Below are 106,200 nucleotides of genomic sequence, written 5' to 3' on the forward strand. Positions count from 1 at the left end.
CGTAATTCTTTAGCTGCTGTTATTGTTATTCTTGAGTATATTTTTCGTGTTGGTTAAAAATAAGTTTTATTTTAGAGTTATTTATATTTGATGTAATTTGGTTATATGTTTGTGTAATTGGTAAACTATTTTTCTGTGATTGTGTTGGATTTTAAATACACTTCTATATTTAATCTCTAATTACTTGTTTATTCCAGATATTCCAGACTCGCGTTGAGTAACTGTTGGCTATGTTATGGCGGTGGGATGAATTGAGTCTAGCTCTCGGTAAAAGTGGTCAAATCCAGATTCACCCAGGGCACAGCGATATACTTCCCTTGTTTATGTGGGCAGCTGAGGAAGATCCCGGCCGGAGTGGTGGAGATTCGGCAGAGCGCAAACTGCTATATTTAACTTGTGTATGATATACGTAGCTCTACAATGAACTTGATTATGACCTTAACCCCGTTGGTTTTAATAACCGTTTTCTGGAGCGTTTTAAACCAACTTAAGCTTTGACTTGATATTTCCCTCAAGTATCTTGTATACAATTTACCAGAATAATTTAGGTTTACTTAAGATCGAAGGAACTACTCAACTTTCAGACTGTACTGCGCACATCATTCTCATACCTAAACCCCCTAATTAATTCATATTGCGCTATATAACCTTCAAATCCACCGTGCTTGTAGAATCTCAAACGGGAAACATTGTTAGTAGGTAACTCGCCTACTCAATGTTAATAGACCATGTGTTGTATTATACCCAGGTATAGTTATATGAAGCTAATTATATGTAATCATAGCATTAAAGAAAGTTCCGGGTATCCATATGATGATTGGCGAAGTCCAGTTGAGTCGGGTTAGTGTAGTGTAGATCATCGTTTGAAGGTCATACTATTTACGTCTGAACGTGTAGCGAACATAACTTCCAGAGATATCATGTGAGAACAATGATCTGGATAAAGGTATCAGAACTGAAGTGTTGGAAGTGATCTAGAAACTATGCTTCAAAAAGAATATCTTGCATACCCACGCCATGAAAATACGGTGCTAGGCTTTGTTTGGGTTGCCGCCTCGGGTGTACCGCGTTAATATTATAACCCAGTAACTAGCAAACCAGACCCTTACCTAGTGTAATTTAGGATTAAGTATGTATTTATAAAGCATGGTCATAATAGATAGGAAAATGGAAATGTGGGAACCATAGGAATCCAAAGTGAAGATTGGAAACTAGGCCTAAACAGAGAGGAGGGTGGGAGTCGGGACTTCACCCTCAGTGATGCCTCGACTTTTCCCAACACAGGTCAGTGTCCTTTATCATGCTTTATTCAACCCTAAAAAGGACTTGTCTAACAGTTTTTACATCTTAAAACTTTGCCTGATGTCGAAGTCATAGTGTACTAATGTGTGGTGACGAAAGCCCCCCGGCAGCATTCTCAGTGATGCCTCGATTTCTCCCAACCCAGGACGACGCTTTCTGAGTGCCTACCGGGCGTCACCCATGACCACAGGCCACACCACAGTGGTCATGCACTGTGGATCCCCAGCACACCACCCGAAATGAGTAGAACAAATAAGGAAACGCTTGAGAAACTCCGTGGTTGTCACTTGGAGCGACCTATAATACCAGGCGTAGAAATAGTACTGTTATGTCTCTTGGTGTAGCCCTCGTCTCTACCCACCGAGGGCGGTGTGCGAACGAGGTGCCTGTTAGGTATACCTAGAAATGACAAGGAGTCCCATACCTGCAGGTGTGGAGGGTAACGGGTGTGTTGAGAGGGTGCTATATTCCATACAGGTGGAGCAGTCTGATGTGTTGAGGGGTAGTGTAAGAAAGAATGACCGAGGTAAGGTGGTCACATTGGTATGTGGATGACACGCCATTAATGTAAGACGTCTGGTGCCTATCTGGGTAACCAACATTTTCGTTGTTCTTCTGAGGAAGACCAATTCATTTGTATGTTTTTTACCAGTATGCTTTATAAGGAATAAATTAAGACCTGTTATGGTTTCACCCTTAACCCAAATCGATCTGGTCAATGGAAAACCTAACCCAAAGCCTAGTCCACGCTACCTAACGAGCTACATGCTGTCCAGAGGGAGTCTGGTGGCAGCGACCCTTAGAAATTAAGATTAGAGTTAAGTATTCCCCCTTGGCATTAGTGACCCCCAGTCTGGCAGTATAAGACGCCTCTCGACCATCTTTCATTACATTTACTTGGTAGCTTTGTCAAGCAATGTGTGAACTCTAAAACTTTCATCCATCTGAAGCTTCTCACCTGACTCAATGTACAAGTGGAATCTCGAGCCTTGAGCAAAGCAGTTTTTTAAACTGATCATTGGTTCTCGGCCAACGAAGTACAGTAAGACTTACCGGTGAGGATAGTGGGGCATGTATCCTTACTGCACCAGGTGTCCATAACCACTTTATCAAACCTGCACGCTATAATGGACTGTGCCTCTTAACATTTTACTTTAATACTTAACCCTTGGTAGGGTGACGAGAGGCTCATGGGTATAAGTAATGATGGTATCAAGAAATAGGGAAGAAATAACGGTAGATACTGGAAGTAAGTAAGACACAAATACAATATTTATTTAGACAATAAAATGGAGGTAGGAGAAATAATATATGTACCAGCAGACGAAACCTGGTACTATGCCCTCAGGCTCAAAATACTCTCACCACTACTGGGTGGACATACTCGATAAAACACTCTTATAGTAACTTGGCACCATTAAAACAGGGGGCTAATGCCACTACAACACTCGGTCGTCAAGAGTGATACTCGAACAACCGCCATGGGGTACTTTCCAACGAACTCTGAAGATCCCAGTGGAATAACACCACCACACAAATAGTCCTACTGAGCTAGACACTCGTCCACCAATGATGGGGGCTGATAGTTGCGTGTGTGTGGCTTGGTGATCCGGGGTCACCTCGCGGGCCGAGCGTTAGGGTCAGACGGCCAGCTATGGGGCCCATAGGTAGTACTGAAGTTTCTGACGGTCGGGTCTCACGAAGATAAGTGGACCTCGGACATCTCGCCAGACTAGTGGATACAACATCCACGCTACCGACACGGCCTAGGCTGCGTTTGTGACCTGTGTGGGTGAAGGGCCGAGCACTTACTGTGACAACATCACGTTTCAGGGGACGTTAAAGACGTAAACATTACTTCAATCAAAGCATATCAACTACGTTACTGTAACACTTGCACAATCAACTATTAATTACCTAAAGAAGGGCGACTCACAACACAGTGGAATGATCTACCTGTGTGGGTGAAGGGCCGAGCACTTTCTAACGGTTGAAATGCCCGCGGCACCCTCCCTCGAACTAGGTCAGGGATTCCACCTACTTCTATTTCGATGAATTACTTTACTGTACACTCTGACGTTGAAACTGCGACTACAAACTCGGTTTCATTCCCTACTATTTTTTTTATTTATTTATTGGGCACTCCCCCTACATCCTTGTGTACGGTGAAGCACAGAAGCATTTACAGCGCCCAACAGGGAAGCGTGCTAAGTTCATGCTTGCCTTTATGTCTCACGAGGTAAGGGCGTAGAAGCCTGAAGAGTCAGTGGTTTATGTCATCAAGTTATTGGAAGCTCCAACAACTTTCCCTGAATACGAATTCGCAAATTTCGACTTACAACAGGTACCTACTTTACTGCTCGGTGAACAGGGACTAATGGGGGCTAGGAAGTATGTCCAAACAACTTCCACCGGCCCGGGAATCGAACCCGTGACATCTCGCTTGCGAGGCAAGAACGGTACCGCTTCTACCACCGATCCCCCTATTCCCTACTATTATCTTCACAAACCATGCTCTGACTGAGCTATCAAAAGCAAGAATTAAATTGATTACAAAGGGTTGGATGGCAACAGTTCCCAACATACAGCGTCTTGCTATGAAACCTGCGGATTAGATTCAAAGTTCCCTTCAGACAGAGACGACCTCTCGATGACGTCAACAAGGAAACGGAGGACGTTTCCACTGGGGGACTCAAAAGGTTTGGTTAACGTTTAAGCGTAATATGAATCCTGAGGGTTTTCAAGTTAGCCGCCATTACGATCATGACAACGCGAGTCCACCTGGTCCCGTAATTCGTCGAAAGCTGGCAGCTTAGGTGGCCGAATACTGTTGAATACATGGTAGATGGTGTGGTCATGATACAACCGACTCTATACTTGTAAATGTTGCATCAATTCTACTTGTCATTGAATCCCCTGTGCTTTCTCATCTGTACTTCCCTTCTGAGGGCTTATTAGTTTCCTTTGCTAAACTATCAAAATCGACAGTCGTCTTTAATTCCATGTTTCCCTTCCTCATTCATAATCGATGGAAATGAAAAGGTGGTAGTTCACTACAAAACTAGTACTACATGTTCACTATAACACTAGTACTAGAAGTTCACTACAACACTAGTACTACATGTTCACTACAACACTAGTACTACATGTTCACTACAACACTAGTATTCATGTTCACTACAACACTAGTCCTTTATGGTCACTACAACACTACAGTACAAACCTTTACTACAACACTATTACAGTACTACATGTTCACTACAACACTAGTCCTTTATGGTCACTACAACACTACAGTACAAACCTTTACTACAGCAACATTACAGTACGAAATGCTCACTACAACACTAGTACTACATGTTCACTACAACACGACAGTACAAACCTTTACTACAACACCAATACAGTACCACATGTTCACTACAACAAGACAGTACAAACCTTTACTACATCACCAATACAGTACCACATGTTCACAACAACACTAGTACTACATGCTCACTACAACACTAGTACTACATGCTCACTACAACACTAGTACTACATGTTCACTATAACACTAATACTACATGTTCACTATAACACTAATACTACATGTTCACTACAACACTAGTACCACATGTTCACTAGTACTACATGTTCACTACAACACTAGTGCTACATGCTCACTACAACACTAGTACTACATGTTCACTACAACACTAGTACCACATGTTCACTAGTACTACATGTTCACTACAACACTAGTGCTACATGCTCACTACAACACTAGTACTACATGCTCACTACAACACTAGTACTACATGTTCACTATAACACTAATACTACATGTTCACTATAACACTAATACTACATGTTCACTACAACACTAGTACCACATGTTCACTAGTACTACATGTTCACAACAACACTAGTACTACATGCTCACTACAACACTAGTACTACATGCTCACTACAACACTAGTACTACATGTTCACTATAACACTAATACTACATGTTCACTATAACACTAATACTACATGTTCACTACAACACTAGTACCACATGTTCACTACAACAAGACAGTACAAACATTTACTACATCACCAATACAGTACCACATGTTCACTACAACAAGACAGTACAAACCTTTACTACATCACCAATACAGTACCACATGTTCACAACAACACTAGTACTACATGCTCACTACAACACTAGTACTACATGTTCACTATAACACTAATACTACATGTTCACTACAACACTAGTACCACATGTTCACTAGTACTACATGTTCACAACAACACTAGTACTACATGCTCACTACAACACTAGTACTACATGCTCACTACAACACTAGTACCACATGTTCACTACAACAAGACAGTACAAACCTTTACTACAACACCAATACAGTACCACATGTTCACTACAACAAGACAGTACAAACCTTTACTACATCACCAATACAGTACCACATGTTCACAACAACACTAGTACTACATGCTCACTACAACACTAGTACTACATGTTCACTATAACACTAATACTACATGTTCACTACAACACTAGTACCACATGTTCACTAGTACTACATGTTCACAACAACACTAGTACTACATGCTCACTACAACACTAGTACTACATGCTCACTACAACACTAGTACTACATGCTCACTACAACACTAGTACTACATGTTCACTATAACACTAATACTACATGTTCACTACAACACTAGTACCACATGTTCACTACAACAAGACAGTACAAACCTTTACTACAACACCAATACAGTACCACATGTTCACTACAACAAGACAGTACAAACATTTACTACATCACCAATACAGTACCACATGTTCACTACAACACTAGTATTACATGTTCACTACAACACTAGTACTACATGCTCACTACAACACTAGTACTACATGTTCACTACAGCACTAGTACTACATGTTCACTACAGCACTAGTACTACATGCTCACTACAACATTAGCATTATGTGTTCACTACAACAAGACAGTACAAACAATTACTTCAGCACCAATACAGTACCACATGTTCACTACAATACTAGTACTACATGTTCACTACAACACTAGTACTACATGTTCACTACAACACTAGTCCTTTATGGTCACTACAATACAAATCTTTACTACAGCACCATTACAGTACTACAAGCTCACTACAACACCAGCACTACATGGGCACTACAGTACAAACATTTACTTCAGCACCAATACAGTACTACATGTTCACTACAACACTAGTATTCATGTTCACTATAACACTAGTACTTTATGGTCACTACAACACTACAGTACAAACCTTTACTACAACACTATTACAGTACTACATGTTCACTACAACACCAATACTATTTCTCCCTTCTATAATGAGTTACACCATTTGACGTCAACATTCCAACCTGTTTAAGTTTTTGTTGCCGGATCTCAGAGTTATACCTGTGTGCAAGTCAACAAGCTAAAGTAATTACTGTTCTAAACACTCAAAAATGTTTTCTCTATTTTCAAATTGTTTTTCCGCAAGCTCAAAAACGAGTCCACCCATAATAGTAACTCAAGATGAGTTATGCGAAATAATAAAGCAAAGTAGGGTGCGACATTTTCTCGGGGAGGGAGAGGTCGGGATTGTCCATTTGTTTGAATTAGACGGTTTACTGGTGTGTTGTAAAAGGGCCAAGGATGAATTTACTTCCTTGCTGGACGAGCAAAAAGTCCTTATGGAGTTAAACGGTGCTGGAGGCGCCCCGCTAGTTCTTTACCAATGTAAGGATTTCCCGGCATACGTAATGACGTATACACGGGGTCAACTGTTCATGGAGTATGCCAAACAATGCTCCCAGGACCAGTTCATTGGAAGTCTTATCGCTCTCTTCAAGAGTTTAAACGAAATTCACCAGGCTGGTTTTCTTCATGGGGATATCAAGGGAAACAACTTGTATGTGGAGGAAAATGAAAATGGGGACATCGAGGTCCATATGATTGACTTCGGTAACTCCTTAAAAATTGGCACTCCACAATTAAAACATTCGTCCATTAATGAGTTCCATGCCCCAGAACTCTTTCACTCTGGCGTCACAGCTGAAGCGTCCGCGGATGTATATGCAGTGGGTAAGTTGATCGATTGGTTCCTAGTTGAACGACGGCACTTGCCCTCTGTGTTGTACGAAATCGCCTTTAGCATGATTAACCCCGAGGCCCACCATCGCCCTTCAATGGAAGAGGTTTTGGAAAGGTTGACCCTCTATACAACTTCCACTGACGAGCAAGTGAAGGACGACCACAAAGTAGACAACACGGGTGAGGGCGACTCAACGGGCTCTACCACCACTGTGCCACGCCGGCGCTGGGGTGTAGTCCGTTGTTGTCTTTACACCCTAATCATACTATTTGTAATTTGTATCACCATGGGCCTCCTTCTCAAATACGAGGATGAAAGTGACTGCATGATGTTCCAAGAAAGGATAAAAGAACACTACGCCAGTTCATTTATGTTGAGACGACTCATAAATGACCGCTTAGAGCGTCTCGGTGTAGGGTTTAAGTTAACCTTGCGAGACCCCCCGACACTTATGTGCCACGCCCCACTACACGGGGCTGTGTCGTGGTTTAGGGGCTGATTAAGGGGACTTTATGTATTGTAAATAAATAATACAAAGACAACAGTACTTTTAATTGCCTTTAATATTGTTACTCTGAATATGTCAGACTCTTTTGTAGATTTAAATTCTTATGACAGAAAAAATAACCCACCGACAGGAAACTAATTCTTCCACATTCACATTGACGATAACTTAAATTATATGAATTCTTGCAATACATTGTTTTCACAATAAGAAATATATACTTACCGTGAAATGCTAGAACGGCACACGAATTAGCCGAATAAACGATCGCTGAGCTCGTCAAGACTGGTTTCCCGGTGAAGTAGTCTGACCGGCCGGAAATACACGGTTAAGTAGCCGCATCTAATTTCGTATGTATAACTAAGTGATAAATTCTCAAAAGTTGGTTGGCTTGAAATTTTCACGATTTGGTGACACGAAAAGGCGAGAGGTGTTAGTGTAATTTTTAACCTTGGGATATTAAGCTTTAATTATAGAGAAGTAATTAGGCTTTAAATTCGTGTTGAAGAAAATACAACGTAAATTAACAGGAGCACTTGAAGATCAGGCACCCCAGGTTATTTCATTAAAAGATTATAATCACCTTTTTTGTGTACAGACAGTTATCCATCGTTGAATGGAAACTGAAAGTGAGTTTATGTCAACATGTGAAATTGATTTGTAAATACAATAAATGTTCCTTGGGTATAGTTAGTATTACGCAAATAATATAAAATAATAAATAAAACTTAGTTCCTCACCTTGAAATTTGTTCCTAACGCCATATTATAATCGGTGAACAAATTAGGAATTAGCGACAGTTCGATTACCTGTAAACTGAAAAAAATAACGAGATGAAAAGAGTAAATAAAGTAACAACAATCAAAGGATATAAAGATTTGGTATAGTTAGCCCTAAAGTTATCACGTTTTTCTATGGTTACTTTGCCGAATACGTTTTCTTTACATTAATACTAGCTAGGACGATGGCAGGTTATTCCAAGAGTTCAAAAGTAAGTAGTTGATGTTTTCTGCGGTGCTTAACTTCTTCTAAATCACCCCTTGTCCGTCTATACTAGATTTAAGTAAGTGCAGACGTTCTGATGTAACAAACATTATAAAAAGCAACAACAAAGGACGAAAACTTCCCCAAATTTCACTTCATATTTCAGCGAATCTCACTGTTCATTATAGCCTTGCTGTTGGCTCTTCGAAGACAAAGGCAAATATACTGACTTACTGTTCACAATTAATCTACGTATACAATATCACAAAAAGGTGCAGTTTAAGTTGTTTGAGAAATATGTGAGTAATAGGAAGAAATTATGACACTGGAAACAATACAACTACGATTACTATTATTACAGCAACTAATCATAATAGGTAAGGTTGAAGAATATTACCAAGAATTTGTGTACATTTAACCTGCACCCACGAATAACATTAAACTTTACAGTTGCCATCGTACTGCAGCGATTACGTCATCGCACTCAAAACGTACTTAAAACCTTTCAAGGCCGCCAGAAGCAGCCACTCGACACTTTCACTGTTGGGCCGATAATCAAGTTCTCTCAAGTATACCATTAAGTTTTTGCTCTCTCTATTACTAGATGTAGAGAGAAGTAAAATGGTCAGTAAAGTTTGGATTCTTGTTGTGTACAGTGACTTACTGAATGTTTAGACCTTAGTTGTTGAAGGTTATTAAGACATAACTGACTTTTTTCACATTCACACAAATCTTCATCTTAACATACTAACCGCGTTACCTGTATATTCAATTTACACTAACCTAGCCCCAATTTAACTGAATCTAACCTAGCCCTAATTTAACTGAATCTAACCTTCTCACCACTGATCGGCTCGTTAGCCGCCTGGGCGATCGGTCACGTCTGTTACTGTTGGCAAGTACAGGCCATGACCTGGCTCCTGAATATACTTGAACCAAGTATGGTCTTGAAAGAGCTCACACTCGGTGCCGCCACAACTCTCACTCCGAAAAAGTTACCCCTCGCAGTTTTCTGGACTTGGGGTTTCTTCAACCTTGAGCTGTGACCCTTTGTGGGGCGAGAGTCCGCCAACTCCAGGTATGGTCGACTGAGTAGTGCCCCTTGAGATGTTTATATACCTCAATTAGGTCCCCCCTTGCCCGTCTGTAGTATAAGCTAAGCAATAATCTCTCAGGGTTGCTGAGGTGGCTTGGTGGCTCTCCTTTGGACATTTTCAATCAACTGACCTAATTTAACCAAACTTAATCTAGTCTTTAACACAGCTTACCCTAAACTTATCAGACTAGAGGTTTAGATGACTCGCTGTTCAGGCAGCAGGAATGGTCAAGGGTATACGGTAATATAAATATATAAAAAAATGGACAAGACAGACTGACCAGTGGCAGGAAATTAGATACACACACAAAAAAAAATAGTTCAGAATGAGACACAGATACCCAAAGTGAAAAGCAAGTTGAAGTTGTTGATATTGAACTTAAAATGTATAAGGTTCAAGGTCTTTTAAGTTTAGGAAATATGATAGTCATTAACGATTAAAACTTAAGAACAAATATATAAGTATAGGTATAAAAGAGGAATGAAAATAGTAAATGAAGGCAAGATAACAATAAACACTGCATACGACGGGAAGACCAGAATACTGAAGAGCAACAAGTCTACTGTGAATAAGGAATAATAACTACAATATTATGCGGTATTGTAAAAAAAATAGGTTACTGTGAAAACATAGACGAAATGACATTAATAAAGTATGCAAGCAACTGTATTGGATCCATAACAATAAGAATACCAATGAAGCGTCACTCATTCGGGTGTAAAATTCGAAGTAAATATATACGAGAATATATACAGGCAGGTGAAATAACGCGAATGTCATGAAGGTGAAAGTACTAACCCATATTTACCGTACGCCTAACACAGTTGTCGCCTTAGCACCTCCTTGTGGATTTGTCATCAGGTTCAACACATCCTAATAGTGCTGCGCCGATTATGAGTCATATTATGACAAACTTTTTATAGCGTATGTAGTATTTTATATTAAAATTCGTCCTACGAGTGACTATAAGAAGCCCAGCCCTGTAATTAGTCTTTGTTGCAGTATCAATATCCTCTAAATTCTCTGGCTGATGACTAGTTCATTTTGCTGCCGTTTCAATGTTGCACAATTCTCAGTTCATCCTATTTTGTACAGTATATTTATTTTCTCATATCCTAAAGCTTAAAATATCAACTCAAGATACTGTATTTGATGTGATGACAACTGACATGGTAAATTTAGCCCATGTTACCTGGGTTGGGTTGTGTTGTGGTGACCTCGTCAGGTGCCCTGGGCAGGAGGTCAAGGTGGATGCGTTCTCGCTGTGTTGCCAACGATAGACCAGGAGTGGGAATGTTTCAGTGTTGCCTGTGGTGTTGTGGGTTATTGTCGCTGGTGAGCTTAGCGTAGTGTCCGTCTCTCTTCACGAAGCACATGGCTGTATCGTGATGTAGTCTGTAATGTGTGTATTTTTTCTCCTCTGTAATGTGCAATATTTTCTGTCGCGTCATTGTAGGTACTTGTCGCTGTGGAAAGTGTAAACATCTTCACGATCATGTACGCTATCAGTTTATCATGTTGTGTTTTTGTATTTGCGGTTTCCATTCTACAGATTTAACAGTTCTATTCGGCGTCATATCAGTATTGTTGATGAAGGTACTTATCGCTGTGGAAAGGTACCAGTTTCTTCTATACGAAGCATTTACCCGCTTTTCAGAGTTGCGTTGTGTTCAAAAGTGTAGTGCTTCCTCGTCTGCAGGTTTTGAGTCCTGTCAGTGTTCATTTAGGTACTAGTCGGAAGTGTTAGGTTCCTCCTTTACAAAACCTGGATGTGATTTTCCGTAGTTTAAGATTTTCTATTTGGACTCTGCTGTTCTCCGCCATATCGCGTTCAAAAATTGTATTATTGTGAAATGTTGTGAACTTTTGTCTAATTTAACGTGTTACTGGCTGTTCTATGGTTGTGACCTAGCCTCGAGTGTTATATAGTAAGAATGTTGTTTTACCTTTGTTCTACACTGCCTCAACTCTTATATTCAGTTCGACTGTGTAGTGTCTGGATCGTTTAATGCAGTTATCGTTATTATTCTATGCATTAATCCTATCGTCTGTTCTCTAGTTCTTCTTCGATCGTATTTTGTTATTCTGAACTGTTTTGATTTAGTCCACTAATTCCTGTATATTATTATTATTATTATTCAGATATCCATTTATTTGTCAACTATAAACATATCTGTGAAAGTTGTAACAGTAATAAAAAAAATAGAAAGAGAAACTTGCACGTTAAGTAATACAATATAATGCCCTTGAAGCTCGTTACCCGGCAGAGAAACGTGACCGAGCCAGACCCGAAAGTCCCCAGATAAAACGTTTGTTAAATTAAGAACAAATAAAGTTGCTTACATCTTAATGAGTGAAACAACTGAAACGAAAATAAATATTACTTAAAAAAAATATAGGACCGAGACAAGTCAAGAGTGAAGAAGGAAGATTTAAAATACGTGTGACTATTCCCAGGCGGTGATTGAAAATGTTGTCAGTGGGACGGTGGTTAAGTGTGCTGGTGATGCCGCTGGTACGTGTGTTGCTGGTGGGCGTGGTAAGGCAGGCTGGCTACAGATCCTTCCATTTCACTACAACCATCTCCCCATATTATGACTTCATTGTAGGTAAGTTGTGCCTTCCTAACCTCTCTTATACAACTACATTGGTTTTCATTTACTAATTTGTTTTTCTCAGTTTTTCTTATTAATATTAAAAATAAACCAGCTACCAAGACAAATAACACCACTTGAAACATTACAGAACAGCATCAATCACAAACCAAATTACCACAGTAAAGTTGCTTTGGATCACCTGAAGATTAGCCCTGAGATTAATTTACTTGAGGGTTAATCTGAAGGAGTACGTGACGCAGGTAATTCATTCATACCTGTCCTTCGGTGTCACAGTGGGCAGTGGGTCAGGAGGTAGTGTAGTGGCTGCCCGTCTCTCTGAAGTAAACAACTGGCGGGTACTACTGCTGGAGGCTGGGGGCCCCCCGACTTTGGAGAGTTACGTTCCTGCCCTCTCCTTGGCTTTCTACCTCCCTAACGACCTGGGCTGGCAGTATCACATCACTCCACAGAGACACTCACATAAAAATTTCGTCGGGAGGGTAAGTGACACTGGTAATTCGTTTCTTTAGCGCCAAGGTGTTGTGATTTCATTCTGTAAATTCGAAATTTGAGGGTCAGGTTATAATAAACATTAGTATTATTTAAATAACGGAATACAGAACCGTAATCAAAATTGTGTACATGAAGCGGAGAGATAATCTTAAAATATACACCAACACGGTGCTTTTAAGTTACTGGAATAACGAGTCACATAATTTACCTTACCAAACCAACACTACATTCGTTAGTCTTGGTTACATAATACAACTTTTTAAAGCCAAACTCTTGCATATCATCATTATTATTCTTAAAACAAAGTTAAAAATAGCATAAGCTAGACTTTCTCAAGTAGAAGGTAAGCAAATTCACTTTTATTATACAGTAATTACTTTTAGAAATTTCATAATACCGAGAAACTACCTAATATACATTGACAGATGCCAGCCAAATATTATCAGCGGAGAACTTGTCTTTTGATTACTATGCCTTACAGGAAGCGTCTTTCACTTTCCGACACTGAATAGTATTTGCCAGTCATTCAAGCACATGAAAAGTTCTTACCAATTATTAGGTTCACGGATTCCACAATCATCCACAAATCTAGCGCAGCGAAATTATTTCCAAATTACTGGGGAAATAGTTGGTTTTCCTATGACCTTTTCACCATGCAATAACCTATTATGAAGTTAATGGCATGAGTAAGTCATGTGATTTCCAGTGATTTATGCCCACCTGCCAAGAATAGCCGAGTTCTTTTTACTGACCTACAAGTTCCAACCAGCGGAAGCGGTTACAACTTACACAACACAAACTGAAGACGCAATCATGTGACCCAATAGGAACGTCTCGCATTCCTTTTCAAAGCTCAACATGGTGGTCCTACTACTGATGTATGATAGTTATTTTGTGGGTCCCTTTTTTCTGACCTGACCTGTCTAGTCACGTCACCACCCTTCTCTTAAGCTCCTCTACGTGTGTGTTGGTGTGGGGATTAGTGGATGTCATCATTATGACCTGACCTCATGTTTTTAGGCCACCCTGTATATTTAAGCCTCTCTCTGTCCATGTAATCCAGTTGCCTCTGAAGATGTCTTGAATAAAGACGAAAGCTAAGGTACTCCGTTGTTTCCATTTTCCCGTGTGATTTTATCAATATATATATATATATATATATATATATATATATATATATATATATATATATATATATATATATATATATATATATATATATGAAAGTGTTTTAATAGTGTTTAGTATACCTACAGAGTGAGAGACTTCTCCAAGGTCGGATGCTAGGAGGGTCGTCAAGTACGAGTGGAATGGTGTACAAACGAGGCAGCAGACAGGATTACGACAGGTGGGCTGCTCTGGGCAACCCTGGCTGGGACTACCTCTCTGTCCTGCCATACTTCAAGAAGTCTGAGGACTATCGGGGGCCACAAGACGGGGATAGTGGTTAGTTGTCATTACTTTCAAGGCTGAAAATGATTGTTACTTTCAGAAACTTAAGTCTTTGGTAAAATTATCACAATGACTTTCATTTATGAAATATCTGGATGCTATGCTCCATCATCATGAATATGTACATCTGCACAATTCATCATGGCTGGAATTCTGGAAATTAGTACGCTCATACACTGTATATTGAGAAATTATCATACCTTTAGTGTATACCTTAAAAAATATACAGTATTCTATCTATTGCCATAACTATAATACCTGACAATGTTTCATAGCAAAGGTGTTATTTTGGGGTATACTGTACAGTATATAAGTTGACAGGTGTTCAATCAACCCTGCTTTAACACACCATAAATTCCTAATCACCTTTGTTTGTTTTCTACAGAAATATTTCACGGTCGAGGAGGTCCACTAACAGTAACTCCAACCAAAAAACTGTCAACTCTTACTAAGGCCTTTCTCCGTGCAGGCCAGCAGCTCGGGTACAACACCATCGATGCCAACGGAAAACATCAAATTGGTTAAGTATATATATATACAGTATATATATATATACATATATACATATATATATATATACATATACATATATATATATACATATACATATATATACATATATACATATACAGTATATATATACATATATATATATATATATATATATATATTCCATTCAAGCAGCTGGTCTGTTCTTCGTTACAATCTTCATTTTCCTATGTTAGTGCAGAAGGAAGCTGAATACCCAGAGAAACACCTTTCATACACCTGACCCGAGGTGGAAATTGAACCCAGGACAAGTTGGATATACTCTATAGGGTGAAGATCCTTTGTTTAGATTACACTTAAGTAATATAGTAAAGTTAATACAGTACATACTCATACAATGGAATCTACAGAAAATTTGGTAGAAGAAATGGAAGGACAACTCATAAAGGAGTTCTCAATATGGGAAAATGCAAATTTCTAGTGAACAAAAATGTTTTACTTTTTATAATAGAATAGCAAAACATATTAGATATAAGTGAAACAATTTTACGAGTAAATTCCAGGTTTTGCAACAGCAGATTATACCATTCTTGATGGCATCAGAAGGTCGACAGCTGAAGCTTTCCTAAGACCTGCAACTACTCGACCCAACCTACATATTGTGCACAGCGCCACCGTTCATAAGGTAATGTTTGTTCGGTTATTTTCCTGTGCACTGTATAGTGTTTTATCTCAGAATTTCCTTATTTACAACTAAAAATCACTTCTTGCTCTGTGGTGGACTATACAGTACAAAAAGACTAAATTTTAAGAGAAATTAAAGGGTTTTGTTACTAGATTACTACCCCAAACTAAGACCTTGCATGCACAGGGGGCAGACTATCCCAATGAGGGTAAACTTAAATTAACTGGAAAAAGCTGCATAAAATTAAGTGGGATTTAGAGAAACTGCAGAAGAAAGGATACAAATTGAAACTGAAACCCAAAGCAGAGTTATGGTGGTGTTGAATGACAGACTTGAGACACGAGAAATAAATCATCAATGGTCTGATTTCATTAATGTTATGAGTGGGTAAATTTACAGGACTTTATTTTAACTGAACCATTATACTGTTTTCCCACAAATAGATTTCCACATTTACTACTCTATTAGCAGTCCAACAATGAGGCAGAATGGTGATCTTACTTACCGTACCTAGTAAATATCTAATCAGAGTATGGACAGACATCATACACCTTGAGTTACAACACCAGTCAGTAATACAGATATACTTTGAGGGGTTAAAAGACTGTGTATGTCCAAGACTTATTACTATAGTTTATGTTTACAGTACTGTATGCTTTTTTTTTACCTACAGAACTTGGTATTGTACTACCTGTAATAGTCCTCACATCAAGTACAGATATCTTCATTGTGCACTACCGTAATATCGGCATTCCGCATGATCCAACTTACATACAAACAATTAATACTCACAGTTGTATTATTAATGATATAAACACTCAGAAATGATCTACAGTATATAATGATGTTAGGGTTTCAGCTGACTCATGACTGTGTACATATATCATTACAGGTTGTGATGGACCAGAACAAGAGAGCTGTAGGTGTACAGTTTATGCATAAAGGGAAGGTATGTGTGATGTGATTTTATTGGATTTCAAAATCTTAGATAGCTATCATTGTTTACTTGTCGGTAATGTTTGGGTAGAAGCAGGTGTAATGACAGGTGTGAGGGGAATGCCAGATGTAGTGGAAGGTTTTGGGATAGCAAACATAGTGGTGGCATCAGTCTAAAAAGTTTATTGATTAGAAAATAAAGGAATATAGTGCTCTTAGAATGGTTTCACTGAGCCTTTAAGTAACAGCGACTATTTTTGTGACTGGATGGTATATGTGTAACTGTAGAGTAGGTGTAAGTACACATATCTCTCTCTACTTTACTATAGACAATAAAAATTACCTTCAACAGCTGATGAAAGTGATGGCACTCAGAGAAGTGGTACTATCTGCCGGGACTCTGGCATCACCCAAGATCCTCATGTTATCCGGTGTGGGACCCAAACAACACCTAAAGGAACATCGGGTGAGTAACTGGCACGACTCTTTGTGGGTTTTGTTTTCAGTGAATACTCTTGTTATTCAAAGAATTCAAACCAAGACTGATTATGTCCTACTTTTGTACATGTGGTGTAACAAGAGTTTCTGGGGTTGTCACAGGTGCCGGTATTGGCAGACTTACCAGGTGTAGGCCAGAACCTTCAGGACCATCTCAATGTTGCTGGTCTCACATGGACTGTACCTCCAGGAATCCTCAAAGAACCTGACCCCATGGCTTACTTCGCTCAGTACCTCCATACCAGAACGGGTACGTCGCCTCTGACTCGTGGGGCCTTACTATCTATTATATCTTGACTGTGTATTGTATTGTACTTCCTATGTAAATATTTGGGCATAACTATTTAATCTGTGGTTTATTATTAGAGATGTTTTGATACGTCAAATTTTATTCCCCCAGGACCGTTTACCGAGCCATTAGGGGGAAAAACGAGTGCATGGGTGGCTGTAGGGGATTTATCTAAAGAAGACCCCGATTGGCCCAACTTGCAATGCCACATAATAACTCCTGCAATGTTTTATGACAGGGGGTTTCTTAATCCAGAGCTAACTAATATGGATCCCAGGGTAAGTTGTACAAAGTAGGTAAATTGAACTTGACATATATGAAATCAGTGTTCTCTCTCTAAATTAATGTTATACAAATTAATTTATTATACTAGTTTTCCAGCACGTTTCTATCTTTACCTGTCACTAATGACCTACACCTGAACTGGATAAATAGGTCCTAGTTCTAACTGTCCCTAATCTAACCTGGTTATCATGATTAGCTTTAAGGGGCCCGTCCTGATTTATTCGGTCACATTTGGCCTATTTGGGCGGGAACCCATTTACCCGCATCTCTCCTCAAAATCTGTCTTTGCTAATGTCGTACTAACTAGTTTACTCTTACTTTGAGGAGGTCAACATTTATCCTATGCTGTCTTAGTAGTTACATCTCTATTTTCTCATCAATACCAACTAATTCATCAATTTCATTCTTAAAAACAGATTTCAGTGCTTAGTTGGTAGTACAGTATATTGCCAACCCGTAAGGCATCTCCTCATATGAAAATGAGTTTTGGAAACCCCCCCCCCCCCAAGACACTCTTTAAATGTCTCTTGTAAACACACATACTCAAAAAACGAACAAAACCACCCAGAAAAGTACCTACTTTTCACCTCTGAACTGGTCCCTTAAATGCAAGACCCTGCTACAGGTACTAGGTTTAGATTGGACATTACATGCATAAATGTTTATTTAAGAGCATTTATTAGACCCCGATCTTCAAACTAATTCTCTCAACAGAAGTTCACAGATTACTATAGACCTTTGTATGGTAAACAAGGCTTCACTATGGAGTGTCACATCATGAGGCCCAAGAGTCGTGGCAGCCTCACTCTCAGGTCCAGCGACCCTCAGCAACTTCCTGTTATTGACCCTAACTTTCTTAGTCATCGGGATGACCTGAAGACCCTGGTTAATGGTAAGGCTGTCTCTCATTCTCACACACTGTTTAATGTTAGACTGTTGACTGTCTCATTTCATACATTCTAATCGTCTTCCATTTTTCACACTTCCTATTCAACGAGATTTTTATTTAACTCTGAAATCTTACTTCTGCCCATTAATGGCTAAATCAGAACAAAAAACTATGACAATATTTACAATACATACTTAAAGATTTTAATTGCCAGTCTCTGAGCATTAAAATTAATAATCTAATCAACAGGAATCAAGTTTGTTTTGGCAGTTGGCAACACTTCAGCTCTTGCACATGACCTGGGAGCAAAGTTTTATGACAAGGTAAATGACTTCTGCTCATTATTGTTTCACTGTGTAACAAAAATAACAAAAGGAAACTGAACCCACCAAGTTGTATGTTAACAAATTATGGTGCATCATATAGGTTCAAGGCTGTTCAATAACCATCTTTGTTTGACTAGGTTCAAGTTATTGTCACTATTCTTTACAAAATGGATCTTACTGTGGGCCACTTATGGTACACACGTAATGCATGTATAGTATTATAAATAGTCTTATACTTTCATCTATCTCTTCACACTATATATCCTTCCAAGTCTGTGAAACAATGAACACATCAGTAACATTTCCTTGATGGTCTCCTACTGAAACCTATACTATACTGTACATACCCCTTCCTGCGTGCTGATCTCATTTTACTGAAAATCTACTGACTACTCTCACTACTGTGCTGGCCTACAGGTTAAGCCAATTGGTGTACTAAGGTGCAACAGGAATAGGAAGACTAATGCTATCTTATTTAAATGAGAATAACTTTTCAAATTAAGAATGCACTTATGTTTATCTTTTAATTTTGTGAAACAGCATTTGCCAGGCTGCGAGAGGGAGACATATGGTAGTGACACCTACTGGGAATGTTACGTTACTCATATGGCACGCAGCTACCTCCACCCTGTTGGCACCTGCAAGATGGCCCCTGACAGTGATCCCTATGGTGTTGTGGATTATCATCTTAGGTTAGTAAACAAGTATGTAAACAGTATAGTAATATATAACCAGTGACATTGTAAAACCCAACTGGTTCATAAATATCCAGACAAACAAGGGTAGATATTCTTCTCCTAACTCATGTAATCTGTGATGATGATGATTCACAAATCTTCACTGTATTGAATATCATTGTGGTCAGGTGTTTGCAAATGTGATTGAACAATAATACAAACATGAAAATGACGCCAGAGAGAAACCTGGAAAGATAAAACTGATTGATAACGCCGGTGTCTTGCAGGGTGCGTGGTGTGTCAGGGCTCAGGGTAGTGGACGCCTCCATCATGCCAGCCCTCGTCTCGGGCAACACCAACGCTCCCGTCATTATGATCGCCGAGAAAGCTGCCGACTTAATTAAGGACGACTGGGGAGTTTTGAACCAAGATAACTACTACTAATGATTTGACTGTGATTCCCTCATTACCATGTGACTGAGCTTGTGCAGTAGAGGTATGACAGCACAGTATTATTATATGTTAGATGGAAATTATCAGAGCAGGTAAAAGGAAGGGTTAAAAGCCTATCTTGTTCACTCAGCTCTAAGATGTAATGTTCTCAGTTTATACTTTACTGTGAAATAAACCATTTTTAGACATTACTGCTTTGAGTTATAACATTTTGCTGTACGATGTAACATTTAGAACTCGACAAAATATTCCCGCTCAAAGATGGAAAAATGATTACTGTACACATTACTAATTTTGTTAAATGTTTAGAGCAGGATATTAAAAAGTTTTGCATAAATCCAAATTTACCCCAAAATCTAAAGTTAATTGAAATTTTGGAAGATAGACAAATGTGATGATGTAATCTATTTATGGCTTTTCTGACAAACAGAATAAAAGTAGGCAAATAACAAAAGTAAAAAAGAACATAAAATACAATAAAAATAAAGATTCGAAGAAAGTTTTGAAGATTATAATAAATAAACACATCTCGTCCACTAAGTCCCTAATCTCCTTCTTGCCCGGAGTACCTCACACCTCTCATGTAGCACCTAGAGAAAAAAACAGAGACTTTGGCATTAGATTTTTACGGGTGATTTAATTGACATTATTATTCCGTAGCGAGAGTCTAGTCTTTATATATGTGCATTAAATTCTCTCATATCTACACAAATTCAACCTGACGATAGGTGAGCTTAGCCTATAACCTAACCTAATCTAACCTGAGGATAGTCCAGATGAGTGAACACTAGTGAATGGAGCAACAGTCAGTCAGTCAGTCAGTCTTTTGAATCAAATTATCTGGTTTAAAAAAAAATACAAATAATAATAAAAAACGATAATAACTCAGGTATTCATGAGCCATGTTGAGGTATGATGGTGAACAGTTATGGGGACTTCATCATACACGGTACATTGTTTACTACAGTGTATGCGTCTCTATCAACACATACATATAATCCTTTCAAATTCCTTTACATTGGTGACACTTCCAGCCTTCCTCTTACTCCCTGTAACATGTGACAAATGTACTTATCACATATTATGCATTACAGTACAACTATAACACACACACATAAAAACAATGAATTTCTCCTATATAACTACAAGATAAACAAGAAGCAGCTTACTAAGGGGAACTGGAGCCCAGATCAAGTGACCTCTCTATACCATTCAACTACCATACATGGCCAACTCCCTCCCTTCATGCCACACTGTTTGCTTGGCCATGTGAATCATATTTGTGTTCAGGTACAGTAATTGGGTTTCTCTGTAGCATATCAGACTTGGGAGGTCTAAATCCTATACAGTCCATTTCAGGTGAATCTACATTTGAGGAGTTTTTGTTTTAATGATACTGTATATTGAGTGATAATCATATACTGGTACAATAAATAAATACAAGTCCTACAGCATTTCCCGGCAACCAATTACTATTAATTTCTAAATAAATTTAATGGATGAACTGCATTTTCATTCACATTTATATAGGTAGTCAGTTTTTAGCTGTGACCTTGACCTTTCACCCTATGACCCAAATCTTATCTCCTGAACATCTGAGAAGTAATGACTATACTCAACACTTAGGCAAGAATACTCAGATGAAGAGGGAAAGACACAAAGGGAATACCTAAGGAGATATTTTTCATAGACTAAAGTGAAGAGATACGATAACATAAGGGATATATCAGAAGGAGATAGACATATACTTATTCACAAGATATTATACCATAACCAATACATTCAGGAAATTAAAATGTGTTTATGGATAAAATGCAGTTTGTTTTGTACATTACGGTAGACCAGAATCAAGGACACATTCTTTGGCCTTATAGTGCATACAATTATAAAATAATTTGAGGAATACTGTCCACTTGCTTACTGTATATAGAAAGCATCCAGTAAAGTGTCTAATAGAACATTTAAAGGCACACTGTTTATGTTCAATTACTAAACAAATTTTGTACTTATATTTTACAACTTATACAAAACTCTATACATGTCTAAAGTGAATTTTGTACCGCTTGATAATTTCTACTTAGGTTAAGGCACCAACTTTAAGACACTTAGTAATTATTGGACCATTAACATATCACATACTTCCGGGCATGTAATTAAATATTCTAAAGTTTCCAAATCTGAATTCTGGAAAGATAATGAATCAGGATGTATAAACAAACACTTAGTAAACATACTTTTGAGTTACTATAGTTACTACAAAGATTAAAGTTGCGGCCTCGTCCTCAATTTCATGGTACCTTTGCACAGAGAAGTTAAATACCAAACAACTATTGCACAACAAAGTTTCAACAAATAAAAAATCGACATAATTGGTTGTTAATGTTACCTACAAGTACGATATAATGAAATACTGTATGGGGTATCCCATACAGTACATCACACACCATAGGAAAATCAATTATCTCCCTCTCTCTCTCTCCTCTTCCCTATTTTTCTCTTTCTCTGGGGAGGGAATCACAATGAATCAACAACGATAAATCTGAAATCAACACTAAAGGAATGAATGAGTTTAATATTCTTGTATGGAATGCCAGATACTACATACCAATCAATTAGAGAAGAATCTAATTGACATCACCAAGGCATAAGAGTATTAATTTCATTACCATCTTTGTTGATTTGGAGAGAGAGATTAATTTTCCAATGGTGTGTAACCTATGAGACACCTTGTACAGTGTATGATACAGTGACAAATTAGTTCTTCATAAATCACTAAAGACTTTCAGAGTTCTACACATACTGTATACTCTTCACCACCTCTACCATACAGCAGTGAGCACACATCCAAGATTGTTATTTTTTTTTTATAATATATATATACAGTACACAATAGTTTTGAATAAATGCTAATCTAAAATCTTCAATCTACATTCACATAACTAGCTAAAATTAATAATATACATTCCCATAACTAAAATTAATAATTTACATTCACATAACTAGCTAAAATTAATAATCTACAGTACATTCACATAACTAACTCTTCATAGTTAAGAAGTACTGTACATACACATAAACCTACCCAACTCTCTTGTATGAACACCATATAAGCAGTTCGATTAGTCACTCCTATGTGGTTAGGTCTGAACAGTACAGGATGAGAGAGGATATCACATTAAATTGGTCTAGGTTATATTAAGGATATTAATTCCTATTCATATTAACATTATAACTATACTGTATACAATTTAAATTTTAAGAATAAAATCATTAAATATTCACTTGGTATGATTTTTATTTTGTTTTTAATAATGCAGATAAAATTCAACCTGGAGACAATTATCTATCACACTTGTTCTAATAGTAAGTGCTCTCTCTCTCTCTCTCTTACACATACACACAAAAATATTTACACTACCTTGTACAGTCAGTATATAGTGTACCAAATGGGATTCAATTCTCAGGAAACCTTTTTTTTTTATTACAGCGGCAACACGCGTAACTCTCACCAATATGTTAAGGGCTCGAGCCTCAGCCTGGACACACGTGACAAGGGTGCTATCCAGTGTGACCCTCACTAGAAAACATCACAAGTTTCTCGGTCTCCGGTTTCCTCCTGTACCAACCGCCCGAACGCCTAGTAAGCCGATAAGTGGCTGAAAAAAAATTCTGTAGATCTGAACCCAGACAAATTCTTACTTTGGACTCATGCATACAGACTCTGATTTTTGAGGACATTAAAATACAGTACAGTAGTTTCAAGCATGATTACGATCCTATAGTCAATGTAAAATCTCTTCTTCATCTTCTTTTGTCTCATGAGAGCCTTCCTCCATTAGCACTGTTCTGGAGACCCTTCCCATAGTCGACTATTATGGCCTTCAACCTAAAACTATGTAACTTATATACAAATGATGGATACTGTACTGTACTGTGCAAACAAATTCTTCTCATTACATCCTATACCTGTATCCAAGCCTATTTCTCAATCATTCAATATATGTAGTTAATCCTACTTAACCCACACAAGTGTGGAAAATGGTCTCAAAACAGCGATGAAAATGATGACTTATACTTGGGCAATATGGATAAAATGAGATAAGTTTAAGTGTTCCACTTACTTACTTTAAATAATTGTCTCAAAATCCTGGCTGAAACACTTTAGTCAGCTTACTAAAAATACAAACCTAAGTAGCAACTTTTGAGTCACAAATATACAAAAAGTTGCTATAAAATATATATTTTTTAAATTTTACAAGCCTCTTCTTGTTTAATGTATGGTGGGCAGAATCAAGAGCAAGTACAGTCTCTCCTCGACTTACGACGGGGTTCCGTCCCGACGTCCGGGTCGTAAGTTGAAAAGACGAAAATAATACATAGAAATTCTAAAATGGGTGTCTCTTTTTCTTCTCAGCACCACGAGAACTCTCACTTTTACACTTGCCAGCCATTTTAAAGGGAATTACAAACGAAAATTTTGTCAGTACACAGAGCGATCACTAACGTCGGGACTCGAAAATACGTAATATGAAAAATATTTTATACGACCGTGGCCGTCGTATGTTCGAGTTGTCGTAAGTAGAGGAGAGACTGTACTGTATATACGAGTTTCTCCCTTCATTCATTCTTACTGCTGTACAGATGTCCTGCTGTGGTACTCCCTTCCACAACATAGCCATAAGGGATATGATCATTAAACAGTAAAAATAATTATAATACCACTCAGAAAGGCATGAGTAATAAACAAGCCACAAGCCTCTGAATCTTCACACACTTAAAATTCCATCTACTACAACAAAGAAAATGACCATTCGAAATATAAAACCCCATTTATTTTAATCGTGGAATAAATGGTTTAATGTTTTGTGAACATAAACCAAACTGACACTTTTATCTTAGGACCGTTGTGGAAGAGGAAAATATAACAAATGACACAATTTACAACAGTTAGAGAGAATGACGGGATAGACACGATTTGAGCCGCACGACAAGATCTGCAAGTGTGTGTGTGTTGGAGGATGAGGTGGGGTATAACAGGTTAGATACTGAAGGGTGCCAGTTACCATATATGCACCTCCATGTTTCAACTGTCTGTAAGAAAGTTAATGATATGCTTAAAATATATTTATAAGTTAGTTAAAAGATCTTCATACTGTGTAGTGTTGCCTCCTTTGATTTGGCCCATAAAATTCTGTCTTTGGGTGCCTTGTTAAGCACAATTTTTGTTTACCTCGTCAAAACAAGAAAAGGTTTGCAGCGCACTTGCATAGACAGACACAATATGAAATAATACTACTCTACACACTTTGTCACTTTATTAACACACATTCCTAAACAAACAAATTTGGTCATTGAATAAAATTATCTTTTAAATAGAATTCCAAATAATATTTTAGTCTCTTCTGTAATAAATAATATATAAATAAACTAAACACAAAATTTAGACCTAATTACACACACCATACTAAGTGATCATTGCATTTGCCATTTTTAGCTTATCTTTTACTGATACATCGAAACCCAGCTGTGTAAAGTGGCCCAAGTACCGCCGTCCTCTTCGCCTTTTACTGAGTGCTGCGCCGAGTTCATCGTGCCGGATAAAGCTTCTGATTGTGGGGAAGTAATCTAGGGATATACTTCTACTTAGCTGGTTCACAGGAGGTAAACTAGCAGCTATACTTGCCATGGCAGCCCACTGACTACTTCTTTCACTGTAAAAACAAGAATTGATTACTGTCGAGGTGTCTAGGGATAAAATATCTATTGAGAGAGAAATATTAATGTAAAATCAACTTTATATATAGTACTGTCATCTGTAAGGTAAAATACTTCTAAAACCATAAGAACCTAAATCATTTTTTAAGATCTTTTAATATTCTTCTTCCTTTACTTTATATATTCCTACTTCATCAGTACACCTTTTATCATTTACTGTCACGATTTCCTATTCTAATCCCGTAATTTTTAATGACATCAATATTCCTTGTTTTGTTTTCATTATACTGTATATATATACTGTACCTTCAAATTATTCTCCCATATCACTTATCATCTCCTCTGGTTACCTTAGAAACCTGAGGAGACGGGTATCATTTGGGTTTTTATTAACGTTTAACTCCTTGTGTTTCTCTATGCTGAATAAAATCATCTGGCATTTTCCAAATAAAATACTAAAAGTGGCAACCCATAGTGAAGAGCTTAAGCAGGACATTTTGACTTTAAAATGGCAGATCATAAGGTTCAGGGTTTACCTACTATAAATCATTAGACAAACACAGATAATTGAAGCAACCAATTATGAAATTAATCGATAAGAGATCAACTATGGTCATGTTTTATTTTTTTCTACACCAGATAAGAAAAGATTGTTTTAAGAATCAATTTCAACTTACTGCCTGATGGTTCATACTTAAACTTGATCCTTGTAAACAGTATAAAGTAAAGTCTCAAATATTCATGGAACTATGGACCTGGCTGACCTGTTGGTAGGTGAGAAGAGAGGAGGGGAGGGGAGGTATGTACTGTACTTACATTATACAATATCCTTGAGGCTAGGGCAAGAGATGAGGGCTAAAAAATTAGTCCAAAATTAAGACAGATGAGTATTTAGTTTTAGTTAGCAAATAAACATTTAATTGTTGATTACATTACTTGTATCCTAATCCACATATACAGAGTAAATACCAACAAAATTATGCCAAAATTTTTTATATATAATTGGGGACTTTTGCACCAATTTCTCCCTCATCTATACTGTATTCATTTTAAGGACAACACAGAGGAGTTTCAGAACCTAGACACATGAAGCAGATGATTCCTGTGTAATTAATTCTGCATTTATTCAAGTTTTTATGAAAGAATAAGGTTTCTGATTCCATAGTAATTTGGATTTAGAGCACTGACCAGATTTGACGGCAGATAATTAGGAACGTCGGTGAATATTAAAACAATGATCCATGGACATAGAGTCATAGACCTATGGGGAAAGACAAGAAAGTCATGAAGTGATAATCTGATGACTGATGTAAACAATGAAGGACTGAAGGAGCTGAAGAGATGGCTGGAAGTACTAAGAAGTAGAGCTCCGTGGAGAGGCTTAATTCTAGTGACCGTGGATTGATATCAGGCTTATGAGTAAACAGAGAAGTGTGAGGGGATACAAGTGCAAATATTTAAGAAGTTAAATCATGTATAGTTTCTAATCCCTGTCACCACCTTCATTATTCCAACACATATTATCAAGGCACACAACTATCAACTATAACAACACATTTTTCATAGTAGAATAAGCATCTTATCTTTCCTTACCTGTCGTTAGGAGAAAAATGCGGCAAAAGACTTGGCATTCGACAATTGCTGTCACTAATCAAGCACAGCTGTGGCCAATCTTCTGGAGTGACTGCTGTAAGAATGGAGCTGATTTCTCCATTGCATTGAATCAATGCCCTTTGTCCCAGTTCTTGAGTTATATTGTTTATATTATCATAGGATGTCCAATGTGGATGAGGATTTCTTGGGTCTTCACTGAGCCCTGCAGTTGGCTGCTGCACCCACCATCCACACTCCTTAATTTGGGTTCTATTATGACTCAATTGTTGAGAAGACTCTAAAATATCTAACTGAGTAAATGTGTCATATAAATTAACCAATGAATTCAAGGAAAGCTTAGATGCATTTTGTACAATTGGTGGTACTTTAATTTCTTCTACGGGTTCTTCTTCCTTTTCTACAGTTTCTGGTTGAGTGAACTCTTCTTCCTCCTCTTCGTCATGTAGAGACAACCAACTGTTGCGCTGCCACAGAGGAGTTGTTTTCAGCTTGGGATCATGAGGCTGGAGTGGGTATACTGGTACTTTTTTCTCCTTCTCTCTCAAAGGAAATGGAAGAATAAAGCTAAGATTGTTTGCAATTTGTGTCCATGATATATCTCCTCTTATCTTTGGCACACTGTCACTTCCAACTTGTCTTAGGTCAAAGATCCTATCATCTATGGCTGCCTTAGCTTGAATCTTGCCACAAAACCCGGCTGTGAACAGCCTAACATTGTGAAGCTCAATGTTTGTTGCTTCTGGGAATATATCAACTATGCTCAAATCTTTTCTTTTGGAGCCTTCAAGGATGTTGTCACATTCAGTACTTGATACATTCATCATCTGGAATCATAACAACAATCAATAAAGTCTAGTATGGAGAATATGGAAAATTATTTCTATATATCTTGATACCGGTGATGAGAAAAAAATGATAATGTATTTTGCAGTATGAAAATATTATATACTTATATAAATAAAAATTTCAAGCAACATCAAAGGAAATAGTTAGGATCATTATTGCTATTGATGTGAGGTTGTGTGAAGTGACAGATAAACCAGATTAATAGTTAGGACCTTTTTATGGAAGAGAAATAACACAGTAGAGGATGGGCTAATAAAAGTGAATAAGATACTACAGTGTGACTCCAGCATACGGTACCTCAGATGTTCCACACCGACACGTGTCATGGGACGAGCCCGACACAGCTAACAACTGAAGGTCAAGGAAGGACTGTCTGATGTCACCCTTGTTGATATGGACAAGACTCTCCAGATCTTTGTAACACACGTGATATCCATTGGCCAGACACAACAACTGTAAATGATGGGCTGTAAAGGAAAGATAACTACAGTAGGTAATTTATCTATGTAATATTGAAAAACTTTAATTTAAAACCATTAGAATAAATCCACAACTACTGTAAGATATATAATTCATTACCTGTACATTCAAATGGATATAAATACAGTTTTTCTTGTATTCTGTACTAAATTATACCACAGATACAAACCTATAAATACTATGATGGTCTACAAACTCAATTACAAACCTGTTATGTCTTCAAGCAGTGGTATAAACTCTATTACCCTGTACTTACCAATAATACCCTCTGGTGGGGTGACAAAATTAATCTTCTCGTATCTCCCCTTAATTCTGGACAATACAGCTGGTGATGAATGACTAACTGTTAGGATGATCGGTCTTTTGGTCGTTGCTATGAAGCTGTTGACGGCCGAGATGAACCCCTCGTCCCACTCCTCAAACACGATATCGATCTATAAAAAATAACAAAAAGTTAAAAATACTGGCGTGTCGGACTGGAAAACAAAATACGAATCATAATATATATACGAGTAATAACCACCTCTTTAATGCAGAATGAAGCTGTTAAATTACACATTGTTATGGTGCACACTTATCATTGTGTCAATCTGTGGTAAAGACATAGTTACAGTGGAACTTCTATAGAATGGATTCCCCTCTCCAGATAAAAACTACAGGGTGTCCATAAATGATTACCCTAAAAACAGTATGCTCTCATGTTTTAATCAGGGTAATCATTTATGAACACCCTTCATATACCTGTACCAATAAAAGAGACAAATGATAAAAGGAAAAAACAGAAAAGAAAAAAGAAAGCAAATACCAACATTAAATATCACTTAAATTAATATACAAATTTGACTCACATCCTCAAACAAGACAAGAGAGACATCCTTCCTCTTCTCTACATCTTTCCCAGATCCTTGAGTGGCATCCTTCAGGCTTGACGGCATTGCTGGAAGGAAATGCACAAAAAACTTAACATACATTGATTGCAGGTAACAACACAAGACCTCCTCCAGTTCCCTCTGTGCTGTTAACTGGCTGGTTAAGGCAATTATCTTGAGAGTAAAAGTGGAGACATAGTAAATCACATAAATTCCCTTACAACCCTTTGTGATTTTAATATTTTGACTGGACAAGTACAATGGATAGATGGTTATTTAGAAATCCCAGAAACATAATGTAATGGCAATTCTCTATGCATGACACAACGATTGTTCTATACTATTGAATAACATAGTAAAACCGCCATAGATACATACCTTTCTTCACAGCACCAAGAGTTGATCCAGACATCTTAGCTGCAAACATTGATGCTACTGTACTCAAAGGGTGAGCTGATGAACTACTTGACACTGAGTGAGACTGTGTTGCCTCTGCCAGCTGACTCATAACCTGGCGGCCAGGTCTACGAGAGGATGCATTTACCTCCAGCACCTGTGAACAATGATGTACTGACAGTTTAGTTGTTAAAATTATACCTAACTGAGTATATTTTATGGAGGCAACACTCTGAATGATGCATAAAAACACCAGTAAAATAATACATTTGTAATACATTTTTACTTCTGTATTCTTTTGGGATGAATTTACAGAACAGTACCTTACCTTATAGCCAAGTTCAGCAGCTAAGGCATACACTGTAGAGGTCTTGCCAATGCCGGGAGGTCCAGAGAGAAGGTAGGTGTTTACGGAGTCATCCTCTTCGTCCCAACTGCTGGACTCGTCAGATTTCACAAAATTGTCTCCTAGAATAGAGTAAGAAGTTTTGTTAACATAGGAAATTCCCTGTTAATTTGTGCTGAAATTAACTGTATGCTATCAACTGCCTCATTCTACCTACCAATTCATCCAAATTTCTACAGTACTTACTTATTCACTGTTCTAACTACTTATTCATCCAGCCAACCATCTATCTACATACACATTCATCCATCTCCCTGTTTATTCATCAATTCATCCATCCACCTATGTACTGTGTTCCCATCAACAAGCGGAAAAATAAAAACTTGTGCTTTGGGGAACCCCGACCAGGAACCACCGACCTCGCAGTTCAACCAGTACTAGTGACAAATTTTCATGGTTAAGAGAACAACAGTACCATGAAACTGTCTATTTTGGAAGCCCTAAATAACTTATCAACATTGATTTGTGGGATAAAGTTCTCATCAATCTTCCATTCTGCAACATTTCATCTCTAAAGTGCAGGTAGATCTGTAGCTAATCCTCCAACTCTTCTCTTTTATTGATAATTACCCTATATGCATTACTATCCAATTTCACCCATTGCACAGGAATATAACTCTTAATGATCATTCTATAAAGACTTATTTTTGCCACGTTTAGCTTTTCATTATTTGTATGTAGATGGTATTACAGTATTTCCTTTTAGCATATTTATCATTAGTTGTTATGCCTGGGATCACGAGAGCCAATTAATCCTTGAATATGTAAACAAATCCCTCGCAAGTCACTTACCTTTTCTTGATATCTTCTTCTTTTTCTTTTTTTCTTTATTTGCATCTACTTGACTCTTTCTCTTCCACTCTTGTAGCCATGTCCTGAGCTGCTTCACATGTCCTGCAACGATAAGATGTACGATTCAGCGGTAGGAGGGACGGATAGGACAAAAGATATGAGAGGAAAGAGGGAATATATAAATGAAGAAGCAGTTACCACGTTCACTACCCTCGAACACACGAGAGGTGAATACACGGACACATATGCAGATGGCATGTATTCCTCCTCCTCTACTAGATCAAGGGGGACGACAATACACACTTTATCATGAAACAGATAGATAGAGACAATGCTAATAGCCTAATATATTGCCTTTGACAAATTTAACAGCTAAAGTTAATTAACATAAGGAAACATTTATGCATATCCTACAATCAATGGTAATAAATAAATAAATTAATTAATTAATCTTACCTCTGTTTCCTATAACTTGTTTGCCACTTTTAGGAGCAAATATTTGGGTCCACGAGTGAGGAGTTCTCTCTTGCCACGGTGGAATGGTCGGTTTTTCCTCTGTCACTTCTGCCACCGCTCGCTTTCCTCCGAGTTTTGATCGCTTGCTTTTGCTCAGCCCCAAATTTCTGCCCTTTCTCTTACGCTTTCTCTTTACTTTCATGTCTTCGTCATCGTCCAAGACAACCAAACTTATCTCCTCCTTCTCCAATTCCTTTTTATATGATTCGACAGCATCTCTTTTCATGCTGTGGTAAGACTTGAAAACACGATAGACGGGAAACTTTGGGTTCTCGTGTTTCATAATAGCCAAGACTGAAACTATATCCGGCAAGTCGAGAGTTGGCACGTGAACCCGGAACGTTCGCGAAATGCAGTCGGGTTTCTCTAACAAAGACATAATACCATATTCGTAAATGGGTTTGTCCAGTCTCACACCCAGATCATGACCCCCGAAATCAACATCTCGTAGAGGAATCTGAAAGAGAAAAACACATATAAATAAACACTTTGAAACCCTAGGAGGAAAATCACACTATAAAGCCATTTTAGTTAGGACTGAACATAACCTAAGATCTGACATACAGGGATCCCTCGATTTTTTAATGGTTTTCGGGAATGGAAGTCTTACGTGAAGTTTGCAAACACATTGTAATGGAAAGTTGTGACAGGCATAAAGGAAAGATTTAGGAGTGATTTTCTAGAACGGAATACCACAGTAACCTGAAGGGTGCCTGGAGTCAGTTATGCAATTCTCTACAGCTTCACACGACACCACGAAAACTCACCTCTGGGACGGTGAGACTCCACATGGCTTCATCTTCACTCTTCTGCTGAACGTGACTAACTTTAGGGAACAGTGACCAGTTATTCAGCTCTTCCTCCTGACTGTTGGGGATAAATGTGAAATAGTAATCCTTAGTGAAGTACTGTACACCTAAGAAATAACAACTTAATACCAGTAAAATGAAAACTCACTTATCTTCTGACCAGACCTGAAACACACACAAACCCATCCCTTACATATGCAATTTCTACCTGACAAAATCCAGTCTTAATATGAAAATCCAGTAATTTCACCCCATGCAGAGGCAGTTTGACAACCCTAAATGATACACGTGACTTTCCCATAAATTTACTACATATATGTACAGTAGCTAAAACAACTATCTGTGCAGGTGGGGATCGATATGCTCCAAAATTTTACGTGTGACTAGTGACAGCCCTCATATACCAAAATTTATCGTCCATGGTCTCATATTGTTTCCCACAAAGTATGCAAGATAGTTGTTTTATCTACTGTACATCTGGAGATAAACAGTAAAAAGCGTTAAGGTAAAAGACATTTAAATAAACACAATTTCCTCTGATAGAAACAAAATCAAAGGACAAGATTAGCAAATTTCAGTTTTTGTATTTAATTTTGTTTACAATTTCAAGCTTTCTCCCAATCAGTAGTACATTGGCTGGAATCCAGAACAGAAACAGTTCCCATTAATTTCTATCATTTTCATTAAAAGCTTTAAATAAGTCAACTTTAAAACACAACCTCAGAGTACCAAGAGTCATATCATACCTCCTCTCTGTAGACACCTGCTTCTTGAGCTCGTCAGGGATGCCAGATTTTAGGAAGTCTCGACGGGCCTTCAGTTTAGCCGGAGACAGCGACACAACCTTCACCACCTCTATACACGGCGGTGACTTAGGTTTCTTGCAAAATATTGGTGCCAGTTTTGTTTCTGTAAGTATGGCATTTTTATATAGTGATAACCATCCTGTTATAAAAATGGGGATGGTACATCTAAGGGGTTATAAACACACACACACACACACACACTAAATAAACACTGCCACCAGTCTGAGATGAATGCATTTTAAATCCTGTGATACAAGGATGGGAAGGTACTGGACAACGAAAAAGCAATGGTATATTTGAATGACAGGCAACCATACCGTCAAAACATTCACGTAAAAGGAGTTGGTGTTAGTGTGCGTGGTTGGGTTGAATGACGCACTACAGATAACTCAAATTAATCTAAAAGTTTTGTTCTGGAAGGGAACACTATAGAACACAACTATTACAATACAACAGAGAATGAAAAACAAATCAAATGAAAGTCTGTATTACTCTTGACTGAATCAACGACAAATGGGGGGAAAAAGAGTACATTAAGGTTTATATGTAGTTAGTGTATGTTAGCTGCTGTTAGTCAAAGATTGAAAGACTACCTATGGGAATAAAGTGATAGTGAATGGGAACAAAAATAATAGGCATTACAATAAATGAAACCAAGACTAATATGGAAGAATTGAGTAAAAGACACACAAGTTAAAAGGTTGGACATTCAAGAAGCCATCAAGTATAAGAATGTTTAGACAGCATAAATAGTCACTGAATGTATCTTTCAGGGGACAAGATATATTGTTGATTATTGATACTAAGTTGTGTGAAGTGTCAGAGGTAAACTGGATGGGTATTTGGGGCCCTGTTGTGGAGGGGGGAAGTACTACAGTAGGATATATATTGTATCTGTTATAGCAGTGGAGTAAATGTATGACAGTAAATAGAGTGAGACTGTAGCTGCCTGGGGAAGGAGTGAGACTAATATAAAGGTCAACTGATCATCATGATATATATTATTACCTTTAGCGGGCATTTGTTTTTTGTTGTTTTTGTTTATCTTTTTGTTTTCTGCGTGCTTCTGTTCCTTTATAGTTTTCTTGGTGTTATTTGTAGTTCGATCATTAGTCGCTGTTACTTTTTTTATTTTCTTCTTTGAATTTTGGGAAGCAGGTTTTCCCTTCTTGAGGTTTTGTTTACTTGGGGCTGTACTCAGTCTAAGTGGCTTAAGCAATGCCTGGGTTGACTTTTTTTTCTTAGTATTCTTGGGTGGACTGTGTTCAACCACAACTAAGTCAGGTTCGACCATAGCCATGTTTACCAGTACGACGTTCTCCTTGCTCGCACCGTCAGCTGCGTTCACCAGGACAGCTTTTTTCTTTTTCCCACGAAGTTTTTTAGTTTTGGGGCTATTTTTGGGTCCCTTGGCCTTTTGTAACAGCTTTTTGGCTTTCTTTTGGGCTGAATTCTTCTGAAGTTGGCTATTTTGCTTGACGTTCAAGGATTTAGTTTTCCCAGTATTGATTCTTTTTATCCTTAAACTGAAAAAGACAAAAATACCCACATCTGTAATTATAATAAGACCATACATGGTTGTTCTGATGAGTTACTTAAGATACTAAGTCAGAGATCAAAGTGTGAACTCTCACAATGTCTCAACCTAAAACGAATGGCCAAGACACTCAAGTTTCAGGGAGAACATTCAAGTGCTTCGAGTCATCATACAATATAAGGTAACCCCCTCCAGAAGACATCTCTACCAGCCTTGGGTGAGAGAGAGAGACAGAGAGATTACCTGAAGATTACAGACACCAGCTTACTTCACCTGAGTAAATATCCTAATGCTACGGCTTTTGTAAGTATATACAGTATGATCACTTAACACTACACTACTGAATTAAATATGCTATCACCTAAAAAATTCAACAATAATACATGCATTTTAAACTAAGGCTCCCAACCATAACTAATATAAGGGTCATGATTAATAGCAAAATATTATTAGTGGTGAGAATGTCAGCTATGTCCTTCCTGGCAGTGCAGATGAACTTACTGAAGAAAATTAATAATACTTAAATCTCGAAAATCATACCAATGTTGTGGACAATAGTGAGGGAGGGAGGGAGGGAGGGAGGGAGGGAGATGGTGTATGGGAGGGTAGGAGTATGTAGAGACTTGGCAACGTTGCAATGAGATGATTAAAAGTCTAAGTTGTTTTTTCTCACACCACAAACTGATTTTTTTTAGTTTGATTATGAGAGGTGCAGCTTACATTCCTTCCCTGCTGAATTCTTTTTTTCCACAATCATACAACAACAGGCTCTGGCAGGCATTGTACTGATCAGGTGGAGTTTGACCACAGCAGCGACATGAATTACCCGAGAGGAAACAATCGACCAATGGGAATGCAGCAACGTAATTACATGCGGAGGTTGTGTCTAATATATTGCATCCAAGCTGAATCTTAATCATTCATATTGTAAAGTTTTATCCAAATCAGCCTAGACTGTCAAAGTTAACTAGGGTAACTTTATTCAAGAACACTAAATGATAATTTTAGGATGTTCAATAAACATGAACCTAAGAATCAGTAGGAATAAAGTCTGATCATATCACTGCACAGAACATACCAGTACAGTATATATTCTTGATAATTACTTCCCTCCACAATTTCCTGGCTAACCTGTGGACTAGATAACAAGCTCTAATCACTTTGGGTAGTTCCTGGAATGTCAAAGGCAGAGGCACAGAGTAGTTAAAGTTGTAGGCGTTCAGCTGCTAATGCTAAAACCCCACATTGAAGAATCCCCCAAATCTTGTTATTATCCTGTACATGAAGAAATGATACTTACCGGAGCTTGTCAGATTTATGGATGAAAGTCGAGGTGTACACGATACTGTTCTCCTTATCACCCTCATTCAGTTCAGGTGAAGAATACTCGATTCCTGTTACGTCAGTTTCCAAAAGTGAACCCGAGCTTATGTCACAGTTAGATTCCGCTGATGGCGATGACTCGTCTGAGATCTGAATCTGACTAGTTTTAAGACTCTTGGTGGTGCTTGTCTTAGAAGAAGTCTCTCCCTCTAGTCCCAGTAATTTTGGTTTCTTTTGCCTCAAGGATCTCCTCATAACTGATTCTTCTCCACTGTTTTCAACTTTAGTAATTATGTCGCTGTGCAGAAGTTTCTCTCGCTTCTTGGATGAGCTTAATCTTAACCTTCTTTTCACGTTGTTCTCAGAAACTAGGCCAGAATCTGACACATCTGAGTTATTCACCTTTATAACATTTTGATCCTGAGACGTCTTCAACACTTTCCTTGGAGTCGTATCTAATGCATTTTTTATCTTCTTCTTCTCTTTACAAGCAGCAGTGTCTGATTCCCCACGACTGCCTGATGCACCACTTTCTTGACCCGACTGATTCTGCTGCTCTTCGGTAACTGTGATAACGTCGATCGTCAGCGAGTTGCCTTGACGCTTCTTTGGCGAGACTGCGATGGTAATCTGTTCCAGTAATTCAATCTTATTTAAATCTTCTATCTCTTGTTTCTTCTTTAATCTCTTACTCAACCTTCGATTGCTTCCCTCGGTGCAATTCTCGATGACGTTTTCTTTATCGACGACTGTGGTTTTCAATTGGTGCCTATCACAGTCGCTACTTTCAACACCTTTGCTTTCCACGGTGGCTTTTGCCTTCGGTCCATCATAAGGGGCATGTACATCTGCCTTAACCGTGAATATATTTCTTTGTCTTTCAGCTGCCTTCTCCTTCTGGCTTAGCTTTTGAAAGAAATTTGAAATATTCTTCTTGGAGGGCTCTACAAGTACACCCTCCAGAGTACATGAATTCCCCGTTTCTTCTGTTGTATCTGGTGGATGGCGTTGGCGACGGCGGTCTTTCCTCTTCTCACACGAGACAGTCGTAACTTCAGACACCTCAAAGTCATCATCTGAATCGAGTGTACACTGAACTCTTTTTCTCAATTTCCTCCTCTGGCGTTTACCCACAACCTGAGTTTTCGAGTTGCCTTGAGGAATATTTTGTGTATCTGTGCTTAAATTCTTTTTTTTATTCTTTTTAATATGAATGTTCTCAGTATTATCAATTATCTCATCTTTCCCTTTCTTCATCTTTTTAGGTTTATCAATGATGTTATTATCAGGTTTATGGTTAATATCTTTGGCAACTAATTGCCTTGTTTCACTTTCCATACCACTGTCTTTTGCATTTATTACATCTTTCATATTATTATCTCCGAGTCTTTCTGAGGCTTCTTTTATATAGTCTGCAAAGGAAACCGATATGCAAGATGGTGCTATTTCCAGCTCATTTGAATCCACACAGTAAGTCTTCTCAGTATAACCTGTTGAGTCTAGAACTGTCAACACCGGATTGCTATTTGTAGATGTGTCTTCCCTAGTTGAAGTTTCCAGTTCATCGTGTAACATTTCTTGATCAGTTTGTTTTTTAATAGTTTGCTCTGATGCATTTTTGGATTTCTTCAAGCGTTTCCTCGTTTTCTTGATGCTTTTATCGGGCGATAAATCAAAATCCCGAAGAGAATCATCGAGATCGTCTTTCTTATGCTTCCTTTTCCGAGTTACCACTTTGCCTTTACCGCTGGTGTCTGGATCGGCGAGGGCATTTTGCTTACCCTTTTCCTGGCCTTTGGGATGTGCGTCTGGTACAAGGCCTGCAGAGTCCTCCTGGGAATTTTCGTTTTTAGCTAACAACTTCTCCTGTTTTTGACGATTTGCCATCATGAAAGCAAACACATTGCCGCTGACATGAGACAAACTTTTACACTCCTTTAAGACCTGGGCATCATTATTCACACCTCCACCATCATCTGATACAGCAATTAGACCACAAGCATTGGCTTCAGTACTTGGATCCCCATCTACATTAATTTCAATAAGAATTTCAACAAGTTCTTTATTCTTGCATGAACTCTGAATAGGAATTTTATCTGCTGTGGGATTTTTAATCTTAGTACACTCTTCCTGGTCAGTCATTTCATCTAGACCATTCTGATTACCTCTGCTAGCCATCATAAAGGCAAAAATATTCTTTTCCTTTTTACTTAACTCGGGCAATTTTAAGTCACCGTTCAATGACGTTTCTGAGTGTGTTTTGCCGAGCTGTGATTGTTCCTGGATTTTATTTAATTTGCTGACATCTGACTCCTTAATTTCTGGATGTGTTGCTTCTAAATTTGTTGATTCTATACTAGGATTCTGTTCTTCACACATTTCAACTGGGACTACTGTATTATCATCAACTGGCACCTCTACATTATCATTAAGTTTCTCTATTTTTTCTCCTTTATTTCCTTTACTGTTTTTCCTCCGGATCCCATTTCTCTTTTTCTTGTTATTTTTAGGAACATTTTCATTTACATCACATCCTTTATTATCTTCACCTTCCTTATGTATTGATGCCTTTGCTAAAATTTCACTTGTCTCAACACAGGCAGGATTATCTTGGGGTTCCGTTTCAATTTGAGTTTTTATCCCTAGAATTCCGGGTACTTTTTTAACATAGCCCAACAGATTATCCTTCTCTTCAACATTCTTTGAAGACATTGCCTTGGGACTCTTAAAATAGGATTCAATACCCATTTGTCCTTTGGCTCGTTGGGGTGAACCCTGCAGAAGAAACACTTGAATCAGCTTCTAAAAGTCTTTGGATATTGGCAATTTCTAATACCGAGATAACATATATAAAGTATAGTTATATCAGTAATTATATCCTCTATCTAGTAACTAAACAAGAGAAAAGGTAAATAAACTGATAAAATAACTGCATATAAATGAGAAATAACATACGGAGTACTAATTATTCTTGACCATAGGCAGGCACAGTTACTCAAAAAACTATCTATACTTGAGGTGATGGATGAATGTCAGAATGAACACTGTGACTCCTGTTGTCTCGGTAGGGTTGTCAAAATCCTCCGTCCGTTGTTATATTTTCTCAACGCAATTTTTTATAGATAGTTTTTTGAGTGACTGTACATAACTCTTCCTGTAATATAAACTTGGACTTAACAATTGTAAAGAGAATGAATACATATGATTAAATTTACAGTACTGTATGTTGATGCAACTGGTGAAGGAAGTATTTCTGATCCTTCTAACTGTACCTAATTTTAGATCTTTGCACAACATCTTTGACCACCGTAGCGTCAAGACCTATTCAGGCGCTGCTCCCGCTATGCAGCTGCCTCCCTTGGCCAATGTCGGCCCATTCCTCAAGTCCCTCTCCCCGACCCATCCTCACCACCGGGATATCTACATAATCAAAAGTGACAATTTTGTTTTGGAAAGAAGTGGGATCAGTGTTGAACAGTGATGAACAGTGTTTAAGCCAGTTAATTCAGCACTAGACAGTACCAGTAAGAGCCGTGACCCACCACTGAGATAAGCACCCCTGGGAACTAACCACCATCTTCTGACCACACTGGGAACAACAGAGGGCCGGTCGGCTATGCACCTGACTACGTGATAACACAACATCACCGCGCAGAGTGAGGTACTGTGACACCACCCCACACCACACGGTGTCCCCATGACTACGTGAGGTCCTTCATATCAACACCCAAGGACGAGTCATTGTACCACGTGAACATCACACCACCCGGTGTCTCTATGACCACGTGAGGTCCCTCATTTCAACACCCGAGGACGAGTTACCACACCACGTGAGCATCACGCCACCCGATGTCTCCATGACCACGTGAGGTCCCTCATTTCAACACCCGAGGGCGAGTTACTACACCATGTGAACACCTCACCACCTGGTGTCTCCACGACCATCCCACGCCCAGGCCATCAACTGTAAACTATAATAATTTGTATGTTCAATCATTGTTCTTTCTTCTTTTAGTAATGAAAGCTTTTTGTTAAACGACCCTCCCACCCCATGTCTTTGTATGTAATAAGTAATTTTTGTCTAATGTATATTTTCAGCCTTCGGGCTGCCGACTTTTTCAATAAACTGTTAATTATTATTATTATTATTAACTGTTTTACCTTCATTTAACTCATGTTATTGTAATATTTTGTAAGCTACACCACACAGGCATCTTCACGATGAAGGAAACGTTCGACTATGTACAGGCAGTCATTGGGTTATGAATGAGTTCCACTCCTAGGGACGTTCTTAATTCAGAAATGTACGCAAGTCGAAAAACATACTCTACGTGCATACTGTACTTACAGAACTATGTTTAAAATCCCACTATATCATAGCCTAAATCCTTATATACTGTACATACATCTAAAATCACTTAATTTACAAGAAAATAAGAAATAAAATAACAAAATACAGTAAATGAAAATAAAAAATAAGCCACCAAGTAAATAAAATACTGTAACTTTAAAGTTTAACTTTATGGGACCTTGTTTCTATCAGCAGATGTTCGTAAGTCACCCGGGGACCTCCTGTAGGCATCAGTAGAATGATAGCTTCTAATTCACCCACCATACATAAGAAAAAATTCCTCTTGTCATTACACTTTATTTCTAATTCATTCCCAATATTTTATGCTAAGCTCAGAGTAATTATTCATATGTGCTTCAGAATGTCAACTATTTACTGTACGTGTAAGCCAGTGAGATAAACTGACTAATATATGGAACTGAACTCCTAATATCGTCTAATCTACCAGTAACCACAGCTATCTTTTGTTCACAATTATGGCTTGGGGTTGGTTTTGGCTCTTGGGTTTTCAAAGGTGTAGTAATTGTCAACAGTCACACTTCTGACAAAGTACAAAATATTTCTTGGAATTACAAGCAACCATCACACCACTATACAGTACAGTATTGTGTATAGATAAAACTTCAATAGCTCTTGGTGTATTGGGGGATAGAAACTGGCTTGAAAATATTTATGTTACTTCACTTGAAAGATACAGGTTACCCTCCTACTGCTGACCCACCATGCACCATGACAATGAGCAAGCTCTACTATAGGGCATTCACTGTGTTGAGATCTCAAGAGGTTATTCACCAAGGCTAGCAAGTGATAAACTCAATTTAACATAAAGGAAACAGGTTTAAAAAATCCACACCTGCCATTATCAAAATCTTACTGTATACAGTAAAAAGCATTTCTAACTTTATGAAAAATATCTAACAAACAATTTCAATACTTTCTACATCAGAGATGAAAATTTTGTAAAATAATTCACAGATAAAACTAAAGGTATGAAATGTTAAGTCTCTAAAATTACCAGTGTTCAGTTAACTTTTCACACAAGCTACTAAGTACAGTACTGTAGCTATACTGTACATTTTTCTTTAAGACATGCAGTAATTCAAAACAACAACAATATCTACTACTATACCAGTAGTATGTACAAACTGTAATATATATCTAGAACAGGTAGTACTGTATACTAATTCAACATGAATCTGGAAGAGTTTTGCAAATATTTGACTGTAACTTGACAACACCCAATTTTCACTAACAATATCATCATCATGTCATTAGAGATTACATAATGTACAGTACAGTATAACATCTGTACTTAGAGAGCTGTTGATTCACCACACTAAATAAAATATAGTACGGTACAATAAATACTCAGTATCCCACCTGTCTGGTCCCCAGTTCTACAGTTTGATCAAACTTCAACATTACACAATTTGTTAATGGCTGCTAATAGACATTGTCTGAATAATAGGTGAGGTGTTATATATTATTTATATATTGTATGATTTATCTGTGGGGAATATGACATAATTGCAAGTACACTTGGTCACACAAACTAGTACCGTACAGTAGTGCAGGCTACTGTATGGTGTAAAAGGTACTTGTACTTATATAATAATATAACATTCAATATAGAACTTCACATATAACCTTTCAACATTAACTTACCTGAATATCTACACTGCTGTGCATGGCAAAGGTCTAGTGTCCCTGATCACTGCAAGATTCTTCGACATACCTTTAGTAAGTCTACCTTGACCGTAACACCTGAAAGAAAAGGTTTGTTTTAACAATTAACATCCTAATGAAACTCACATAATTATCCTGTGCCTATTTGAACCATCATTTAGGTCATTAATTCACTTACCCATTGATAAACATTCACATGGATTAGAGTAACATCTTGTAGTTATGTTAAGAAAGACACATTTCCAGTGGTCACAGGTACTCACGATGATTGGATAAAATTCGTTTTTATCTCAATTAGCCCAACTAGTATTTATCTAGTGTATTTTGGTGTTTTTTTTAATTGACCTGACCTGACCTAACCTAAAACAGAATCCTAGTGATAATGGTAAAAGTCCGAAATACCTATTGGAATAAAAAACCACTATTAACCAAATTGTACATTGTAGCATTATTTAATACTGTAGATGTTACTTTTAGTCCTAATATCTTCTAGTGACTCAAAAATGTATTTTCCTGATATATTTTGTTTGCTGTGTACTGAACCAATTTGACCTCCAAAACTGTTGCAAATGAATTATTTTTAATGTTATGACCCCCCCGACAATGATTAGGGATTCCCGTGGCAGTCCGACTAATTACCCAAATGTAGCCAAATATAGCCGGAATGAAGTCAAATAATGGTCCTAGATGAATAAATCGGACTGCTAATCACTTCTCAACTAGTATTTGGTGTCAGAAAGTCACAAAAAATTGGAAAACTTACTTTAATCCGAGTTAATAGATCGCGTGCATGTACCGACGGAGCGAGGAATTATCCAAATGTAGCCGCAATGAAGTCAAATGATGGTCGTACAAGCGTAATTCGGGCTGTGAATCACTTCTCGATTATTATTTGGTGTCATAAAGTAAAAAAAAATTGGTAAACTTAATTTAATCTGATTTGTGTTGTGTTAGGTTAGGTTAGGTTAGGTTAGGTTAGGTTAGATTAGATTAGATTAAGTTAGGTTAGGTACATGCAATTGATCTATTAACTCAGATTAAATTAAGTTTACCAATTTTTTGGGACTTCGTGACACCAAATACTAGTCGAGGTTAGGTTAGGTTAGGTACATGCACGCGATCTATTAACTCGGATTAAAGTAAGTTTTCCAATTTTTTATGACTTTCTGACACCAAATACTAGTCGAGAAGTGATTGGCAGTCCGATTTATTCATCTAGGACCATTATTTGACTTCATTCCGGCTACATTTGGCTACATTTGGGTAATTAGTCGGACCCCTCCCGTGGGAAGCGAGGATTTTGGCTGGGGGGAAACTAAAAGAAACAAAAAAAACCGAGTCATTTGTGCCAGTTTTGAAGGTCAAATTCATCCAAAACTCAGCAAAACACATAGAAAAACTTATGTTTCATCATTAAAATATGCATCCTAACCTAACCAAAACTTTCGAGTGCCATATCTTACTTATTATGCATTTGCAATGGAAATATCATAGAAGAAATTTTTCTTAGAATTTTTTGTAGATTTCACATATGTTGCCAGATTTATAGTAAAGATTTATACTCCAGAAGTTCTATCTCGTCTCAACAAATTTATTGATATATTACCTTAAGTGGCAGCTATCCAAAAAAAATCCCCCCCAAAGTTCTCTTAAAAGTTGCTTATTAACAAGACCCTGTTCCTGAATATTCCTAAAACATAAAAAAAATCATAATTAATAAAAATCATATAAATTATACCATTACCACACGAACTATGACACAAGGTAATTTAACATTTTTATCACAGATGTTCCATGATGTTTACAGCCTCTCTCCCACCTTCCTATATCTACTGTATGTTACCAAAATACCATTATTAATATCCATTGGTAATATATAGTCAAATTAAACTTACTATTTGATGATAATTCCCAGATTTCTATTTACACTTTAGGTTTGTTGACACAGAAATTTGGCGCGAAACTCCAGTTACAAATTTACGATGGTTCTTTACTATTTATGTATGACAAGTTGTTAAAATATATATATACGAGTGCAATTGAGTATATATTATATCACATAAATAAATATTAAGTATAAAAAGGTCAATACAGTAGTAGTTATAAACCAATAATTCCACACAAATAAAAAAAAAATCTGAATATTGTCAAATTTCCTTAATATTATGTCTTTTACATATATATATAAAATGTGTTGTACGTGATTCTCTCCTAATATTACCTTCCAAATGCCAAAAGGAAACTAATAGACGCTACTAAAAAGCTATTAACTGCAGGATGATTGTAACCATGAGCCCTATACTGTCATAATGAAGCTGTCCCCTACCTAGAGAACACCATTTTCTTTTATTATCGCAGAAAACGTTTTAGGACCAGTAACTTCAAATATTTATATAAAGGTCTTCAAGAAATTACGAATGAATTGTAAAAGCAATAATGTTCTCACTTTATTTAACTCAGACCATTATTAAGAGACGTATACACTGAGTTAGAGCTGTTGTAAAATAAAAAGGGAACTTCACGAAATTAAGCCAAAACCTAGTCTATATACATTGTTTTTATACCTACTGTCTATATACACTGTGTATACCTACAGTCTATATACATTGCTTGTATACCTACACAGGCTATGTACATTGTATACCTAGTCTACATATTGTATTTATACCTACACTGGCTTTGTACATTGTTTATATACCTACACTGGCTATGTACATTGTTTATATACATACACTGTCTATGTACATTGTATACCTACAATCTATATACACTGTTTGTATTGTATCCACTACAGTATACCTACACTGTCTATGAACATTGTTTGTATACCTACACTATGAACATTGTTTGTGTACCTACACTGTCTATGAACATTGTTTGTATACCTACACTGTCTATGCACATTGTTTGTGTACCTACACTGTCTATGAACATTGTTTGTATACCTACACTGTCTATGAACATTGTTTGTATACCTACACTGTCTATGAACATTGTTTGTATACCTACACTATGCACATTGTTTGTGTACCTACACTGTCTATGAACATTGTTTGTATACCTACACTGTCTATGCACATTGTTTGTATACCTACACTATGTACATTGTTTGTATTGTAGTGGATTTCTCCCCTACAAATGCTTTGTCGCTGAGTAGCCGACCCCGCGAATTCCCCAGTGTATGCCTCGTGGTCTAGGTCAACCAGAGCCGCCATACATCACGGAGGTCAACTATTAAGCCACGCCTACCTCCGCTATACAAGACCTCTCTCTTTCTACCTCCACCAACCAGCCAGCAACACCTCCTCCTCCTGCCTGGCGGTCCTCACTCCCGCCAGCGAGCATGGCGACCCACAAGCTGTCCTCCTCTGAGCACCCTCGCCAACCAGCTAACTCTACATCACACTTGTAACCATGCTGCCTTCCCAGCACCAAGCTGCACTGTACATCCAATACAATATGTATACAGAGAGCACATTGTGAGTTTCCTTCCTCCATCTCATCCTGAGGGTGAACCAAACATCACGTACCCCACAGTATACCTACACTGTCTATGTACAGTGTTTGTATACCTGCACTGTCTATGTACATTGTTTGTATACCTACACTATGTACATTGTTTGTATACCTACACTCAGGGATTAATAGTTGATTGTGCAAGTGTACAGTAACGTAGTTGACGTTCTTTGAGTGAAGTAATGTTTATGTCCTTAACGTCCCTTTGAAACGTGATGTCGTTGTCACTCTTAGTAAGTACTCGTCCCCTCACCCACACAGGTCCCTAACGCAGCCTAGGCCATGTCTGTAGCGTGGATGTTGTATCCACTAGTCTGGAGAGATGTCTGAGGTCCAGTAAGGTCAGTTATCTACGTGAGGCCCGACCGTCAGAAGCTTCAGTACAACCTATGGGCCCCATAGCTGGCCAGTCTGACCCTAACGCTCGGCCCGCGAGGTGACCCCGGATCACCAAGCCACACACAACTACCAGCCCCCATCATTGGTGGATGAGTGTCTAGCTCAGTAGGGCTATTTGTGTGGTGGTGTTGTTCCACTGGGATCTTCAGAGTTCGTTGGAAAGTACCCCATTGTGGCAGGACCCCATGGGGGTTGCTCGAGTATCACTCCTGACGATTGAGTGCTGTAGTGGCAGTTGCCCCTGGTTTTAATGGTGCTAAGTTACTGTAAGAGTTGTGTGTTACTGTATATGTCCACCCAGTAATGGTGTGAGCATTTTGAGCCTGAGGGCCTGGTACCATGAGTTCGTCTGTTGGTACATATAACTTTCTCCTACCTCCATTTTAATGTCTAAATAAATATTGTATTTGTATATTGTCTATTATTTACCTACAGTATCCACCGTTATTTCTTCCCTATTACTTGATACTATAATTACATATACCCATGGGCCTACCTCTCGTCATGTTACCAAAGGTTGTAAATATTAAAGTAAAAATTGTTATAAGAGGCGCAGGCCCTTATAAGGGGTACAGTGCTGTCAGAGCTCACCGGAGCGCTCTGTTTTGATCAATCAATCAATCAATATCGCTGACCCTTTCTTCCCTCTCGGGATCTCCCCAATAGGAAGTGCCCATGGCAGAAATGTCTCCAGGCCATTTTATCCTTGCACACCTCACTTGCTCTCTCAAATACTCTTCCTCCCCTTCATGCTCTCTCTTCAACAAACTCTTTAACTCTTGTCTCCCAGGTGGGTCTACACCTCCCAACATTCTCCTCTGTCTTGCTATCATAAACTTTTTTTTGTCGGCCTGTCTTCATGCATCCTCGGCACATGTCCATACCAAATTAGTGTAGTCCTCTTCATCCACTCCACCACACCACACTTCACACATGAAATTATAGTAAGCTCTATATCTATATCAATCAAACAATCAACTTTATTTTGCATTAATAATACAAAACCTAATAATTACAGTATATCCTCATAATTAATCGCTCCTTCAGATCAGCTTACATTTATGACTTATCAATACTGTAGAAAGACTTTGATAACAGGTGTACTTCTAAACACTTAAAAACAGTACTTTTTCAAAAGTAGGTATTTCCGCTCATAAGAGCTATAGATATATGTCCAATATCAAAAGGATAAGCACATTAGACTACTACCTGCATATTTATTTTGACAGCTCCGGCACCTTAAAAATTGGCACTGCAGCACTGCCTACACTGTCTGTACTGTACATTGTTTGTATGCCTACACTGTCTATGTACATTGTTCATATGCCTACACTGTCTATGTACAGTAGCTAAAACAATTATTTGTGCAGGTGGGGGTCGATATGCTCCGAAATTTTACGTGTGACTATTGACAGCCAACATACACCAAAATTTATCGTCCATGGTCTCATATTGTTTCCCACAAAGCGTGCACAGATACAGTTGTTGTTTTAGCTACTGTACATTGGTTGTATACCTACACCGTCTATGTACATTATTTGTATGCAGGTGGTCCCTGGGATTAAGAATGGGTTCTGTTCTTGAGGACATTCTTAAGTCGAAAGTGTACATAAGTCAGAACACATGCTATGTGCATACCGTACTTACAAAACAATGTATAAAATCCCACTATATCATAGCCTAAGTCCTTATATACATCTAAAATCACTTAATTTAAGACAAAAGAAGAAATAAAATAAAATAAATACAGTACAGTATAGTCTGGTTTTACACGGTAATTAAACATATGGAGGTTCGAGTAAAAAGCGAAACGCGTAAATAAAATAACAGAGCCTATGGGATTAATTGAAATAAGAGACTGGGCCGACTGCCAGACTCACCTTTTTTTTGGCTATCACCGACACAATACTGTACATTGTAGTAAAAATAACATCTTAATTTTATGATGGTAGTTCAGGGCCTCTCCAGGGGCGGTGGGGGTCCAGCGGAAGCCATTGTGAAGAAAGAAAAAATACTGGTTCCTGGGCAGGGAGTGAATATACGAGGAGACGGTGAGACTGAACGTGGCGGAGAGCATGGGTGGCAGGAGTGGCAAGGATGCATAGACCAATCACAGCGTGCGGCGGAGGGGGTGCGTGGGTGGTAAGGATACATGGCTCAATCACAGTCTGCGACATCACCGGTGCGAGTTTGACGTCAACGCCCAGCATCTCGCCCTGCTGCTTGCCGCGTACATGATGGAATTTACCGTGTAAATTACAGGTACAGTACAGTACTGTAAATTTCAAGTTTAACCTCGTTCGTATCAGAGACCTCCTGTACCTACAATGTCTATGTACTACCAGTGGTTTGTATACCAGTGTTAACCTACCTGTACTACCACCAGTGTTAACCTACCTGTACTACCACCAGTGCTACCTGTGCGAGTGACTCAACTACCAGCAGTGTTCTCGCCCTGCTGCTTGCCTGCGTACATGTACTACCACCAGTGGTACTACCACCAATGTACTACCACCAGTGTAAATTACCAGTGTTAATACTACCAGGTACCAGTACAGTACTGTAAATTTCAAGTTTAACCTCGTTCGTATCAGAGACCTCCTGTACCTACAATGTCTATGTACATGGTTTGTATACCAGTGTTAACCTACCTGTACTACCACCAGTGTTAACCTACCTGTACTACCACCAGTGTTAACCTACCTGTACTACCACCAGTGTTAACCTACCTGTACTACCACCAGTGTTAACCTACCTGTACTACCACCAGTGTTAACCTACCTGTACTACCACCAGTGTTAACCTACCTGTACTACCACCAGTGTTAACCTACCTGTACTACCACCGGTGTTAACCTACCTGTACTACCACCAGTGTTAACGTACCTGTACTACCACCGGTGTTAACCAACCTGTACTACCACTAGACATATATCTGTATAGTGAACTTGAGAAACAAAATAGTAAATAACAATAAAAATGACAACTATTTTTTACTATTCCTATACATAAAAATAATATAAATGTGCAAATGAATGATCAATCTATTGTGAGGTGTGTGTGTGTGTTTTTTTTTGTGTGGGGGGGGGGTTACTATTGACAAAAGTTATGACAAGAGAAAAAACACAATGTAGGTTTCAAGCAATACAGGAATTTAGTGTCCCAAGCAGATGAATAACTGGTGTCTCAACTCATATCCCATCTAGAAAGTCGATTATTTGATCATTAGTTAAAATTCTAATACAAAATAGCAACTGTTAACAGACATCTTCTAATAAATTAATTATGAATAATTCCCAGCATTTAAGTACCCAAGAACATCATGTGAATTGTGATAATGAATAGTGCACATGAATAATATACATGAGGTGAATAATACCAATGATTATGGGACTATACAAGAATAGCTCATTAAATTTTTTATTTTTTATCCTTCACACGACCTAAATAATATTAGAATTACGGTAAAATTATGGGCTGATGAGCACGGGGGGTGTGATGTCCTCTCCTCCCTCCTCCTCTCCACTACTACGCACCCAAACATAATTTTATACAGTAATATCTCCGTTAGCCGGAATCCCGCAAACCCGTAACTCTCGGATAACAGGAATTGAAATTTTCTCGAAAAATCGTTCCCAAAGCTTGAATTTTCCAATTGTTCCGGCTAATAGGGATATCACTTTACAGTACATATTGCATATGATCTAATTTAATAATAACAATTTTCATCTCCCAATCTCTTGAATTTCTTGTATAAACTGTACAATATAATATAGCTTCTTATCTCCACTTACCAGTAAAGCTATTGTTATGGATAATATTTGGCCTCTGAGTTTGAGACTGAAGATTCCAAGTAGCAGTTTCTATTATGCCGTGACAGCTGTTACTTGTGTTTTCTTAGTGACTTGATCCTGCCAAACAAAAAGCAAACAAATTGGTCCTGCAACTGTGAGTGTCTACCATTATACTGCACTGTCTGTTTCACCATAAATATAATACAGTATTAAATAACATTAGAAAATATGACACTGTATATAATTTGCAATTTGACTTAAAAATAAAGGAAAAATCTAAGAGGAAACACACAGAACATTTATTGCACATTAAAATACAAATCTGGACAATCGGCAAGTCCGCACCCCCCTTTCCCCCACATTGTCTGGACTTTCGAGGGTTTACTGAATATATAAACAATATCTGTAAGACTTACCATGTGTTTCATATGAGAGAGAAAAATGTCCCACACAACTGTGACACCGTTTATGTACAAGACTCTATACTGTGTAGGAACGAAGTAAAAGTTGATGGCCTGGCTGGGCGGCCATATGAACCAGTCAAACTGAAAAATAAAGAATTGAAATAAGAAATCTTCCTTTATGTTTGGGGGATAAAAAATTAATTTACAAGAGACAGTCCACCACCACACACCCCAGATAGCCAACCTATGTCCAGAAGAATGTGACACTCGGTGGCAGATGTACCTCCATACACAAGTGTCAAGCTATAAGCTGTATATCCGCAGCCTTCTTAAGACAAATTTAGATGTAAAATAAACATTTAGTGGTTGTCTCAATGACTAGTCTTTGTCGGGTCAGATGTTATTCACATAAAGTAAAAAAGTAAAACATTAATGGTCTTGGGGAGAGAGGTGCAGTAAGTATCTAAAGTACTGTATAAGAAAGTCTCACAAGAGCCTCAAGGAAGGAAGTTACTCAATTTCTGAATGAAATAATGTACCTCATCTGTTAGACATTTGGCTGAGGAAAATTTTTTCCGACTCTGTGAAAATGGTACATCAAGTGAACAACTAAAAAAGCTGCTGCTGAACCAACTTAGGGAAGAACGATGTTGCTCAATCTATAACATGTAAGTTGTACATGGAAGAACAACCCGGTGCATCAACAGAAACACCTGGGAAGCTAACAAATTCCTTGAACTGTATTTCATAAGATATTTATTAAAATGAATCATTATGAACATACTGTAAAAAAAAAAATACCATATACCGGGTATACATTATACCCTTGTTAATTCGACAAAAACAGTGGCTCTGGGTCACTCGAATTAGCAGAAAATCCGAAATAACCGAGTTTGGAATACAGTATTTTGACATTATTCGACAACATCAGATTTTGTGTTTGATTAATCATTCATCCTCTGTTTAGTTTTTCAGATTGTTCCTCATTATTCCAACCCAGACCTGACCCTGAATACTGTCATCAAGGAGATTATACCTCATCTCCACCATACATCAACTCAGGAGACAGGTCACGTGACTTGATTCCTATTTTCTATGTGTTTCTCCCTTGTTTTGTTCTGTTAGTTGGCTCAAGAGGGTCCTATTATACCAGCTCCAAGATTTTGTCTTATATTTCCCCAATGTGGGTTTTTGGTCCATTTACCAGTGTGATCATTACACTTTTGGAATATCATCTACATACTACATGTATTATCAGCTCACCTTGTAATGTACAGTGTTACATTTATTAATTAAAGTACTGTATTATACATTACTTTATTATTACTGTATGTTCAGTTTGTATGTTTAAACAATACTTGCACAGTACAGTAATTATATAGAATTTTATATGACAGCCAAGGCGACTTTTTGGAACCACTCAGTTATTTTGGATTAATTCCGAATTAAAATCGTTTATTTATTTATTTTTAAACATGTGATTTAAGCCGAAATCTGAATCGTGTTGATCCAAATTAATGAGGGAACGGTGTAGTGTACCAAATAAGCTTCCCAGAAGAGGAGGCTTAGTCAAGGAAAGGTTGACCTTCCTAAGGTCTGTCTTGGACTCAATTGGTCAAGTAATGGTAATGATAATACAATAAAATACTGTTTAATTAAGTAACTAACTTACAGCATAGACTGTTGGGAACTTCTCCTTAAACTCCTGCCAAGATTCATTAAGTGTCCTTCCTTCAAGTAGTCCGGCTCCTAAGAAAAATATCACAGCAAAAAGTGGTGCTCCTATAAATTGATCTGCCATAATTTTCTTAAAGATGACTTTAGCATTCTTCTTTGGCAAGACCTGTAAAAAATAAACAAAAATGTAAATAGTGTTCAGTATTTAAGACAAAGTAATACCTGTAGTAAAACTATTGGAGCACAGTACTGTACAGTATTTGTGTTAGAGGGGATCAAGGTGGACGGGGAAGAGGCAGGTGGAGATCACTACATATATATGAGAATCAGAAGGGGCCAAAACAGGTACAGTAGTACCCCGATTTACGCAGTCAATTGAACCCACAGGGTACCGCGGAAAGTGAAAACCGCGTAAAGTGAACAACATAACATATGGGATTAATTGAAATAGAGACCGGGCCGACCCCCAAACTCCACTTTTTCAGACACAATACCTACGTTGTAGTAAAAATAACTTCTTAATTTTATGATGGTATGCACACACAATTAATAATTAAGAGAAATATCAATAATACTAGGTTTTTTTAACACTTACATTAGTAGAAAAGATGGCTGGGCACACGGGGATGGAGGGTTGGTTCCGAGGCAGAGGGCAGATTATTGGCCCTCACCTGTATCATTTGTATCAATTGTATCACTATCCACCACAGAGGCTTGCAGGGCCTCTTTGTCAAACCCCTCAAAGTCCATATCCTCACTATCATTATCACTATCACTGACTTGGGCCGGCTGTGGTGGGTGAAGAACTCGGTAATGTTTTGATGACTGGGCAACCTTGTGCGCACCCTGCTCGCGCAGCTTACACAACATGGCGGATGGCGGGAGGTTTGGATCCTAAAATGGCGTGGCTCGCCAGCCACTCTCCGCGTAAAGGGGTACACGCACCGCGGAATGTGAGCATTCCGGTTTCGGCAGTGTACCGCGTAAACGTGGAAACGCGGAATGTGGGACCGTGTAAAGCGAGGGTTGACTGTATTTAGAATTACTGAACATCAAACTTCTGAACATGGAAAGTGTATTGTGATGTGTGGATTATAAAGTAAAAAGCCCAAGGCATGAATTGAATCAAATAGAAGCTCCATAACCACAAGCAGTACTGTACCTTGTCTAGCCAGAGGTAAAATAAATGATGGGGTGGACCTAGACTCAGACCAACAAGAAAGAGTCTACCTGTTCTTCCCCAGTCATAACCCGGGGTGATGTTGACGCCTCGAGTGTGTTCTACATTTTGCTGTATACCGTCTCCTATGGCTAGCAAAGCTCCGGAGCTCACGGTGTTGGTCACCCACAGGTAACGTCCGAATAGTTTTGACCAAACATGCCAAGCTCTCCTGAACATGGCTCCTTAGTTGAACAATTTATCTAGTGAGAGAAAGGTACAGTACTATCATTTACCTTCAAATAGGAAATTAATAATCATACAAATTGTGAAAAGGAAGTACAAGACAGTACTGTACACTGTAACCTCGTTAATTAGGATTGTTACAATCCAGATTTTGGCTTATTTCGTATTTTTTCCCTTGTAAATTAATTAAACAATTTGAATTTGGAATGAATCCGAAATAACCAAGCGCTTCTCACAAGTACCACGGCGAAAGGCTTGAAATTTCACCCTCCATTGTATAAACATAAAAATATTAGGCAAAATGAAACCAAAGTTGTCTGCTACACTAGCAACAGTCAAGATCCAAATAATTACCATTGGGTTAAAAGCATTATGAACATATAACCTAACCCGACCTAACCAATCCCAACATAACCAAACTATGACCTGACCTGACCTAACCTAACTTAATTAACCTACTGAAACTCTGATAAAATTATTGTTTTGGTCATGCACCTATTTTCCAAAGGACAAATCATTCAAAACACACAAAAAAAACATCAGAAAAATCTAACCTAACCTAAACCTTAATTCGGTGTTATGTACAACATTTCACTTGTTGCTACAAAAAGGATTATGTATGCTCATATCTGATGGTTAGGTTAGGTTAAATTCGAAAGTTTTTCAGATTTTTTTGGGTTTTAAATTGTTTTTTACCTTGACTTTCATAAGAACATATGAATGGAGGAAACTGCAGTGGGCCTATTGGCCCATACTGGGCAGTCCCGTTTACACCCAACCCCTATTGCTCATATGAGCATCCAACCTATGTTTGAAGATGGAAGAGTGGGGCTTATCTCAGAAACTATTGATTTACGCCAGAAGAGGTGGTCAAATTCGTTAATTACACATAAAAAAACACCGGAAAAAGTTTCAACTCCGATTTCGTTTAGTGCCAAGTGAAAACTTACCATCAATTCGTGCCATGACTGAAACGATAATAATACCGAACCTCCGTTGTTTTTTGTTTTTGTTTTATAAACTTACCTGCATTACATGACCAGTTAGGTAAGGTTTGGTAGGTTTCTTTGGTAGGTTGGCTTAGGTTTTATTAGGTTCACGCGGGTAATATTATCGTTTGGGTCATCCTGTGAATTTTAAATTAACTTTTTACTTTTACTTTTATCCTCTTAACTACTTATCGGCTCCTTAGCCGCTTGGCAGTGTTACCACAAGTTCAGATGAAGAATTCCCTAGACTAAGGCTGAAAATTCCCTAGAATGGATCAAAATTCCCAAAATCCATATATATATATATATATATATATATATATATATATATATATATATATATATATATATATATATATATATATATATATATATATAATATAGCAAAGCACAAAGCAGGGATAGGACACACACTTGTAGTTTTCTCTCATTTATTCACTCTAGAAATCACCCGAGAAGGAAAGGGCTGGGACCAGCATAACACAGGGAAGTGGCTGTTGTTGTCGACTCACTCCAGGGTGAATGTCTGTAGAGCAAAGCTAGAATTAGCCTTATTCTGAATTACAGACTATACCTCCACAAGATCATCACATTCTTCATATAACATTTATTATGCTCAATCTATCAAACACCCTATCCGAGCAAGAAATACGTGGGAGTCACCTGCTACTGGGCCCACCCGACCCGTCTTTGTTGTGTAAACAACGCAGTAGTGTTTCTCCACCCCGGGCTGGGATCATTCGCTCCCGCGCAAATTCCATTTCAAACCCACAAAATATATTTAGGTTTTCCTCCTCGGAGCTTACAAAAATACATATCCATATCAGTAATATTCTAAATCACAAAATAGTTGTCTCTGGAGTTCCTCATACCACACACACACACACACACACACATATATATATATATATATATATATATATATATATATATATATATATATATATATATATATATATATATATATATATATATATATATATATATATATATATGTGTGTGTCTGTGTGAGTTTTTCGCCCAAAAAGCGCGCGGACTTCTACATATAATCAACAATCTCGCCCCGCCAGGACTCAACCTACGCCATAAGCTCGGTGAACAGACTTTGTGTGAAATATAACAAAGTCTAGGAATGCTTTTAGTATCCTGCACAGCGAGAACGCATCCACCTTGACCTCCTGCACAGGGCACCTGACTAAGTCACCACAACTCAACCCAGGTAACATGGGCTAAATTTACCACTCCAGTTGTCATCACAGATCAAATACAGATTCTTCAGTTGATATTTTAAGCTTTAGGATATGAGAAAATAAATATACTGTACTAAATAGGATGAACTGAGACATTGTGCAACATTGAAACGGCAGCAAAATGAACTAATAATCAGCCAAAAAATTTAGAGGATAATGGTACAGCAACAAGGACTAATTACAGGGCTGGGCTTCTTATAAAGTCACCCGTAGGACGAATTTTAATATAATAATATAAAATACTACATATGTTATAACAATGTTTTAGTCAATCGGCGCAGCACTATTAGGATGTGATGAACCTGATAACAAATACACAAGGAGGTGCTAAGGTGACAACTGTGTTAGGTGTACGGTAAATATAGGTTAGTACTTTCACCTTCATGACATTCGCGTTATCTCACCTGCCTGTATATATTCTCGTATATATTTACTTCGACTTTTACACCGGAATGAGTGACGCTTCATTGGTATTATTATTATTATGGATCCAATACAGTTGCTTGCATACTTTATTAATGTCATTTCGTCTATGTTTTCACAGTAACCTATTTATTTACAATACCGCATAATATTGTAGTTATTATTCCTTATTCACAGTAGACTTGTTGCTCTTCAGTATTCTGGTCTACCCGTCGTATGCAGTGTTTATTGTTATCTTGCCTTCATTTACTATTTTCATTCCTCTTTTATACCTATACTTATATATTTGTTCTTAAGTTTTAATCTAATTGAGGTATATAAACATCTCAAGGGGCACTACTCAGTCGACCATACCTGGAGTTGGCGGACTCTCGCCCCCACAAAGGGTCACAGCTCAAGGTTGAAGAAGCCCCAAGTCCAGAAAACTGCGAGGGGTAACTTTTTCGGAGTGAGAGTTGTGACGGCACCGAGTGTGAGCTCTTTCAAGACCATACTTGGTTCAAGTATATTCAGGAGCCAGGTCATGGCCTGTACTTGCCAACAGTAACAGACGTGACCGATCGCCCAGGCGGCTAACGAGCCGATCAGTGGTGAGAAGGTTAGATTCAGTTAAATTAGGGCTAGGTTAGATTCAGTTAAATTGGGGCTAGGTTAGTGTAAATTGAATATACAGGTAACGCGGTTAGTGTGTTAAGATGAAGATTTGTGTGAATGTGAAAAAAGTCAGTTATGTCTTCCTAACCTTCAACAACTAAGGTCTAAACATTCAGTAAGTCACTGTACACAACAAGAATCCAATCTTTACTGACTATTTTACTTCTCTCTACATCTAGTAATAGAGAGAGCAAAAACTTAATGGTATACTTGAGAGAACTTGATTATCGGCCCAACAGTGAAAGTGTCGAGTGGCTGTTTCTGGCGGCCTTGAAAGGTTTTAAGTACGTTTTGAGTGCGATGACGTAATCGCTTCAGTACGATGGCAACTGTAAAGTTTAATGTTATTCGTGGGTGCAGGTCAAATGTACACAAATTCTTGGTAATATTCGTCAACCTTACCTATTATGATTAGTTGCTGTAATAATAGTAATCGTAGTTGTATTGTTTCCAGTGTCATAATTTCTTCCTATTACTCACATATTTCTCAAACAACTTAAACTGCACTTTTTTGTGATATTGTATACGTAGATTAATTGTCAACAGTAAGTCAGTATATTTGCCTTTGTCTTCGAAGAGCCAACAGCAAGGCTATAATGAACAGTGAGATTCGCTGAAATATGAAGTGAAATTTGTTGAAGTTTTCGTCTGCACTTTCCTAAATATAGTATAGACGGACAAGGGGTGATTTAGAAGAAGTTAAGCACCGCAGAAAACATCAACTACTTACTTTTGAACTCTTGGAATAAGCTGCCATCGTCCTAGCTAGTATTAATGTAAAGAAAACGTATTCGGCAAAGTAACCATAGAAAAACGTAATAATTTTAGGGCTAACTATACCAAATCTTTATATCCTTTGATTGTTGTTACTTTATTTACTCTTTTTATCTCGTTATTTTTTCAGTTTACAGGTAATCGAACTGTCGCTAATTCCTGATTTGTTCACCGATTATAATATGGCGTTAGGAACAAGTTTCAAGGTGAGGAACTAGGTTTTATTTATTATTTTATATTTTTTGCGTAATACCAACTATACCCAAGGAACATTTATTGTATTTACAAATCTATTTCATATGTAAAGTGTTGACATAAACTCACTTTCAGTTTCCATTCAACGATGTAGGACTCTAGGTACACAAACAAGGATGGAAATAACCTGGGATGCCTGATCTTCAAGTGTACCTGTTAATTTACGATGTATTTTCTTCAACACACGAACTTAAAGCCTAATACTTCTCTATAATTAAAGTTTAATATCTCAAGGTTAAGAATTACCCTAACACCTCTCACCTTTCCCGTATCAGTGAGGTAAGGCTTTCTCTCTCTCTCTCTCTCATTAAGATTAGTAACCCTTACCTTTATCCATCCCATCTCAACTCCTCCCGTCCACTACCATTCCATCTTCCTCCTTTCTCGTCTATCCCATCTTCCTTTTACTACCATCCCATATTTTCCCTTCCATACCCCTCCTTTACTTTATCATTCTTCTCTTCCTCCCACCTCCCCACTTTCCCCATCTCACTTTTTATCTCCTTGCCTTTTCTACCTTCCACCTTCCCTCCCTCTCATTTCCCTTCCTTTCACTTTCCCACCCTCCTACCTTCATTCTTCTCACCTCCCTCCTTCCCACTTCCCTCCTTCCCGGGTACCTCATCACCACGAGAGAGGGGCGGGAGGGCGGGCAGGCAACAGCATTTGGCTCTGGGACAAACCCATTTCACATGGTTCCCAAGCGCTGAAAATGTCCCGCCGCTGAGACTATTTTGGTCCGCCAGACGAATGTTAGAATTTGCAACTACAGTATATTATTAAGTTCGCCACAGCAAAACACTACATACTAGGCAGTTACTGATTCATCTCATCTCTCGCGTATATTTGTTGCCACAGTTTATCATTTGTTTATATTGTAAATAATATGATTTATTACACAATATAAAGGAGAAAATATCATAACAATTGATAATATAATTCTACGATGCAATATTCTCGACATAGCCTCGTTCGTTGTTGATTTATTCCCATTATATCAACGTTGAATAACATACATTTATTCATTAACTTACTTGTAATATTGTCGTCACGTACATAACAAAAACACATCAACATCAACGGAACACCAAATTAAAATCGCCAATATCTCGACCGTCGCGAAATATAGCAAGTGTAACCAGCTATAGAAGGTGCAAGAGATCGTTCATTTGAGTTTTTATCGCTTGCCCTACTCATCCCGAGGTGTGGGTTCTTTAAGAGTCATATACTTTTTATGTCTTAGGGTGATAAAAGATAGCATTTAGATGATACTGGTAGAGCCTCAATGTAATATTTGAACTATAGCGATTGTAAACTTTGTGTTGTATTTTTAAATGAGTTGATTAAACTGCTTTATTAAATCCCTAATATACGAGGAAACAGTGAAGACCGAACTCAAAAGAATATATATATATACAGTATATATATATTTTTTTTTCGTAAAAGATGCGGGTTGAAGTCTTAATTCTGCCTGGTGTTGGCCCATCTACTAATTTCTCTCTCTCTCTCTCTCTCTCTCTCTCTCTCTCTCTCTCTCTCTCTTTATATCCGTTATTCACTGCTCTGTTATGTAATTTTAAATAGAAACTCAAAGTATCAATATAGACGATCACGCCCAGTAAATACAAGGTAGTTTGGCGAGTTCCTTTGATCGCTAAGCTTCAATGCTCTCACAATTTAATGGGAAGCCAAGTGATTGGAAATATACACCAGGTACAGAAGCTACCTGTGCTAGGAAATTCTGTCAAACACATTCCTCGGCTGCGAATATTGGTATACTGTATATACTTTAGCACATCCGGGAATTTGCTTATAGTGCTCGTTGTAGTGCATTTGCTTTTTCAATCGCTACAGGGAACGATTGACAGGTACTGCAAACGCATAACGCTAACGCAACTGTGCCAGTGGAAACAACCGTGTACATTTCAATGTGATCTATTCTTGGCGCTAAGCTAAAGCTAACGCAACCGCTAATGCATGAATGGAATCCTAGCTTTAGTGTTTTGTGCTGTGAATACTAGTTACAAAAAGGAAGCTGGTAAGTCTTTTATTTTATCGGAGGGTGAAGGAAACACCCATTTTATTTTGTTATATTTCACTGTGAGCTTGGTTAGGTTAGGCTATACTGCATAATAGTCTGCCTGCCTATATACTGTAACTAATAAAATGTATCTATTAAATTCCGTAAGTAATTTGTAAATAAAAATAGCAAGAAGAAAATATGTAGAAATTATACATAAAAAGGTGATATTTTCCTCTTAAAAAGAGTACGAGTGTTTAAAAATATGTCAGTTTCCCTTCCTCCTCTCACATCATTCCAGCCAAAATTAATGTTGATTATCTAGCTGTCAGATTTACTGCATCAGAGAACCATTACGTATAAGGTTGTCGGATAGATTATGAAAAAAAAAAATTACATAACATTCTGTTTTTACTAACCAGCTGTCGGTGAAATTCTGATATCCATTTCATTTTGTTGTTGATGGATGTGCCATTTTTTTTCTATCATGGATCTGATATGCCATTTATAATAGAGCAACTATATAATGTCATTATTTATATTATTTATTATTTAATTAATTCATTACACCATCGTTTATCTTGTACGATAGTTATATTAATATGGTTTGTATGCCATGGTAGTAATTATTATATTTTATTATTGTTTAAAAGAAAAATAGTGTGGGAACTGCCTAATCATACGAGTATTATCCCCAATCTTACACAGGGCCCAATTTTTCCTCCCCACCTGCTTGCATTTAGTGTATGTCAATGTGTGTGTAGCTTTAACCCAGGGTTTTCAGTGTCGCCCTAAAAGCAATAGCATTCGTTACATCCCCCCCCCCTTCTTTGCATATTCAATACCCGTTCTGTGTAAAATGGTTATCAACTTTTTAGCCGAATTACCTGAAGTTTATTTCATCTGATGATTAGACACCCTAGCTTATTTCACTTGGAGATTAGTTGGATTGTCTCATAATCGGATAAAATTTAAAAAAAAAAAAATCAGAAGTTAAGTTATCGGATATTTGTCCATACAGTATGAAAAGTAATTTATACATGTAATAAATATCCATGGCCTACCAGTCTGTAATGCCCACCAGTCTGCCGAGGCCTACCAGTCTGCTATGGCCTACGAGTCTGTTATTGCCCACCAGTCTGTCATGGCCCACCAGTCTACTCTGGCCTACCAATCCAATATGGTGAGGTTCTAAAAAACTTTCCAGATTTTCACCTTTTCTGATTTCCCTGAGGAACAATCGAATAGGCTTCCCTTTATATTGTGTTAATCAACTGAGGCGACATTACAACAAAAATATCAGTTTCTATTCTTTATCAGATAGTTAAGTTAATTAGTAAGTTATTAAATATTCTCAAAACGTTATATTTCAGCGCGTAAAAAAAATATGAACCCTTGTTACTTCACATTTCGTTTTCCCAACAATCATGACTGCGTGTGCTATTCCCGTGACATCATTGTGAGAGTGAGAGTGTGTATGTGTGTCTGTCTGTGTGTGCGTGTCTGTGTGTGACTCAACGACCACTTGTACACCTAAATTACTTATGCTTGTACTGCAACATTAATCGATATGAGGCGAGAGATGTATGTGTGGGTCTTTGTTTTGTTGTTGTACGTATGAAAGACTGAAAGAAGGAATAAGAACATCCTTCCCCAAGATCCTTCTCTGACACAATCTCCCAAGGATCCTTTGGCCCAATTTAGGATTCCTCCCCAAGTCCTTCACAATATCCTTCCCTTGGCTCCTCCCTTAAATCTTTCCCCAAGTTCTTCACCCAAATCTTCCTTTGTTTGATTTGATGGCTAAATATTCTGAAATAAATATCAGTAGTTTAAGATTAATTCAGACGAAGACGCCAGGTTTGCAATTGTGAATATTATTAAGTGTTGTGATATCTCAGTTTATTGCTAAGAACTGCTCTTACACTGAAAACGTTGTTTCATAGCCGACAAGTGAGTAATTGTTGTTAATGGCCGTAAATGGCGTTAGTGCCATTTAAAGTTTTGGAATAAATGACGTGTAGTAAATAGTAATGCCCCTGTTCCTTTAAAATCACGAGTTAAGTGTTGGAAAGTCGACGTGCTAGGTGAAGTATGTTATCAGGAATATAGGTTTAGTGTTTAGTATTCTCTGCAGGATCAACATTGCTGTGCAGTGGAAATTCCCATTTTCTGATATTTCATGATTTCCCGCTCTTCCAGAGTTCCGTGACGTCACTTGACACATGGACCCTCCCAGTAACTGCGATGATTCATCTCGGCCTACGCGGAACAAAGTAGTACGAGTAATTTCCCGCATTCTTATAAATATCTACGAAATTATGTCATTATGTCTGGAATTGACGCTCCGTATACCCACTAATAACAGACTGTTGAAATCACTGAGATAACTGATAAGGTAATATACATGCCGGTGTGCTATAACATGCCAGATTCACAAGACAAACATTAACACTAAATATTTCCACATGTTTTTAAATAATCCACACGAGTTATACAATTAAATAATAATAAATATCTAATAATATCATAATAAAATCGGTATTTACTATTTAGAATGAAGTACTATCAGATAATAAAGGTGTGTAGTGGGGGGTAATATTGGACACGTGGCAACTGGTGGTGGCGGAGTAAGACATGGCGTTCTGCGGCCTCAGCCTCTCCCATGCAGTAGTCAAGTCAGTTGTGGTTCGGGAGTTGCAGTGACTCATTTTATACAAATTATTTCAAAATGTCGTGGCAAAATTACGTAGACCAGCAGCTTATGGGCTCTGGACTTGTTGCTAAGGCAGTTATCGCTGGTCACGATGGTACATTATGGGCCAAAAGTAATAACATCGAAGTAAGTAGTATTTGCCGGTTCATATTTTCTCCCATGTTGTTAAATATTACTCTAAGTTTACCCCCATAACTTTACCATACCCCCATGAGTTGTCCGTTGATATTATTACAGTTCTTATTAAGTGTTGGTTGCATGGTGGTGTTGTGGTAGGTGTTAATTAAGGTATTATTTAAGGTGTGTGTGAACAAAGACCGGCTGAGCGTGTTGGCGGTTGTGACAGCTAAACAAGTGAAAGTTCTTCCTCTCTCTCTCTCTCCCTTCTCTCTCTCTTCTCTTGACCTCAATAATAAAAGTGTTATACTATGTGTCTGGCCGTCTGTGCTGCTAACATTACCTGCAATTCCCCTCCCCCCCACACCTCTCCCACAGTAACCGTTATTTAAACTCTTGACTTTCAATCTCTATACCATATACAATAACGGGGGTAACTGAAAATTTTATATATATATATATATATATATATATATATATATATATATATATATAAACTATGATATAATTGGTAATATAGCCCATGCTAGTATAGGTTTAATATAGAAATGGGTTTATAATGGGTTGTGGGTCGCCCATCCTTCTAGAAAGCTCCTAGTCAGTTTAACTGGGATGTCCCTTGGCAGTTTTGTGGGTATATATATATATATATATATATATATATATATATATATATATATATATATATATATATATATATATTCCCGTTGGTTATGGATGGTTGGATAAAGTGGCAAGATATAGGTTTATTCAGTTAGGAACCACTCCATGTTGGTTTAACTTACACGTAAATATTAAACCAGGCGAACAGCATATGTTAAGTAAAACCAAAATATAACACGGGGTGGAGAGTCTTGTAAAATATAACCTCCACAATGTTTCCACATTGACGTGAGCTTTACAAGTTGAGACTCGCGTGTTGGGCGTGTGAGGCTAATATATTGCCCAAGACTTGGTAATTTATCTTATAGGATTTGATTATGTAGTTAGGGTGTGATGTAAGATTTTAATGTTCTTGTTGCGAAGGAATATTTTTTGCTATTAACTTACATGAATTAAGGTGTTAAGTTTGAATGCTAAGTTAAGGTCAGTCATGAAAAGTAGTGTGAAGGTATGTCTAGTGCTCGTCGGGTTTAAAACGGTATTATTTCTTTTAACTAATTTTCCCACCACCTGTTTTCCCATAAAATTGCAGATTACAGCAATCGGATAATCGGAAAAAATGTTACCTAACCTGACCTAATGTAATATAAGAAAATTATAATAGAAAAATGGTTATATCAATTGTGTGTAGTGAAATTCCGGAATTCTGTGGTTGCTGTTGACTGCAATATTACCCATTTTGCAAGCTGGTCTTATCGAAGTTGATACCAAAATGGCCACATGCAAGACAATACCAGCATGGCAAGACGTGTGACATTGTACTGGCCTAGAATAGATGTTGATTGATTTTCTTAAGTATGGTCAAAGGTTCATTGATCCGCTCCTCTAAACAGGTGACCAAACCCTAATTTTTGTAAGCTAAAATATCCTTAATCTGCTGTTTTGTAGTTATAGTCTTGAAATATTTGTGGTTAATGTGGGATAATAGATGTTTATATATTTCTGTTGAATAGGATGATTTTGGGGACTAGAGTTTGACCCTGTACAGTACGAGGTGTTAAGACTATAGATTTTTTTTATTTAGGTTGAGGTACATTAATCCATTGTTCTGTAGACTACTTGTGTAGGTACAATAGAATGACAAATAGTTATAAATACAGATATTAGAATATATGATTTACAGGTGGAGGTCTTATGTTTTGCTGTAAGTTTATGTGAAAGTGAAAACCTGGCAATTTGAGTGCAGTTCCCTTGAGAACATAAACCTCAAACACCTGGAATCCATGACTTGGGAGTTTCTTGGGTAAAAGTGTAAACCTGATGGTTGATAGTTATTAAAAAACGATTTGGCAATTCTAAAACACTTCTATGGCGTTTTACCTTACAAATGACCTCGCCTCCATTCCCCTGGACCCCCTGGCATATATGTATTTGTGAGGGCAACGTCATACAAGAAAAGTCTTAGAATTGTCTAAACTATTTAGTGCAAAGATAAGATTTCTAATATTCAAGTGTTTTGCGAAATTAAATTAACTATTTTGTACCCGAGTTATCAAGATGTAAGGTCTATGTTTCAGGCATTTCACTGATATTCAAGGATTCCCTTATGTAAATCCAATACTTTGCTTGGGAGGTGCTAGTTTGTAGGGCATGTGGATTGCATGATTAAGGGAAGTTTTGATTGTATGATGCTGTAGTTGGATGCAATTGATACCGGTAATTCTGGTCGATACCAATACATGAATTGGAATTGCAGAGCTTAAGAACTACAGCTAATTTTTTCTACATGTACCTGAATACCTGTATACTGTAGTAGCTTTTTGTAGTTACTGGACCTGGCACCAGTACTGAAAAGGCTACTTTTAAGTTACAAGGTAAATAAGTAGGTCATGGCCTCGATGCTTTCAGCAAATTGACAAAGCCGTCACTGAAAGGTAAGCTTTTAGCAGAAACAAGCCAGACTACAGCACATACTACCAAACCTGTGTATTGGTCAGTGACTTGTTTAGAAAATTTGACATACAGTACAGTATTTCTGATGGGTTTTATTAGTTCACTGATATGGCAGAGACCACAAGTTGCTTGCTTTCTCCTTAATTCATTAGTTTTTAGGTACCAGTACCGTAACTGATAGCTATTCTCTAAGCAAAATCCCATTGTACATGTATTGGTATTTTTGTGACAGGTAGCCAAAGCAAATACCTTACCTGTACTAGTTTGAAAACAGTTCATATATATTTTTAAATTGTTACTACCGGTACAGGTGGAATTAAAAGCCTTGACCATGCACATATTACTTATGGTAGTCTACATTCACACCATAAGTTTATTCTTTGTTAATGTATTTTTGTACATGTATTGGTGCTAATGAGCCCAGTCCACTATTGAGATGAGGAGGATTTCATTGCTAATTTACACAGCATGATAGTTTTTGTTTATCTTTAAGCAATTTCTCTTTTATAATTTGTAATCACTCGTTACTGGTACGTGATTTTGAGTTTGTGAATCCAAATATTCATGGTTTTAGTTCTTGGGCTCAAAATAACTTCAGATTCTTGTCAAAATGTACATGGTACCATGCTGTAGTATTTAGTACCATGCATTAGGGTGAAAATGCTTAGAGAAAATCCTCTTAAGTAGTATTTGTATTGTGTACATAGTGATACAATTTTGGGAAGTCTAATAGAAAGTAAAATCTGTAGGCTGGGGAACACACAAGATTATACTATGTTGCCAAGTCATGTTTAGCTGTAAACCTTAATGGCTCAAGGAACTTTGAAGGTGAAAGGGTTGTGGTTTGACAATGAATCTTGAGAAAGTGGTTCCTGGTGCATACCATGTTGACTAGTAGGGTACTAATAGGGCTTCAGTTAGGTTGAGGAGGTAAGCTTAGATTTTCAGGTGTGGAAAGCAATTTACTCTTAAGGAAAGTTACTGTAAATGTTAAAACTCGAGTGTACAGTATAATGCTTATGGTTTACTGATCTGGCGGTGTAGCTTTAGAATTAATATTTTTGGACCTTCCTCCCCTTTTTTTTAATAGCAAAATGTGCTAACCAATTATAACATATCTTAACATTTATAGAATATTTTAACTGGAAGTGAAGGCTAGGTTGGGTATAATTTCTTTTAAAGGTTAATATATCAGTAAATATTATTGGGGATCTCATACTGGTAGTTATTATACTTGTACAGGTATTATTGTTAGGTAAATAAAAGTGGATTTCCACATTTATCTTGGATACAGGGCAGGTACTGTACCTGTAACTCAAAACACACAATCAATTTAACATAAATAGCATAGGTAAACATAAGTGTAGTGAAGTGGAGTACTTGGCTACACAATCTCTCAACTTTGAGACAGGCATAAATGGTGGCTGCTAAATTTGGGGAATAAAAATTAAGACCTAAACTTATGTAAGATATTTTGAAATGTCATTGGTATACATTTATTTAATGCCAGTCCTACTCAACTAGCCCAGAGGGATTGCTTGATAGTTTTAGTTTTGTTGGAATTAACACAAGTAAATGATCATTTTGAGCTTATAAAATTCGTCCCTTTTATGTTAGTACATTTACTGGTAGCGATTCTTACTTTTGAAATGGTAATTTCAATGCCGAACTGGAAAGTCAGTTTGGATTTTGGATTTTTATTATTGGGCAAGTACTGTAATTTGTAGAATCTAGTTGTGCAAGAAATAATTGGATCAGTATACAGCATCTGTACTGGTGTGACAAGATACTGTACAGTATATTGCCTTCCTCTCCAATCACTATTTTATCTATATGGTTACTATATGAGTGGCACATGGCTACTTTATATCGTGCAATTGATCCATTGATGTACGGTCACTCAAAAAACTATCTTTAATTGAGGTGGTCGATGTATTTAAGAATAAACACTGCAACTCCTATTGTCTCGGCAGGGTTGTCAATATCATCTGTTGCTGCAGGGTTTTTTTAGCCCAATTTTGTGAAGATATAGTCAAATATGTTCAATTTCTTGTTCACTTAGTAAGTTCTTGGTTATACTGTGCTGTACCATTGAGCTTTACCATGGGACATATATACATTTTTTATTTATAGTTGTAATTGAGAACTAAATATGTCCACTTTCAGTAACTATTCATACATTGGTTTTGTAATTATTACTGGAACCTGTTTGAGAATGATCAGTAAATACCGGTGTCAGTTACTTGTTCAAGAGTGCAGTATTGATATCCAATGGCTAATATCACAGCTACAAAGAACAAAACCAACCAGTTGCTAACTAGTTCTTACAGCTACTGTGCTGTCCATAATTTAACCTACAGTATAGATTTTATACAACTAAAATGCTTCCCATACACAATTAATAATAAAGTAATGTAAGTTAACATCTTTTAGGAATTACAATATATTACAGGATTAGGTGAGGTGTTACAAGCTTGGAAGCATAACTTGTACAAAAGATGAAGAAGATTAATGCTGTAAAGGTGGGGTAGTAGTAGATTGTTTGACGAGGGTTGAATCAGTGAGGTGTGAAGGTCTTGTAAATGTCTTTGGATTATGCAATGTAAACTTTCAGGTTTGAGAGGAACTAGGCCATGAGTCCTCTAGTGGGGTATTTGTTTCCATTTTTTTTGTTTGGTAAAGCTAAGTAAAAGTTAAAGTGCCCTCATTTCCATTTATCTTTATTCTTCCAGGTGCTTACTATTGGCACAAGTGCAACATAGTTCTGAATCTTTAGACATATTCGCTTAATCGTGCAAAAATTTACAACGTATTTGGAAACTAAATACTGTACTGTATAATTTGGAGAAATTTATAAATGTCAACTGTGTTTGGGTAGTACCTTTCAGGAGTAAACAAAGACCAGATAGAAATTTGACTACCGTACAATACTGTAACCCTTACATAAATTTTACCTTCATTTAATAGATTCGTTGATGTCACTTTGAAAGGTAAAGCATTAGAAGGGCATTGTTGTTAGGGCTACTGCATGCTTGTAGGCTAATTCACTTTAAGCCCTTTTTATAAAGTCTACATCAGAGAATGCAAATTACTAGTATAATTAAATTCTTTCTGCCCAAGTCACACCCTGAAGATTGAAGCAAAAGCTGGAAATTGGAATAGATAAATGGGAGTACAGTATACTAACTAGGGCATTAAATTGATTTCCATATGCACAAGTATTTATAAACATGCACCAGATTCTTAATTAATGACTCGGAAGTATTTTCTTGCCTGTGCAGTATTATCTGGTTCCCACTTGCAGAGGTTAGACTCGAGGAACGAACCTCGGCAAGTGGCTGAAACCTCAAATAAGAATAGCAAGTACACACGCACTCTGCATATGAAGAATACAAATTGGATGAGGAAAATGCACAGTGAATATAATTTTGCTTGACAATTTAGTTTGCATACTAAGTGGAGTCTGGGTTCATTCACAATAGCACTTCTGGTACCACATACAAATTTACTGTATTGTGCAACACCCACTAATACATTTCTAGCATTAAGACAAGAAGTTAAGTTGATACAGTAGCTTCAGTTTGTTTTTATATAGAGCCGTTTTTGTGACACTTCAGTTTGTCAAATCACAACCAAACAACCCTATTGAAACTTTCTACGTTTGAACTTGGGTATTTCATTAAGAAAATAAGGAGTCTGCAATAGGCCGGTTGGCCTGTGCATGGCAGCTCCTGTCGAGAGTTACTACCACTTTTGAAACTTTCCAGAGTTCCCGCACTTACTGCCAAGTTGCTAAGCTTGTTCCACTCGTCCACCACCCTATTTGTGAACCAGTTTCTTCTTATCTCCCTCCTTAACCTAAACTTATCCAACTTGAATCCGTTGCTCGGAGTCCTATCCTGCTCGGATATTATAAGAACTTTATCTATATCCCCTTTATTGATTCCTTTCACCCACTTAAATACTTCTATCATATCTCCCCGCACTCTTCGTCTTTCTAGGGAATGCAAGTTAAGTTTCTTAAGCCTATCCTGATATGGAAGGTTTCTAAGTCCCGGAATCATTTTTGTCATTCTTCGCTGCACCGACTAGTGAATTTATGTCCATTCTATAATAGGGGCATCAGAACTGAACAGCATAATCGAGGGTTAGTTAATTTTTCTGTATCAGAAGTTGAAGGGAAAAGTGCCTGTGATGGTCATTCGATAGCATTTGTCTTGAAGTTTTCTTTAATTGCTCCTACTACTGTACTTTTTTTTTCTAGGGTAGTGTAATAATTTCTTGTCAGTTACTAAATCACTAACCTTACGTTTTTTTCTTTTCTTTACAGCCTACTCGGGAAGAGCTAGTTAAGCTGTCTACTAGTTTTTCAGACCAAAGCAATCTGGCAATGACAGGAGTTCATATAGGTGGTGAAAAGTTCTTCTACCTCTCGGGCACCGACAAGGTAAGATGAAGTGATGTTTAGTGCACAGAAGTTGAAACTAGGGAAGATTAAATCAGGGTACAGTAATTCATACTGTATTGCCTTAAAAAGGTTGAGTGATGGTGTTAGTGCAGGCATCAGAGGAATACAGTACTTGTGACAGTACAACTTATGTCGAGCAAAATTTGCTTTCAAATGTAGTGTACAGTACAGTGTTTCTCTTTTGCCTGGCAGTTTGCCAGTGTTTACGCATTTGAATTAATTTCTGTGCACATTTGAAGAAACTCCAATGGTCAAGCCATTTATAAGAAGTATCAATAAATTTGCCTAATGACATAATTTCCCATGAAGTGACACTACTGTACTGTGTGAGTTCTTAAAATTTTCATGGACCAAAATCCTCGACCTCGTAAAAAAAATGGGTCAAAAACAGTGATAAGTGGAGCACTTCCATAGCTACTGATGGCACTCATGGCTTTGACGAATCATGGGCATCCTTTTATTTGACTCGGTTGCAAGCTTGGACTGAACAGTGTATTGTTTGGGCATACAGTAGTTCACTTATGACTGCAAAATTGGAAAAATTGTTTCAAGAAATTTACTCTACCCAAGAAAACTTACTTGAAATTTGAGAAATCCCTACCATCCCGAATTGTGTAGCTAATGCCAAAATTTGAGGATAAATCAGCAGGGTTGGCGAGTTCAGTTTCTGGTTTATGGTAAAAGGGGACATTTGGGTTGTGTAGTTTTGAATTTGCAGTGTTCTTAAGTGTCGCAGGTGTAAGTTGGGTAACTGATAGCATGTGATAGCATGCTGTTATTGGTTAGTTTACCAGAAATTTTGGTGATGGCAGCCAACAGAGTGGAATTCTGCTTAGCATGTTAGTAATTGGTTGTATTTAAATGAAGTACTGGTGGTGTAAATTTCAGTAAGCACGCTGTAAATCGGCTACTGGGTAAGTTACTGTCTAAGGAGCTGTAGAGCTGAAGTAACCCTCAGTAAAAATTTTCCCCTATACAGTAGTGACTTCAACTGACTTGCATGTTAAAAACCAGCATGGAATTGTAATTCATAAATTCTTAGTGAAGATCCATTTAGGGGTAAAGATTTATGGTACTGTACTGTATTCACCAAATGGATGGTCATTTGCACCAATTTAGCTTGTTCATCAAACTTAACTGGTTCCCTGTAATCCAGTTATGTTCTGTCTAACCAGATTGGTTGCGAGGAACTCGAGGCCTACATGGATACTCGATGTCCTTGAAGTGGCCAACGAAAAAAAAAATACTATACATAGTTTTAAAAAGTCAATGTCCGAAGGTAGTTTTTTCACTATATGGTAATAAAAAAATATAAATAAATAAATTCATCTGTAGTTGTACTCCACAAACCAGTTTACAATCTGCACATGATCTTAATTAGTGGTAAAGTGCAAGGTATTTGGTTGTTGCATAATGCACAGTACGTATTGCATCAGTCTTCAGTATTGAAATGGGTTATCTCTTGTGCTTGCCGTTTGAGTTTTAATTGGTCAGTGTAATGGCATTAGCATTAACTTCTTTAATATGGCATTGGAATTTTTTTCCAAGTTTACATTGCATTAGTTGGCCTTAGTGTGCATGTCTGGTTGTCTATCAAACTGGTCACATGAGTTCAATAGAAATGTCACTTGCTGTTGGGTAGACTTCCAAGTTTAAGCCAGAATTTTTATTTTTTTTTGCTTTGAGGTGCATTCTTCTCTGCACTTCATTGTGGAGTGTCAGTTTTCTTTTTAAACTTTGTACTGTGGTTAGTTTAAATCAGCTTGGCTAATTTAGACTTCTGTAGCAAACCTCAAAAGTTTTGTTCTTCGTATTTCTTAAAATGAGGCATTTAACTTACTCGTTTAATGCCAAGTTGTTTAACTGCATGACCATATTTAATTTAATTACCCCGGTACACTTGCCGATAATGTTGCTGAATCACTTGAATTTTTAGTTCCCTCCCAAATGTCTGTTAAAGATATTGGTTTGTTTAAATGTTAACTACTGGATATAGGCCTATAACTAAAATTACTTCATAGAAATATCCAAAAATTAATTTATTCAGTGCAGGTACTGTAGTATTGTAACTTTCGAGTCTGGCCCCGATAAACAGTTATGGGCATAAAATTTGCATAGAGACTTAAGTAGTATTAAATCCAGTGACTGGACAATAATTGCTGATCTTCCAGATTTGAAGTTTTTCAGTTCATTACACCGTTACCTTTTGGTTGTGGGTGTGTATGGAACTTAAGGTGGTTGTTTTGAGTATCGTGACCAGTAGTACTGGTGTAACTTTCACGTTGTGTTCGGAAAATGTGTTAAATTAGGTATTTTGAATGATAAAAGTCCATAAACATACTACAGTGGTCCCTCGGTTAACAAACACAATTCGTTCCAGAAGGTCGTTCGTTAACCGAATCCATTGTTTCAATGGGATATTGGGTAATTGGTTCCAGCTCATCATATGTACAATCGTAAACAGAAGTCCTGTCACCCCTTCTGCTGCTCCACGAACCCTTAGATTCAGACTCATGAATCCGAAGCATTTATGGGCAGAATAATGCACCAGTGTCTACTGCTTCGTGAGTCTGAATCTCTTGGTTCGCTGAACAGTGCAAGGGGCGACAGGACTTCTGTTCACTACTGTATGTAAAGTAAAAAAAATAAATGCAATAAATTACACTTACTTTGAGGTGTCTGTAGAAAGCTCCTGTTTGATGATGATGGGAATTAGAAGTGTGGTGGAGGAGGAGAAGGGAGAAAAGAAGGAAGTGGTATGGAGAAAAATCACTTTCTTTGGACTCCTGCCTCATTTCACAACTAAATTTTATGTTCACTTGGTGTAATTCAATATTATTTTCTTTAAATCAACACTGCACTGTGCTATATATTATCAATGTGAACTAAAGTTCAGAATGACCAATAATTTCAATGAAAAATGCAAAATTATTCAAGACACTAAGAAAATAGGTGCTCTCTCAACAGTAAACAAAGCCAGACTGACATCTGGTGGCCAACCAACACATCTGATGGGCACACAACAAACTAGTTCCCTGTACTGCATATATTATCAATATGGTAAATAAATGTTAAAATGACTAAAAAATTTATTATGAAACATAAAAAAATATTACAAAGCTGAAATTAAATATTTAATCCATTGGAAATGAATTTAAACTTAGAACAGATTACTGAATTGGCAAACAGGGCCATTAGCTGATTCTCACAACAGCAAAATGGTATGTTAGTTCCCTCTATAGTATTGAATTCTCATTTGTAAATAACTATTATTGTAATGATTTTGCAATATTTTAATCTTCATCCTTGTCGTCATACATCATCTTTATTGCTCCTGTTTCCCACAATCTTTTGTTTGCTGTCTTTTCTCTTCACCTCAGTTATTCCTCAAATTGATGAGTTCCCCATCATTCATTCATGTACAGTAGCTCTAACTATTGCATCAAGACGTAACCTGCTGTCGCCTACCCTTACCAAGGAAAATATTGATGAGTTCTGTTTTACTAAAATCTGAATGTGGAAAGACCTGGTTACCTAGGGAGTCACTTGCACTCCGAGTTGGTGGTTGTCGTCAGTGATGGAATTGGTTTTGGGTGTCACAAAGCTGTACATTGACTGCATAGCCTACAATAATTGTCCACACAGCAATTGTTAAAGTTGGGAGGGTTTTTTTGGATTATAAACAGCACTCTAACCATTTTCTTTCGGGTATGTTATTGCCGAAGTTCCCCTGGATTTCTGCTAGGATTGTATCCTATATAAAACTGGGAGAAGTGGCTATGTTGGGGAAAAATTTAAATCCTGAGTACAGTTGCCCTTCATTAATTCATACACCCAAGGGACTGAAAGGCTAGCAAAATTGTCATTTTAGCATATTCATGAGATAAAATAAAAGTGAATGAACCTGGCTTTCCATACAGAGAAGTGGCTGCGCTGAGATTAAACATTGGATGATATTGGATTTAGTAGTACAGTATATAGCTTTCTTTTATAGTATATTATTGGTAGATACGGTTAGAAGATGGCAGTGTTTTCAAAATACATTAGTTTATTTAGTACTGTACTGTGTAGACGAGTTAATGGGTATATGTTTTGACTGGAGAAAGTCTGCGCAAATTGTTAAAAATACAAGTTCATCTTGTAGCTAGCTTATGGTTGGGGATTTGTTTGAAATTGTTTGGACTTTATAGAAATTTATGCCGATGGATGAAAAATGTTATGGTGAGATGGTGGGGGAGAAGTCTCGTTGACCAGGATATGATGTGAATGACTTGCCCTTTATGTACTTGATACATTACAGTATAATACTTTGTCAGCTTTAGAAATGTATTAAACAAACCCTTGTTAAACTTGTTTGAAATGTCAAGTTGAAGTTAAATACATCTAGCTCGTCCAAGACTTGGGTTGTATGCATAACTGTTGTTAAATTTAAAGGAATAATCATATACAGTAAATACAGTACAGTACCTGTACTCATTCCAGACTGTTATGGTACAGTGCAGTACTGTACAATATATGATATGGTTACTCCTGGTGTCCTGGATACCAGGCCTTTTTGATAACTTTGAATATCTTTTGAAATTAATGGTAATTGGTGGATGTGGTACAGTACTTTAGTTGGGAATTTAGATATGCATCTTTAAATTGTATCAAGGATTTAGACTGGCAAATGTGTATGACAAATTTATAAAAGTTAAGTAGATTTTTGATGGCTGGAATTCATTCCTAGGGGGTCAGTGCTGTATGAAATAGGCAGTTTTTCCCATTTACGCTTGTGTAAACTATTGTATCGTATAATACTTAAATGTGTCGGAATTCATGGTTGGAATTAAATTGACAAACAGGCACCTTTTATTGTAACGTTTTACTTAAGAATTGTGGGTTTAAAATTCCTTAGCCATAGTTTGATGTTTAAAATACAAAAAATGCAAAACATTAAAAGAAATTGAGAAATTTTCAAATTGAAAAAAGTCAGAACAAAAAATAGGTTTGATAAGTTATGGCAATGGTGTATGTCTATCAAGAAGTCATCGGTGTTTTTGTTTATTATTGTATAATGCTGATGGGTTTTGTTCCAATATCATCACTGATTAAATCATTATCTGGATGGGCTATTGATAGTGGCTGCTATTCTATACAGTAAAACACCTTGTACAGTATTGTCTCCATTTACGCGGTCAATTGAACCCGTGGAGGTCCGAGTAAAACGAGAAACGCGTAAACGAAATACATAACAGAACATAAGGGATTAATTGAAATAGAGACTGGGCCGACTCCCAAACTCCACTTTTTCCGACACAATACGTACCTTGTAGTAAAAATAACACCATAATTTTATGATGTTATTGACACATACATAATATCTAAATAAAAAACTACACTACTGTACAAATATAAAGGTGTTTAACACTTACGCTAGTAGAAGAGATGGGTCGGCACACGGGGATGGCGGCTGGTTCCGAGGCAGAGGGCAAATTAGTGGACCTCCGGTGAATCACTATCACTAATCACAGAGGTTTGCAGGACCTCCCTGACAAACCCCTCAAAGTCCATATCCTCGCTATCACTGACTTGGGCTGGCTGTGGTTGTGGTGGGTTGCAGGCGAAGAAGTCCGTAATACTACGTTGACGACTAGCATTGATGTCGCCATACATCTGGACATAAGGCTCCATAAATTTTGACAATAGGTTATTAGACACTTCATACCAATGCTTGACTGTGTCTTTGTCAAGGATGAGCTTTATTTTCTCTGCCAACTTGATGACTTCCTTCACATAACCATGGCTTGGTCCAGGTAGTTTAAGGTTTCTATGGGGTGGTGGGGGTCCAGCAGAAGCCGTTGTGAGGGGAATAGCGGGCACGAGAGAACAGTATACACAGAGACTGAGAACAATGAGACTGGCCTGGCTAGGTCAGCAACTTCTTCCCTCTGGTGGCAGGGCACTTCATGTTACATTAGACCAATCACAGCTAGTGGCAGAGGGAGGTAAGGATGGGTGGCCCAATCACAGTTCTATACATCATATGACGTCAGCGATAACGTAAGAGCGACCTAATGTGCACCCTCCAGGCGCCGTTTCCCACGTAAATGATGGAATGAACCGCATAACTTAAAATTTTCATTCTGCAAGGTGCCGTGTAAATGACCAAATGAGTAAACCATCTCTGCGTAAATCGAGACTACACTGTACAGTACAATGCTCTTTATATGTCGGAGTTTGTCACTTGGCTACCTGTTCAGATAAGCTGCTGCACAATATAGTTTGTAGTACAGTAATCCAGTTTGCTCTGCTTAGTTGAAAACTCGGACATTTAGTAATTACTGTTCATTTTTATCTCGATTGACAATTGCTTGTTCTTTATACAATCCTGGCATCTTGCTAGTCCTTGACATACATGTGTATTCTACAGCAGTTTTTTATAATGTTGATGGAATCTTAAGTATTTCTAGGCAAGAGTTTTGTTGCTCTTCCCTGCATAGTGTGAGACCTGTACTGCCTTGGCATAACTACCATAATCTATAGGTGGATTGGGACATCTCCCCACTTAAGTAAGCCTTCCACCATTTTCTGCAACTCGTACATTTGTGACGTGTTTTTTCGGTCAGATGGTCTGCTGGTCTTTCAAATATTATAATAAATGAACCTTGGACAAATCTTCAGTAAGATTTAATTAAAATAAATGGGGTTTATTATTGTCCACCATGAAGACAAGACTGGGTTGAGTGAACAATAGTTGCATTTAATCACATATTTTTTTTTTACATTTCTATTAAAAGTTCTGTATGAAACAGTTACAGTAGTTACAACAGTTGGGCAAGTTTGACCATGTGACTCAAATAATTTATTTTGACAATTGGCTTCATACATGTAACGAGGTAAATCAAATGTGGTTTCGATTTAATTTTTTACTGCTGCAGCTATCGGGAAAGTGTAGACCTGTCTTTCCAATTGTTTAACAGTATCATAAGGTTGCTTGAAGTTTATCTCATAGTACAGTATCTGATCATTCTGGTTATCTGAAATATTAAATCTGAAAAACCACCTAGGGAAGTTGGTGACCAACTGCTGTGGAATTACAAATCTAGAAATTAAGCTAGCAACTCCCAAGTATTAAGCTGGGGAGTGAACATACCGGTAGTCTGAAAGTTGAAGCGCTTTACTCGTGTCATTCCATAATACTGTACCCCGAAAGTATTTGTATTTTATTTTGGGGGTACTCGGTAATGTTTTTGTTTTTGTTTTTTCTTTGTAGGTTATCCGATGCAAGAAAGGAAAGGCCGGAATGCACTCCATGAAAACCTTGCAAGCAGTGTTGGTAGCAGTGTTCGAAGAGCCCATTCAACATCCCCAGGTGGCATCTATTGTAGAGTCACTAGGGGATTACCTAATCTCCATGGCTTACTGAGGTAAGGTTTTAGCCTCCTCTTTGGTAGTGTAAATGAATGCAGCAGTTACATAGTCAGGGATATTTTTTGGTAGATGGATAAAATGAATAGTACAGAATTAGTGTGTAGATAATTGCTGGAAAGGGATTTTCCAAATTCAGGAATGGAATATTCAAAGATAAAAGTATTAGTAGTTTGAATAACAAGAGTCCACTTCATGGAAGTATTCTTAATTTTAAACTGTCATAAAAAGAAGCTATTGGTTGTGTTAAGCAAACATTCACAAGCACTCGCAACAAATATCAGTACTGTAGGTGTTTTAACAAGGTTGCCAGTATTGTATGGGAGTGTAGAGAAGGATTTAAAGTGAAAGGAAGAATGTAGTTAGTTAAAGACGGGATATGAAGTGAATGAACAAGATGGCAATAAATAGATGAAAAGTTGATATAATGACATTAGTTACAAGTGGGAGTGTTCTAAAATAGGGTAGGTAATAGGTACATATACAGTATACCTGTATTAGCCGGGACCCCTCAAACCCAGAACTCTCTGATAGCAGGAATTTTAAATTTTCCCGATACCCGAAAAATTCTGGGGATGGAGTTTTTACTGGGTTTGAAAGATGAAAATCCTGCCAAAACAAATTTTCGGTACCCGGAAAATTCCAGGATGGGATGTATTTTTTCCGGGTTCGAGGGTTGTCTTGTTACCCGGAAGTGCTCTACTCTAATTGTTCTGGCCAATGGAGATATCACTGTATTTGTAATAGGAGATTAGTGGTGGAAAAAGGTGTTTTGTGGAAGGCATTTTAACAGTTTAGGATGTGGATGTTTATATAGGTGAAAAGGCAGTTAGTGTGTGTACTTTTTGGTATGGGATAATGGTTTTCCCAGTGACTGGATAGGTGATTGTTATGAGTGCAAAGGTGGGGGGACTAATAGTAGAACTGCAAGTAGTAATTAGTATTAAGTCTTAAAGGAATGTACTGTATAGGTTATAAATAAGATGTAGCTCTAGACAAACTGTGCATAGGTTGGGAGTTGATAAAGTAACTGCAGTTGTTGGTTTTAAGAGTAGATTGGTGTGTGGTGTCTATGGATAGCAAGAAATATTTAGTACATGGTGAGACATGGTTTAGATTCTGTTAGAAATGTTACTTCAGTTGGCTTATTCGAATTATTTTAGATTTATGGTGAGCTATTGGAAGTTTGTGTGCTCACTTGAGGACATGCTACAGGCTTAATTTTTTTTAAGGTTTTGTAGACTTAATCCACCTATTCAGGGGCATGAAAATTAGTATGAAGGTTACAAAAGTACTTTCACCCAAAACTTCTCGAACTCTAAAGCACTATACAATCTGAAAAATGAACAAAGAATCCGAAACCATTCCAAGATGACAAGCCCCATTCAGCTAATTCTCACATCCATCGTCCCCAGGTGTTGGAGAAGTGTTTGTTGAGAGTTTACTAGGAAGTGAAAGCATGCTAGGTTTTAAAATACTGCATGAGGAATTCACACACATACATACATACATGTTCCAGAGTCTCTTAATGGTTGTGTTAGACAATATTACACAATGGACAAAGGATTTTGACAACTCCACTGAGACACAGGAGTCATTGTTCATGTTGGGGGTGTGAGTGTGCCTTTGTGATTTAGGGGACATTTTGAGCTGTCTCTTTCTTGCTACAGTGAGTGATGATAAATTAGCTAAAATAATTTAATGGAATGAATTGACCATATTCTTTGCAGAGGATTCCCACTTAATGAATACTTGGTCTAATTTAGTAAATGTGTGATAATTCATATACAGTATGTACAGTACTGTAAGTTGTAAAGATACTGAATTTTGAGAAGGTAAATATGAAGTAAATTTGTCCCTTTTTCATGGGTTTGGTATTGGTGAGTTTATTGAAGAAATGTTAAACTGAAGAATGTCAAACCTAGAGGGAATTGGTTTGAGGATTATCCTGCATGTTGCAACTCTAATATATCAAAGTACTGTGAATATTGATCAGTCGTCCTCATTGAGAAAAAGGGCTAATTGTCGAGATCTTATCCTCTTAAATCTTTAAATTTAATTTCTATAGTTTTTAACATTTATTTTGCCTAAATTTGAAAGGAAAAAAAAATTAATTTTATTATAAATATTTTGCTTCCAGTGACGGCGGAACATCTGAATATCACCGTTTCTTCACTTGGAAATTCATGGCAGTGGATGACATGTGATATACCAGTGTTGATCAGTGGAATTATGACGGTGACATGAACCAGACATGTTCCATCTTGTTAAACTCTGCTACTCAATCTGAACAAATGCAAACAGAAAGAGATAAAATAATGTGTAAGCCCTTGGATTTTTGGATAACAGCTGCTGTTTGGGAGAGGCTTGCCTGTGTCACACCAGTGTTGATGTATGTATGTATTTGACTTTGGCGAGGGTTCTATGAAGTGGATATACTTTTCGCGTTTTAAACACTTTTGTATAATAAATTTTTTCCATGAACATATTATTGAAGCTTTCTTGTGAATTAACTTGCACTCTTTATAAGTGATTGATTTTTTCAGCTAATAGTGAAGTGGCTAGCCTGTGTGTAATTGCAAGCATTTAGTGATAGGGAGGGGGTTGATTCAACTGTTCCCCTCATCCTTGTAATACCTTTTCCTTTCTTAAGGCTTCCTCCTCTCCCATCACCACCTTTCTTACTCCTGAACCACATCTCACTCTCCACCACCTTCTCAATCGGTTCCTCCCACACTCAAACACACCCGTGTGAGTGTCTAGTCTTTGCTAGCCACTGATCCCTATGTTGAATTTTATAATTGAATTTGTTACTTTAAAGAAATGTTCAATCAACCATCTAAAGTGGAAATGATTAAATGGGATATGCATTCCTTATTTCAACTGGTATCATTTATGTTGATATCCAACGAACTATATTTTCTAGTAAGAAAACCTATTCTAGCCTATAACTGAATATTGGGTCCTAATATCTATTACTGTGCATTTGCTCAGTCTTTATTAAGTTTTGTTAATGCCATTTATTTCATTTGATTATTTGGGGGGAATTGATCTATCATAACTCCCACACCTTTTGAGGGAAGTATTTTGAAAAGTTTTGGGGGGGGATTCCTGTCATCAATTCACAAAGGTCAGCGATTATGAACCCGAGGTAAAGGTTCAATGTGGTCGTATTCCTGTTCAAAATACATCTGGTTCAGAATCGCTGGTCGCATCATTTTTTAACTTAAGGTTCCAGTGCAGCGTTGACCACCCAAGGTCACTGTTGCGGTTTTCGGAGGCACAAAATTGGCCCATATGTGCCCAGGCTTGGTGTTCTGCTGTGTCAGTAGTCATACTGCTGGCACTCAGTATTGTACAGCTTCCATTGCCCCCCAATAAACACTACTTAATAATTGTCTTCTACATAAACCTTGTATTTTATGACTTTTGCTATATAGTCTTGGGTGCCAAAACTGAGGTTTTTGGGTAGCAAGGCTGTAGACTTGGGTGCCAAAACTGACGTTTTTGTGTAGCAAGGCTATAGTCTTGGGTGCCAAAACTGGGGTTTTTGGGTAGCAAGGCTGTAGACTTGGGTGCCAAAACTGACATTTTTGGGTAGCAAGGCTATAGTCTTGGGTGCCTAAACTGACGTTTTTGGGTAGCAAGGCTATAGTCTTGGGTGCCAAAACTGAGTTTTGGGTAGCAAGGCTATAGTCTTGGGTGCCAAAACTGACGTCTTTGGGTAGCAAGGCTATAGTCTTGGGAGCCAAAACTGACATTTTTGGGTAGCAAGGCTATAGTCTTGGGTGCCAAAACTGACATTTTTGGGTAGCAAGGCTATAGTCTTGGGTGCTAAAACTGACAGTTTTGGGTAGCAAGGCTATAGTCTTGGGTGCCTAAACTGACGTTTTTGGGTAGCAAGGCTATAGTCTTGGGTGCCAAACCAAGACATTTTGGGTAGCAAGGCCATAGTCTTGGGTGCTAAAACTGACAGTTTGGGTAGCAAGGCTGAGAATTAAGCCAAAACCGACATTTTGGGTAGCAAGGCTATAGTCTTAAAAGTAAACTGACAGTTTTGGGTACAAGGCTATAGTCTTAAAAGCCCAATTGACGTTTTTTGGGTAGCAAGGCTATAGTCTTTGGGTGCCAAAACTGACGCTCTTTGGGGCAAGGCTATAGTCTTGGGAGCCAAACTGACATTTTGGGTAAAGGTTGTTATCTTGGGTGCCAAACCGACGTTCTCAGTAGCAAGGCTATAGTCTTGGGTGCCAAAACCGAGGCTTTGGCAGCAAGGCTGTAGACTTGGGTGCCAAACTGACGTTTTGTGTAGCAAGGCTATAGTCTTGGGGTGCCAAACTGGGGTTTTTAAAAAGGCTGTAGATTCTGGGTGCCAAACTGACGTTTTGTCAGCAAGGCCATAGTCTTGGGGTGCCTAAACTGACGTTTTTAAGTAGCAATATAGTCTTGTGCCAAACTGACAGTTTTGGGTAGCAAGGCTATAGTCTTAAAAGCAAACCGGGACAAGCCTTTGGGCAGTAAGGCTATAGTCTTGGGAGCCAAACTGACATTTTCGGCAGTATGCCATAGTCTTGGGTGCTGCTAAAACCGATGTTTCTAGTAGCAAGGCTGTAGACTTGGGTGCCAAACTGACGTTTTTGTGCAGCAAGGCTATAGTCTTGGGTGCCAAACTGGGGTTTTGGGCAGCACAATATAGTCTTGGGTGCCAAACTGTTTTTGGGTAGCAAGGCTATAGGTCTTGAGAGCCAAAAACTGACATTTTTGGGTAGCATATATAGTCTTGGGTGCCAAAACTGACGTTTTTAGGTATAAGGCTATAGTCTTAAACAAAAAATCCAGTTTCTTTTTGGGTAGCAAGGCTATAGTCTTGGGTGCCTAAACTGACGTTTTTGGGTAGCAAGGCTATAGTCTTGGGTGCCAAAACTGACGGTTTTGGGTAGCAAGGCTATAGTCTTGGGTGCCAAAACTGACAGTTTTGGGTAGCAAGGCTATAGTCTTGGGAGCCAAAACTGACATTTTTGGGTAGCAAGGCTATAGTCTTGGGTACCTAAACTGACAGTTTTGGGTAGCAAGGCTATAGTCTTGGGTGCCAAAACTGACGTTTTTGTGTAGCAAGGCTATAGTCTTGGGTGCCAAAACTGAGGTTTTTGGGTAGCAAGGCTGTAGACTTGGGTGCCAAAACTGACGTTTTTGTGTAGCAAGGCTATAGTCTTGGGTGCCAAAACTGGGGTTTTTGGGTAGCAAGGCTGTAGACTTGGGTGCCAAAACTGACAGTTTTGGGTAGCAAGGCTATAGTCTTGGGTGCCAAAACTGACGTTTTTGTGTAGCAAGGCTATAGTCTTGGGTGCCAAAACTGACATTTTTGGGTAGCAAGGCTATAGTCTTGGGTGCCAAAACTGACGTTTTTGTGTAGCAAGGCTATAGTCTTGGGTGCCACAACTGACATTTTTGGGTAGCAAGGCTATAGTTCAAAAGCCAAACTCGATGTTTTTGTGTAGCAAGGCTATAGTCTTGGGGTGCCATAACTGACATTTTTTGGGCAGCAAGGCTATAAGTCTTGGGTGCCAAACTGACAGTTTTGGGGTAGCAAGGCTAGTCTTGGGTGCCTAAACGATTGCTTCTTTGGGTAGCAAGGTTAGTCTTCAAAAGCAAACTGACGTTTTTGGGTAGCAAGGCTATAGTCTTGGGTGCCAAAACTGACAGTTTTGGGTAGCAAGGCTATAGTCTTGGGTGCCAAAACTGACAGTTTTGGGTAGCAAGGCTATAGTCTTGGGAGCCAAAACTGACATTTTTGGGTAGCAAGGCTATAGTCTTGGGTGCCAAAACTGAGGTTTTTGGTTAGCAAGGCTGTAGACTTGGGTGCCAAAACTGACGTTTTTGTGTAGCAAGGCTATAGTCTTGGGTGCCAAAACTGGGGTTTTTGGGTAGCAAGGCTGTAGACTTGGGTGCCAAAACTGACGTTTTTGGTTAGCAAGGCTATAGTCTTGGGTGCCTAAACTGACGTTTTTGGGTAGCAAGGCTATAGTCTTGGGTGCCAAAACTGACAGTTTTGGGTAGCAAGGCTATAGTCTTGGGTGCCAAAACTGACAGTTTTGGGTAGCAAGGCTATAGTCTTGGGTGCCAAACTGACAGTTTTGGGTAGCAAGGCTATAGTCTTAAAAAGCAAAACTGAGGTTTTTGGCTAGCAAGGCTAGACTTGGTGCCAAAACTACGCTTTTGTGTAGCAAGGCTATAGTCTTGGGTGCCAAACTGCTTTGGGTAGCAAGGCTGTAGACTTGGGTGCCAAACTGACGTTTTTGGTTAGCAAGGCTATAGTCTTAAGCCTAAACTGACGTTTTTAGTAGCAAGGCTATAAGTTCAAAGCAAAACCGGACAGTTTTGGGGTAGCAAGGCTATAGGCTCTTGGGTGCCAAACTGGATTTTGGTAGTACACACAAACTGATTGTTTTAGGGTAGCCAAACTGGAGGTTTTGGGTAGTAAGGCTATGTAGTCTTGGGTACAAAAACTGAGGTTTTTGGGTAGCAAGGTTGTAGACTTGGGGTGCCAAATCATTTTTGGGTAGCAAGTATTATAGTCTTTAAAAAAAACTGACGTTTTTGGGCAGCAAGGCTGTAGACTTGGGTGCCAAAACTGGCATTTTTGGGTAGCAAGGCTATAGTCTTGGGTGCCAAAACTGACATTTTTGGGTAGCAAAAGCAAGGCTATAGTCTTGGGTGCCACAACTGACGCTCTTTAGGTAGCAAGGCTGTAGACTTGGGCGCCAAAACTGACATTTTTGGGTAGCAAGGCGCCAAAACTGACGTTTTTGGGTAGCAAGGCTATAGTCTTGGGTGCCAAAACTGACGTTTTTGGGTAGCAAGGCTATATACTGTATAGTCTTGGGTACCAAAATGTTGCAAAACCATGCAAAAAATGTCAAATGTTGCAAAAAAGTTGCAAAGAAGTGCAAGGCTAAGTCTTGGGTATCAAAAATTGACATTTTTGGGTCGCAAAACTTGACAGCTCTTACCCGGAACGTGTTCTTGTTTGCACGAGAATTTACCAGATGACTGTCTCCAAGCGCAAATATGACTAAACATGTTAAGAAAAATTTTCTGTGCAGTTTTATGACTAAATAGAACTTGGAATGGATAATTAATCAAACAGTAATTTAATGTAATGTTTATTTGCCAAGTGATTCACAGGTTAATAAAAATGCAAAGAAAAGGTTTGTCATTAAAAAAATAGCAAGTTTTTAAGTACAGCTCACTTAACCAAGACACCAAGAGTGGTATGAAAACCTTTTAACTCGATACAAACACAACCGGCTACCATACACGAGTTTCTATACTGTACTCGAATGAAGAACGTGTATTCAGCAATTACTTCTTCGACTTCTTAAGTAACTTATTTGACACTTTCTGGACACAAAGTACCCACCAGAAGTAACGAGCCAGGCAGGACTAGGGGGTAATGAGGCCACAAACGGGTCCTGAACACTTAATTCATGTCGGGCACCAGGGGTCTACACAGCCATGATATAATTACTTTACATATATAAAACAGTGTTGCACTTTGCGAGGCTCTCTGGCTAAATATAGTGTCCAGAGACTTACCATATCTATCTCACCCAGGCCACTATCTCATCTCGGCCAATCTATCCATCTCACCAGTCACTATCTAACCTCGGTCTCTCAGTCACCCACACTACGGTCTGAGCAGGTCCCACATACGGACGCAAAAACCTACCAGAGTGAGTTGGTAATGGACGCTAATGTAGACGCAGGATTCACGACAACTCAAACGCACAAGCTGATGCCAACTTCGAACGCTCAAGCTTAAGTCAACTTTCAACATCCACGTCTATCACTATTCTCTCTAGTTCGTTAAGGCCGAACTAAACACGAAGGATCAATTAAATTTAACACAAGTTCAAATATTTAAAGATTTGATTTTTTGTTTTCAATGAGTTTTTGTATTAATACGAGTAATGACTGGATGGCTATGAAGACCAGTGGTATTATATACGGAGCGGGGGGGAGGGGTTAATAAAAAAAAATAATTAAAACAGATCAAGGCTCGTCTCCTCCACTCTGGTTACAAAGTTAAGCAGCAATTATGTCCAGACTCTATACAGGACAGAGAAAACAAACATGTCTCTCTCTTTCTCTTTGTCTCTGGAAAACGAAAGCCAAGGCTGATGTAGAAGAAGAGAGAGAGAGAGATCAATCACTATGGATGTGAAGTTATATATACGGTATATATATATACATATTAGCTAAGAAAATCACCGGAATGTCTCAAGAGTTTATGCTAGTTAATATAAGAGAAGTTGTCCTCGTCCTGGACATTATTAGCATATAATTATAAAGGACGTATTTACACACACACATGGGACACTATACATATATGGATCTCAGTAGTCATGATAAGTATGAGATTAAAAATTTTCACTAATTTTATAGAGTATTTAACATTATACAGTAACTTTAATTGCTATTCAAAACCTGTCAAAAAATTCTTATCACTGTACACCTGAAACTTCGAAAATACGCTGAACAGTATATAATAAATTTGAATATAGTTTTCTGACAAGGTTTTGAAGTCCTTTTATAAATGTATATAATAAAATTTGCCTTCCTAGTGGTTAAATCCACCTGGAGATGACGTCTGCTTCCCAGGTGTAAATTTCACACATCTTTCTAAACTAACCACCATTTTAACCTCCCCTGCAGTATCTTCACCTCCCCTGCAGTATCTTCACCTCCCCACTTAGGAAAACATACACTGTGTTCCTCTCACAAGCCAAACAAACCACAGAATTCAGTATAAACAGTTCATAATCTTATTTTATCTAATTTATTACTCAACCGGTCCAGACTCAAGCGTTTTGAATGGTGCGGTTCACACACACAATAACCCCCCCTTTATCTCTTTGACACAACCTCAACTGACTGGAAAATAAATATGGGAGTGTCAGGCCCGGTCAGCTACCAAAGTTACGTACAAGTTCCAATAATTTTTCTTTTTTTATCTACTAATATATTTACCCCTTCGATAAACTCTTCTAAATTCCTATGTTTGAGTTAGGTGTTCCCTGCCTATACACAAAAGGGACGTACGATTTTTTACGTATATTACATCATTAGCCATTTTTGGAACCGTTGTCAATGTAATTAGAAAAGCGACGTACGATCTCTGACGGATACCAATTCAACATAGGGCTTTTATATACCATGATTGAATGTCTTGTACGATTTTTGACGGATGCCAGTGTAACATAAACCTTCATGACCGAATAGTCCTAAAGAAGAAAGGCGACGTACGCACGACTATCGACGGATATAATATATGACGGAAACTTTTTGATTCTCAAGTTGCGTTGGTCTGGAGGTAGTGTTGAGTGGAGGGTGAGAGTATGGTGGAAGGACGGGAAAAGGTTGGGGTGGTGAGGAGGAGGGGGCGAGGCAACATCTACCAGCTTCGGAATTAAGTCTAGGTCCTGAACTGTAAAAAGCTCTCAGTGTGGAGAGAGAGGAACACACCGTCCTCGTGAGATAAGCTCGTCATCTATTCACAGGTCTACACTCTTAAAGGGAGGCCAAATAAATGTAGATCTTCCCTTAAATCATCAGGAACTTAACGACCAAGATTCACCAACACTCGTACGATCAATTTCTCCCTTAGTTAGTTACCTGAAAACGCATTTACCTACGTCACTTCACCCAAGACAACAAAGGCAAGCGTTCAAGAGAAAAGCCCGCATTAGCATCAAGGTTTTATCGAAATGGAAGATGCGTTAAGTAACCATTTAAGGAGTGGGAAATTTTATCATAGAAGAAATTTTTTGCTTTGCATTTGCCTTGTTTTATTAATTAAGGGTTGATTTAAATCTACACTATTCTCTCCATTGTTTCTGATAGACCAGTGATAGCTACAAGATGATTTGGAGAAGACTGTACGACTTGAGAGTACAGTCTGATTTAGCTTTCACTAATGGTTACTACAAAAGCTGTGGGTAAATGACTATTAGTGTGTGTGTGTCTGGCCGGCTGATTTACGTAGTTCATCTCTGTGTCGTACAACTCAAAGAGATAAGCACAATTTAGACTGTCTGGATAACTGGAAGACTGTGTGATGTCCTTACAGTCTAGTCTGGCACAAGGTAACTCCCACGTCAACACGGCCGGTGATTACTCATTCAATGCTGTGACCTTGAACTCTGACCTGATTTCAAAAACAGGACAAGGTAGAGGCTGTCTCAGTGAGTGGCAGATAGTCAATGTAACTCTTCCTGTTTCTTGTTGGGGAAATAATCTAACAGCTACATGGACAGACGGGACTCACAGCACAATATATGCAAACCTGGCGACTGGCTTGAAGTGTGTTCGCCAGATCAATCTTTCACAAACGATCTCGCTGTCCCTGTATTCAATTGCACTCCGATATTTATAAAAGTACCTCGAACAGGACATTACAAACAAGGGGCTGATGTCAAGAAAGTACCAAGACCATGGCACATACGTTTGTTTTTGTCATTTGTGTTTTGATTAACCTTGGGATATATTGTTTTGATTTTTTGGTTAACATGATCGAGGGTTAATTGTTTCCTGTGCTGCATCATAAGTTTTGGACGAGTTATGACAAGATTACTAATGGTTCCCATGTCTTGGACTCTTCAGGCCTACATCTTCACTACAGCAAGGTTTACTAGCTGGTCTCTCAGGAAACTTATGTAATCTTCTCTTCACGCCTACTTCTTCACTACAGCAAGGGTCACTAGCTGGCCTTCCGGGAAACTTGCGTAATTCTCTCCTCTTCACTACAGCAAGGGTCACTCGCTGGTCTCTCAGGAAACTTTCGTAATTCTCTCCTCTTCACGCCTACATCTTCACTACAGCAAGGGTCACTCGCTGGCCTCTCGGGAAACTTACGTAATCCTCCTCGACATACACAGAAACACACTTACCTCACGACCACAGTAAAAATTTCTTCGTTTATAGGAAAAAAATAAAAATTTCCACGACTACCAATGACTGATCACTTCTTCAGCTGACCATCAAGGTAGGACGTCAATTCTATAAATGTTCTTCTGCGTTAACAAGACCAACGGCGTAGGTTTTAGGTCCTAATGGCTTCTGTATAAATATTTCAATAAAAAATAATACCAAAACCGCGACAGATTCACCCTTTTAACTGACTATCGAGAAGAATGATAAATTTTCTTCCATGTTTACGACGCCGAGAGCTAACACACATTTGGTTAATTTTCTAATACAAAATTAACCAAGAAAGATTTTACGTTCCAAAGCTTCTACAGACAGACAAAACTAAACAAGGAAAACAATACAAGAAAAACTAAACAACTAAAGTAATCCTCTAATTTTGTTTACGTTTGAGAGACTCCTTACCTGTCGCAGTTAATTTCCTTCTACAGGTATACTTTAATATTTACTTCCCCGTCCATACTCCTGTCCATACAGACAGACATACACACAGCCCAAAACTAACAAAGCTACAGAGAAGACAGTTTCATTTCATCGGCTTATACTGAACATATCAGTCTACTTCTTGTTCTTGTTCTTCTTGTTCTTCTTGGTTCGTGTGGCAGACAACAAGAGAGACTTGGTCCAGCTCATGGCGCGGGTAGGGGGAGCTGCTGCACCATCTTCACCGCCGTCGGGAGGTGTTGGTTCAGGGACACTACTAGACTTTGTTGTCGAAGGAGTACTGCTTCCTGCGCCAGAACCCTCGGAAGAAGTTGAATCGGAACTTGGACCCTTCACTGCCTTCTGTAAAAGAGAAATAATAACACATTATATTATGGTTTACAAACATTAACGACATACAGTTTTAGGTATAAATTACAGGTACATTAGTTTATATGACAATCTCAGGTATTAATCACAGCTACAGTAATTTCTATGTAGTTGAGTGTTTATAAAGGCGTCACCAACGGCTGTGACGTCATCAACTGCTATGACGTCATCACCGGCAAGTAAATTACAGGGGTACAGGGGTAAAGTTATGTTACAGAGGCACAGGTATGTTACAGACGGTTACAGGTATTACAGGGGTACAGGAGACACTCACTGTACCTACACTAAGGGCCCGGGTGTCGACTGGGTGTATCTGGGTTAAGAGCCACAGTCTTGTCCCCTTGAGCCAGCCAGCCAGTCACGTGCTGCCCAACTGACTGGCGACTGTACGATATGACTCTCAGTTTGTTTGTCTGTCTGAGTATGTATCCGTCTCTCTCTCTCTCTCTATTTCATCAACCATCTCTTTCCTCCTCCCTCTTACACCCCCCTAATTCCCTCTCCTTTTCTCTTTACCTCTCGTTCCCTCTCACTCCTTCCCTCCTCATCTCCTCTCCTTTGTGTGTGTAACCACCACCTCTACTACCACTCCCACCTCCCAATTAGGTGACAAGGAAATACCTGACCTGGGAAGGGAGACGAAGGGGAGGGAATGGGTAAGGTCCACAGTCCCTTACACTCCATCTACCACCCAACTATACCCCCCTACATCTCCTCTACACCCAAATACACCCACCATATACAGTACGGGTGTGGGGGGAACATTACTGCCAAAACATTTTAGGGTAGCCAACAATTTCTCTCTCTTTCTTTCTCTCTGTCTGTCTCCCTTTCTCTCTCTTCTTCCGTCTCCATTCCTCCCTCCTCCACACCCCCGTTAGACAGCTAGACTTTCGCAAGACATTCGATGAGTCATTCCCTATATAAGGTCCCGGGCTGCCTTCTTGTGGAACCCCGAGAGAGAGAGAGAGAGAGAGAGAGAGAGAGAGAGACTCGGCAGCTTGTTACCCTTGACCATAATAAGAATAATTATCAGTCGACCTTACCGACCGCTGACTGCCTGGGGAAAGTTAGTCAGGTAGTGTACTCCTGTACCTTTACCTGTACTTGAAATATAAATTGCTGACTACCTGTACCTCCTACTTCTCACAATGCCTCAGAGCCACACCTCACGCCCACATCAACATGACAATACTTCACATCCCTAAGCACACCCACACCAACATACATTCACTACAGCACCCACACATCACGCCCACAGTGACCCCCAAATGTGGAAGTGAAATCGTCCCATATGACACTTGACGGGGTGAGAGAAGACACTGACGAGGTGAGGGAGGGAGGGTGGGGGGTGAGGAAAGGAGTAGACACAAAGGATGGGAGGGAAGAAGGGTGTGAGGAAAGAGAGGGAGTGAGAACAAAGGGAGGGTGGGAGGAAGGAAGAGTGAGGGAAGGGGGGGGAGAGAAAAAGAGTAGACACAGGGAGGGAGGAAAGAAGGGTGGAAAAAAGGAAATAATAAAATCGACACACACACCTCATGCCCAGCAAAACTACCAAGGTCTTCCCGTTATTAAAAGAAGGTGTTGCTTAGTCGTCAACCCCGTCCACTGTGTACACCATCCCCGTCCACTGTGTACACACCCCGTCTGTGTCAACCCTGTCCACTGTGTACAATCCCGTCCACCGTGAACAACCCCCGTCCACCGTGGAACACTCCACCCCGTCCACTGTGAACACCAACCTCGTCCACTGTGTACCAACCCGTCCCAACTCCCGTCCACTGTGTACACCAACCCCGTCCACTGTGTACACCAACCCGTTCACCGTGAACACCAACCCCGTCCATCGTGTGTGTACACCAACCCCGTCCACTGTGTACACCATCCCCGTCCACTGTGTACACCCAACCCTTCAGCATCGTAACGTCAACATAACCTTTTGCTATAGTATTATTAACCATTTTAAGTATGACGTAATGAAACTGTACTCAGCCTTCTGTACGTAAGATACTGTACTCAGTCTCCCTCACTTACCCAACTGTAAAGGTAAGTGGATTAGGCGTGTCTTGGGATCGAACCGGCACCCTCAGTCCAAGATATGAATGTTGTATCCACTCCCCTACCGCACCCTTCTGATATTATAAAACATCACAGGAAATACAGTTTCAGTGAACGATTAATTTGAGGTAAATACACAATTTGAATCGCAAAAATAACAAACAAACAAAACACCTTTCTAACCTGCCATTACTAGAGTTGAGTACCGCAGTGCTGCCAGACGCAAGGCCATAAAACGACCTCCACACTGCCGGGCGCAAGAGTAAAAATCTCAACAACAGTGAACTGGGTCACTTGGCCAGAACAACAACACCCCGAGGGAAGGAGGAGGGGGAAGATGGGGATGGAGGGGGGAAGGGAGAGGGAGGGGCTATGTGGTGGAGCAGTCACCAACCACTTTCCCGGCCTTGTCCTTCACTCCCGACACATACACACCTCCTCCGCCGCCACAAACACCTCCCCACATGAGTGATGACAATACCCTTCCCTCAAATGAGACCAAAAGGTGCAACAAAATATATATCCACGTTTCTCTGGGATTCTTCCTTGTTGTTCTCGAGGGATGGATTCCAACCCATGTCATGAATAGACAAGTGTACCCAGAGAGCCAACACCACCTTGCAAATAACGGGGGAGGCGATATCCCCGTTGAGCAACACCCGTTAACAGGAGGACGTGATTGAGTAGAGAGGAAGAGACTAACAGGAAAAAACATATTGAAAACGATAACAATAACATCAATAATAATAATATAAATAATAGTAATAAACAACAACAACGTGCTAAATGACACAGTGCACAACCCACACCAACTCCGGTAAGTTCAACGAGGTGGGGCAGCGAGTGACTGTTAACCAAAGGTCACACAAGAAACTAAATGTCAACATCGTAATCAAAGGTTATTAGGTGAAGAAAAAGATCAGGTTTTAATACACATAACAAAACTGGATCAATACAGTAAGGCACCGGCGAGCTAACTGATAACGAGGGAGAAATTAGCAATATTTTGAGCAGATATTTTTCATCAGTTTTCACCACCGAAAATTTAAGCATGATACCCGAGTTACCGACTATCTAGAGAGAATGAAGAAAATAGATAAGAGATGTCAGTAAGCAAATAGACAAGCTAAATCCCAATAAGTTCACCAGGTCCCAGAGATATTTTCCAGAGTATTAAAAGAATGTAAGAAAGAACTTAGTATAACAAACTTGTTTAACATGATATTAAAAACGGATGTAGTGCCAGAATCCTGGAGGACAGCGAATGTGATACCGTCCGATCAGTTTAGCATCAATTGTAGGCAAATTGCTGGAAGTAATAGTTTTAAACTCAATTCGAAATCACCCGGAGAAGCACAAGTTGATCAATGATTCCCAACACGGCTTCACAGGCGGGCGTTCAAGTCTGACAAATCCATTATCATTCCTTTCAACTGTTTAAGAATCAGTGAACGACGGGCACGATTACAATTTGGTTTACCTCGACTTTAGCAAAGCCCAAGAAAGACTTAATACGTAAAGTGGAGACTCATGGAATTGGAGGAGATATTCTAAACTGGACTAGGGCGTGGTTACAGGACAGGAAACAGTTAGCATTAATGGTACTAAATCTGAATGGGGTAACGTCACTAGTGGAGTACAAGGAACATTTAAACACGACATCCTCGCCTGGTAGGAAATGCCACAGGTGCAGGGCGGTGTTATCTTCATCATGGCCGCCGTTAGTTCTTTCAGGAATACAGTGAGACTAAATCCACTCAGGTGAGATGCCAACTCATAACCACCTGTTGCATTTGTCGATGATGTTACGGTTGACCTTTGACCCTTAAGACCGATATAAGGGCGAAGATGTAATGACATTTGACCCTTAAGACCGATATCAGGGTGAAGATGTTATGACCTTTGACCCTCAAGACCGATATCAGGGTGAAGATGTTATGACCTTTGACCCTCTAACCCTTAAGACCGATATCAGGGTGACTTAGTATATATATAAACCAAGTATGAAGACTGAGGTAAGCTGCCGACACCACCACTGTGTATGAACTAAACTAAACGTGGGTCCCATATGCCATACGGAGAGTGAATACTAAGGTAAACAAAGGGCAGTGTGGTCGACTAGGGGCACCTCAGCAGCTTGCTAACTCGACCCGGTGACAATTAGGACAGGAGACGAGTACTACATCAACTCAGCCACCGTAGACGAAAGATAAATATGGGGATTTATCTTCCGGATTACATAAAGATTAACCCCAGATTATTTCACCATGGGATTAACCACTCTAATACTAACCTAAGCTAAACCCACCAGGTAGCGTTAGGATATATATATGAGAGAGAGAGAGAGAGAGAGAGGAGAAACGTGGAGGCGAGGAGGTAGTAGGAAAGAAGAGTGGTGGTGATGATGGTGGTGGTGTGGGCGGTGGTGGTGGTGAAGGGGAGGGAGAAGATTATGAGGTAGGGTTGAGATACGGAGGGAGAGTGAGAGATGGGTGAAGGAGGGAGGGTTATTTTGGCTGGTAACACGATTGTTTCCCTCCCTGAGCCGACTCCCAACACTAATGAGTCAGTAAGTCGATGAGTCTGAATCAACAAGTAGGCGAGTCAGCCAATGAGTCATAGGCATTTTCACGTCATCAGTTTATGGGAAGATTCTTAAGTAAGAACCTTTTGAGAATCCACCATTGTGTCATAGCTTAAAACACACACACACAGGAATCTCGTCTCCTTAAGTCTCTACTTTCCTTTGAGTGTGAGGACCAGAGAGAGAGAGAGAGAGGTCAGCGAGTGAGATGACTACGGGTGGGGGGAAGTTGGTGCTTTTGATGACTGGCCTGAAAAGGATGTGGGGGGTGGAGGGGAGAGGGAGGGAGGGAGAGTTACTAAAGAGGTACCTGTGTGCGTGTGTACGTGAAAAAGAGAGAGAGGGAGAGAACACTCATTCTCCCTCTCACCGTAAAAGATCACCCAGTCACCCTCTCTCTCCTCTCCCACTGCTTTGTCTCCCAGCCTACCCTGCCCCCTCCCGCCTCTCTCCCACCCTCTACTCTCACTCGTCTCTACGTCCGCCCGCTCACGCCTACATCATCCAGCACCCCTCAGCCCACCCACTCCCAACCCCTCTCCTCCACTACCCATTCCACCCACACCCACCCACTCTCCTCCACCACCCAACTACTCTCCTCCACAACTCATCCCACCCACTCTCCTCCACCACCCATCCCACCCACTCTCCTCCATCACCCATTCCACCCACACCCAACTACTCTCCTCCACGCCTACCCACACTCATCCCTCCCACCCACCCACCCGCCCATACCCAACACCCGTCCAACAAACTAATGAAATACCTAGTCGACAATTTATAGCCACCAAGTCGACACGAAATGCTCGACAGTAGCAAAATGGTTGGGACTAGAGAGGCCGTACGCTCCCTCCCACTCCCACTCTCCCTGCCGGCTTTACTCTCCCTGCCCACCCGCAACTACTGGTCTCTTACTCTCCCTAGTATGCCAGTGTAGTACTAGTAGTGCCAGTGTAGTACTAGTAGTGCCAGTGTAGTACTAGTAGTGCCAGTGTAGTACTAACAGTGCCATACTAGCAGTACCAGTGCCATACTAGTAGTGCCAGTGTAGTACTAGTAGTGCCAGTTTAGTACTAACAGTGCCAGTGCCATACTAGCAGTACCAGTGCCATACTAGTAGTGCCAGTGTAGTACTAGCAGAGCCAGTGTAGTACTAACAGTGCCACTGTAGTGGTGGTGGTGGCAAAATTGACTGACTATACTCATTAATTCTCCCGGCTATACACAGGTGTTGGTCACAGGTGTGCCTCACTGCTTTAACACCAAGATATCACAACACAATGTCCACCAGTGGAATCCCTTCAACCTCTCCTCCCCTACCCCACCCTCTATCCCTTCTCTCACATCTCCATCCTTCTCTCCCCCCCCTCCACCTTCTCCCCATGTCTCTCCCCCCTCCTCCTTCTCTCCCCCTCCTCCTTCTCTCCCCCACCTTGCCCTTCTCTCCCCCACCCCCACCTCCACCCTTCTCTCCCCCCACCTCCACCTTCCTCTCCCCCACCTCTGCCCCTTCTCTCCCCCACCTCCCTCCCCATCTCTTCATCCCTTCTCTCTCCCCATCTTCATCATCTCCCCCTCCTCCTTCTCTCTCCCCTTCCCTTCTCTCCCCCCTTCCCCTTCTCTCACCCCCCACCTCCACCCTTCTCTACCCCCCCTCCACCCTTCTCTTCCCTCCACCCTTCCTCTCCCCCTCTACCCCCTTCTCTCCCCACCTCCACCCCTTCTCTCCCACACCTCACCTTCTCTCTCCCCACCTCCACCCCTTCTCTCCCCCACCTCCACCCCTTCTCTCCCCCACCTCCACTCCTTCTCTCCCCCCACCTCCTCCTTCTCTCCCCCACCTTCAACCCTTCTCTCCCCACCTCCTTCTCTCCCCCTCCCACTCCTTCTCTCCCCCACCTTCACCCCTTCCTCTCCCCACCTCCATCCCTTCTCCTCCCCCACCTCCCTCCTCTCTACCCTTCTCTCCCCACCTCCATTTCCTCTCCCCCACCTCCACTCCTCTCCTCCACCTCCATCCCTTCTCCCCACCACCTCCATAACAACAAATAATAACAATAATAACCCTTCCCATTAAAACTAGATACATTTTACCTATAAACATTAACATCAAAAGATACCATCTATCAATAACTCACTGAATAATCTCAAGCTATAAAAAAATACACACACAATATCCTTATAAGTTCTCCAGCTGAGGAAAAACGCATATAAAAGTCTTAACAAACCTTTATAAAAATAATCTGAGACATTCATTTCTGGGAACTCACAGACGAAATCTATAAACGTTTTGAATACGAAAACATAAACATTTGAGATCCTATTATGTGAGCCTCTGTTTACCCGGACAAGGGGATTGGAGTCTCTTTAGCGAGGATATTCTGTTTAACTGAGCAAGAGGATCTGATTCTCTTCAGCGACTGTGTTTTGTTTACCCAAGTAAGAAGAGGTTTTGGTCCTTTTTGCGATTAGATTTTCAACAAAGTCTTTCACATAAGGTCATCCAGTGTGCGGGGTCAGCCAAGGTGCTCTATTAGGTCATCAGGTCAGCTGTGGTATTATGTGCGGGGTCAGCCAAGGTGCTCTATTAGGTCATCAGGTCAGCCGTGGTATTATGTGCGGGGTCAGCCAAGGTGCTCTATTAGGTCATCAGGTCAGCCGTGGTATTATATTAGGTCAGCAGGTCACACTGACAGGTCAGCACACGCGCGCCGTCCACCACGTGTATCCATTGGGCACCAGAACACAACCTTCCCGCGCTATTTTTGGCGGGAACGTGGCGGACGGCTGGGCGAGGGCGAGTCGCTCAACACCACTGCTCACTTGGGGCCCAAATAACACCTTCTGGTCCTCCCCCGCGCCTCAACACCCCCAGAGTGTCTCCTTTATGACTTCCCGGTGTATTTTAGGGTGTAGTGACTCACTTCTGGTCCCGGTGCTATGAGGTGCTGGTCCTAATCCCCGGGGGAATTTTTGTGACCACGTCGGCTGCCTCCCTCTCCCAGCCCCCCGGCCCCCTGTCAATATTCGTTCGTATTCGTGACTGATGGCTTCGAAACACATCGTGATCCTAATTATACGTTCAAATCCTTTAATAAACACCAATCTAAGGTTTAAAATTAATTAGATCTGTTTTTTTCTGGTATGGATTAAATAGAAAATAATCAACCCAACGCACAGAAAAAATAGAACGTTAAATATTACTTAGTTTATACATGAAGCAAGGTTGCGGAGAAGTCCCCCCCCCCCCTTGATGTGTGACGTAACGACACATCTTCCCAAGGGTGTGACGGACGTGCGACCAATCACAACAACACTGTCACTTTGTCATCTGGAATTAAACTACTCCGCACCGAGACCTCCACATTGACACCAGAAGGTCGTAATCGGTCGAGACCTTGAGATGGAGACAGAGTAAAGAGTTGTTTTCAAAGTCCCTGTCTCTCGTGGACTCAGGTGACGTCAGAGGTGCAACGTCATCCCAAACGGCTCCAGCTGGCGGAGAAAAAGTAAACCTTGGGCTAAATTTTCACTGATTATTTTGTACTGTAACTTGAATAACCAACTAGATGTACCTTGATGTTTACTATTACCGAAAATGTCAACAAATATCACTGAAAATCGTGATCTTTGTTTAAAATTTTCATAAATATTAAAAATTCTTTGTAAATTACGATACATTTAAGATACAAAATGTAACATTTTATAACATCTTTCCTGATTTAGAAAGAGTTGGTATACATGATTTTATTTATTCATTTTAATTTTTTATTGGGCACCCCCCTACATCCTGTGCAAGTTGAAGCGCAGAAGCGCTTGCAGCGCCCATCTGGGAAGCATGCTAAGTTCATGCTTGCCTTTATGTCTCATGAGTAATGGGCGTAGAAGCCTGAAGGGTCATAGGTTTTTGCCAAGGGCGTAGAAGCCTGAAGAGTCATAGGTTTTTGTCGTTAGGTTGTTTGAAGGGTCATAGGTTTTTGCCAAGGGCGTAGAAGCCTGAAGAGTCATAGGTTTTTGTCATCAAGTTATTGGAAGCCCCAACAACTTTCCCTGAATACGAATTCGCAACTTTTCGACTTACACCAGGTACCTACTATACTGCTAGGTGAACAGGGACTAATGGGGGCTAGGAAGTGTGTCCAAACAACTTTCCACCCCTCCCCCTGACCCCAGAATCTACCCCCTAACCCCAGTCTACTCCCTTGATCCCAGTCTACCCCCTTGACCCCAGAATCTACCCCCTGACCCCAGTCTACCCCGACCCCAGAAACTACCCCTTGAGCCCACTCTTCCCCCCTGACCCCAGAAACTACCCCCCTCCCTGCTGGTGTTAGGTAGACGTCTCATAAGGTTACGTCACATTCCTCGACATATTCAAGACACTGTTATCAAGGTCTTTATGGCATTCTTGTGCTCAAAACACGACCCCTTACAACAGACAGGATTGTAAATGAACGTCACTGCTGGCGAAAGGTGGGCGAAGGTTCGTTAAGCTCATTACGTTTTATTAGAGCGTTGTTTATGAGGTGGAGGTCACGCCAGGCAAGAGTTCGTCAGGTGAAGTGTCCAAATCTACGTAATTTTTATCAGGTTTGGTTAGGTTAGGTAATATCTTGTCATTGGTTAAGACTCTCGATGTATTAGACCGTAAGAGAACACATGGCAGACGAGACAGGCAGAAAGAGACGGATGAGTACAGGCTATGACAGACAATCACACTTCGTTAAGAGATTTGTTACGGGAACCAATCAAAAGTCAAGGACGAACACTCGGCGTCTTTTAGTTGGTTGATGCTCAGTTAAGTCGACCCTTTGGTGGATTTCTCTGACTCACAGCTCATGTTAAGGAAACCAATAAGAAATCAAGAACACCCTCAAGACCTTTTTAATTGGTTGATGTTGGGTAATGCTGACAGTGTGATGGACGTCCCGGTCTCTCTGTGCTGAACCAATATTAAGTAAGGAAGAAACATTTTAATGCTGTTATTGGTCGAGAATTATCACGCTGAGGCACCCGAGAGCTACCGTAGTTGCTTTATATTCTTCAGTAACAAAGGCAACTTGCCCCGTTAAGGGAACCAATCAAAAGTCAGGAACACACACACGAAAAGTTGTAAGTGGTGTTTGTTTATCTGTTTAGACGACGAGTTGGAACACCAGCACCCGTGAGTTTGTGTAGAAAGTGAGCCAATAAGAATACCCAGGAAAACAAACTCGCAGTATTAATTGGCTGAAAACAAGTGTATATTACTGATTGTTACTTCAGACATAAATAAGATTCTCTGAAGATCTTGGAAGACGTAGACGGTAAAACAGACAGACAAGAGGGAGAACATGTTGACAGTGAGGAAGAGAACAATCACATTTTAGTTAACAATCCTGTAACGTGAGCCAATCAGAAGTCATGGAGAAACACTATTTTTGTTTTAATTGGTTCATGTTTGAGGACCTCCCAAAGACCCAGACCCACAACCGTGTTTATATATAAGTGAACCAATAAGAAGTCAAGAAGATACATTCGGAAGCTGCTATTGGTTGATTTGTGGTTCCGCTGAGGCTGAAGTACACCTCTCTTAACTATAAGCTACTGCTGTTATTGTTATTATTGTCATTATATAAGTTATCTACCCCATTACGAGAACCAATCAAAAGTCAATTAAAAACCCCCTGAGGTCTTACAATTGGTCGCTGTTCAGGTGTTTTGACCAAGTGGGCGACTTCTCGAGCTTGTGTACGTTACGTGAACCAATAAGAAGCCAGAAAAACACGCACCTGAAGTTTTAATTGGCTGGATGGTACCCCCCCCCCCACCCCACTTCATGATGTTCCACTACCATAAAACAACAATTTACGTCAAGCAATGTAATCATAGTAAAGTTCCAAGTAATAATACAAAGAAATAAACTCAGTAAACATATATTGAGGTCCCCAATAATGTTAAAATCCCAAGGTAATAAATGTTTAAAAAACCACAACTAACTTATCTATACGATCCTTAAGTACATGACGCCAGATCCTAACTAACATGTCCAGGTACACACACACACAAACACACACAAACACACACACCTGTATCTTAAACACTCACGAGTTTATTTACATTAGGGAGCCAATAAGAAGCCAGGAATTTAAACTCGCGACTTATAAATGGCTGGAGAGAGTGATTCATTATCTATTTTGACTTTCATAACTGTTCACCCAAGGCAGCAAACGTCAGGCGATGCTGAATACCTCTACTGGCGATGGCATACGCTGGTGAATTCCCCCCTTACCTTATCTAGTGAGGAATTGTCCAAAAGCAAATTGTCCAGTGTTTCTGACCGGTGTTATTCTGTCCAATCCACCAACACCTGGGCGTGTGACGTAATTCATCTCACCTTTGATATAACTCACAGGTGCAAGCAAGGTGGGATAGTGCTTAATAGAGAGGGAGGAGGTGTGAGGAGGATGTGGTAGTGAGAGGGATGTGGTATTATAGGTAAGTGGTAGAATCAGTGAGAGGGATATGGTAGTCATTGATGTGGTAGTGGGGATCAGTGAGAGGGATGACGTAGTAAAGAGCGTCAGTGAGAGGGGTGGTGTGAGAGGGATGTATGGTAGTCAGTGAGAGGGTAGCATGAAGATCCTACATCAGCAGTGAGGAGAGAAACAGCTTGACGAGACAGCAACAACAGCTTAACTACAGCATCGAGAACAGCTTGACTACAAGAGACAACTGATGAAGAAGTCTGACAGAAGCAGCAGCAGCAGCAGCAGCCTTGTCGACACAGCAGTAGGGAGAACAACCTGACGACCACACAGCAGTAGGGTGACGCAGAGTTCGGTGCTGGACTTGAACCTCCGGACTGAATAATTGGTGGGTGGGTCATGTCCGCCTACCCAGTTCTCCACCACTTCAAATACTTACTTGTCAGATCAATATTCGCTCCACACCTACCTCTCATACCACACCCCCCACACACACACACACCCTCTCTCTCCCATCCCAATCTCCACACCTACCTCTCTCTCTCTCTCTCTCTGCATCCCACCCCCACACACACACACCCTCTCTCTCAAGATTCCACCCCCACCCCCCCCACACACACCCTTCTTTCTGCATCCCACCCCCACCCACACCTCTCTCTGTATCCCACCCCACCTCCCCACACACCTCTTTCTGTATCCCACCCCACCCACACCTCTCTCTCTCTCATCCCACCCCACCCCCCCACACACCTCTTCTGCATCCCCCCACACACACACATCTCTCTCTCTACACTCCTCCACCTCCCCATCCCCCTCTCTCTCTCTACACCCTCCAGCCTCCCCATCCCCCCCTCTCTCTCTCTACACTCCTCCCCATCCCCCCCCTCTCTCTCTCTCTCCAGCTTACTGCATCCCTTCATACCTCCAACTCTTTACACATCGAGATTCCACGTCACCAGAAATACCTAAGTTGAAAAAATAATCTCAGAATCTTTGAGAATTCACAATACCAGATGGTTAAAGGAGAAATTAAGTGATATTTACGACAAAAAATATACTTACGAGGTTTTGAGAGAGAGAGAGAGAGAGCCTGTAATATGTGAAAAGATTCTGTAGTATAAGAGACTGGCGTGGAGACGATGACCTGACCTAACCTAACCTAACGGGATGGCACCGACACCTTACACAAGGATGTAGGGGAGTGCCCAATAAAAAAAAAAAAAATAAACTAAATTGATACAGGCAGGCGTTCCCTTGTGTACTACGTGGGATTAACCTGGCGTCAGCTTAAGCCTGTATGTCAAGCGTTCTCACTAATACCCGGACTTGGACCCGGAACCTGACCTTATGTGGCATAGTCTAACTTAACGTGGTGTGTGTGTGTGTCCGGCCAGACTGTCTCATAACTAATGCACTCGACAATATTGATATCTAGTAGTAGTAGTAGTAGTAGTAGTAATAATAGTAGTAGTAGTAGTAGTTCTAAATCATATATATACATAATTTAGCCCCGAACAGAGAAACAAACAAAACACACACACACACACACACACACACACACACACACACACACACACACACACGACGTCACAGTTAGGTCAGTGAGTCAGAGATCCGTCAACAAAACCTGACTCATGACTGACTCACATGGCTTTACGAGCGACTCATTCTCCGCCTGTCTGTTGTCTCTCATTCTCTTATATTTCTTTCCTTCTCTCTCTCTTACGCATCAAGCCTTAAACAAATAAGAATAGGAAGAAGCAAAGAAAGGAAAGAATAATAAAGAGGAAATATGAAAGGATGAGGCAAAAAACAGATAAATTACAATAAAGAGAAATAGAATGGAGGAAATACGACCAATAACAGACGATAAGGGGAAAAATAAACCCAAAATAATGATAAAACAGATAAACTAAGAATAAAACAAGGAAAATAAACCGCATAAATAACTCCAGAAAACCAGGTCAGCTAAACCCTACCAGATTCAATACGTTTACACAAAGCTAACGACCCCGCTATCAGCTCAAAATAAACTAAGAAATATGGAGATGGGATGTAATTACGGGCAAAGGTCAGGTCAGGTCAAGGTAGTTTAGGTTTTAGGTCAGGCTAGGTTAGGTCAGGCTTGGTTAGGCCAGGGTAGTTTAGGTTGGGTCAGGCTAGGTTAGGTAAGGTCAGATTAGGTTAGGAGGCGGTAAAGCATTCTAGAGGCCGCGGGGGTAAACCATTCTGAAGAGCCAAATAAGTCAGAGGCTTTTAAGTCCGGCGGTCGCGGGTGAGTAAGCGTCGGTTGTGACGTCATACAGCCGCCTTCATTCCACCCAAAGCCACACAAGACGACCCAATTCATTGATTTATTTACTCTCTACTAATGATTTATTGGTATTAACCTGATAATATGTACCATCGTGTTTATTTCAGTATGTTTATCTATATTACGTAAATAGTATTGGTTATGACGTCATCACCGCATTCCTATATCCCCGCTTCTTTCAGATTAATTATATTTATAAGCTTATTTCATATCTGTACCTGTACTTTATAACCCAAATCTGTACGTGTATTAATTTGTATTCAGGATTTAAGCTTATTTCACAGCTTTAAGTAATATCCTAGCGTCTTGTTTCTGCTTATATCCCTAAAAACCTCAAACTTTAAATATAAATACAGAGTTAACAAGATCAGAACGCCACATAATAATCCCGTCGCAACAATTGACTTCTGACCTTCAGCTGTGACCTTGACCTCTGACACACGAGTTAATTTGTTGTGGTCACATTGGTTTAGTCTAGTGGTGAATAATATTTACCGAAATGACACACACACACACACACACACACACACACACACACACACACACACACACACACACATCTAACCCACTCACTAGCCAAATGTCCTCAATTCCAGGGGTAAATAAAGGTTTTTAGCTCCGTAAATGCTTGGCTTACCACCTGTGCGTGTTGATGCATTGTGTGTCGACCGACCTAAACAGCTGATACACCAATGTTTATATAAGGTGTGTCGACTGAGGTAAACAGCTGATACACCAATGTTTATATAAGGTGTGTCGACTGAGGTAAACAGCTGATACACCAATGTTTATATAAGGTGTGTCGACTGAGGTAAACAGCTGATACACCAATGTTTATATAAGGTGTGTCGACCGACCTAAACAGCTGATACACCAATGTTTATATAAGGTGTGTCGACCGACCTAAACAGCTGACACACCAATGTTTATACAAGGTGTGTCGACCGACCTAATCTACACGTGACTCACAAGTGACTCATCACGAGGCGGAGCATTAAACTGACAGGTGAAAGTGACTGTGTGCAGGTGACTGACTCCGTGAAAATAACTTTGAGAGACTGTAAGTGTGAGTAACTGTGTGAAGGACTGGGACACACACACAGACACACACACTCTTTGTAACTGTGTGATGGGGAATTAACTGAATATAATCATCATTAAATTTTAACTGTATTGGAATGGACAGAATAAGTGGTGAGTAACTGGAGCCTGATGGAGTGAGTGACAGTGTCTAGTTAGTGAGGGAGGAGGGGGTACTCGAGTTCATGTGTACTCAAGTGTACTCACCCGGGTAACTCATTTAGGGCGTCTGCTTACACACAAGTACTCAGGGGCGTCCTCTCTCTCTCTCTCTCTCTCTCTCTCTCTCTCTCTCTCTCTCTCTCTCTCTCTCTCTCAATTTAACCCGGAAATTCCAGCAACGGCCAATTGTCTCTCATCCTGTTGTGGTACAGAGCAGGATAGGGTAGGGGTAGGGTAGAGAGAGGAGAAGATAGGGAGGGAAGAGAGAGAATAACAACACGAGGGGTAGGGGAGAGGGAGAGAGGGAGCAGGAAATGCGATGGTGGAAGATGAGAAGAAGAGAGAAGAGGAAACCAAACCAACATATATATACAAATCCTCATAATAAAACACTATTTTAAACCAGAAAAACTAACAAACATCACTAATAAACCCCTCCTCCCCCCAAAAAAAAACCCCGACAAATTACCCTTTAAACCAACACGATTAAACCCTCCGGAAATGGCAAAAACAACCTCATCTCACAGGTAGGTCAAAATATTAATTAAAATCTTTCTACCTGTCGGAGGGAAATGTAAACAGAGTGAGATTTAGAAGCGCATCAATAAGTTCCCATTCAAAACAAGTCAATTTATGTGTTACCAGGATTAAAATTATACAGGTTTTTCCCAAATTGGTTGTAAATAAACACAGAATGGGGATAGAGAGATACCTGTAGATAGGTAGATAGGTAGATAGGCAGAGATAGATAGATAGATAGGTAGATAGATAGGTAGATAGGCAGAGATAGATAGATGACCGTGTGTTTGTGTGACCGAAATCACCTTTAATTTGTTTAACTTATCACTTTTCTAAATAACGGAAACAACAACAGTAACAGCACCCTCAACAGACAACAGGAGGCAGGTTGCGTCCCCTGTGTAGCGTGAGCCAGACTCCCCAGGGGGTATGTGTACTGTGAGGGTGACTGGCTGGCGCGGGGGGAGGAAGTCATGAGGCGTGTTGAAGGCGTGGGGATGGCGTAGCAGGAGTGGGGGAGTCATGAATGGGTGGCAAGGGCAGTGGCAGGAGTGGGGAGCCATGAGGCGTGTTGAAGGTGTGGGGAAGGCGTGGCAGGAGGGGGGGAGTCAAGAAGGGGGGGGTATAGCAGGTGGGGGAAGGCGTGGCAGGAGTGGGGAGTCATGAAGGGGGCAGGCAAGTGGCAGGGAGGGGGGAGTCAAGAAGGGGGGAAGGTGGGGAAGGATTGCAGGAGGGGGGACATGAGGTACAGTGTGGGGAAGGCGTGGCAGGAGGGAGTCATGAAGGGGGGTATGGCAGGTGTGGGGAAGGGTGGCAGGAATGGGGAGTCATGAAGGGGGGTATAGTGGGGGAAGGCGTGGCAGGAGTGGGGGACAGAAGGGGGTGGTGGCAGGTGGGGAAGGTGGCAGGAGGGGGGAGCTGAAGGGGGTATGGCAGGTGTGGGGAAGGATTGGCAGGAGGGGGGGAGTCATGAGGCGTGTTGAAGGTGTGGGGAAGGCGGCAGGAGTGGGGAGTCATGAAAGGGGGTGGCAGGTGGGGGAAGGCAGAATGGGGGGAGTCATGAAGGGGGCAAGGAAGGGAGGGGGAGTCATGAAGGGGGGTATGGCAGGTGTGGGGGAAGGATTGGCAGGAGTGGGGAGTCATGAGGCGTGTTGAAGGTGTGGGGAAGGCGTGGCAGGAGGGGGGGAGCCATGAAAGGGGGGGGTAGGGTGGGAAGGCGTGGCAGGAGTGGGGGGAGCTGGTGAAGGGGTGGCAGCAGGTGGGGAAGGATTGGCAGGAGTGGGGGAGTCATGAGGCGTGTTGAAGGTGGGAAGCGTGGCAGGAGTGGGGAGTCATGAAAGGGGGGGTATGGCAGGTGAAGGCGTGGCAGGAATGGGAGTCATGAAGGGGGTATGGCAGGTGGGAAGGCGGCAGGAGTGGGAGTCATGAAGGGGGTATGGCAGGTGTGGGGAAGGATTGGCAGGAGGGGGGGAGTCATGAGGCGTGTTGAAGGTGTGGGGGAAGGCGTGGCAGGAGTGGGGAGTCATGAAAGGGGGTAAGTGGCAGGTGTGGGGAAGTGGCAGGAGTGGGGGAGTCATGAAGGGGGTATGGCAGGTGTGGGAAGGATTGGCAGGAGGGGGAGTCATGAGGCGTGTTGAAGGGAAGGTGTGTGAGTGGGGGGAGCTGCGAAGGGGGGTATGGCAGGTGTGGGGAAGGCGTGGCAGGAGTGGGGGAGCCAGGAGGCGTGTTGAAGGTGTGGGGAAGGCGTGGCAGGAGTGGGGGAGTCATGAAGGGGGTATAGCAGGTGGGGAAGGTGGCAGGAGGGGGGAGTCATGAAGGGGGTATGGCAGGTGTGGGGGGAAGAAGGGAGCTGGAGGGCGTGTTGAAGGTGGGGAAGGCGTGGCAGGAGGGGGGAGTCACGAAAGGGGGGGTATGGCAGGTGTGGGGAAGGCGTGGCAGGAGGGGGAGTCATGAGGCGTGTTGGGGTGTGGGGAAGGTGGCAGGATGGGAGTCGGAAAGGGGTGTGAGCAGGTGGGAAGGCGTGGCAGGAGTGGGGGAGTCATGAAGGGGGGGGTATAGCAGGTGTGGGGAAGGCGTGGCAGGAGTGGGGGGGAGAAGGGGGGGTATGGCAGGTGGGAAGGCAGAGTGGGGGGG

At 39.6% G+C, this 106,200-nt stretch overlaps 4 protein-coding genes and 1 long non-coding RNA gene across 18 annotated transcripts; 2 read left to right on the forward strand and 3 right to left on the reverse strand.

The window, feature by feature from the left end:
• The first annotated feature begins 11,318 nt into the window (after positions 1 to 11,318).
• LOC121856365 (glucose dehydrogenase [FAD, quinone]-like) lies at positions 11,319 to 24,486 on the forward strand. Of its 9 annotated transcripts, XR_006086959.1 has the most exons (15): positions 11,332 to 11,358; positions 12,166 to 12,632; positions 12,915 to 13,120; positions 14,390 to 14,579; positions 14,971 to 15,105; positions 15,638 to 15,759; positions 16,652 to 16,708; positions 17,048 to 17,161; positions 17,296 to 17,443; positions 17,594 to 17,760; positions 18,482 to 18,659; positions 18,906 to 18,979; positions 19,523 to 19,674; positions 19,947 to 20,155; positions 23,600 to 24,486. XR_006086959.1 is itself a non-coding variant. In XM_042351886.1 (14 exons), the coding sequence occupies exons 2-14, from the start codon at positions 12,494 to 12,496 to the stop codon at positions 20,101 to 20,103; spliced, it is 1,839 nt and encodes a 612-aa protein (XP_042207820.1). In that variant the 5' UTR covers positions 11,319 to 11,358; positions 12,481 to 12,493; the 3' UTR covers positions 20,104 to 20,300. The 9 variants fall into 9 exon arrangements, 8 of the variants coding, with proteins under 8 accessions (XP_042207820.1, XP_042207813.1, XP_042207821.1 ...); XM_042351886.1 differs by lacking the exon at positions 23,600 to 24,486 and having other exon boundaries at positions 11,319 to 11,358; positions 12,481 to 12,632; positions 19,947 to 20,300; XM_042351879.1 differs by lacking the exon at positions 23,600 to 24,486 and having other exon boundaries at positions 19,947 to 20,300.
• Positions 24,487 to 24,539: 53 nt separating this feature from the next.
• LOC121856363 (ATPase family AAA domain-containing protein 5-like) lies at positions 24,540 to 50,077 on the reverse strand. Of its 3 annotated transcripts, none has more exons than XM_042351876.1 (15): positions 49,967 to 50,077; positions 42,238 to 42,336; positions 36,199 to 38,996; positions 34,370 to 34,887; positions 33,302 to 33,464; positions 32,514 to 32,613; positions 31,687 to 32,203; positions 31,231 to 31,332; positions 30,361 to 30,500; positions 30,015 to 30,189; positions 29,616 to 29,704; positions 29,024 to 29,201; positions 28,585 to 28,754; positions 27,421 to 28,265; positions 24,540 to 25,823 (listed from the first exon to the last, which is right to left on the reverse strand). In XM_042351876.1, the coding sequence occupies exons 2-15, from the start codon at positions 42,259 to 42,261 to the stop codon at positions 25,577 to 25,579; spliced, it is 6,066 nt and encodes a 2,021-aa protein (XP_042207810.1). In that variant the 5' UTR covers positions 42,262 to 42,336; positions 49,967 to 50,077; the 3' UTR covers positions 24,540 to 25,576. The 3 variants fall into 3 exon arrangements, with proteins under 3 accessions (XP_042207810.1, XP_042207811.1, XP_042207812.1); XM_042351877.1 differs by lacking the exon at positions 49,967 to 50,077 and adding an exon at positions 44,154 to 44,240; XM_042351878.1 differs by lacking the exon at positions 24,540 to 25,823 and adding an exon at positions 25,830 to 27,088.
• On the reverse strand, positions 49,558 to 55,303 carry LOC121856366 (mpv17-like protein 2). 4 transcript variants are annotated; one of them, XM_042351890.1, is made up of 6 exons: positions 55,105 to 55,303; positions 54,954 to 54,967; positions 53,210 to 53,469; positions 52,043 to 52,213; positions 50,383 to 50,511; positions 49,558 to 50,083 (listed from the first exon to the last, which is right to left on the reverse strand). In XM_042351890.1, exons 3-6 carry the CDS (start codon positions 53,444 to 53,446, stop codon positions 50,039 to 50,041), a joined length of 582 nt encoding a protein of 193 aa, XP_042207824.1. In that variant the 5' UTR covers positions 53,447 to 53,469; positions 54,954 to 54,967; positions 55,105 to 55,303; the 3' UTR covers positions 49,558 to 50,038. The 4 variants fall into 4 exon arrangements, with proteins under 4 accessions (XP_042207824.1, XP_042207823.1, XP_042207822.1 ...); XM_042351889.1 differs by having other exon boundaries at positions 54,881 to 54,967; XM_042351888.1 differs by having other exon boundaries at positions 54,856 to 54,967; positions 55,105 to 55,302.
• Positions 55,304 to 62,470: 7,167 nt separating this feature from the next.
• Positions 62,471 to 80,479, forward strand: LOC121856368 (profilin-like). Its single transcript, XM_042351892.1, has 4 exons — positions 62,471 to 62,659; positions 69,537 to 69,653; positions 76,930 to 77,083; positions 79,225 to 80,479. Exons 1-3 carry the CDS (start codon positions 62,549 to 62,551, stop codon positions 77,080 to 77,082), a joined length of 381 nt encoding a protein of 126 aa, XP_042207826.1. The 5' UTR covers positions 62,471 to 62,548; the 3' UTR covers position 77,083; positions 79,225 to 80,479.
• A 3,752-nt stretch (positions 80,480 to 84,231) lies between these two features.
• LOC121856306 lies at positions 84,232 to 100,408 on the reverse strand. Its single transcript, XR_006086948.1, has 2 exons — positions 100,311 to 100,408; positions 84,232 to 88,856 (listed from the first exon to the last, which is right to left on the reverse strand). It is a non-coding gene; the product is annotated as an uncharacterized LOC121856306 (long non-coding RNA).
• Between the last annotated feature and the right edge of the window lie 5,792 nt (positions 100,409 to 106,200).

Source organism: Homarus americanus, unplaced genomic scaffold (assembly GCF_018991925.1).
Source record: "Homarus americanus isolate GMGI-L3 unplaced genomic scaffold, GMGI_Hamer_2.0 scaffold48220, whole genome shotgun sequence".
Lineage (NCBI taxonomy): Eukaryota > Metazoa > Arthropoda > Malacostraca > Decapoda > Nephropidae > Homarus > Homarus americanus.

What these genes read in the sequence shown, in the direction of transcription:
- LOC121856363 (XM_042351876.1), bottom strand. Translation starts at nt 42,261, where the DNA reads ATGCACAGCAGTGTAGATATTCAG. An exon ending in ACAAGTTATAGGAAACAGAG is followed by an intron (nt 31,333 to 31,686) that starts GTAAGATTAATT and finishes TTATCGTTGCAG; the next exon opens with GACATGTGAAGCAGCTCAGG. An exon ending in CATTTTTCTCCTAACGACAG is followed by an intron (nt 25,824 to 27,420) that starts GTAAGGAAAGAT and finishes TTGTTTTTACAG; the next exon opens with TGAAAGAAGTAGTCAGTGGG.
- LOC121856368 (XM_042351892.1), top strand. Translation starts at nt 62,549, where the DNA reads ATGTCGTGGCAAAATTACGTAGACCAGCAGCTTATGGGCTCTGGACTT. An exon ending in CCAAAAGTAATAACATCGAA is followed by an intron (nt 62,660 to 69,536) that starts GTAAGTAGTATT and finishes TTTTCTTTACAG; the next exon opens with CCTACTCGGGAAGAGCTAGT. An exon ending in ACCTCTCGGGCACCGACAAG is followed by an intron (nt 69,654 to 76,929) that starts GTAAGATGAAGT and finishes TTTTCTTTGTAG; the next exon opens with GTTATCCGATGCAAGAAAGG.
- LOC121856365 (XM_042351886.1), top strand. Translation starts at nt 12,494, where the DNA reads ATGTTGTCAGTGGGACGGTGGTTAAGTGTGCTGGTGATGCCGCTGGTA. An exon ending in ACAGCGCCACCGTTCATAAG is followed by an intron (nt 15,760 to 16,651) that starts GTAATGTTTGTT and finishes ATATCATTACAG; the next exon opens with GTTGTGATGGACCAGAACAA. An exon ending in AACACCTAAAGGAACATCGG is followed by an intron (nt 17,162 to 17,295) that starts GTGAGTAACTGG and finishes GGGTTGTCACAG; the next exon opens with GTGCCGGTATTGGCAGACTT.
- LOC121856366 (XM_042351890.1), bottom strand. Translation starts at nt 53,446, where the DNA reads ATGTTCAGGAGAGCTTGGCATGTTTGGTCAAAACTATTCGGACGTTAC. An exon ending in TTTACCTCTGGCTAGACAAG is followed by an intron (nt 52,214 to 53,209) that starts GTACAGTACTGC and finishes TATTTTTTACAG; the next exon opens with GTCTTGCCAAAGAAGAATGC. An exon ending in AGTTCCCAACAGTCTATGCT is followed by an intron (nt 50,512 to 52,042) that starts GTAAGTTAGTTA and finishes TTTATTTTTCAG; the next exon opens with TTTGACTGGTTCATATGGCC.